This window comes from Anopheles gambiae, chromosome X (assembly GCF_943734735.2).
Source record: "Anopheles gambiae chromosome X, idAnoGambNW_F1_1, whole genome shotgun sequence".
NCBI classification, from domain to species: Eukaryota; Metazoa; Arthropoda; class Insecta; order Diptera; family Culicidae; genus Anopheles; species Anopheles gambiae.
Genome location: NC_064600.1, coordinates 18248503 through 18392681, shown reverse-complemented (window position 1 = coordinate 18392681; position 144179 = coordinate 18248503). Strand labels below are relative to the sequence as shown.

At 42.4% G+C, this 144179-nt stretch overlaps 1 protein-coding gene across 1 annotated transcript; it reads right to left on the bottom strand.

The window, feature by feature from the left end:
• Positions 1-60837: 60837 nt before the first annotated feature.
• Positions 60838-126076, bottom strand: LOC1270423 (pregnancy-specific beta-1-glycoprotein 11). Its single transcript, XM_309122.6, has 5 exons — positions 125096-126076; positions 74120-74273; positions 70738-71083; positions 69269-69575; positions 60838-62379 (listed from the first exon to the last, which is right to left on the bottom strand). Exons 1-5 carry the CDS (start codon positions 125175-125177, stop codon positions 62285-62287), a joined length of 984 nt encoding a protein of 327 aa, XP_309122.6. The 5' UTR covers positions 125178-126076; the 3' UTR covers positions 60838-62284.
• Between the last annotated feature and the right edge of the window lie 18103 nt (positions 126077-144179).

Genomic DNA, 144179 nt, shown 5'->3' with positions numbered 1-144179 from the left:
ACGATCGATGGGCAAAAATCTGGCAAACACTTTTCTAATAGCAAATATTCATTCGGTTCGTGCACTTGCCGTAAAATAGCGTAAATTAAAGTAAATTATCACTAAATATAGCTACCCTGATAGAAAAGGCGACGGCAGTCCATTTTGAAAAGCTATGCCTTTTTTCATTTACAAAAAAAATAACATAGATAAAGGTTCGATTTTCCATCCTACCCGTAATTATTCGCAAGGGGAAAGGGTTTTATTCGCACGCGTGTTTCATGATTATTACTATCGAAACAGATTGATATGCATTTTAATATATATATATCAAATTTTTTTCTCTCTCTCTCTCTCTCTCTATCTCTCTTTCTCTGCTTTGCACGTGTGGTTCGCGAGTTGAAGTTGCAGCTGTTTGTTTTAATGTTTACCATTCGCTGGCTACCTTCGATGTGGTTTGTGAATTTTTTTCGATGGATGCAAGAAGGAATAAAAAAAAATCATCTGCCTCCTCTCCTCTCATAACAATCAAACCGGGAACCCAACCATGAGAGAAGCTCACCAATAGCGTGCAAATTATGGATTAATCGCGTGGAAATCTGAACCGAGAGTCGACCGTGTCTGTCGGATGTGTTTGCCCTAGTGGAAAAGCGGAGCGTGTTCGTGCGTTTGTGTGTTTTCCATTTGTACTCACCTCACCGTGTGTGTCATTATGAGTCATTATTACCAGTTAAAATTCGAAACGAAGCGAAGAAAATGGCCACGAGAGATTAACGATGAGGTTAAAGTAAAATCAAGCGTATTAGCGATAAATAAAATCGGTCCTTCCGGTTGGTGTCCGGGGAAACCGATCTATAATTAAAATCCACAATGCAATTGACAATTCCACTTTTGTATGCATTTCCGGTTCGTATGTCGTTTAATAAAATGGATAACGCTTTAAGCTCACACGCAAGAAAGAAAAATAGAATAAAAATAAACCTAACGGCCAAAAAGCTTCAACTTACATTATATTTATGAATGTAAACTCGACAGAGGATTGGTACAGCGCAAAAAAAAAAAACACTTTGTAATCAATTTTAGTTGTGACGCGAAAGTTTTCCATCATTTTATTGCCAATCGATTGCGATGTGGCAAAGCTACAAAACAGTGACAGGAGCGAGCGAAAAAAAAAAAAAAAAGAAATGGGAAAATGTAACCACTCTGCTGAATCACCTACAGCTTACGCAGAGCTAGTGACAGTCACTCCCCGTTGCTGTTCACCTCCTCCCTCCCCTGATATCCGCTGTACTTTCGGCAATCCCATTTTGCCGTGAACAATCGCACGACAGCAATATTTTCGCTGCCGGTGCCGTGTTCGCGGTTTGCACTTTCTGCATCAATCCATCAGGTAAAGATTGCGCTAGATCCGCTCGGGTGTAGCGGGATCGAATTGCATGTTGCTGGTATTTTGTCATATTCGCGGCAATAGCTACTGGAACAGCACAGTGAAAAAACAACAACAAACCCACCCACAAAAAGTGTTACTGGCAGCGGCGGTTTTTACACTTATTAAAATTCTGGGGGAACCTCCTAACGGGAATAGGTGTAAGGGGGGTTCGGAATGACTATGGTTTGTCTCGGTTGAGGATTGTAGTGTTTGTTTGTGTTCGTATCATTCGTCGTTAAAATTAACAAATGAAATCAATGCGATCGCGATGCCAAATTCTAGCAATTTTTAACGACTCTGGTTAATTTTTAACGACTGTTAATTTTAAACTATTTCTTTCGCGATGCCAGCTAATGTATGTACATTTTCATGATCGTTGTATTAATAGCTGGCATTGCGAAAGAAATAGTTTAAAATTAACAGTCGTTAAAAATTAACCAGAGTCGTTAAAAATTGCTAGAATTTGGCATCGCGAACGCAGTGAGTTCATTTGTTAATTTTAACGACTGGTCCTATGCCGTCGTTAAACAAACGACTGTCAAGAGCGTATGCGATGCAAATTAACAGTCGTTTAATTATACTGCTCGATTTTTTCCCTGTGTTTGCCTATATGCGATATCGAGCAGTCGTTAACTGTTTTGACGATCGTTTATTTTAACAGGAATGAACAACTAATGAACTCAGTTAAACCAAAATGAACTTTTAACGACTGTTAAAAAGAGTTCATTTATTCGCGATGCCGGCTAATATATTCTTAGATTTTTAACATTTTCCTTAAGGTGTCTGTCTTTACCTACCTTCATCTATCAATTTTAAGCTGATAGAATGTATAATTAACTATATGCTACATTTTCCATCAATTTGTTGAGTTTGAAAATATATTTTTTTGGTTTTTTGTAAATGCTAAACCGTCTTGTTTCTACTCTTTCTAATGTAGCACGTTGTGAATAGATTGCTACTAAATGAATTTTTTTTAGACGCATAAAAATGATGATAGAGGCTGGGGGGAACTGGTTGCAAAAGTTTCGAGCAAGTGGATTGATTTTGTGCCACTCTCACCAGTCTTGGATGAACGAGAAGGAGAGCACGGTCACAGATTAGTGCGCAATATTGCTATAGAATGAGATAGCAATCCGAAAGGTAGGCAACCACCGTGACAGCGGTGATGATAACAGGGGAGAGAGCGCCCGGGATGTTTAATCCACATGGCGGATCAGTTTTTCCGCAAGGAGTTTGCCGGCTACTAGTGGAGTGGAGTGGAGCTGCAGACCACAAAACATGCTTATCCCTTCCTGTTCGACCGGCACGGGGAGATGATCGGAGAGTGGATGTAGCTGCTCTCACATAAAGTGTCGGTTGGATGTGCGAGTTTTTTTCAACGACAGGGATGTTGTAATATTGTTTTCAATGGGAACGGAATACATTTATGTTTAACAGTCTTGAAAGCATTACACCGTAGCTTTTCTTTGCTCGCTTAGCCTATTGTAGATGGGAAAATTTTAGTCCTAGCTTCTTCCGAGCAGTCTACCTTGCAATCTCGATGACAACATTTTTTCTTACATTGCTTTGTTCGGCGCTGGGTTGCGTTTCGGTGGGTTGAAAAGCAATTTTCGAACTCTCCTTTCACCCCCTCATGAAAGGCGCTGTTCGTAGCGAGCGGTACTATAACACCGGTTCCTATCCTCATATGTGCCATTTGTACCGGGTCTCAACTGGATCCTAAATCAACAACTATCAGGCCACTGTGAAAGAAGGGAAATAGCGCGCGCGCGCTCGTTCGCTTATATTTTATTTTCCCGCCTTGTCGATGAATTCTTTCTTTGCGTCTTCTTTTCATAGCGTGCCGACATCGAGTGTCCGGCCTTTTCTCGTTACAGTTGTAACTGCGCTTTTTCCAACCCGCATACCGGATGCTTCCAGCAATGACTTTGGGAGCGAAAGCAATCGGAGTTTTTTTTTGCGCTGTCTTGATGTGGTATCTCTTTTCCAGAGGGAGGGTAGGTTTCCTTTTTCGGGATTGTTTCGTTTTGTTTTCTGTCAAAATATATCACATATCCGGGAGACGCATTCGACTTGTGGGTCCCTTGGGCGGAAAGGGGATGTTGGATATTCATCTCCCTTCCCGCCCCTTTGCCGATCATTCCTTTATTTTCGATTGTGATTCGGTGTCGGTAGCGCTTAGGAAACAGAGGGTAGACGGAGTTTCAGTGTAAATAAATTTAAATAACATTTACCATTTCACTGGGAATGGGTTTGACATGCCGGAATGACGTTGGAATTCCGGGACGCACTTTTGCCATGGCAATGTTTGGCTGGAGTTTTTATTTTCCTTTTACCCATTTTGTACCCTTTCGGGCGGCTACATCTTCAGCGTTTTAATTCTTACTGGAAAAACTTATGAAACGTTCGTGAAGGTTTGATAGGTGCTCGTAAAAGGAAAAATTTCAAATTCTAGTGTTTGTCGTATCATAGACGGCTTGGCAGAATTTGTTCCATAGAGTTCCATAGAATGTCAGCTTTTGAAGGCTAGCTGATGACGGAGATGAAGATCTAGTGATGGTAGCAGGTACACGTGATTAAAAAATGTTAAGATCTTTACAAAACCAGCTTCTTGGAATAGCTTTACAGCTCTGGAGAAAAGTTGCTTTATATCCCAGACTATAAAAAAATAAAATAAAGAAATAAAGAAATAAGGTTTAATGTCTGCGTAAGCTATGCTTGATCAATTCAGCTACTCTAAAGAAACAGGCTCTCTAAAGATGCTATGCAGTAGAGCTCGTTTGGAAATTACACCAAGTTGTCAAGACTCCATTACCGGGATACTTCGATATTTTGGTTAATTGATCGGCACAATTGTTTCAAGGTTTCAGCGGGGAAGAGAAGAGGCCAAGCTACCAAAATAGTAGGTATTCGCACGTCTACATGCGCTGGGACGTTTACATCACCGTTATTACCACATCTCAACTGCCGTTTTAATACACGAAAGAGGCACACAGGGCTACGTCCCGTAGCAACGACGCTCCGGAAAAGTTCTTGCCAAACGGTTGCATCGCACAATGCAGGCCGAATGAGCGTAAGTCTTCGGAGTAGGAGATGTTTGAAAACGTTGTCTTGCCGCCCTCCAGGAGCTGGTGTGGCACATATTTCTTTGCGGTTTTCATACAGGGGAAGGGAAAGAAAACTCTTCCCAGGGGAAATTTGAAACTTTTCTCGCACACTCCCTTCTGCTCCGTGCGTGTTAGCTAGCAGCTCTACGGGTCGTGTAGGAATTTTCAGTTTCGATTCTCTCTCACACATTCTCACACATACACACCCACACCCACATATATATACAATGCTCAAAAGCTACTGCAACCATTAAGCTGTGCAACACGTACGGACGGCAAAACTGTTGTTTATGCTTTTCGCTTCGTGCTGCTGCAGCTCGTGCTCGGACGTTGCACGGGAAAGGTCATCCGTTGGATAAGTTGGAGCTCTCACTAAGGCCGCACAGCTTTCCCTCGGTGTGTGTGTCTCCTGGAAATCTCGCCAGAAGAGCAGTTGTAATTTACACTGAGCGACAGTTTATTTTCCCCATGTCCCAGCTTCCCTTTTCTTCTTCCAAAGGACATCCAATGGTGGCACGGTTCCAAGAACAAGTCAATCTTTGTATCCCTGCAAACTTTCTTTCACCATTTTTATCCCTGCCCGACCACCCCCCCCCCCCCCAATTCGCAAACAGGTTCTTCTTGGGCCACCGGTAGCACACTGATACATGCTCGGCGTGCAGAATGAATCTTTTCCAGCAACCGTCAGCGTCTTCCTGGACCAGTATGTCCTTCGCATGCCAGTTCCAGCCCATTCTTGGGGTATTACCATTAGTCGAGAACTCTGGGTAAACGCAAACGTGGAACGTGTAGCGAATGTCGAAGTTTTTGATTTTCGCTCGTTAACGACCAACACAACTGAGTGTGTTGTGTGTGTTGGTGCAGGTCGCTGATACAACACCTTTGTAGAGCAGGTTATTGGTATTTTTACCTGCTTGTACTGTGACGTAATACCTGGCCGGAAGGGACGGAAAGGATTTCGCGTCCTCGCGTGTGTGTACTGTGTGTGTCGTTTTCTTTCGGCTTTTTCGCTTTGTTTCTTGTGCACTGTGCGCATTGCGTTCGCCGTTGCTTGAGTATCATATTCTCAGCTGTTTCCCGCGCGTAAACGGTACGATAACGATGATCTGGGGTGTTAGTGAGGCGAAGTTACTTGTTCGCGTTACGGGTTTTGGGAGAAAAACTTTCGCCCCTGCGCTGATTTATGCAGCAGCGAAACACGGAACGTGCACAGAGAAACTTATTTAAATAGTATAATATTTGTCATCTGGTGGCGAACGCAAAACTTGGGGTTCGCTCCCAGCATGGAGTGGTAAGCATTTCAAGCAGAGCGTTATTTAAATATAATATTTTCCGGTTTCGGAAATGATCCGCAATAGGTTTAGAATTCTTGGAATTGGGTTGGCGAGGCACATTCTGTTTTCCTTATTTTTCCTGGTCGATGCAAAAGGGGTGGAAACGGAAAAAGCCTCCCTTCTTCCCAGCTGGAGCTCAAAACGATGTCGCATTTTGCGTGTCTGAACCATATCAACGACATTTGAATATTAAATTCCATCAACCAGTACGGAGCTAGAGCAGATGAGGATGGGGGAGTGGGTTCGTTGCCTTTTAGGTCTGTTTCAAACGATCTCCGAGGATGACGACGACGATGCCAGGTCATCCTTACAAGAGCCTAGCGAGGTTTGCCCTTTGATCGGTTTGGCCAGCTTGCCTTTGGACGTTCCAAGTTTACCCGAGGCCACTCTGACAGGCTTCTGACAGGGCACATATGTATACACACATTCTCCGGTAGCCTGCCGACGCCATCAACGACGGCGTTGAATTCCAGCATAGCTACAGGCAGGTGGTTCCAGGCAGCTCGTTTCCGAACCCATTACACAAAGGCATATAGAGAACCCGTCTGAGATGGCAAAAAGGCGCTCCGGCTGGGGACTGGACTCGTAGTGGCCATTGGCTGCACTTTCCGCTCCATGAATTGGTCCTTATTTGATATATATATATATATATGTGCGTGTGTGTGTGCGTATGACTTAACCAATGACGTGCAGAGTGCGTCTTTTGAAGTGTCGTCCGTTTGAAGTCGACCCAACCGTTTGACGGCAAAACGACACATTCCGTAGCAGGCCGCACTGGTGCCTTAGATGCACCGGCTGTGTGTGTGTACAACAGGTGGGTTCTGCCTGGCCTATGTGATCGTCGTTCGCATTGTGCACGTGTGTGTGTCAATGGCAGCAAGCTGGCCGCAGAGGCGAAGATTGACTGTTGGAATTCAAACGGAAGAAGCATAGCATAGGCTGTCATCTTTAACGTACCGAAAACGAAGAAGACATGATTGATTCTGAGAAGAAAGAAGTAATGAAAATAAACAAAACTTCTTTCAGACACACTTTTTACGTGTCTGAAACACCTCAAACCTGAATTACCCTTTGAATGTCAGACCATCCGTTGTCATAAAATCTTAACGGTGTTTTCCCTTACCCTTCCTAATTTTGGTTTTTGAGTTTTGATAGTGGTACCCAGGCCTTGAGCGACAACGGTTGTTGTGCCATAGAAGAAGAAGATCATTTGTGTATAATATCTAACAAACTTGTTGAACACGTGTGTTTAGATCAACCGAGACCCTCAAGAAACATTATACCTAATACAAACTCAGGCGTATTATATTTCTATTAAATCCTAGATAAATAGAAATCGTTGTTGAGGTTTTTGGGTCGCTTTTGTTTGATCGGATCAGTTTTGAACCGTTGCTTACTAAGTTAATAAGGTTCTCATGACAAAATAAAATAAATTAAACAAAATATTTTTGCATACTTTGGTTTGTATTTGCATAAAAATAATTTTTTTTGAAAATTTTTGATTTGTGAAAAATTAAGTTTTGATAATTATTCTTATAAAACTCTTAAAACCTTAAAAAAGAGATAAAAATATTATTTTTTAAATTGCAAAAAACAATTTCCGTAAAACCTTTCTAGAATATGATATTTATATTTTTGAACAATTTTTGAATGCGTTAATTAGCACAAGTTAGCGTTAGTTAGTCGAGCTGGTCTCGTGGTACAGTCGTCAACTCGTACGACTTAACAATATGGCCGCCATGGGTTCAAGCCCCCAATCGTGCCGCCATACGTAGGACTGACTATCCTGCTATGGGGGGATAACAATAAGTCACTGAAAGCCAAGTACACATGTGGTACAGGCAGGCCTTCATATGAAAAAAATATACGACTATGTTAAATAATATTCTGCACAACTCATACATTCACTGTTTTTATCTATCTCTTACGGATTTTCCGCAAATCGCGAAAAAAGACTTTCCATATTAAATAATTAAATAAATAATAATAATAATTATAATATAGTTGTGGTAGGCGTGCTGTATTGGAAAAGATTTGTAAACGCACTTTTTCACTGAAGTTGGGGAAGTCTGGCAGCGTTCTGAGAATCTTTTTTGAGCTTTTTTTTTCGTGTTTTATCATATTTATTCGATTTCAAATCTGAAATGCATTCGTTATCGTAGATGTGTGGAAGCAATTGACACAAAATGCATGTGGTTTTGGAACATATCGACAAAAATAATTTTTAAACAATCAATTAGTACTTGATGACTAAAAGAGCAATTTATGTAAGAAAAAAACTTTGAAAAATTAACAAAATCGTTCAACGAACAGGAATAAAAAATGCAAGCTCTAACACATTTGATGGCATTTTGTTTTGAGAAACTATCAGGTTGAATCTCTCAGAGATATTCAGATATTTCAAGTAAGACATTTGCACAAACACGTGCTACTTTACTACTTAACAGGATGTTACAAACGATTTGAAGATTTTCCTGTCTGATTCAAAAAGTATTTTAGCGCAGGGCTTCAAATGCCTTCTGATGAAATGTTACAAAAATTACTTCTTTCCTTTTTTGGTTTACTCTATATTTGATATTAATTGGTTTCTGAATTGAATATTGTTCTTTCTTTATTGTATCTACATACCTTGTTGGTATATGTTAAATGACTGGCATCATTGCAGATGACATCAAATTGTGAAGTTGTATCATTTGGGTATCGTTATTTTAAATACACAGTAGTTGCATTTTTCGGGATTTAATTTAGTTATTAGGTCATTGTATGTGCTATTCGAAGTCTAGTCAGAATCGCTTGCAGGTTGTTGTTGTTGTTGAATACATAAGATGTTACTGTATTTTTAACTGATCGCTTTTTTTTCTTTTTATTTACACCAATCGTTTTTGTCGGGCTTTAAAGATAGTATTCTCGACTCAATTTAAATATTTTTTTTTCTGAATTATTATTTTTATTACTTATTAATTTATGCCATTAATGTAAGTTCTTAGAATCGTTCAGTTCAACTACTCAAAAATACTCACGCTACTTAAGCTTGTATCATAATCTACACTGTTTCTTAAAGGGTTGTAAACGTCAGTCATTTGTGAAAGAGGACCATTCGATCCCAAATGTGTCGATCTTAACAGGCACCTTGTGTGTTACTCTTTTATAGAATGAGCGGGGCACCAATCCAGCCTGTGGTTTGCGAACCATTTGTGGTACATTGCGTTAACAGAAGTGGAAAATGAAATAATTGATTTTTTTTTAAATAGCTAAACTTATTACAATACATATCGTGCAAATTTATTTTTTCCACAATCAGGATTCAAGATCGAGATCAAGTTGCGTAGATCAGGCTGCGTGGTGGTACATAAGTCTTGGAAGCTTGTATAGTTCGGCATGTCCGCGTAGGACGTACACGAAATAGAACGAATAGAATAATGGAGCATTCGCTAATGTTAACATGTTAACAAAACATTAGAAGTACACCACGAGTTAAACTGGCACAAACAGGTTTGAAGTCTTTGGCAAATCAGAAGATAAAAAAAGTACATAAATCTTTAGGTCGTATGCATGCAATAGTTTATCTAAATCTGGGATTGAGTAAACAATGTCATTGATGAAGATAGTAGGCAACATATGACCAAGAGTGCTTCCTTGTGGTACCTCGGCAGCATTTGTATACGGAGCCGATAAAGTTGAGGAAATGTTCACAATGATGCGTCTGTCACATAAATAGCTGGAGAGCCAATCAACCAACGACCCATTGATTTCGTATTTTTTCAGCTTGGCAGTTGGGTAAAAAACTATGCTGGTAATTCGAGATTACATATTTGAATCGTTCCATAACAGTTCCTTACAAATTTTCTTTCAGCGCTCTTATTCATTGCGAATGACGATTTCCAGGCTAGGGGGAAGCTTTTCTGTCGCAGGGATTTGTGAAATAGTACAGTTAGAATTGGAATTTTAACTTCTTTGCATCGATTAAATATAGCGATAGGCATTGCATCAAACCCAGTCGCCTAACTAATATTCAGCTCGTTGATTCCAGATGAAATATCCGCGTCGCATAGAACAGGAACAAGACAACATCAGGCATTGATTCAAGCTCATGGTAATTTTGTACATATATGGATGAAAAATATTCAGCGAAAGTATGACTAATTTCATGGTTGCCAGGTCTACCGTTGAAAAACATTAATGAACGCAAGTTGTTACTATTGTGTTTGAGTTTAACAAAACTCTAATAACTCTTAGGATTTCTGTTAAAAGATTAGGAAACTTCTTGTCCAATTTGTTTGTGACTATCATTTGCTACCATATCTGCGTCTTCATTCCCTTTTATTCCACAGTGGCCTGGAACCCAGAAAAAAGTACTATTTGTTGCGACTGGAAGCTTTTCCAGGATACACTAGTGCTATCGGTAGAAATAATGTTAGGCTTGGTGGCAACAAGAAACTTCTGCTTCTTCTTTTGCTATAATCATGACAGGCGCTTCTGCTGATAAGATGCAAGTGTAGTCTTTTTCTGGTAAAGCCCATAGTTTATCGATATGATTCCTTATCTTGCTCATTTTTCCACTGGTATAGATGTGATAGTGATTTTAGCATCTACTTAAAGATATTGCTTGCTGTTGTCGGTCTAACATCTCTTTGGATTTTATTTTGCATTGATCAATCATCTCTAGGGCTATTTTGGTACCATGTTCTATCTCCATTTCGTGATTGTTTTGTAATTTTCGTTATCCGTTGTTGCGTCCATGTTCGCTCCATGAATGCTGTTTGGTTTTTTCTATGAACGCATCAGCTTATATTTATTTCTCCATCTGTTCGTGATGATGTGTGGAAGAAAGAATATGGCTGCTTTCGCGGAATAGTGATGGAAAAGGACTTATTACAACCGATAGTATTCCACAAAGAAGCATGGTAGAGAGGAGCTGTAGATTTATGATTCTACGACAGTACGATGTTTCCCATATCCTAATAATTTGAAAAGGCTCAATCGTTTATTAGTGATTTGCTTGGTGAGGACACAATGACCAAAAAAATGTAAATTTGATTCAAACACAATTCCTAAAATTGGATTTTTTATTTGGTATAATGGTTTTGTTGTATTTTATGAGAGTATAAAAATATGTAATATTTTACATTTTCCTTGTGATGTATCATTTTTTTTGTCACCTATTTAATCCGGACTGGATAGTTTTTCTACACTCAATTGCGTATTTCGACGTGACTACTAATGTGACATCATCAGGATGTAAGAATGTTTTTATAACTCTAGGAACATGTTGATATAGGGATTCCATACTCTTAAAAAAGCGTAGGTTATATTAGAACCTCCTGAGAAACTCCATTTTTAAGATATTTTTCAATTCGGAATTGTTGGAAAATGGCTGTGCTATAGACATTGACAGTTCATTCCGGGTTTATAAATGGGAACTAGCAGTAAAGAAAATGACAGTAGGTATCAGAATTAAGGTGACAGTTGTCACGAGGGAGAAACGTTTTGTACGCTCTACTGGCAGTAGTAAGGTAAGCGAGCAGCAGGTGATACCGTATTAAAGTTTTGTTACGGATTAGGGGATTCTGTGTACTGTTTGTTCGTGAAGGCTTGAATAAATTGAATAACAAACAAAAACTTTCGCCTTCGTTGTATCGCACAACTCAAATTGTGTCATCAGGATTTGTGATCCAATAAGAACATTCACCTTTTTTGTTCACTTGTATTTATTCGACGCGTAGGAAGCGGGGGAGGGAGATCAAACAATAATCATGATACATTTTCTCTCCATGTTGCATGTAAAGCTGTAGTTTGTTAAACATCACTGAATTATTTTCGTTTACTAACTTACTAACTTTTGCTATTATTTCATTATTAGTCTATGCATTTTCTATACATCATGAGAATGTCCAAGGGTTTATCAATTGTTAAGAAAATTTTGATGTCAGCTGACCGTTAAAACTCAGGGTTTTGTTGTTGTTGGAGGATCACCACGTTCTGTCGAATGCGATTTTTTATTAATTGTTATTGAAGCCGGTCTCGTAGTACAGTCGTCAACTCGTACAACTTAACAACATGCCCGTCATGGGTTCAATCCCCAAATAGACCGCGCCGCCATACGTAGGACTGACTATCCTGCTATGGGGGGGAATCAATTAGTCACTGAAAGCCAAAGCCCACAAGTGGGTACAGGCAGGCCTTGACCGACATCGGTTGTTGAGCCAAAGAAGAAGAAGAAGAAGTTATTGAAGGTACTTTTTCAAATCAAGCTAAATATGTTTTAATTCTTACTTACTTATTTACGATTAGATGCTCGGGACATGGAACTGCAAAACCCTCTCATCGGATGTGAAGACCCGAATTGCGTTCGATGAGGTCTGGGCCCGCGGTTTCGAAATAATAGCACTTCAGGAGGTATGCTGGAAAGGCGTGACGGTGCGCGGGCCCATCGTTCCAGAGCCGGCGACGAAACAACGGCTCCGGACCAACGGCTCCGCACTAACGGTTCAATAGAGACATCATTGTATGATAGCGTAATAAAAAAATGAATATATATTCTCGCACGTGTGGAAGCTAACACACGATATGATTGCAGTATTGACATACATGACGTTGTGTAGCATTCGTTAGTCTCGTCTTTCAATAATACTCAAACAATATTCAAAACTAATCGATGTTTTTTTGATAAATTCTTTTAAACATGACGTACTCCGCTATTTACGGATTTCCTCGATTGAAACTTAATTGAAAAAGTTCTTTTGGTCCTTTGTGTTAAAACCGGCTCCGGAGCCGGCGGAGCGGAGCCGGCTCCGGAGCCGTCGGAGCGGAACCGACTCCAGAGCCGTTGGTGTCTAGAGCCGGTCGGAGCCGGCTCCGAAATTGTCTAGCGCCGGTCGGAGCCGGCTCCGGCATCGGAACCGTTTTGCCCATCACTAGTAAGTTGAGCGTATGGCGCATAAAAAAGTGAGTTTGTTGAGTGAATGGCGCATTAAAAAGTGAGTTTGTTGAGTGTATGGCGCATAAAAAAGTAAGTTTGTTGAGTGAATGGCGCATAAAAAAGTGAGTTTGTTGAGTTTATGGCACATAAAAAGTGAGTTTGTTGAGTGAATGGCGCATAAAAAAGTGAGTTTGTTGAGTGAATGGCGCATAAAAAGTGAGTTTGTTGAGTGTATGGCGCATAAAAAAGTGAGTTTGTAGAGTGCATGGCGCATAAAAAAGTGAGTTTGTTGAGTGAACGGCGCATAAAAAAGTGAGTTTGTTGAGTGTATTGCGCATAAAAAAGTGAGTTTGTTGAGTGTATGGCGCATAAAAAAGTGAGTTTGTTGAGTGAATGGCGCATAAAAAAGTGAGTTTGTTGAGTGTATGGCGCCTAAAAAAGTGAGTTTGTTGAGTGAATGGCGCATAAAAAAGTGAGTTTGTTGAGTGAATGGCGCATAAAAAAGTGAGTTTGTTGAGTGAATGGCGCATAAAAAAGTGAGTTTGTTGAGGTAATGCCGCATAAAAAAGTGAGTTTGTTGAGTATATGGCGCCTAAAAACGTGAGTTTGTTGAGTGAATGGCGCATAAAAAAGTGAGTTTGTTGAGTGACTGGCGCATAAAAAAGTGAGTTTGTAGAGTGTATGGCGCATAAAAAGTGAGATTGTTGAGTGTATGGCGCATAAAAAAGTGAGTTTGTTGAGTGAATGGCGCATAAAAAAGTGAGTTTGTTGAGTGCATGGCGCATAAAAAAGTGAGTTTGTTGAGTGAATGCCGCATAAAAAAGTGAGTTTGTTGAGTGAACGGCGCATAAAAAAGTGAGTTTGTAGAGTGCATGGCGCATAAAAAAGTGAGTTTGTTGAGTGAATGGCGCATAAAAAAGTGAGTTTGTTGAGTGTATGGCGCCTAAAAAAGTGAGTTTGTTGAGTGAATGGCGCATAAAAAAGTGAGTTTGTTGAGTGTATGGCGAGTAAAGAAAAGTGAGTTTGTTGAGTGTATGGCGAGTAAAGAAAAGTGAGTTTGTTGAGTGAACGGCGCATAAAAAAGTGAGTTTGTAGAGTGCATGGCGCATAAAAAAGTGAGTTTGTTGAGTGAATGCCGCATAAAAAAGTGAGTTTGTTGAGTGAATGGCGCCTAAAAAAGTGAGTTTGTTGAGTGTATGGCGCATAAAAAAGTGAGTTTGTTGAGTGAATGGCGCATAAAAAAGTGAGTTTATTGAGTGAACGGCGCCTAAAAAAGTGAGTTTGTTGAGTGAATGGCGCATAAAAAAATGAGTTTGTTGAGTGAACGGCGCCTAAAAAAGTGAGTTTGTTGAGTGAATGGCGCATAAAAAAGTGAGTTTGTTGAGTGTATGGCGAGTAAAGAAAAGTGAGTTTGTTGAGTGTATGGCGAGTAAAGAAAAGTGAGTTTGTTGAGTGAATGGCGCATAAAAAAGTGAGTTTGTTGAGTGCATGGCGCATAAAAAAGTGAGTTTGTTGAGTGAATGGCGCATAAAAAAGTTAGTTTGTTGAGTGAATGCCGCATAAAAAAGTGAGTTTGTTGAGTGTATTGCGCATAAAAAAGTGAGTTTGTTGAGTGAACGGCGCATAAAAAAGTGAGTTTGTTGAGTGTATGGCGCATAAAAAAGTGAGTTTGTTGAGTGTATGGCGCATAAAAAAGTGAGTTTGTTGAGTGAATGGCGCATAAAAAAGTGAGTTTGTTGAGTGTATGGCGCATAAAAAAGTGAGTTTGTTGAGTGTATGGCGCATAAAAAAACGAGTTTGTTGAGTGCATGGCACATGAAAAGTGAGTTTGTTGAGTGTATGGCGCATAAAAAAGTGAGTTTGTTGAGTGAATGGCGCATAAAAAAGTGAGTTTGTTGAGTGAATGGCGCATAAAAAAGTGAGTTTGTTGAGTTTATGGCGTATAAAAAAGTGAGTTTGTTGAGTGTATGGCGCATAAAAAAGTGAGTTTGTTGAGTGCATGGCGCATAAAAAAGTGAGTTTGTTGAGTGAACGGCGCCTAAAAAAGTGAGTTTGTTGAGTGAACGGCGCATAAAAAAGTGAGTTTGTTGAGTGTATGGCGCATAAAAAAGTGAGTTTGTTGAGTGTATGGCGCATAAAAAAGTGAGTTTGTTGAGTGAATGGCGCATAAAAAAGTGAGTTTGTTGAGGTAATGCCGCATAAAAAAGTGAGTTTGTTGAGTGTATGGCGCCTAAAAACGTGAGTTTGTTGAGTGAATGGCGCATAAAAAAGTGAGTTTGTTGAGTGACTGGCGCAAAAAAAGTGAGTTTGTAGAGTGTATGGCGCATAAAAAGTGAGATTGTTGAGTGTATGGCGCATAAAAAAGTGAGTTTGTTGAGTGAATGGCGCATAAAAAAGTGAGTTTGTTGAGTGCATGGCGCATAAAAAAGTGAGTTTGTTGAGTGAATGCCGCATAAAAAAGTGAGTTTGTTGAGTGAACGGCGCATAAAAAAGTGAGTTTGTAGAGTGCATGGCGCATAAAAAAGTGAGTTTGTTGAGTGAATGGCGCATAAAAAAGTGAGTTTGTTGAGTGTATGGCGCCTAAAAAAGTGAGTTTGTTGAGTGAATGGCGCATAAAAAAGTGAGTTTGTTGAGTGTATGGCGAGTAAAGAAAAGTGAGTTTGTTGAGTGTATGGCGAGTAAAGAAAAGTGAGTTTGTTGAGTGTATGGCGAGTAAAGAAAAGTGAGTTTGTTGAGTGAATGGCGCATAAAAAAGTGAGTTTGTTGAGTGCATGGCGCATAAAAAAGTGAGTTTGTTGAGTGAATGGCGCATAAAAAAGTGAGTTTGTTGAGTGAATGCCGCATAAAAAAGTGAGTTTGTTGAGTGAATGGCGCATAAAAAAGTGAGTTTGTTGAGTGTATGGCGCATAAAAAAGTGAGTTTGTTGAGTGTATGGCGCATAAAAAAACGAGTTTGTTGAGTGCATGGCACATGAAAAGTGAGTTTGTTGAGTGAATGGCGCATAAAAAAGTGAGTTTGTTGAGTGAATGCCGCATAAAAAAGTGAGTTTGTTGAGTGTATTGCGCATAAAAAAGTGAGTTTGTTGAGTGTATGGCGCATAAAAAAGTGAGTTTGTTGAGTGAATGGCGCATAAAAAAGTGAGTTTGTTGAGTGAATGGCGCATAAAAAAGTGAGTTTGTTGAGTGTATGGCGAGTAAAGAAAAGTGAGTTTGTTGAGTGAATGGCGCATAAAAAAGTGAGTTTGTTGAGTGCATGGCGCATAAAAAAGTGAGTTTGTTGAGTGAATGGCGCATAAAAAAGTGAGTTTGTTGAGTGCATGGCGCATAAAAAAGTGAGTTTGTTGAGTGAATGCCGCATAAAAAAATGAGTTTGTTGAGTGTATGGCGCATAAAAAAGTGAGTTTGTTGAGTGTATGGCGTATAAAAAAGTGAGTTTGTTGAGTGAATGGCGCATAAAAAAGTGAGATTGTTGAGTGTATGGCGCATAAAAAAGTGAGATTGTTGAGTGAATGCCGCATAAAAAAGTGAGTTTGTTGAGTGTATGGCGCATAAAAAAGTGAGTTTGTAGAGTGAATGGCGCATAAAAAAGTGAGTTTGTTGAGTGTATGCCGCATAAAAAAGTGAGATTGTTGAGTGTATGGCGCATAAAAAAGTGAGTTTGTTGAGTGCATGGCGCATAAAAAAGTGAGTTTGTTGAGTGAACGGCGCATAAAAAAGTGAGTTTGTTGAGTGTATGGCGAGTAAAGAAAAGTGAGTTTGTTGAGTGTATGGCGAGTAAAGAAAAGTGAGTTTGTTGAGTGAATGGCGCATAAAAAAGTGAGTTTGTTGAGTGCATGGCGCATAAAAAAGTGAGTTTGTTGAGTGAATGGCGCATAAAAAAGTGAGTTTGTTGAGTGTATGGCGCCTAAAAAAGTGAGTTTGTTGAGTGAATGGCGCATAAAAAAGTGAGTTTGTTGAGTGAATGGCGCATAAAAAAGTGAGTTTGTTGAGTGTATTGCGCATAAAAAAGTGAGATTGTTGAGTGTATGGCTCATAAAAAAGTGAGTTTGTTGAGTGCATGGCGCATAAAAAAGTGAGTTTGTTGAGTGAATGGCGCATAAAAAAGTGAGTTTGTTGAGTGTATGGCGCATAAAAAGTGAGTTTATTGAGTGAATGGCGCATAAAAAAGTGAGTTTGTTGAGTGAGTGGCGCATAAAAAAGTGAGTTTGTTGAGTAAATGGCGCATAAAAAAGTGAGTTTGTTGAGTGAATGGCGCATAAAAAAGTGAGTGTCGCCCGGATTCGGAGTCGTCCGGAGTCGTTCGGAGTCGTCCGGAGTCGCGCGGACTCGTTAGGAGTCGTTCGGAGTCGTCGGAGTCGCTCGGAGTCGCCCGGAGTTGCCCGGAGTCGTCCGGAGTCACCTCGCGGATCTAGTGGTTCCATTTTGCCGGAGTCGGAATCGAACTAACAATAGTCGGAGTCGGATCGAAGTCGTTGGTGCGCTCCATACAGCACATCACTAGTGCAGAATTCACACCAGAAATGGACTTAGACAGTACCGACTGTAGGCTTGTTCAAACAATCCGGGTAAAGTGTAAAACGGGTTGTTGGCTGAACAAGTCTAGTTGAAACAAAATCGTATGAACTGGAGAACGAGGTTTGAATCCTTTCTGAACTTGCCGCATTCGCTAACGCTTGTCCTGTGCCATGTACCATGTGCGCCCATCAACTCCAGTCACGGCGAACGTTGGATCCGTGAACGTCCGTATTTTACGCTCTCGTGCAAAAATTGATTGAAACAACGCGGTACACTTATTCCGTGCAATAAGGAGTGTCCGAAACCGCTCACGGTCTCTCGCCCTTGCCAGTCCATTATCCTGGCCTTAATGGCTGAAGCCTCCAAGTCATCTGGCCACTTAAATTTAAACCCCCCTCCGCAATGGCGGATTAAACGGTACGCGGACTGAATGGCCGCGGGAGGCCCCGTGGGTATAAAGTCCAGTAAGTATGGTGTGTACAGTAGTCTCATCGCGGGCCTCCGTGAACGATAGAGGCTCGCGAACGATAGAGGCATAAGCGACCCCGAATTTTTGGGGACAGTCCAGAAGGTACAAGTAGGCACAACACCTTCGATAGCGGCAAGACAACGCAAACGATTCCGACCGGAACTCGCCGCTCCATCGGATATGAGTTGCTTATACTTTATTGTACCTAGTGATCCTATTGGTCTTCTCAATCTCGTTGCATTTACGTGTCGGAACCGATTCTAACATAAGGCCATAACATAAGGTTGGATAAAAGAGAAGGATTAGCAGAAAAGGATTTCTTTTGTTGATTTATTATTCCTTAGCTCGAACTATAAAAACTAAATAAAAACCTAAAAAAAAAATAAAACACAAAAAAAAAACTAAAAACCTGTTATAAACCTAAATTTATGTGTTTTGATTGTTTATAAAAAAAAAACAGGTAAATTTATATTTTATAAATAATCATATTTTAACTAAATTGAGTGATAAAACGTCTCAAATAACTCAAACAGCGATACAACATCTTTTTTTTTGCGAGCTGTTAAACATGGTTTTTAATATTATTTAGTTTTCCACTGTTATATCAACTGGGGTGGAGCAGTAGATATGGCTATCCGACTGAAATGGTTTTTTTATATGAAATTTTCAACTGCATATCCCACTGCTCGACTTTTTAACCACGTTGCTATGGCGGCAAACACCATTCCACTCCACTGCCTAACCGATCGGTTAGCGAAGATTCTGATTGAGAAAACGCAATTGGATGACATTGGAATTTTGCTAACCGATCGACTAAATTATCCACTCCGTTATCTACTTTCGTTCCCGATCAGGCCCATTGATTCGTCCGGTGGTCCTCTACGGACACAAATCCTGGACTATTCGAGCAGAGGATGCAAACACTCTGGGCGTGTTTGAGCGACGCATCCTCCGGACCATCTTTGGCGGTGTGTTCGAGCATGGAGCGTGGAGGAGAAGGATGAACCACTAGCTTGCTGAGCTGTACAGCGAACCGAGCATCCTGACGGTGGCGAAGGCTGGCAGGATACGATGGCTGGGGCGTGTCATGAGGATGCCGGACTCATGCCCCACAAAGAAGGTGTTCTACAGCGATACCCAGTTCGGCAAATGGCGCAGGGGAGCACAGCGAGCTCGATGGCTGGGCCAGGTGAAGCGAGACCTGACGGATATTGGGTGTCTGTATGGATGGGAGGCTGCAGCCTGTGACCGAGCATCCTGGAGAATTACTGTTGACCGGGCCATGTCACATTGACGTGCTCTATCTGGAGCAGGCATAGAGAATGCATAGAGCATCAATATGCATAGAGTTAAAAATATTTATTTTTTCTAATTCTTTCAAAAATCCTTTGTTAATCATCCGCTCAAATATTTTGCATGTACAATTTGTTAGAGATATTTGACGATAGCTGTATCCATGATGATGTGGTTCTTGAGGTTCGACAAGTTACAAAAATAGCTAATTTTCCATTATTTTTTTCAAGCTTTAAATGCCAAATTATGAGTTTTGTTTTGTAATGTTTCCTCCATCAATATGTCCTAGCCATTTAAAAACAAGAATAGTGTCTACAATGATAAGTGCAATAAAAAATCAACAATATATTGCGTTTAGGAAACTCCGATACCGATGTAATATACTAAATTGTAGTTAAGGAATAATGTACATCTAAGAAATAACTACAAATTAATGATTGAATGATCTAAAGCTTCAAATATTACTTTAAATTTACAAAAAAGTAATTTTTTCCTTGTTGAGGGATTTGTCGAAGTAAAAGAAAATGTTATTTCATCTAAGCCAGCTGAGTTTCTTTTTTTTCTAAGGCCCATCCTGGTTCATGTGAACAATACAATGTATTGTTGGTATTTTTTGACGAAGCTGAAAATTGAAAGTAAAATTGATCTTTCCTTAGTTCTTGACTTATGACCCAGATTGAACGCAATTGCCAAACATGCATGAAAAATAGCTGGTGTGTCAAAATCCTTCTCTATCCGTTTTGGTTCATGTAATGTGTCAAAATGTGTAGAATCTTTGCAATGTCTTTTGTGCCGTTGTGAGCCACATTGCTTCAGAAATAACTTTGTTTTTGCGTTACCTGTAGCTAATGCGTGAACGTTAAATCAAGTTGTTCTAAGAAAATACTAACTGCATGTTTATTTTTTTACAAATTTATGTTAAGCAACCTAAATTTTTGTTTTTAGACGGAAACACTTAAAATAACCATGCTTTTTTCTCCTTCAAATTATTTATTTTACCCTTTACAAAGCACTTGCTCTCGATAACAGGCTCTCGAAACCTGCATGCCTGCGGGTCGTAGTTTGGAGAACCCTGGTTTAGGTTCATTGGTTTATAAGTAAATGTATTTTTGACTTTATTTGTTGATGTTTGTTGATATGTGGTAAATATATATATACTTCTATAGCGGACATATTTGAAGCCATTTTAAGAGTTTTAAATACATATGATCATTATACATGGATATGATCATTTATTGTGGTTCCTTCGCTGTGGTGAGATAAGCACTCTTTTTTAAATGACCATTTATATGCTTCACCCCGGAATTGAGTAGGAGTAGTTTGATAGTTTGTTTAATTTGGTGGTTTGGTGGTTCGTTAATTATTAATTTGTCATCAAGGTTTTTACTCATGCTCATGCTAACAAGAATGCTGGTTTGTGGGAAATATAGGTGTATGCAATTAATTATGCTCTCTTAGTGTATTAAAAACACCTTCAAAACCCGCAACCCTGCAGATGTTTATCCAGCATAATTGTGGGGAATGCAAAAGACGGCAAAGCAGTGGGGCTGTGTTTCAACCATTCCGTTCCATGCGAACCTCAAAGGATACAAAGAGAAAGGATAAAGTGATGGAGAGATCAGTTGCTAATGAATAAGAAGAATAAGTTACGTGTTATTATGGTTTTCTGTTGTACGCAGTTCCTTTTTAATTTCATTTGGAACGTTACAATAAATATCTTCTTTTTTTTCCTGCAGTTATGCCATAGCGACGTTCTTCTAATTTTTTCCCTTCAATGTGTGTTCCAATGTGTATCTCGTGGCGACGCATATATGTGGTAATTAGAGCGATAAACAATGTGGGACTAAAAGTGACAACATTTGTGGAATTTAATTTATGGCGTAAAAAAAACATGTAAAACTAAGATAAGGCGAATGGTTTTTGCTCTTGAGGATGAAAAAAACCTCATTCAAACATTAGTCCAACAAACTGTGGAGGTTGTGGCAGAATGCGTTTGCTCTCAGCAGCAGCAGGTTGTTTTTCACGCCCTGTGCACGGTGCGCTACAGTTCGAGGGGGGAAATAGCGAAATGTCTCCCTCGACCGCACAGCTCAACGCTTGTGCGTCGAGGGGTTGGATGTTTACACCGACCGGAGTAAAAATCACATAGAAAAACGTTCCATAAAATAATGGACTACTGTAAAAAAAATCTAACGCATACTCAAACAAAGCAGAAAAGCAGCGCACTAAAACTGTATGCTAAACTGCGTTTGGGTGTTTATCAGGGAAGGGGCAGTGTGAGAAAAAAAAAAATTCATACTTCCCCTTCTGAACAGGATTAGTCGCTGGTGCGCCGCGTAAGCTCTTTGTTAAGTCATCGCAGTTGCCTGCGTTTTTATGGTACATGCTTGTTGTTGTTGTTGTGGGTTGGTTTTACTAGGCGTTTGCGTGATTCACCTCGGAACCCCGTAAACATGCAAACTGACTACGGGTGTGTGTTATTTAATAAAAGGCAACCATTTTGTCGTCGTAATTCATGGTTTCGGTTTTGGTCGTGGGATCGCAAAGCGGTACCAAGCCGGTACCTGGCTGCAGTGATTTTACACCGTTGCTGTTAGTGCCTTTTTCTTGCTAGTTTTCCACCACAGGGCGTTGGGAAATAAATACATAAACTTAGCTGGATTGGAAGCGACTTGGAGGAAAGCTGGGAGGTGTAATGGGTCATAATTTGAGCTTTCCTGTAAACTATATTGGTTTGGACCGGTGTCTGCCAGCAGCGGTGTCCGTGGTGTTGGGATAAGCACTTGGACGCTGTGCACAGAGAGTTGTGTGTTCGAGGCTGCTGTAGGATGTGTGATGTTTTAATGCAGGCTGCTATACCTACAGTCAATGTGTGAGCCTTTTTCATCATAACATCCAACATATTCAAGGAGGCAAGATAATAAAAAAAGAAAAAATCATATGTGTTGTATGTCATTTGTATACTGCTTAGTTTTGGTGAAATATAAATATGTAATGGCTCTACACAAAAAATCTATTCTGTACCGTTATTGCTAATATTTGTGCTTAAACAGCTGGTAATGGATTGCGTTTCGATGTTTATTATTTCCCCACATTCCTTTAGCTTCCGTAATACCTTGAATGCCAGATCATTTTTGTTTATGTTTCGCGGGGTGCCAAGCACTGTTTGTTTACATTTTGTATGGCTATCATGTATAATAGCCATTATTATTATCTCTATCTTCTCTCTTCACATATAAATATCGTGTCATGGTGTTTGTTGGCAGCAACGTCCGAAATGGCTGTATCATTTTCAACGAAACTTTGCACACAACTTAAGGTGGCATAAGAAAAGGTATTAAGATTTACAAAATTTTCAGATGTTACACTTAACTTTATTTAATTGCAATTTTCTAACTCTCATACAAAGAGCAAGATTGTTGTTGTTATAGTTGTATAAAGCATTGACATTCGGTGTAAAGTGTCTAGCGGCTTACATTCGATGGTGCGTTGCTATGGGGATACGGCACCATACTAATATCCCAAGTAACAAATTAAAAATGGTATATTTTATTTAGCTAAACTGATATTGATACTAAAGTGGAGTTCTAATGAAGTGTTAACATCTTAAAATACTATAAATGGGAAAATCAGGTAAGGACACATGGAAATTACAGTGAAAAAAGAGAAGGAAACAGGGAAAGGGAAGAAAAAAATAGGAACAAAAGGAAGGTCTTCGGAGGACGAGCACAGACGAGACGGAAGGTAGACAGAGACAAGTGGAAGTCACAATGATCAGCCGAACAGATAAAATTACGTATACCAGAGAGGATCGCTTGAATCATATCACGTGCGGCAGCTAGGGAATGTAAAAGGGTAGGTGGGAGAGAAGCAAAGGCGTCTCCATTACACCGAGGAGTACACTGCCAACAAAAGCTGCTCGAACCTGCGACCGCCGTGCTTCCAAGGTGGCGAGTCCCAGAAGCTGGAACCGAATTGGGTAGGGTGGTAAATTTTCAATATTTTGAGAGGAACAGTCGTCTTAACGCGATATGCTTAAACAGTTTTTGTACCCACTCAATGCGTGCTGTAAAATTGGCTCCTGCGGGAGACCAAACCACACAAGCATACTCTAAAATCGGGCACACAAGGCCACTAACCAAATCAAGTGTTCTATAGGTCGAGTCGACCATGTCCAGAATGTCATCATGGAAACACATCTTGTTGTTAACAGACACGCCAAGATCACGAGATAATGAGAAACGATTTAAAGGACAACTATCGATACAGGGTTTATCAAGTCACTTTGCGATGTGAGCTGGACAGTTCATCCCACTTGAGACATTTTTCTATTCTGTCTTGCTATTTCATTTAATTTTCATTCAATTTCATCCATTATCCATCGTATTCCAACATCCATTCATCCATCTTTGGGACATTCATTTAGTTATTAGGAGGTTTTACAGAGCAGAACTGCTCATAACTTATTAAATAATCCATGTTTCGGCTCAAATGCTAAAGAGGAACAAAGATATACTTTTATTCTTTTTTATTCAACATAATTATTTCACAAATCAGCACTTCAAGCCCTTAAATCATATTTTGAAAAAAAAAATGTAACCATCGCGGAGGGCTCTAGGTAAGTTCCCCTGTGAAAGGACTGCATATAATGAATGAAAATGAGTGCGCCGGGATAGAAAATAATGTCGGGTCAAATGAAGTAGCAAGTCAGAATAGAAAACGTCTCAAGTGGGATGAACTGTGCAGCTCACATCGCAAAGTGACTAGGTAAACCCTGTAATGTAATCACCGGTTCAAGGTAGCGATGAGCAGCATTTTGGGATACGGAGGAAAATAAAGTTGGAAGAACACCACAATGACAAGAAGTTACACCGCTGGACATAAAAATAAGAAAAAAACATTGTGTGTGTTTTTTGTTTTTGGCTCAATGCATGCGCTAGATATGTCATCGGCAAGAGTGCGAGGCATATTGTTGCTGTTTGAATAGTTTATAGAGGCTTTGGCTCCAACGGAGTTCTTTTGCCTCTTAATGTGAGAGGCGTATATTTGTTTGAATAGTTTATAGAGGCTTTGGCTCCAACGGAGTTCTTTCGAATAAATGTGAGAGGCGTACTGAAGTTGCAATCGCAGTTTTTTTGGCCTTATATACTCCCATTTTTGGTACGCTGCTAACCTGAGTTACGAGTGCCGATGACGTGTCGCGGCAGTATTAAAGGAGAGCCAAATCGTTTTGCACTTCATTTTTCAGTCAGTGGTCAAGGTGTAACGTTGCTGTTAAAAAAATTCCACAAAATCATCATGGGTCGCGGTAAGCACTGCACACCAGAGGAGTGGAAACACATTCAGGGGCTGTTTCGTGAGAAAATTCCAATAAAGACAATCTGCAAGGCGTTCGGCCGTTAGCGGACGTTTGTGGACAACGCCATTCGTAGTGAGGCTACGGGTAAGTCGACCGGTCGTCCGCAAAAAACTACGGCTGACGTTGACGCGCAGATTGTTGAAAAGGTCAGTGCGGACCCTTTCACAACTTGCACTCGCATCAAGCAGGAGCTTGGATTGCAAGTTTCGTCGAAGACGGTGTCTCGCCGTTTACGCAAGGCTGGGTTCTGTGCCCGGAGACCACGGAAGGTTCGGAAGCTGCAGCCGCACCACGTAGAAGCGCGCATTCGGTTTGCCGAAGAACATCTAACTGCATCCATCACTTGGTGGATGAAAATATTGTTTTCGGATGAGTCCAGAATCAATCTGGATGGTTCGGACGGCATAAAATACGTCTGGCGCCTTCCCAATCAGGCGTATCATCCGAAAAACACGATAAAAACCCTTAGTCACGGAGGCGGCCACGTAATGGTGTGGAGTTGCTTCTCCTGGCACGGCCCGGGTCCTTTGGTCCGTATCATCGGGACACTGAACTCGGAAGGGTACAGAAAAATACTTAGTCGTTAGATGTTTCCATATGCTCGAAAAAAAATCGGCGATGAAGAGCATTACATCTTTCAGCATGATAACGACTCAAAGCACACATCACGAACAGTTAGATGTTATTTGGCAAGCCAGGATGTGCAAGTTCTACCGTGGCCTGCGTTGAGTCCTGACCTCAATCTGATTGAAAATCTGTGGTCAATTCTTAAGGACAAGCTCAAGAACCAGCATGCATCCTCAGCCGATGAGCTATGGAAACGCTGCGAGGAATTGTGGAAACGCATACCTCCAGAAACCTGCCAGAAGCTCATACGCGATATGGCGCTGCCAGGCAGTGAAAGACAATAATGGTCAACACATTGACTATTAGAATGTGTTTTCGCTCTGTGTAACACCGCAACACCACCTCCAAACCACCACTTAATCAGCTCTTTTCAGGGCTACCAAAAAATTCTGAAAAGAACTATGTCTTTCGGTCCGAAAAAAAGTTCCTATTTTTATGTCCACAGGTGTACGAACAAATTGTAAGGAAAGGCAATCGGAATCACAGCGGATAGGAAGAAAGATTTTGAGGTCATCCGCAAAGAGCAGACTATCAGGGGGCAGGATAGAGCAGACATCGATCACAAACCGAAGGAATACCAGCGGACTCAACACCTTGCGGAACGCCTGAGATGCAGCTGAAACTTTCTGGCGTGATATCATCGATCTTCACTCTAGAAGAACGCCGGAATAGATAGGAGGAGAGTCAGCCAGTCGACAGAACTTGATGTAAACCCTAATTTTGAGAGCTTGGCTAATAGCAGATCGGCAAATCCCGATTAAAAACCGCCTTAAAATCTACATAGATCGCATCGACCTGAATTCCGGAGTCCAGATCGCATCGACCTGAATTGATTACAAACGCGGTGAATATAAGAAGATTGATTACAGTCGATCTGCCATGCATAATGCCATAATGAACATCCATGATTTGCACTGGAACAAGATAGACGGAAAAAATCACGGACAAGTTAGTGCTAGCGCACAGCAAAGATTGGAAATATAACAGTATTATGTTGTATATTGTAATTATTTCAATACAGGGTTGCCACGATTTATTGGTTGGTTCGCATCAATTTTTTGTAGGTTCCCATATTTTTTTGTTGCGTTCCCACGATTTTTTGGCCGTTTCCCAGAATTTTTTGGTCCAATTGTATTGATATCCAATCGGAAAATACCAAAAAAATATGGGAACCAATCAAAAATCTATGGGATACGATCGAAAAATCGTGGGAACGTACCAAAAAATCATGGGAACTGACCAATAAATCGTGGGAAACCCTGTAAGATAAAACTGAAATACCATTCATCTAAACAAAGCAGGTTGACATTAACTGGATGTTTTGAGTAATATTTGCTATCCATTAGATGGTTTCAAAATTCACAATACACATAGAATATATGTAGCTATAATAAATTTAGATAAAAAAAGAAAAGAAAAGATATTTTTTCAATTTATTGTTTTGATTTTTGACCATTTATGAGTATCATTAAATTATTCAATAAAAAGGTAAAAATATTTATTTGCGAAAACTTTGTATATATATAATATTATAACTATGTAAATAGTGATTTGTCCGAGTGCGACTCGGGCTGTACTTTTGTTCTCCGTTTCGATTCAAATGTCGCGTGGGGGAGGGGGAGGGAGATAAAACAACGATAATGACACATTTTACACATCAGCTTTTGTGTAAAGAAGTGTAAAATTTAATTTAACATTTAAGAAATGTAAATGTAGAATGGGCCAAAATTATTATTTTTTATTAACTTTTTGCCATTACTTAATTACTGGTTTGTGTATTTTCGAAAAACCGTGGGACTGTGAACGAGTTGCATGATTTAATGATAATACGCCTTATCTGTTAGTAGATATTAAGATTTAAAGTCAGTAATTCCTGACTATCATATATGACATCTATTGAGTTTGGTCCCAAAAGGCTAGCACTAAAGGAAACTGAAAATGTGAGACAACGCGTATTAAACTCCCTTGTTTCTCTTCCTTTCCCCTTACTCGTTTCCTCCACTCACTATTGAACAAGCTTTAATATGAATTAAAGTGCACTGATATAGAGTGAACACACATGTGTGCATGTGCTAATTTTTGAGATGGTCGTTGTTTGATTTTTTACATAAATTTTCCCTTTAATTCATTTTCCCTTTCCTCCGAATACTAAATCAACTTGCCAGGAGCCAGAGCAAACAAAGAGGGTATAAATACATACAAAAAAAAAAAAAACAAACAAACATAAAATGGCTCAAACGCATCACGCAGCGCTAAGGTTTAAAAAAACAGACATCACAAAAATATCACATGAAGTACACACGAAAATGCACCTGGCGTCGAGCAGCGGGAGGAAGCCAGGGAATTTGAAATGGTTGAATTGGTGATATACACGAGCTTAATGAAATTTTCCCATGGGAGGTGCACACTGTTTGTTTGCGATCTTTGATTTATTTAATTTGCTTGTTTTGATTGCTACTGATTCGAACTGTGAGCAAAATATCTCATAGGGGTACGGGTGCCCACACGAGTTGCGACAGCGTTAAAACGATTATAACGAATGTCAAAGTTAACACAACAACTACAATTGAGGAGCGTGGCATGAAAAAAGGAGAGAAAAAACCAAACATACTCACATAGAACGCAAAAAAAAACAAAAGCAAAGCAAGAAATGTATGCGCCGTACAAAAATAAATAAATAATATAAAAACCAAACAGCCGGACAGCAGACCGGCTCATTCGCATCGTTTTGTAAATGTGCTAACGCGAAACGCAAATATGCTCTGTGTACGGTGTACGGAAAGGATTAAAATGGCATCACCGGTCGGGCGGGTTGAGCTTGTCTCTTTTTCATGAACGTACTTATCTATGTGCGTGAGTGTGTCGTTGTAAACCAGCTTGCATGTGTTTTTGATGTGTGCACCTGGTGGTTTGACTGGGTTGTATTAAATTCATCCGAAATTTATAGTTTTATAATCGTGCCACAGCAGGATTAAGCAATGTTTGCAAATGTTGTCATAAATTGTTTTTCATTAAGCTCGATTATGTCGGAAATTGGTGCATGGTTTCATTTGATCAAGTAAATGCCAGTATACAAGAATGCCCAGAACTCATGAAGTAAAAACTTTGCGGAAGAAACAAAGACAATAAAATAAACGCACTGTCACTAAAAGAAAAAAAACCAGGAACATACTCAAAACATGTTTTCCAAAATAACCAGGACAGGGAATCATGGCCGAGTGGATGAAACATTTCCTTTGCAATCTGGGATGTTTTGTAGCTCTATCAAACTGTCTCAAAATGATTTTGTATGGATGTGTGAGCAATTCTTTGGTCACCAAACGGCAAACTAGTATCCATCGTCCATCAAGCACTCTAATGTTTCGTCAATCTCAGAGTAATTTTCTCGTACTCCTTAGATCACCGTAAATCGGGTACGCTTTTGATGGATCGAGTGTCTACCAGTAGCCGTCAATCGATAGTGACGAAGAAGAAAAGGAAGGAAAAAGCAAGACAACATTCACCTTACCTCCTCCTACCCCAGATATCCGCTTGCCCACCCCGCAAACAGCCACCCAACTGAGACGTTCGACGAGATACGGCTTGCACGTCACGTTCGCGCAAGGGCGGAACACACTCCAGTGAGGTGACAGAAGATCAGAAAGCCATCATTAAACCCCGGCACACAGCACAGTGAACAGCTCGATTCCGACGTGCTGCCTCCGCTTAATGGGATCCATCCCTGCCCTTGCCGTACGGCGAGTAATTCTACCCCTTCCCGTGCGAGGTAACTGAAATGTGAAGCACCGCACGTGATTACAATACAATACATTCGATTAAATAATCATTTCATCTGTTTCTGTGCGGATTGAAACGGGTCCAAGAGGCTACGACACGTATGACATGTTGGTCGAGGTGATTTTTTTTGCCATTGTTTTGCTTGAAGAAGGCGTTCTTGTGTGCTACGTAGGGATTTGCTTCGATTTCGTGAGAGCACGCTACAGTCTTGATGAGGGCTCGGAGGGAATGTCTTTGCGTTTCCACGCGAGCTCTGCACGATTTCGAAGAGGGTTTTTGGGAAACTGGTGATGATGGTGGTTATTGAATATTTCGCATTTACTTAATTTGTAAAACAGTTTCCATAATTCTGTTAAAGGGAGGTATCTATCATTGCTGCACACTACACGCGTACGGCTTGTTGTGTGTTTGCGGTAGAGCGACAGCAACTCACTTCTAAGGTTCCAGGTTCGAAATATACTCTCGACACACGTAAGCGCCAAAGCACTCGACATGAATTTTAATTTATTGCTTCTACTCTCCCTCGTCCCAAGGACCAGTTCACGATCCAACTCTCCAAGGAGTGGGATTATCTGTAGGCTTACATTTTTACTTCGATTGCTGTGCGCCGCCCTTCAAGCCACCGCTGCACGGATTGCACGGACCAAAGCGCCATCGTAAACGCCACAGTCGTAAAGTACAGTCGCTCGCAAACCGTGGGTTCCTTTCCGGCGGGCGACATATCAAAATAGGTAATGGGGAAGATGTGCTTTCCACACCCTCCTCTCTCCTTCTCTCGTCTCTTTCTCTCTCTCTCTTTGTCTCTCTCTCTCTCTCTATCTCTCTCCCGCTATGAAAACGCGCTCAGTTTCCCAGCGGTGGTGGCGTGTAATTGTTTTTAATCAGCATATGAACCATTTCACCGTCGAAACATTGGATCGTTAAAGTGGATTGCATGTGGCAATTGCGAAACAGCGGGATGGGAGACGGTAGACGGCAGCGTGTCATAAAGTCCGTAAACCTCACGGTTGCTGTCCTTCGCCCAGCTCGAGCGCAACAGAACCATCATCGTTAACTCCCGCGCGCCCGTTATCATCAATCGATCCGTGCCGCCGCAACGAAAGCGTACAATCAAACAGGCTTCCGTCCACGGGGCGTGCGGCCATATTGCCTGTAAAGATGGCTCAGATTTGAATGTGCGCTCGCTAGGCGTGCGTTGGGTACGCGCGAAACGTGCGTCATTTTGTGAAAAGACCTGCTTTTCACCCCAGGCCGGTGCCTGGTGCTAGTAAAAGATGACTTGTGTTGCCCGCGAGCGATACACTCTTGTTTTGCCTTCGACGAGGATTGGTGTATTGGGAGCGAAAAGGAAATCTGTGAGATGGTTGGCAATGGAAAGACACGGGTTTGGTAAAGCTACAGTGGAAGCATGCGTTTATATAATAGGCTCATTAGGAAATTGGTGCTTGTTTTAACTCTCAACTCTACATGATTAACCCGTCTTAGTGTTTCCCCGGATGCTGCCTGGGAGAGTTTTATGTCTTGATTTATCGTGGCTTTCGTCGTAGCCATCAATAAGCTCTGCTCGCGTGAAGCAGAGTGTGGAAGGTTTAACTAGGCCAACGTGGGTGGGATGGGCTACTCCATCCATCCGTACATACAGCAGCTGGCTGGCCAGTGCAATTAATCATGGATCGAGCTTGTCAAATCAATTTGTCAAATTTATACCCGTCGATGCGGCGTGCAGAAGATAGCTGGTAGATGCGTAGTCCTATTAACCTTTTTGAAAGTCAGCAAAATCGTTCGCTAAACAATATGTGACATGAGAGAAAATCAAAACAGGCATAAAGATTTAAAGAGGGCATATCTATGTGGCGAGAGAGAAAGTGAAAGAGAGGGAGAGAGAAAGTTAAGCGTTGTCAGGAAAGTGTGAACAAATCGAATCAACCGATCGGGCATGGCGGGTTTAATTTGCTCAATCAATCAAAGAAAATTGATTGAACAAATATGGTGCGAAAATGGTGCCGGTTCGAAGGACCAAACCGTACACGTGCTTCTTCTCGGAGCGTCCTGAACGTTGTGTATAAGGTTCGACAGACGGTCGAGTCATAAGGATCATTCTCGCACGCAACTTCCCAACAGTAGAAAAAACAAACAATAAAAAAGAAAAAATTGGAAAACGTTTTCGCCTTGATACGGATTTTTCGCCGATTCAGAAAGCGCGTGCGGAACCACCTTGAGCGCAACCGTTTAACGCAAAACGCCTGTACACACTAGCGCTCCTTGTTGAAGTCGATCGAGGGACAGGTTCAATCAAATATTTATTAAAATGTGTGAGTGTGTGTGTGTCTGTAAGTGGAAACAGGAAGAGGCTAAATTGGCCCCGCGATGCGAGATAAATGAGAGCCTTCGTGCACGCTGCACTGCGTTGGCCAGAGTGTGAATAATAAAAGGAATGGGAAAAGACGAGTGCTTCAAAGCTACCACAAAGTACATTGCGCGTTTTCGTGTGTGTTGATGGTTCGATCCGGTATGTCCCGGTGCTGCTGCTTCTGCTGCTGCACCCATGGAACGATTTCCAGCTGCTTTTGGATCTTTTGGTGCTGTGAACCGGGATAACGCCCCACACCCTGTGTAAGGGTGCCGCTTGGGGGAAGGTATGCTCTGTTGCCACTTGAGCCATGCATCATGGCAGCAGCTGTACGTATTGGGTGCACCAGTGCGGCGAGCAACGGGCGGGTGCATCTTGACAATGGTCTTCTTCGCCGTTCGCAATCGCGCTGGGGTGGAGATCCCGTGGTGCGCGATTTGTCCTCGGTTGGGTGTTTTATTTTCAACCGTCATTCCGCCGTTCTAACCCCACCGATTTCCCTGCGTTTTTTCCGTGTACGCTGAAGCGGAAGCAGCTTGGACTCACGGACACACAGAGACACAATGGTGGTGCTGGCAGTGTAGGAAGCACGCCCCGGTGCAGTATTTATGCGCGGCTTCTTTGGCAAATTTGATATAAATATTCATGATCGGAAACCCCGTGACATCGTGTACATTATCGTTCGAGCAGCGAGTATAGCGGACGATGCAGTGACCTCAGGGATGGGGCTCGTGCTGGATGCGGAAGTCTGCTAGCGCTGGCCAGAAGCGTGGACAGACGAACGACGCGGTCGGTATGTTCGCAGGTTCGCCACTTACACTCTGCGGGTTCGTTTCGCGCCACTGTGAAGGAATGTGAAAAGGAAAGAAAAACAACCAAGCTCACTGAATGGCAAAACATAAAGGTGGTAAAATACACACACATACACACACACACTAAGGAAATAAAAATGGCGCCCTGAAGCATGGTAGCAGCACCAGGAAAAAAAAAAACTAGCACTTGGGAAACATCGTAGTGTGTCAACGGTGGAATCGCAAAACCATGTTACCTGATTGCACCCATGTGTCCGTTTTCAACCAACTTCTACTCCACAGCTTCCCTCCATTTTCTTCTTACTTCCTTCCCAACTCCCCCAACCCGACACTCTTTGTGTGACGCGGTGTGTATTTGGTTCCTTTCAGCGAACGAAGGCAACCGTCCTCAAGCCTGACGTGGGTTGGAGTTTGCTCAAACCTTGCTGATGACCATAACTTCCCACCTTCTTCCCGCACCTCAAAACCTAAGATGTTTCACAGAGACCCCCTTGCAGGGTCGCCCAGACATCGATGCTATGCTGGTGCAAAAGGCTAGTCTCTCCGGTTGCAAATTAATGTCAAATGAAGGTTGAAGCTGTGCTCCGTCCGATTTCGAGTGCACGCCCCATCCGCTGTGGCAAAAAGAATGTTCAACGATGATTCCAACACGGAAACATCAGCAGAGTAGTGCAAACGGGTGGTGTTGCATCGTGTATACGGGACAATTGCAACACCGGTCGTTACAATGGCCAACACAGCTGTGTGCTGTGCGACCAACAGGGGCTGGACTCTTTCTCTCTCTCTATCTATGCGCTGCGCTCGAGCTTTTGTATTGATTTGTATTTATTTTCGTCTATTTTTTGTTGTTGCTGCGGTCGTTGTTTTATCGCTCTGAAACCCACCTGCACGACTTTGCAGGTAGTGGCCAGGGAGTATGGCTTTATAGTGCGCTTTAGGTGTAAAATTTAAAGCAATTCAGCATTTGGTATGGGCCATTCGAGAATTTTCTTCTGTAACACATTACGGAAGGACCTCGTTTAACCACTTTAATGTTTAAAAACTGGTACAGAGGGTTCAGGTTGAAGTATTGCTTGTGATTTTTTCAATTGCATTTTTAATAGCTTTTACTTTCTTGCACTAACCTTCGCCCATTTGTTACACCATTGCTCATTTACTTGTTTATGTAAAATTGCTTTCAAAAATATAAATGATAGTTGATTCGTACATAACGAGCTCGATCTGGTACCACGTTTCAATTGTTTGACCTCGCGAAACTCGTGAAACATAGAGATTTTATTTATTTTCAATTTCAAAACATGGAAATAACTTATTTAATATTTGTATTAGTGGTGTTAAAACGGGTCTTTTTGAAGATCAGCTCAGTTCCGGTTCATTCACAAAGGTGATCCGGATAATTTGATCGGATCAAGCATTTAATCGTTCTCAGCTAAACCTGTCAGTTAATGCCAAATCTGCAGTCAAAGAGAAATGAGAACATATCAGGACTATACCAAGGTTTATTGGTTGTTTCCCAAATTTTGTTGGATGGTTCCCATAATTTTTTATCTCGTTCCCACAATTTATTGTGCGCTACTCATTTTTTAAAAATCGGATTGTATTGATGTCCAATAGGACGATACCAAAATCATGAGGAAATTATACAACAATATATGGGAAACGGTGAATAAATCGTGAAAGGGACCCATAACATTACAGGAATCACGAGGCGAAGAGATGCAGTTCGTGTCCACGAGCGAACGAGATAGTCAGTTATATTTTCATCGTCATTGTCGAGTGAACAATACGCTAAACATATCGTTAGCTGCATCTTCACGATTAGCGCAAAAGAGTGAATGAGTCAAACTTTATATGGAATTGACACCTCTCACGCGGATTTCTCCATGCGATTGCATTGTGTGAACAAATATGCTATTCGTCTATGAACGGCTTAAAAGACATGGGCGGTCGAATTTAAAGCCGGTCGGAGCGAGTCGGATCGGAGCGGTGTGACCAGGCTTTCTCGTTTTGGTATAAAGAATCACATACGTGTAAGATATGGCTGATCTGCTATCTGAAGAGAGAAGAATGGTGATAAGAAAATGATACTGGCTCACTAGCTTATTTGGCGCATTCGAGCAATCGCCTTTGTTTTAGTGTTGGGTTTCATGAATCTTTCATTGAGATTCATTCATATGAATCTTCAGTGATGAATGATTCAAATCTCGAATCGACTCTTCAAAGATCCATGAATCTTCAAAGTTTCATGAATCTCCAATTTCTTTACAGGTTCATAAATTCATTAAAATCCTAACAACAGGGCCTGTCGTGGGCCTCCCAATAGCAAAACAAACTAACCAGCAGCGTGGTACTTGCCTAGAAGTCTCGAAAGCCTGTATAGGCTGGCATGATCACGTTGGTTGTTACTCCAAGAATAATGAAAAGTTCATGCTCTATGAATCCATGGAGATTGATGAATCCGTTGAAATTCATGAATCCGTAAAGAATCGTGAATCTTTAGAGATATATTCATCTTTCGATATCCTTGAGTCTTTCGAGATTCATGAATCTTTGGAGATCTTTGTGTTTGATTATTCTTTATGGCTGTCCCGTGGTACAGTCGTCAACTCGAACGACTCAAAAACATGCCCGTCATGGGTTCAAGCATATAATGGACCGTCCCCCCGTAGCAAGGATTGACTATCCGGCTGCGTGGTAATGAATAAAGTCTCGAAAGCCTGTATGGGCTGGCATGTCCGCGTAGGACGTTTAGCCAAATAGGTTTCGGTAACTTTTTGTACGAGAACGTAAAAAGGGACGTTAGTGGATCCAACATTCGCGATGGTTGGAGTAGATGGGCGCAAATGGTATTCTAGGATCAAGGGTCTGCGTTCGGTTTAGAAAGGATTTAAACCTCATCCGCTAGTTCACACGGCTTTTTTAAATCTATACCTGCTCACGTAACCACACGAATACCCGTTTTCGACTTCACCCGGATTGTTTGAATTGGCCTACTGTTCAGTATTGTCGAAGGCCACTTCTTGTGTTGATTCTTTGCTTTAGTGTCTTTAAATAAGCAAAATTTACTATTTTAATCATAATTAAAAAAAAACATCCTCACAGATGAACAACATGTGTGATTAACAGATGGGAAAAACACTGGCTACTCGAATCGGAAAAGGTTTTCCACCGGTGGATTCGAGCATATTATGCGATCCGTTATCGACTTTTGTTCGCGATCAGGCCTCGTCACTCTCATCGGTTACTGTGTAGTTACCCATTTTTTTCGCACGAAGCGTACTGTGCAGAATCATTAAGGTGAACGAAGCGATCGTGGTAGCTCTTTCGCTCACTATACAAAACAAGTTAAAGAAGCTAGGGCCATCGTCATTATGGCATAAAGCCTTATAACACAAACTTGTGCAATATACGTCCCCTAGGTCATACTGTCGATTGGTCCAAACTGAGTTTTACTGATGACTGTAATTGGTCTCACCCCGAACACGAGAGCACGATCTTTTTAGATTCAAAATTTCCACGATCTTTTTAGTGTGTGTGTGTGTGTGTGTGTGTGTGTGTGTGTGTGTGTGTGTGAGTGTGTGTGTGTGAGTGTGCACGGTTGCCAATGCGGTGCAATCTCGGTGCTATCTACACGAATGCTTCCATTGCGTCATGCCTTTTTGCTGCCTTTTTTATCGGTACCTTGTTTACTTGCATTTTAGTGTTTACTATTTGCCCTTCTACGCATCCGCTCCATTCCGGTTCTATCCCCTTTCTTATTCATATCGAAGCATGACGGGTGCTTTGGATTTGGTGTTTAGTTTTTTGCTGTGCTGCTAAACGAGTGTCAGTGCTGGGCTGGTTGGGGTGGATGCAAAACCAACACTGCAAACACGGTATAGAGTGAGAGTAAAAAACAGCTCGAAAAAAACAACCTCGGGACAAGAAGCTCGAGTAAATACGCTGTCGGGGATAATAAAATGTGGAAAAATTTTCATTAAAACTCACATCGACGCCCGGGCTTTCGGCAAGCGGCGCGACCGCAAAACACAGTGTGCGCTCGTTCGCTGGCTGGTATGCTGCCGGTTTTGGTTTTCAGACCCTCGCATTTAATGTAGGTGTGTGTAAGAAAGGGGCTTATGTCTGATTTTTTGTTTTCGTTATTGTGTTGCTGCCCAAGCATTCGTTTACGTTGCATACGGTGTGTCCTCTATACATTTAGCTCGCATGTTTTTTTTACGGTTTCCTTTGGCAGCCAGTCGTCCGCCGTATTGTTGTGGTTTGTGAACTCTGTGTGTATGTGTTGGTATCAGGGTTCCGTCCTTCGGGGCAGGATAATGGGTGGGCGAGATGTTTTGCTACCGATCCTAAAATGTGTCTAGTGTCATCGGGTAATTCACACGGCGCACGTGGCGAAACGAGTTCGGAATGAAAATAGTCCCTCTGGTTGGTGTTAACGGGGGTCTAACAAAACAAAAAATCGAATTATACACACATACACAACATAACCTAGAGAAAAAAGCGGGTCTCGTTATATTCTTCCTCGCTCACACGTTCGCCTTCATCTACGGGTGGCAAAACAAATGCGCCCTGCTCCGGTGATGTGGTGAAGTTTATTTGGCCCAAGTACCCCTTTGCCGGCTCACGAAGCGCGTTTCTTGTTTTCTGATGCTCTTTGGCCAACCCCGAAATGGACTAAAATGGATAATGGGAGCATCAGTGTAGTGGTGTGGCCTGTGAACACACGATTCGACAGAGCATAAGCACAAACAGAGCCCATTTCAACATGAAATGGTCCTAGCCCGCTTAGCCCCATTTAGCCCATTTCCACCGCGGTGGCGCGTGCTGGGTGACAATTTGAAAACTGCTGTTTATCCCTCCAAGTACAAGCCTCCTCTTTTGGCATGGATTTTTGTTTTTATTTTGGTTTTCAACTGATTCTTTGCTATCATATTACGATTTTCACTCCGTTTATGGGGGTTGAGGTTGATGGTTGATGGGAAAAAGCCACAAAAAACCCCGAAGTGATGCGGGTTCGATTTTTTACACAAACTACCAGTTGTGATGAGGAGACATACAAGGAGGTTGAGTTGTATTTTGTAACACCACGCACTTGCCACTTGCAAACAGCAATTTTCTTTTTTAAATATTTAAAAATTGTGAAAAATGTAAAAATTGACATTTTTCGCGTGGACAATGTTTTACGACCAACCCCTAACACCAGTCTGCGGATACTTTCATGCGCATTTTCGCTGAGAAGGAGCTAAAAAGCCTGCGACCCCTTGGAATATTTGTTGTCCATTCCTAACTGTTTTTAGGGAGGGAAAAAACGCAAGACACATTTGTTTGGACTCGTCTGCGCCATTTTGAAAAGCGTTGATAAAAAACCTGTGTTTAAATTGAATTAAAAAAAATATCACAACAAAACAAAAAAATGAAAACAAGGTAAAAATTTGAAATTTTCACAAACATTATTGAGTCATCGGCCGTATTTTCAACAAAAAAAGATGTAAGCATATGATAAACTTTATTTTATATTTTAAGTAATATGATATGATGAACACATCACAAAAAAATCCATCATATGCATATTTCTATATGGACAGTCTTTTTTCACGAGTTGTGAGAAATCTGTAAGGGATGCATAAAAACAATGTTTGTTTAAACATTATTTCACAACTTATTATGAAAAAAACAGATTTAGGGTCGTACCTTAACTATAAAGACACTTCGAAAAACAGGTTTTTTGGGCTAACTACCGCATTTTACAATCGTGCAAAAATATAAGTAACGTATTCTAGAAATACGTTACGTTGTCCAGAAATAATTTTTTAACGATTTTTTTAAAGTATTTTATAAGTGTAAGAATAATTATAACAATGTAATTTTTATATACCAAAAACCAAAAAGACATACGCTACAAAAATTACAAAATACGCTTACACAAATCATAATATGATTTTTTTAATATTAAAAATAGCCATGACAACCATATCATTTTAGTGAATAACGGCTAAAAATTAATTTGATAAAAAAAAAACGACTCGAAAAAATTTTTTAGCAGAATCTAAATGTATGCTACTGTTTATTACATATTTAAGGAATGTAATCCTAAGAGGTAAATGAGCTACACCTCAAAGTCTCTACAAAAAAAAAAAAACAAACAAACAAATGTAATCCTAACCTTATTTGTTTCCTCCCACCACTCACTTCACCTTCAATATTCTATTAGATGGTTATAGTTATGGTACGACCCTACATTTGTTTTGTCATAATAAATCGTGTTATTATGTTGAAACAACTTTGAAGAAAACAAATACAAAGATGTTTGCACAACTGGTATCTATCTCATGCGGATTTTCCGCAAATTACGAAAAACGACTGTCCATATAGTTATGGTGGACGCTGTATATTTTTACTGCAAGAAGTAAAATGTATAGCAAATGCGCTCGTACCCGTCGAAAATTACTCACCTGAGTACTCTTTGAATGCTTAAACCAAATACCGAGATCAATCCTCTAAACGAGTCTCTTTTTGGGGGAGGACGAGGAGAAACAACATTCTTGACACCTTCGCCCCACTTTCACTTGGTACGAGTGAGAGCAGAAGAAACGAGTTGGGATAAGAGGTAGAAGGGCAGTACGCGTCATTTGCCTGCCTGGATAAAGCTGACGATGACTGGCTGCCCTGTGAGTGTGCGAAAAATCCTGCCCTAATCCTGTTTCACACCCGGAGACAATACCGACCGAAACAAATTTAGGAAGGGGAAGAGGGAAGGGGGGCTGCAAACCACGGGCGCTGACGAGTAAAAGTACTCGAGATTTTGTCGAAGGCACTGAACTCTTTCCAAACTCTTCATTACACTCGCTCGAGCGACGGGGGCGGTTTGTTAACTTTAATGCAAGACTGTGCGAGCAACTGGCCAAGAGTTTTTAAGCGTCTTTTGCCCGGTCCGCTGAACCGGGTCTATCCGTGAAAAATGAGCTCTGCCACGCTTGCCACCATGTTTCTGCTGAGCTCCAAAAAAAGATACTTGTCGAGGCACAAACATTGGAAGGGGAAGAGATAAAATAAGGTTAGCACGGGCTCCCGCGTGCCGTGCCTGCCGTAAAGCGCCCTCTAGATAGTTACGTGCTTTTTTAAAAGGTTGTTGTTGTCGTTACGTTAGGTTTCCACTGGTTCCTCTTTTCATACCGACGCGTTTACAATGATCACGAAGTGTCCTCTCAACACCCCGTGTTCTTTTCTCACAGCCCTCCTCCTCCTACTTTCTTTCTTTTTCCTCTGTATCGAAAATCTCACGTTTTCCCGTCGGTGGCTTCCGTGGCGTTCTTCGGCGGGTTCGCCTAAACTTTTTCGCTTTTCTTCCTCGTGCACCGTCTCCTCGTCGGTTTGAAACACACCTTTGGTGTGAGGGCTACTGTACGGTTCGAGCGCACTGGATGATGCCGGGTTTCGATGCCGATCCGGGTGGTTCGCGCGAATAAATTTAAATTTATGTTTGTAAATTACATTATGAATGTTGCATTAAAGCTTCGGTGGAGGTGGCCCTGCCTTTTCGGGATTCGGGCGGGGTCTAGGGATTTTGTACTCTGAATGAGGGGGGATGGTGGCAAGCCCCCAAGCTTCGTGAGAGTTTCTCCGAGCCGACAGGCTCCAGCCAGCCCGTTCCACGGTGCGCGTGCCTGTCGGGCTCTATTTATCACGTACACGTGCACAACCAACCCTCGCCACATACCAATTTTTGAAGCCATTTTCCCACCACCCTTTTGAAGCTATTCTTTTTCCTTTTGTGAGTGTGCAAGTGGATGTTTAGTATTTTAAAATGCCAGTCCTTTCTTCTGTGTAAGACAAAAAACACCTTTATCAACCACCGAGGAAAGGGTGTGACAGTTTTTTTATCTTGTTTGTTAGCTATGGGTTTTGTTTGCTAGCCATAGTAAAAAAACAGAGATTTGTCGTCGTCGTTGGCATCGTTGATGAGCTCATGTTACTGAATACATGTATGTCCAGGTGTGTATGTGTATTGTAACAGCCTGAAAAAAGAGCACGTTCACTTACAGGTAGTCGCTTAGTAGTATTGAGCCCCTTTTTGGTTGTTTAGGATAAAAAGCTGCACAAAAAATTTGTTCGTAACACTGCGCACGTTCAATAAAAAAAATCGTCAAAACCTTTAACGTTTTGCTGAAAATGATAATTACAACAACAACAACAAAAAACAACATCACAGTTCATCGAAGCTTTAAGATACTTCTTTTTTCTCAAATTATTCCTTTTTTTAATATCAATTTTGTGGTGGAAACTAGGCTTGGGCAATTCGGTTCATTTCCATGAACGTGAACGTACTAGTTCCTTCATTCAGATGAATTGAACATGAATCGCGAATCATTCGTTCATTTCAGTTGAAGAAAATATGGTAAATTGTTTTATTTTGCAAGAAGAACACAATTAGTGTATTGCATTTTGAAAATTACTAGGCAGACCAGGAAGATCCTTATTACGATTGGTAGGACGATCTTTTCGTGAACGTCCTGGTATTACGGTTCACGTTCATATTTGTGTGACGGGAATGAACGACCTAGCGTACTAGGACATTCTTTATTTCGACGGATAGGTCGTTCTTTTCGGGAATTTCCTGGTCATACGATTCACGTTCATATTTGTATGGGAAAAATGAACAACCTGGCGTACTAGGACGTTCTTTATTTCGAAGAGTAGGACGTTCACATGAATTACATGAACGTCCTGGTATTACGGTTCACGTTAATATTTGTATGGGGAGAATGAACGACCTAGCGTAGTAGGACGTTCTTTATTTCGACTGATAGGATAGGTCGTTGTTTTCTTGGTCATACGGTTCATGTTCATATTTGTGTGGGGAAAATGAACGACCTGGCATACTATAACGATCGTTATTACGACGGGTAGGACGTTATTTTTATGACCAACTCAGTACATTATGATTTATAAAGAATCGATGAACATTGATTAGATGAACGTAGGTCGTTCGTTCTTTAGGATGAATTGAATGAATCGTACAGTTCTGGTACTTGAGGCACAACTCTAGTGGAAACCCATCGTTTGCGGAACATAATCAATGCTTTCAATAAATTAATTTCTATGATGTTGATTCTCGCTAAGCAACATGCATGAAATGGATCGTTTTCCATTTTTCATTGCAAAATTGTTAGAATTTTTCTGTGGTTTGTGGTGTAAAACATCTAACAGTATGAATAGGGCAAAAATAGCTGCAGATGGACTTAATTAAATTCAGTTTTTTTTATTTCTCTCTAAGGGACCTTTTCATTACGAAAACAATACATAGATACCGATTTGATACGAAATCCCTGAAACAATTGGTGTATCGTTTAATAAAGTCAATAATGATCTAAAAAACTTTGATTTCTAGTATTGCCATACCTGATAATTGGATTTGAATTAAATTTGGTATCAAATATCAGTCACCCTGAGCGACTGATGTTTTCTTAGTAATGAAAAATTGAATTTACTTTGCTAAAGATTATGTTATTACATTCATTACCCCATTCTTCATGCAGTGGTAAAGACATCAAGGGGTTTGGAAATAGTTATGGAATTATGGAATAGTTTAATCGCTTAGGGGAAAATTTCAAATCGAGAGGAAGATATTGCAAGCATACTGTGGAAATTTGCAATCACTTCATCGTGTGCCAATACTGCCAATGAGTAGGTGCAAGGACTATGTAGGAACGTGGTCAAATATTAGACAAAATCGGATTAGTCATCTTGGATGCCATTTGACAGCAGAAAGCCCTGGAAAACTTATCAAACCCTAAAACCATTATTATTAAAAGAGGCATCAATACATTAGGCGAAACATTCAATAACCAATTTACAATTTTTTTGTGATCACCAGACCGATTTATTATTTTTATCACAATTAAAATTTGAATCAAAAAGGGCTCGGAGATGTCAAACTGCCTTTAACGAACTTTTGGCTACCTGTCAAGTCGTTCTACAATACGGAACCTCGTTCCTACACAGTCCTTGAGCATCCTTGGCATGGGAAACAAACCCCTTTCTACGGTCATAAACCGTTGCTGCACAAGGCTCGCTTTACAGCCCAGCTATGATTGATCCCTTACCATCTGAATCACCACAGCAACGTAGAGCAAGAAACTCTGTCTAGACACAGTTTACGGTACATAATTCAGACGGATACTATAAACTCGTCCTCTTTAACGCGCGCGCGTACCCGAGCGAACAAGATCGAGAGTCGGCAGAAGGTTAATTTCATATGCGTAGTTATCCTTTTCCTCACTCACTATGGTCCTGCGTGTCTTCGGCGACGGGATGATGGAAATAAGAAAAAGAAAAGCGAGTTGAACATCCACGAACAAGCCGATACAAAAACACACAGCCCAACGAGGAATGAAGGAATGAAGTTGGTCCTCATGCTTGGCGAAAACATCGAAGCGAAGGAATAAGGAAAATAATTCACATGGAAAACGGTTTCATCTGCAAGCGCTTGTGCCCGATGAAGACGACCGCAGCATGCCCAAGCGTGTGCGCGGGACTTTTATTTATTTTAAGTAGTTTATGTTGCACTCTCTCGTCCTTCCTCTTAACCCTTGAAACCCTTTTTCTCTTAGATGTTGCTTCAAAAATAATAATCGATGCCAATTTCCTGATGTATGCTATCACTTACAGTTGCAACTAGTTTTGCCACACTTGATGTTTTCTTCTCTCATTCATGTTTTCTCTTTCTATCTTCTAAAAAAAAGGATATCAGAAAGTGTACTCGGCAACAAACCGTCCTGGGTCGGAACCCCGGCAGCGAAGCAGTGAAAATCTGAACAAGCGATCGTAATCCGATGGCGTGCGCGGAAGTTTTGTGCAAATCGATATGTCATGAAAAGTCGATTAAAGGCAGCAATTTGGCTGCCGAATTTTCCGCCACAAACCTTTTGCGCACATTCAGAAGAACACAAATAGAAGCGTGCAGTGGACGCGGGCTGTAGTGTACGGGAGGAAAAGTTTTGCATGTGCCGTCAAGCCATGCAATCGATGGACTGGCAGGAAAAACGTAAATCGAATGGAGAGGATGAACATGAAACAAGTGAAAGAAATAAAACGAAAACTCTATTTCAGTGGGGTTTCACTTTCACCGAGTGTGACAGAAAGAAATGGAAAGGCGGACTGAGAGGGAGTAAAGAAACACTCACTGTATACCAGCAAGTATACGACAAGGCCAGGGTTGTATGAGATGAAAATCCTACTGTCGCATGGTTCGCCGTCCACTACGCCACCAAACCGGGGAAGAGTAATTCGAATGTAAATGGCAGAAAGCCGCTGCTACAACTTAAAGCGTTGAGCTTTCCGCTGGTAAGTGGGTGGTCGCAAAAATGCGTATTTCACTCATTCCATTATCTGCTTCCACTTCCTCTTCCTCTCTCTCTATCTCTCTCTCTTTCTTTCTTTCTCACTCAGATACTGTTTCTTATATCGGGTCGAACAAATGATGGGACCGGAAGAAAAAGGAAATAGAATCAGCGAAACAAAGCAGTACGAAGGAATGAGGCACTTTAGCCTGTGCGAAAGACTGTGAAATCGTGCCACAGGGAGGTGTATGGCGGTGCCGCATAAAGCTCATCTTCATTCCACCTCACTGTGGCGTGCACGCGTCTAGTGAAAGCGAATGAAAAACGAAGGAAAAAGACAAAAATCTTCCCCCATCACAATTTCACCGACGAGCGGCGAAAAGATTAGCGAAAGAATATGTAAATTTATGTTGTTCGGTTGTTTGTTTTCAGTGTATGTGTGTTTGTAAGCGGGGGGGGGGGGGGGGGAGGGGGGGGTGTATGTGAGTACACGAGGAGTAACCCTTGCTAAACTCTCGTGCTTCGGTGGTGTGGATGGCGAACGATTTGATTTCCTTCCCGATTCAAGGAGTTCCGGATCTACGAATGGAAAAAAAACAGGATTGTGCAAAAGCCAGTAAAAAGAAACAATGAAACGATCCCAGACAGCGAAGCGTGTTTTTTCTTCCTCTCGGAATACACCATTTCCGGCATCATTTCCTGACTTGTATGTTTGTGTGTTTCGAGTTTTGAAGAAAATAAAAATATGAAAAAGGAATGGGCAAAGCCAGAGGGTCGCTAGTTTTCTTATACACAATCTGCTCTTGGTATCGAGCATATTTTTTCCCGAAACGAGGGTCCCACAGGTAACTGCTCGGTGTTGGCCCTTGCGCCTCTGGTGAGTAGATGGGAAGGGTCTGTTTGTTGTTTGGTTACATTACAAGGGTGTATAGAAGCTCGCTTCAAAATGAAATTGTCAAAAAATGCTTCACAACTCGTTTGCGTTGAGTTTGAGGGTGGATTTTTGTTGTTGTTGAATCCTCTTACCCTTTGTGCAGGAGGTGCTGTGAGACAATAAAAAAGGACTGCAAAAATACATTGACGACAGTTGGAACTAAGTAGATGTTATAGTGAGAAGTTGATGCTTTTTTTATTATTTCCGCCTTCAAACAGCTAACTGTGCAGAGAAGCAGAAATGCTTCATTTCCCTATTCATAACCAACGCCAACCTAAAGGGTCATATCACTCTTCATGTGTGGGTGTGTGTATGTATGTGTTGGCAGGTATAAAATGTTCTGCACACATGTGTGTCCGGAAGCATGCTGCTCGCTTGCCGAGCGCGATAACGGATCACGGACAGGAAAAAGTGGAATGAAAAAAGACAGCGAAAAAAAACACACACACACACACACACACACATACAAACTGGCACACAGAGTGGAGCACACTTTTCGCACCGGTAATGGCGAACGAATGAGGTGCCTTTTATGCCGCGAGCATGAAGTTGATCATTTCATGTCCGTACTACATGAGCGAGTGTGTGTGGTGCCGCGTAAAAGAACAGAAAGGGTTCTGTTTAAGCTTTTTTTGTGTGTGTGTTGACTGCTTTTATTTTCTAGCCTCTGAAGTTGCTCTGAGGGGGATAGCACGCACACCTGGCACGTGGAGTGAGGTTTTCCAGGAAATGACACTTTGATGAGGTGAGGGAAAAAAGATTGCTGCTGGAGCAAGCATGAAGAGCATGGGAGCTTTGTTTTGGGAGCGGAGCAGTGTGACGTGATTCTGCTTTTGAAATAGTTTTGGGAATGTAAGTTGATGACTTTATTTTGTGATTTTTACATCCTTTTTTACAACAGCTGCGCAGCAAACTGTGAAATAGAGCTTAACAACCCTTTACAGAACACACACAACATCATGTTCCGTTGAAATGATTGTTTGGTTCCTCTCACTTTTGTACTTGCTTGCTAGAAATAATTTATTTGCTTTATCCTCATTGCCACAGGTGACCGATCTAGCACTGTCGCTGGATTAAATAACACGAATACAGTTCAGCGTAAAGTTCAGCGTTAGAAGTCCACACGCTGGCCGGTGATTAGCTATAAATTGTGCACACTAAGCTTCATTAATTATCAAACCATCAAAGCATGCTTTCAGTCACACCGAGCCACCGCACTCGATGCCTCGGTGCACATCTGTTGAAGCTGTAGCGCAAACATTACGCGTCTCTTCATCGCAGGAAATGAGCGGCAAAAGAGAAAGAGGGGTAGAAAGTTTGTAAGAGAAGCAAAGAGTCAGAGAGACGGACAGAGATAGAGAGAAGAGATAGAGAGAAGAGAGAGAGAGAGAGAGAGAGAGAGAAATAGAGCAAAAGAGAGTGAGAAGGAGAGGGTTGGGCGGTGATGTTCATCAAATGAAATGAATATTAAATAAATGCAGAGAGCATTACATGGTGTAGGATCCTCGTCAGCCGGTCTGACCGGCGGTTGCAGCGTTCATTAGCATAGGGAACAATTATGTTGTTCCCTTCTTTCCCACCAACACTTGCTATCTTGCCATTTGACCAGGGAGAGTGAATTTCTACATTAAATGCGAAATAGCACGAAGCGAAATAGCACGAACAAAAAGAACGAAAAGAAGAAAGCAGTTAGAATAATCGAGGATTTTAAGCTCAATCAGTTGTTTTTTCTTCTATTTTTACTTACAAAATATTACGTTTCCGCTCAAAACTACGTTCATAAAGTTATCTAAACCTACCAGTTTTAGTAGTGTTATTTCATTCTTGCGTATTAACTCTAAATGCTTAACAATTTTTTTAAAGTTTGTGATTTCTGTAATTTGTCTGTGATTTTTATTTTAATTTTGGGCAAAAAGAACTTTTTAATTTTAAGACTCGCGTGCAACCTGGGTTATACGTTTTATTTACCAATTTTTTTTACACTGATATCTCGAATTCTTCAAAATTAATTTACGTTAAATGTGATTCGAATGCTATGCTCTTTAAATTATTCCATCGTTCTATAACTACATACAGTGAATTTGTGTTTCATAGTTTTACTTTTACCGCAAGTGACGTATTTGTTGTTTTCTTCAATCCTAAGTCTTTTAATTTTGTATTTATTTTTTTTCATTAACTAACAAATAGTATGTGCTTTTTTCAATCCAATTCAAATGGCTGCAATTTATGTTGCTCCAAACAGTTTTGACATTCCATTTTCGTGTATTTTTGAACAATGTGTAAAATATGCAAATTGTTTAAGATATTTTTGTGATTTTTTTGCTGTGAAGGTTTATACTGAGCTGGGTAGATATGCAGATTATTTAACTATCTAGCTAACTAGCCATACTATACATACTAACTAGCCATACTATACATTGATAGCGCCGTAGCAAAGTTTGTAAATGAATTTAGAATTTATTATATAAGTTAGTGTCCCAGCAAATCTATGCAAGATACTAAATGACAAATAAACAATAAACCATAAACATCGATAGCTCGCCGCAACATGCAATTCGGCCCGCGAAAGGATTCGACTGATTTTGAAAGAGGGGAATAATCGATTCCTATACAAATTACTGTAGATCTTTTAGAATGAAACTTCTACAACGGTGTAAGGGTATTTGAAAACAAAAACTAAAAATTGCAGTGTCGGATAGCGTCAATGAATTATTTTGTTTCTACAATTTTATAATGTAATAATTTAAGCGAAAATATTGAAACAATATCTTATTTTTGGCCCACGGTTCTCGATCATTTAGTAATTTTTGCCCATTACCTAAAAAGTATGCCGACCGCTGGTCTAGAGTTTATAGATGCAAGGTGGATTTTCAAGATTATTCAGGATTCTATTTTGTGAATGGCAAATCTATTGCTATTAAAAGCCTGTTTACGAGATGGAATTTTAACTTTTGTTCAGGAGTTAGGGTAAACGTATCTATAGTGGTGGCAGTATCAATAATAGTGGTATTGCACTAAAATGTACCATACGACAATTTAAAGGAATTAAGTTATTTATGTTAGTGTGAAATGTTATCTGGTCTTTCACCAAGGGTTTGAATGTCAAATGAGGCCATTCCGTTACCTAATGTCCGAATATTCCATTATTTTGTGTGAGGTATCAACATTTTTCCAAAACCCATAAGGATTTCATAACGAAACTTATATTTTTGTTAACGTTCTAAATGACCACATAACAACACAGTTATTAGTTCTTTAACTTAACTGTTATGAAATGTTACTGTTTGACTAAAATGTATTGCCTTTTGATCATATTTATGCATTTTTAATTAATTTTTTTTATCATAATGCCATTATAGTTACACAAAACAGGCATGTTCCTATAGTGGTGATAGATATAAAATCAATAAAAATGGGTCATTTTAGATTTTGTTTGAGGATATTTTTGACATTTCGTACTGTTTTCACTAAAACATGCAACATAAACGAGTTTTCTGTAAGTAATTTACCAAACAAAGGCCAATTCGCATATCTAGTTGACTGAAAAATCTAATTCGAATCAAGCATATTCTTTTCGGCGTTGGTAGAATACGGTCGTTGTGCAATACTTTAGTCAAAATTTTCGTAACTCAAATTAAAACATCATAACAAAAAATTTATGTAAGAAATTAATAATATGGTAGTAATCCTTACCTATTAACACGAAAAAAGCTTCAAACTGAGTTCCATTGATAGTATACACAGTTTTTGAGGTATCTTTGTTTACCTTCAATATAGGAACACAATACGACGCCTATAGGTACCATACCACCATTATAGGTACAACGAAGCAGTCACAAAAATATGTAATATGCATGTATTTTTTCATAAATTTGGTGTGTTTCATAGTTAAAATGGTTGTGATTGCGTAGATAAAAACACTTTCCAATTGTTACATGTTACAATATTCATTAATTTACCTTCCTGGAATTTTAAATTCATTAAAACACATCTGTACTACAAATTGCAACACTATTGGTACTTGTACCTTAATAAGCTTAAAACAGTTTTCGCTTTTGATAAGGCTAGTTGTTGCATGCTAATTTTGAAACTACCTTTGTATTGTACTAAAGTTGAGGTCATTTTGGCAATATGGTAATTGTTTCATGTGATTATTGATCCCAAGTATCACAGCTCGGATGTTAGGAATGTATTAGGTAGAATATTACGTTGTTGTAAATTAATATTTCTCGTTTTATAGTGCCAAGCTAATTGAGCAAATGTTGTGGTAGTGACATCCCTATTGAATTTAATTGTTAATTTTAGTAAATTAGTGAACCATGTTAAAATAAACAAAAAAATCAATGTGCCTTATATTTTATTTGGAAATATGTGGTAATCCAGGGATAATTATATATTTGTAAATCATTCTTTTAACCTATACCTTTACCCTTTGTATTGTCTGCGTTAAGTTTGGAACCAGATGCTACGAAAAATGTATAAAACGTTTGTTTGATTGCTTCTGTTGTTTCTCTTTTTGCAGTAATTATGGAAATAAAAAGTGAGTAACGCAATCAATAAAATGAATTCAAACAACTCATCTATCACATTTTTGCTTAAAAAAAGTTCTAATACAACTCTGTTTTTACACTTTCAACCGCTGGAACATGAAAATGTTCATTTCCTTTGGCAATTGTGAAAACTTTTGGGGCTCTGTTGCAGGGCGAGTGTAACCGAGAGCCAGAGTGCAATCGGATCCGACCGCCCCATTTCCTGCATCAGCATGATCAGCTTCTTTTGTCCGTAACCTGGTACCGCAGATCGAACTTCACCGTTGCCAGCGCACGGTAATGGCGAGGTAAAGCCCGAATGTAAAGCCCTGGAATAGCGGCAGGACGATTACACACCGCCGATCGGCAAGATTATGTTGCAGTACACTTTTTCGTCTGCTCGCCTCCTAATCATGTGCGGCCAGCTTGTTTCTTGGCGGCAGCGGCAGACAAGGAACTTATGTGTTTTTTTTTTTACTGTGGACAAAATGGAACAATAACCAGATTTGGAAGGGGGAAACGATGTTTAATTAATTTTGTGCCACACTTTGGATGTAGGGAGGGAAATCTCTTCCCTTTCTCTCCGTTCCAGATTGTCATAATTATAGCGAAAAGTTAATCTGGTTGCTTCGGTGGGATTACAGGACGGACGGTCGGCCCCTTAGCCATTGCAACCGTAAGGTGTGAACGTGTACGTGAGCGGCTGTACTTGCGGTACGGCTGGAACTATGCACAGCCACAAAATCGAGTAAGTTTGGTGGCTGGATCGGAGGGTGCTTTGTTTTACTCATTAATGATGATGCCGTGACCAATATGCCTCAGGAGGAAGTTTAAAAGAGGTTTAATTTTGCAGTTTTGAGAATGGAGCTACATAACTGGAAATAACTGAATAAAAAAATATAGGAGGGTTAAAAAAAACAACATATTTTTGCGGGAAATAGAGGAAGCAAGAAATTATGATAGGATTAAACAAAAGCGAAAATTGTAAAAAAGGAATAATAAATGTAAAATATAAATACCGTGAATCCGTACCGCTTGTGAGTGAGTGGAAGTTCGAGTCTTTCAGCCATCCGAATGCAGAACCAATAAAAATGCACCGAAAACTGCAATAAAAGCAAGCAAAGAAATGCTACAGCCCATTGCTTTCACCTGCAAAGGAAATTAAGGATCAATCATTCCTGTCCTCTGCTTTGCGGTGTGCTGCGGTTTGAAGCGGTTCCGGCGCGTGCACAAATTGCTTGCCACCATTATTATCGGTTCGGGCGTCAAACATCATGAATATTAATTCCTCACTGCAGGCGCAAAACAATGGCACACACAACTGCTGTTCGCACCCGCACGAGCTTCCGGTGTGGGTAGTCAGTTTTGGCAGCACTGGCTCGGGAAGTTGGCCCGAGCGAGGTTTTAAGAACGCGGGAAGAAACAAGTGAACAAAAGAGAACAAGACCCATAAACGAAGGGAGGATAGGTAGGAGTGGGAGGGGAGGCCTCGTGTCTAGTGTTTTTGCGTAAAGTGACCCTGCTGCAGTGACACCACCCCGGAAGCTCGAACAACAGCGATGCAGCGGAAGCGCAACACACTCTCCCTCGATTGAAGAAACATGGGAATGCATTTGAGCGGTGGAGGAGAAAGCAGAATAAAAAGTACTCCCTTTTCGTACCCTCGTAGCACACATACACATCCACACGATCCTCTTGCGAGTGCATTGCTCAACCTCTCTGATCCTCGGTTCACGGGGAGAGGAGGTGGTGGGCGTGGGGGTGTTGCTCTGATTTGGGGACGCGACAAAAGTTTTCCGGCTCGATGCGGAACTTGCTAGGTGGCGCATACAAAGCAGCGGGTTCGCCGTCTGCCCACGTCCAGGCGTCGAGTGTATGCAGTGACTGACCTTCAGCTCCTCGTAGCCCGCCTCCCTTCGCCACCTGCCCACGGGATCTTTGTTCGATGCGACGCCAAAAGGGCGAAGCTCGCAATAATAATGAGCAGAAATTATTCATCGCCATAAATAATTCCACCGCGCGCCACGTCCAAGCGCGAGCGAGATGCACATGAACCCCTCCCCCGGAACGGGCGACGGCGGTGGTGTGTTTTGCGGTACCCGCAGATAATCCACACCACCCACCTCCTCTGCCTGGTTCCTTCCTTTTCGCATATTATTTAACACACATACTCTCTCTCTCTCTCTCTCTCTCTCTCTCTCTCTCTCTCTCTCTCTCTCTCTCTCTCTCTCTCTCTCTCTCTCTCTCTCTCTCTCTCTCTCTCTCTCTCTGAATGTCTCCGCTTTACTGGTGGAGGGCAAAATGGAGGCGCCTGGTGGCTATCCGGCACGCATCACTGGTTGTGTGTATCAACGATTTTATGGCGAGTGAGTGTTAGGTTTGCTAGCGGGTGTGTGTGCAACTTCCTTCCACGATCAGCTGCGGGTAGAGCTGTGGCTGGTGGGAAACGGTAATCAATTCGTGGCCGATTGCGAGTCAATGATTGGTAAACAATTGGTGGACGTTTGTCAGCCGTTTGTGGCAAGTTATGTTAATGGGATTTTATTGGGCGAGGAGGGAGTGTGCGGAAGCTAGGGGTGATGTTCAGTGCGTGGAAGTGCGGTGGAAAGAGGTGCGCTCCGGTGGAGGGCTAGTTTTTGAGTCATTTGTGGCAGAAAAGTTTTGACGGGGCGAGCGATGGAACAAAGGCGTGGAAAAATTGTGCGACGAGATATGAGGCAGAAGGCATGGGACAGCAAGGGTGCCGGGGGGGGGGGGGGGGGGGGATTTGTGACCGAGTCGTCGTTGGGTCGTCGTACTTTGTTTGTGGCTGTTTGGCCGTCATCGGCCGAAGTGAGCCGTGGCGCGATTTCGAATGAAAAGACCTAATTGAGGAGCAAGCGAAGGCAGAGGAATGGGGCGAGAGACTGTTTTAAGCTCTGTTGCTGCAAAGCTGCATCCCTGTACGTATCGATGACACATTGGGCACAAAAGAAAGGGTTAAACATTTGTGCCTGAAGGGTCAAGGCAATCGCACATGTTAAGGGTTAGCAGATAAATGTAACGAGCGTTACGTCGCTGAACTTTCTAATCAGCTGCAGCAGCTGTTTGCCTGTTGTGCGTTTATTTATTGTACCTGTCCCCATTAAGACTCATTGTTTTTTTTGTGTTTTGCTTTCCTGCCGGTCACCCATCACAGTTCTCGTCACTCGTCGGTATCGGCGGCCATGGTATGGCAGGTTTTGGCAAGCTGTTAAAATTAATCAGTATTTAAGAAACTAATTACCCTAATCAATACAAGCGGTAGCCACCCACTCCAAGCATTTACTGAGCGGGACGAAGGGATGGGGAGGGGGGAGAAAGTCGGGAAAGTTTGTTTTCATCAGCCCGACACCGATCCACGCCCGAAGGAGCGCTTTGCCGTCGCGAGCAGCTGGTTCACGTTCACGCCGGCTGTCAATCTCCGCACGGGCACGGTAGACGAGCAGGGCAGTGATGCAAGCAGGCAAAGCGGAGGGAGGCAGGCAGGTTAGCAGCAACTGCTCGCTCGCTCGGTACGCCGCATTGCCCGCGCGCAAAAGTCGCAGTGCCGGCGGGACGTGCCGTGCGCGCGGTCGCCGAATCAATTCGTCTCCGACGAGTTTATTTACATAATAATGAGTGTCGCTGTGGAAGTTGTATAAACATTGCCCGGCAGTCATTTTTCCTGCCGAAGCCGAGGTTTCCGTTCGAGGCTACCGTTTGGGTGGGGTGTGAGCAAGGTACACAAACACGCACATAAATCGTCTCCTACTCCCGTCCCCGAGAAGCCTCTTATCGAGGCGGGATGGCGAGACAGGGCGTCCGTGTAGGAAGCTTCCCTCGGTGTTGAGTGGCGGGTGAAAGGGCGGGAGGGGTCGCGAACGTCAAGGTGCAAAAGGCGGAAATGATTTAAAGTCCACAGGGCGAAGACGAAGACAAACCGAGAACATGGGAACCAGGCAAGCCAGTGGGACAGTTTTTAGCACCCGTGCCCCCTTGCCGGTTCAGGTTCTGCCAGCTTTCACGCGACTAATTGACTACCGGCAATCGGCGGGCGACTCGTAGGACCTGCGAAAACATGCGCTGACACACACAAATCTACACACACACATTGATTTCTCGTCCAGTACGGTGGCACCTCGCTGTAGGTTGATTAATTATCGCGAACGCGAAGCCGTGGCCGAGGCGTTGTTCGCACCCCGAGAATCTTACGAATCGATGAAGCGTGCAATACGCTGTGCTGCCGTGCCCCGAAGTGATCGTAAATAATTAGCGTCCAGCCGGCCGGCCTGTTCGCGGCCAACCACTGTTCGCACTGTTCGGCCGTATCAATTGGTGGTGATGGGCACCCTTAATTGGATCCCCGGCACGGATTGGTGTGTGTGTGTGTGTGTGTGTGTGTGTGTGTGTGTGTGTGTGTGTGTGTGTGTGTGTGTGTGTGTGTGTGTGTGTGTGTGTGTGTGTGTGTGTGTGTGTGTGTGTGTGTGTGTGTGTGTGTGTGTGTGTGTGTGTGTGTGTGTGTGTGTGTGTGTGTGTGTGTGTGTGTGTGTGTGTGTGTTTAGGTGCTGATTTTCCAACGTCTTTGCTTCGGCCGTCCATTATTTGGGCTGAGGACACGGGCATGGTGCGAATGGTGTGTTTCTTTATGATTAATATTGGTGGTTGCTACAATGGTTGCTTCAAAATCTGTATGCCGCAAAGATTCTGTAGCGTACAATCAATATTGTGTGTTTAGGATTTATCTTTCCCGAAACAGTTTGAAACAGTTTCATGCATTCGACTCTAAAAGCAGAGGATAAAAGGTCAAAGCAATCTTGCACAGACAACGAACCCCTCTCCCCCCCCCCCCCCCCAATGGACAAATTCACAAAGTTACACACTTGGGTTGACCGATACAGCTCGAGCCATGCGACGAAGGTAATGCAGCCCCCGGTCACGTAAAGCTGAACACTTCTGGACTTTCGTGGTCTGGGGCCGGGACCATGTACGAGTCGAAAAAAGGGGTTTGTCGCCAGCGAGGAACAGGGGTCGAGGGGGATCCGCCTCAGCTCACCACAGCGGTTAATCGGTTCAGTTCAATATAACACTCACCTCTCCCGCATCCGTTGCCCTTGCTTTCATCTTGTAAACCACTTCCAGAGCTGGTGGTTTTTGGGAAACTCTGGTGGCTAGGAAACTTTCGTTCCGGTTGAGCTTCCGAGCGCTGCGTCTCGTTCATTCGCCCATCGCCCGTTACTGTAAAGCGTGTGTGCGAGTGGTGTGTCGCTTGACACTTCGCCCCCTCCCATGTACAATTCGTGTAGGCACTGCACACCTGCATTTCTCGTTCTCCTCCTCTTAGCTCTTACGAGGGGGGGATTTGACGATGCGGTAAATCGGTGGTAAAGGTTATGTTTTGCGGTATGTCCAATTGTGCGTCGTACCATGCCCGGACCGTTTGACCGATCGAACACAAACACGTGCCCACCGGAAACAAAGCATCGGACAAGTCTGGTAGAGTGTTTTTTTTTATGGCTGGTCAGGGGAAAGGTTTAGGGCTGCTCAGTAGGTTGGCTTTTTGGTGCACGAGCAAGACAAATCGACAAATCGATTCCGCTAAACCCCTCGGGTTTTTGTAGGTTGGTTTTTGGTGCTGTTGTCGTTAGCAGTGCATGTGCAGAAAGAAAGAGAGTGCAGCACACCGAGCAATGACGTTGGAAAATTGCTTTCATCTTCGGTATTATGCGTTAGGTGCAGTACGCCTATAATGGAGAGTGCAATGGAGAAATGAAGCGATACGATCATTTACTTCTAGATTAAAGGAAGAAAGAGAGAGAGAGAGAGAGTGTGAGAGGAGAGAGAAGAGAGAGCGAGTGAAAGAGATAGAGCGAAAGAGAAATGCTTGGTTTGCTTATTTGTCCATCACAGTCTAATAAAAGTAATGGTTCATTTGTTCAGTAATAGTCCCTTTGATGGTTTATGTTGAAAAGCTGAGAGATGGTTTATGATCTTTCTGGCTGTGAGTGCAAATATATTCATCACTTGGGTAATATTTTTCATATCCAATTGACAGCTGTGTTATTTTAGTAGATATTGAATATAGTCTACTTTGAACAAACAATTTTGCCTCAATAAATCGTCTTGTGTGACATGATATGTCATCAGTTTAAATGCATTTTTAATGGATGTTAAGGGTCACGGGGCTCCTGGCGACCGCCACGAAACAAATAGTAATTTTTGTATCTTTTCAAAAGGTTCAAATTATCGTGATCAGACATGTCAAACATACGACCCGCGGACCACACATAGAACACACAAGGGCTTTCAATGCGGTCCGCGTTTTTTAATGAGAGCGAAAGAGATTGTACATTAATATTTTGTCTTAGTAGTTTAACTAACGAAGAGTGGAGTGATAGGAACTTCTTTGGTTAAGTATCCATAAATATGACATGTAGCATGTGTTTTCGTAGTTTATTAGAGACGGCACCCTCAAATCGAACTCCTCGTTTCGAACCAGGTTACCTAGTACAGGCTGTAAAACAAACAATTAGAAAAATGTTCAACATAGAAAAATGATTTTGGAATCAAACCTACGGTTCATTGCCATCTTATTGAAAGATATAAAAAGCAATAAAGTTCTTTCGTGCCTCTCATTAGATTCCCCACAACAGATATGTCGTCTAATCTAGATATTTTCTCCAGTTGTATGAAAGTTGTAAAGGCCTTATAGCAGTTTTCTCGGTTGTTTTTCAATATTTTTGAATTATTGCTTAATATTTTACTTGAGCTTTAAGGACATTTATAATGCTTTACATAACCTTTACCATTTTAACACTTCCCGACTGAGATAGCAGTTGGTCAGTTCTTTACTGAGCCATTGACCCTTGATAGTAGGCAAAATTCATTTACCAAGGCGTATATTTTTTTAAAAATATCGTTTTAGAGAACATTCCGGTATATAATTATTTCTATTTTTACAAGCACTATACTATAGAAATGATTGAGTTTATTGTTCTATTGGTTATGAAAACCTTTACCTGCCAATGGTTTGTCATTTCTTCAATGTGCCGGCAAATTTCTCAGCAAAATAGTATTAGCAGCAAATTTATATTTGTTGCAGACATTGGATCTTGCTTTAACCCTTAACAGTCCCTCAAAAAATTGTTGCCAGATTGCATAGTGTGTTCCAATATCTTCAAATAACTATAAAAATATAATCCATATAGCACCACAGGTGACCCTGTCAAAAATCAAACTATATGACCGAATTCTATCTGAACAGGCTATTAGCATGTTAATATTGACGGGTGTAGTGCTTTAACACTCTGGGCGCTGTGTGGCTCGCTTTGGAATTACAGCTTTGTTCACGCTCCTTCTCTGTGATTGGTCTGTCAGCAACTCTCAGCAGAACGTATTGCAGCGGGAAGAAAGAGAGAGCGCATATTGCAGAAGCGGCATCGTACGTGAGGATCGGAAAGAGAGTGAACGATCGTAAGCCAAAGAAACGCTCTCATCGCTCTCTTATCTTGTACTGTTTTCTCCGCAGAAAGCTAATGCAAAACGCCAGCGCCCAGAGTGTTAATTATGAGCCTATTGTTTTTAGTCTGTGACTTTTTGTGTTTTTAGGTACTGGTCTGATTTTTGCATTCGCATATCCGAAGAGTATCCTCAATTAAGCACATATACAAGGGTTACAAGGAGTAAAGAACTGTCCAGGAAGTCTAAAAGTTTACACATACAGGGTGTTCGAGATAAATTTGACAGTTTCTGAGGGAATAGGAAAGGAATTTTTATCAAATTTATGTTAAATATAAAAAAAATGTCTACAAAGTTTAGCTTACCATGTTTGCCGCATTTTTTATTCGTAGTACTCCTCCTCCGCGTCGATGGCCGCCTGTACCCGCTTCCGGAACTGCGCGCAAGCCCGGACAACCATGTCTCTGGGGATGGCCGCAAACACGGCCTTTATTCTGGCCACCGCTTTGGTATTGCAGGACGCCCTGTTGGTGTCCTGCTCAACTGTGCCCCACACAAAGCAATCCACAGGATTAAGGTCAGGGGAGCTGAGTGGCCAAACGTCGGTGCTGGTGTATCGGTCGAAATTGGCAGTGAGCCATTGGCGTGTTTTTACGGCCGTATGGCATGGTGCAGAATCCTGCTGCCAAACGTACGGCCGCCCATTGGCCACCGTATTGTTTTTACGGTGTTCAGCGAACACATCGCCGCCTTCCGAATTTCGGCATTCGTATGGCCGGCACGAACCATCATAACACACGTTACGCGCTTGTACAATTCGGACGGGTTCCACATATTTACGGAGCTAGACATTTTTTACACTTGTTCGCACAACTTTTAGCAATCGAATGACATATCAATCATTTCGATACGTCAACTCAACCCTGAGATTTAAACCCAAAGGCCAGGTGTCAAATTTAGCCCGCACACCCTGTATGAGGAGTAATGCATAAGAACTATCAAGCATCCGGGTGACCGCCATTGAAGGTTTGAGTAAATATCATTATCTGCTTTGCGTAGTATAATTTTATTATCATGTTTTATTATTTCTACAAAATCAACTATTGATGATGAAGAATTTGACGTTAATAGATTTTTTAGATACTACAAAAAAGTGGAGTTGATTCTAGGTCTAAAGATAAGTCTTTAATGATTTTCGTCTATCAAAAGCACCATGTGGTGTAGTGGGTAAAGGAATGCAACAATTAACGAAAACCTAAAAAAATATTTATGTTTGTATAGAACAAAATGGTAGAAGAAACCCGCATATGCCCTTCAATAGCGAATACATTAGAATACTACAACACAATTTAAAGATTTGTTTACTTTAAACCAGCCGGTGATCCAAAACAAGTTGGACATCAGTAATATAAGTTGAAAGCCTGAGGCCAATGACTCATGAGTTTCTATGGAGTGTGGATATAATTTCACCTAGAAATTGTCTTATTACATTTAAAACAACTGGGTAATATTTTAAAATTCTCAACATCATACTTATCTGTTTTTACTAATTAAAGCTTAGCTGAAAAAAGTATAGTAAGTAAAATACCACCGTACTCATAGAAGATAAATTTCGATTTTTTTTTGCAGCCAATGAACAACGCACACAAATCTTTTTTTCATACATTTTAGACGTAAAAAACGCGTTGGAATGTTAAGCAGCTAAAAGTCCTGTGTGTTCCTGCCCATACAAGCATGTGCCTCGCGCAATGGTTGGTAACCTCGGTCTCGGTGCGGTAACGAAACGTAGGAGTAGTTTATTATTTATTGGTGTAGCGATTGGAGTATAAGCTTCAAACCGTGGCGCAACCGTTTCCTCGGAGTCTGTGGAACAGACGAAACACCCTTTATTCGATACCGCTGAACCAATTTTAAGGACGACGGGCAAACAGAGTTGGTAGAGAAGTGATCGTTGAAAATAACATTTCATGCCGTACTGGATTGTTTATGACACGCATACACTCAAACAAGTGAGTAGTATTTGTTCGACCAAAATGTGAACATCATTCGTCTTTCCCCTTTAACAGCAGCTGTTTTTTTTTTCGACCAAAAAGAAACACCGACAAAGGTGGGTCTTAAAAAATGGGCTTGAAAAATCAATTTGGCACAACCCCGTTTTGCATGAGCACATCCCCGAGATGAAGCCGGGCAACTGTTTGCGTTCGATGTCTATCGATCATCGGTGCAGCAGGGATTCAACTGCATTTACACACATGGTGGGAGCTAATTTTTTTCCAACAAAACGAAACAAAACCAGCCTTGAGAGATTCAGTAAATCAAGTACGAAAGGGATTTCATAACAAACGCCTGCGTTGGGTGAGTTATTGGCGTACCGGGTTCGTGTGTTTAGGGCTTTCTTGTAGACTCCGTATGATGGAGAGCTTGATGTATTCAGTTGATTGGCAGGAGGAAAATGGAAAACAGGAAAGTAAACGATTCTTGTTAGTGGTCGGTGTGGTTAGGGCAACGGCACTATACGAGTTCTTCCGGGGCGCAAGTATGATCAGGAACAAACAAAATTGACAAATTGCTGTTGGATATCGCAAATGATCGTCAATGAAGAATGAAAAAAAAAAAAAAATGGATGAAATCTGAATAAGAAATGTGAATCGATCTTGCTACATGATGATCTACAACTCAATGCCTTACCTATTGATCCATCACGTGCCTCACGTCTAACCCGTTTAATTTGTCCTCTAGTTTTTCTCCTAGCCCCACAATATGAATCCAGTTAGAATACAACCACCGTACGTGCATACTGTTCCTTCATGCGAGGAGATTTAAAAATATTATTCTCTATAACGGATTGAATCGGTGGTAAAAAAATAAAAAAATAAAAAAATAAAAACGACATGACAAATATGTGCAATTTGATATCGCTCCATAAATTCCGATCGTATGCCTTCACATGCTTCACGCCCATTTGCGCCGAAGTGAGCGATTGGCGGTGTTGCTGGTTGTAGATCTCATCATTAGATGTATGGCCACGTAAGGCGTACAAATGCTTACAATTTGGTCTATTCTTGCAAAATAGCTTATCAACTTAGAAATAAAAAGGGCTAGCAATAGGAATATTTTTGATGACCATGATATAACTTTTTTCTTTCTAATATGTCTAAATCATAAAGCGAAAAATGTACAACACTATAAAGTACCTAGGAATTTTACATTTAATTCAATCAAAAACAGTTTTATAGATCCAAACAGTGACAAAATGTTGTCCCACGGTAATTTAACAGCAAACAAAAGCTCCCAATTCGACAAGCAATGACAGCATTTGGTTCTGTGCCGTGGCCGCTCGTACGAATTCTCTCGCTCTACGCGTTAGAAACTGGGTGGCGTTGGGCACAACACCAAATATTTGCCGTGAGCGTTGCAATTTTGACGAATACAACACGAACCAGCTCGAAATGGCACCGGGCCGCAGTTTTTCGGAAAGTGGAGGGCATTGGAAGTGATCCCACAGGATACATTGCATACACTGATACACCTCCGATTCCACGCAGTGGGACCCTTCTCGCGCAGGGTAAAATAAATAAATATACAGCTCAAATCACAATCCGGACAGGCCAAATTGGCAACAATGATAAATAAAGATAGTGAAATAAACAAACAATATGTTGTACGCTGTTTTCATAAATGTAGGTACACACCCAAACACGTGAACAGAAAAAGTGAGCAAATCCGTCGAAAAACATTCGATAGGTTGGGTTATTTTTTTCCAAAAAAAGGCTGTTTGTGTTATATTTTGCTTTTGCTGCGTGCTCGTCCAGATGTTCTTTTAACGCCGATTGCGTGCAATCTGTGCCGTGCTTTGCATTAAATGTTTGCTAATGATTTTGTTGTCGTTTATTAATTGTTAGTTTGGCAAGGAATAAAACAAAACTTTGACGAACAAATCAACTCCCATAAAGCTACGGATTCTTGATGATGACAACGTCAGCAAACCCGTCGGCACCAACGCGTTTCAGCAACTACCAGCACGTTCGCACAGTAAACAGCAAAACTCTCCAGAACTGCCGTAAAAAATCGCCTGCCTTTGTGTGAATGGGTGTGTGTGTGTGCGTGTGTTAATGTATTAATAAAATGTATACTGTGACAGTGTCGGTCACAGCGCAATCAAAGCAGCAACTTTAGTGTGAATTTATCAGCAGTAAACGCGCGCCGCGGGTGAACGACAAATAAAATGCAGTAAAACAGTTGTCAACTCTTCGGGCAGGGAGAAACTTTGCGTTCAAGAACGGATCGGCACCAGCAGAGGAGTCATAGAGCAAATAGAAGCATTAGTATACGTTTTGGATCGAGAGAAACCTCTTAATACTATCTGGATTTATGGAAGCTGAACAGATTTTTTGTTGTTGTGAAACACGATAAACGGAGATGTGAAAAATTATCATCCCGAACAATCTAGTACGGCTTGCAGGCGTCTGCTCATTAGCTCCAGTCCAACTGAAATGTGTGTCATCGTGGCCAAACTAAAAGCATTTGCAAGCAACAACAAGCACTCAAAAAAAAAAAAATGTAACATAAAAGAAACACACTCACACAAAACACCAAATCAAACACAAAGAGTAAGATTTCGGGTTTCCTTTCATGTTTCAGGTTGTTTATTTTATTCACTTCGCGCTTTTCCATACCCTTGGCGGGGAGCAGTGCTTTCGGCGTTTTTCTTTTTTCCCCCGTTCCCGCAGCGTTGAAGGGTGTGCGTTTTTTCTTCTTTAAACACGCAAATACGTGTGAGTTTTAATGTCGGTGTGTGTGTGTGTGTTTGTTTGTGCATGCGATTCGTCATGTGCATACGAAAACGTGTTTGGCTTTATCCATTCCCCTCAACTCCCTTCTCTCTCTCTCTCTCTCTCTCTCTCTCTCTCTCTCTCTCTCTTTCTCTCTCTCTCTCTCTTTCTCTCTTTCTCTTTCTTTCTTTGTTTCTGCTTATGCAACATAGAAAAAGTTTGATGTTCCTCTGTTTTACTTTAGGGATACGAATATGTTTCCCTTCTTTTCTTTTTTTTTGTCCATATTACTCCATCAAGTTTTCTAGTTCCCTCTTTTCCTTAGGGTTAGCAGCTTCTCCACAGCATCCGTCTTAAGAGTATGTTTGTGTGAGTTTCTTTAATGGGAATAAGTGTGTTTTGTGTGGGTGTATATGTGTGTGTTTGGTAGCGTTATTTATTATTTTCTCCCCCGTCACTCAACGCTAATATTTACAAATCCATATTCTATTCTAAGATGCCTTTAGTTTTACTGCCATGTTGTCTCATTTTTTTCTCACTCTCTTCGCGTAACGGCTCTCAGTCTAGCGCAAAGACTTTCCCAACATTTATCTCATGTTTCTCTCTGTTCCTTCCTATTTTGCAAAGTTTTGGAACGTATCGTATCGTGTTTACTTGCTGGTTCTGCTCAAACTTTACCCAGCAGCTGTTTACATTGATCGATGGGGCCCCTTTTGCCTGTTCGTATAGGACTAAGCTTTGCTTCTCATCTTTGGGTCTAGTGAATGGAGTTTTCTTTTCTTGTTTTTTTTTTTTTACATTGTATATGTTGGTGGAACGTGCTGCTGGATGTATTGTTTTTTGCCTTCTTGTTTCTTTTTTCTTTTCTTGTATGCAGCGATAAGTATCTCATCAATGTAAATTTTTTCCAACGTGTTTTCGCTTACCGTAGCGGAGATTGTATTATTCCTAACCATGATATCCAGATGCACCAGTAAAAGAGCAAGGTTTACATTCAAGCGTCAAGGGGAGCGGCAGGGGAGGTTTTCTTTTTCATCATGCTGAACAATTAAGGGACAGTGTGGTAGCTTGCCCGTTTATAAAACGCTTCAAGTTTGAGCAGCAGACAGTACTTTGTGCACCTGATCTGCTCATTGATGTAACGATGTTTTTTTCGTTTGCCTCTTTCGAAACCAAGGACGTACTTTTTTTTAGTGAAGAACAGTGGTTAGAGAGTGTTAAGAGAGTGTTTCAATCCGTCGTTTTTAATTGATGCTGCTGGTTGCTGCACGAGCTGCCCGCTCGCCTTAGGGTCGGTTGTCCAGCAGGAGCCGCAGGTCGTGCCCACTGTACCATCGCAGGCTGGCGATCGCGATGGAGGCAAGCAGTAGCAGTGATTGGGCTGCAATGGAGAAAGTTGGCAGAAATGTTGAGAGAAAAACAGTGAGAAAACTGTGGAAAGCAAATTTCGTGTCATGTAGTTTGAGTAATATGAGGTAATTTTAATTTTCAGGTTTTAGCATAGTGCGTAGAATGCTTCAATAGCAACGTTTTACAACAACTTTCTGCCACCAAGCTGAAGCCACTAAATTACACATTCCCGTTTTGCAAAGGAAAAGCGACATGAAAGTCAGCTCGTGGTAAGCTCATTTCACACCTACTTGACGCATGTGCTGTATGATCTTGAAATTTAATTATAATGCCACCTTCACGCTCGTGCAATAAAATCTACCCTGCTCTCTCCTCCCACCATCTGCACTGTACCTAACTACCCTCTCCCTTCCTAACCACCACATCCCACAAAATCCCTTCCCACCGCAAATGCTTCCGTCCGGGGGCGGGTGTGCTGCAGTCGGCCAGGTTTGGGGAAGCAGCGGTGACATAAATAACAAGCAGGCGGGAGCGCATAAATTCATTCGAAAGCGTTCTGAGTGACGACTGAAAGTAACCGAAGCATAAATAAGATCGCCATAATAATCCCCTCTTACCCAGGCAGGCAGGCAGTGCCCTGTGTGACGGTGTGTATGTATGTATGTGTGTGTGTGTGTGTGTGTGTGTGTGTGTGTGTGTGTGTGTGTGTGTGTGTGTGTGTGTGTGTGTGTGTGTGTGTGTGTGTGTGTGTGTGTGTGTGTGTGTGTGTGTGTGTGTGTGTGTGTGTGTGTGTGTGTGTGTGTGTGTGTGTGTGTGTGTGTGTGTGTGTGTGTGTGTGTGTGTGTGTGTGTGTGTGTGTGTGTGTGTGTGTGTGTGTGTGTGTGTGTGTGTGTGTGTGTGTGTGTGTGTGTGTGTGTGTGTGTGTGTGTGTGTGTGTGTGTGTGTGTGTGTGTGCCGCGAATAGCACGACGGTTTCGAACCGAACAATTCGTCAAAAAGCGTACACACGTGGAAATAATCCAATTTCAATTTATGTACCCAGCCTCCACCGCTCCCTTCCTTCCCTTCGTTTTGTTTGTTTTTTGATGCTAAGAGAGAACGGTTGCAGTACGCTACGGTAGCGCAGGTGCACCCGCGCCAGTCCTTGCAATGATGTGATTCATAATTCAGTGTGAATTTTATTTCCCTGCTCACTTTCATCTCCGTTCCATTCGGGGGAGGTTTCGTAGAGTAAGTGATGCTTTCGCTCCCTCCCAAGCTCTGCTGCCCACCACCTTTCGCGTGGCGTACTGCCCTAGCAATTTCCCAAGAACTGTTCCGCGTCAAATGGTCCTCTGCCTCGTACGTACAGATGCAGCAAGATAACGAAAAGGGAGCGTACGCTGGTACAGTTATTTTTATTTCACGTTCAATTTTGCCAATGTTTGACTGTGAAACCATACCCCTACCCTCCTCCTCTTCCTTGAGACACATACACACACATGGAACGACGGTTCAATTCGTTGCTCGTTCTCGAAAGCAGGCGTGCTCTTCACACAGATCGAAGAACGGAAATCTTTAACTCGATGGACGATCGTATAAATCCCTTTTTCACTTTCGCCTTGCGCGCCGAGCGTGTGTGTGTAGTCCGCCGACATATTGAGTAATGCTGTTTGTTTGTGTGTGCAATGGATCACCTTGGTACAGCACAACTTTACCCTAATCCTTCCCGGTCGCTTTAGGCAATGCGATTCCCGGTCTCGTTATCCCCGGTTTTACGCAGGATTGTGTGCGTGTTTTACTGGCTCTTAACGTGTATGCGTTTTTCTTCTTCAGAGTAATGTTCTTACCTTGCTCTAATCTTCTTTTCGTTTTTTTTCTTCTTCTGATTACCACAAGTGTCCATTTTTACATGACAAAGTCGGCTGTACCATGGTACTGGAACCAGCAAACGGTGGTGCAGGCAGAACGAACGTTCAGCACGAAACACTGGCACGGACCGTTCTGTTCAAGGTAAGGGGCTATAAAGTGGATCCGAAATGAGTGACTGATAATTTCTACACTGATTGGCTGCAAAATAATGCGCCGAAACATCGTAGGCTCATCGAAAAGTCAAACAAAATAGGAAACATTTTTCTCTTTCTTGTCTCTCGTTGAACGAATTCGCCTTAAGAGGGTTAAATAATTTCCGATCCCTCCCATGGGGTGGGTCTCGTATCTCGATTCGAAGCATATTTATGAGATGGTGGGATGGGGTTAAACGATGGCATAATAAAAATAACGGCCCTATGGTTTCATCATTTCAGCCAGCGCTTTCTCCACTGCATCCAACAAACAAATACCAGGGTTTTTTCTTTCTCCTTTCTCGGACGGTCACTCTGCAGGTCAGTGTGAGGGGTTGATGGTTTTTTGTTGTCTTATTCCTTTTTCTTTCGCTTTGTGCCTTTTACTTTTGATTATGAACCACCAGCTCCCCATAAAACCCTTATTGTCTTGTAGTGAGCGGACCAAACACGCTCGTATCAAGATTTGTTTTCATTTCGTGGGCTAGATCAGCATGCGAAAACATGTGTAGCAAAAATGAGGCAGAAACGAAAATGAAGAACATATACACAAAAAAACACACACACACAGCGTTTGCTCGGACACGGGGTTTTTGGTTGAAAATCGGCATCTGCAAGCATATAACGAAGCTGCCCGGTACCTTCGCACCCTTTTGGTATCGTGTTTGGTCCTGGGTTCGCTCGACATCCGCATCAATATTATAAATTTTAAATAAGCTCCAATGAGTGTTTCTTCTGCTGCCACTGGCACCGCCGGCTGTGTCTGGTAATAATTCATCCCTCTCGCCCAAGGCGCACACCCTCTCTCTGTCGTGCTCTCTCTTTCGCTCTCTCTCTCTCTCTCTCTCTCTCTCTCTCTCTCTCTCTCCATCTCTCTCCTCTCTCTCTCTCTCTCTCTCTCTCTCATTTTCTCCAATATCACATGGGTTGAGCTTTATAGTTCTGCAGTACTTGGCCTATTTCCTCTTTTTAGGTCCGTTTTCTTCGGAAGCTCCTGCCTTAGCCAAATGGTTCTGATGATCTTTCTCTCTCTCTCGTTCTCTCTCTCTCTATCTCTCTTTTTCGTGCGCTACGGTGCCCTTTACCACCGACGGAAGGGTTTTACCCTTGCCCGGGGCTTGCATTTGTATCTCTCAAATTTTCATGGTGTCATAACCTTTGGCCGTTTGCCCGAAAAAACCTGAGAACTTATAGGGATCCATTTGTTTGCATGTGCGTATGTGCGCTCGTGTGTGTGTGTGTGTGTTTGTATGTATCTTCTGTTCATTGAAGATTTTATTTGTGTATTTGTGTACTCTTTTTGTTGGTAAGATTAAGGAGAAAGGAACGTTTCCATCCATCTTCAATTTCTTACACAGAAACATCCAACAAACCCTTCGTTCGAAAGCAGTTTTTGTTTTCTCCTCTGGCCGGCTAGAATGCAAACATCGGGATGCGGATTTATGGTAATGTTAATGTCCATGTGTGGTATGGTAATGTCTCATGATGCTTTAAATTGGACAGCAGGCGGCAGGAGGTGCCCACAACTTTCTTTCGCAACAAAATTTATGTCACTCGGTTTCGTAAGGATCAATCATGCTGGCCGAGATGAAAGGGAGCAATGCGTTGCAAAGCGTACGATGTTGCACCCGAGCAGAGGCAGTCAGTGGATGTGTCACGAGGGCGGAAAAGGGATCAGAAAGATCAAAAGTTGCTCTCGACACTCGATCGAACCGGTTGGCGGAGCAGAGACTTGACTTTATTACTTACTAATAAAATACACCGAGCGGTGGGGTTTATTACTTCCTCCGTTTCCTTCAATGCGGCGTTCAGCGGGAGAAGAACAGAATAAAACGTCTCAAGAATATCGCCTTGCAGGATATGAAATCGGTCGATTCTTTCTCGCAACAATGGTTTCGTTTGGTGTGTTTTATGTGACCTTGCCTTGGATTGATTATTGTGCGCTTTGATTAATGCTTTCAGGCTTAAACTTATTTAATGGCTGCGTGCGCTCCCTATACCGGCGGAATAAATAAAGCCCCTTAAAGGAGACGCGGACAGAAACTTTGGAAGCAGTGTGATGTTTTCGGAGTCGCTGACTTTGGAAAACTGTGACATATAAACAATAGCACTTTTATCCCTTGTATGCATGTGCGTTGAGAGGTCTTGCGTGGATGTGATTACATTAAGGTCGTGCTGTTTATTTCGGTTTTATTTAAAGGAATTTTATTTTTGTGACTCGCTCTATCGTTTTGTTTACGACCACGCCGATTGAGCCGTGATTTTAGCTGCACAAACTGTTGTTTGAAAGATGGAACGGCTGACGTTTGAACGTCCGACGAGAGAGTCGTTAATATCAGGGATAAAAGATTCAAATATCTCGTTTGTTATGATCACTAAGTAGCAAGGGGTCGAATGCGTTTGACTGTTCCTCGCCTTAGCGTTCCCAGAGAATGGACGCTCTGATAACAATTCAATTGCTCCGAACATCAAACACCAATCATTATGTAGCGAACACGAGCTGTTCAATCAGATGCCACAAAATTTTGCCTCGCAATTCGATAGCCCAACACTCTTGAACTCTGAACATTTCATTTTCCAAACGCAACATCCTACTACGTCCACATCCAAAGCACACCGGACGGAGATGCAGATTGGTAGCTGTGTGTGTGTGTGTGTGTGTTATTGTTGCAGAGTTGTAAATTTTAATATAAAAGTTAACACATGATTGATCACCTGCAATCTGCGCCAGATTCATTCCACACTGCCAACTCCTGTCAATGTGATGTGTGGTGTGTGTGCGTGCTCGGTTCTGTAAGATAAATATGTACCGTGTGCGGTGAAGGGAGTTTGAAGCACGACGTATTATGCAAGAATGGAAGCAGAATCGTTGAACGCCTCAGTTTCTTCTGCTGGAATTTAGCTCCGTTCGGCACTGTTTTGGTTTGTGCCGAACGTACCGCATTTTAGGGCGAAGCTTTGGTGCGCTAAAAGTTGCCATAACGAGCGAACTAATGTCAGGCTCGGTATCTTCTTACAGGCCAAAATAGCGGCCTCTGTATAGCCTGCTTTATCGGTTAAAGTGAAAAGAGAAATATGATAGTTTGATTGGAGTTGGATCGAATGCCAGCTGGCAATATAAATTTGTGCACAAGCAGGCTGAGCAGGCTGAAAAAAAAACTAATCTCAGAAATCGAAACCAGTTCGAGCTCGAAATGCCGTATCTTCCGTACCAACCGAATACCGGATTGTGCTTTCAGCTCTTACTAACGGGAAAAAAGATGGAAACTGCCAACGTTAGCCGTGCTCGAGGAATGCATCGGTGGCCATTGTTTTCAGCAGCACTGTGCGGCTGTTGTTGACTTGTCTGTGTTCCATTTCACCCCGACAAGCTGCTCGGTAAAGTCCTGACTCACCCTACTTAGACGAACCGATTGCTACCGATGAGCTGCGAATGAGCGTCGGCCCATTGTTTCCTTCTGTGCCCCGGGAAAGACCACAAATGAAGCTGCCGGGACCTGAGCACCGTTTGGTAATCCGGAGGGCAGCAGTAGTACCGGAAAGGTAGACTGGAAGCGAATAAAAATAATCAAACCCATCCACAGCGGGCCCCGACTGCGCTTCGAGTCGCCTAAACCCGAACCCGGCTGAGATTTGGTTGTTGTTATACCGTCTGGGCCAAAGTTAATCTATAGATTCAGGTCATTCTTATACCTCATGCCGCACAATTCTCTCCATTGGTATGGCACTTGACTTTGCCCGCATAAACACGAGACACTACCTATCCACTCTCTACGCTGCATCAAGCATCACACATAAACACTCGGTGTTCGTCTTGGCCATAGCTCGAAACAATTACGCAACGAGACTCTGAAGGTGGCTCTGACAAGAGCGGAAGGAAACACAAGAAGCAGGGAGAAACACATTGAAAACATTCGCTCGATTGGTGCTGTGCCGAAATTCGAGCGCTTTTTGGTTTCGATTCCTCGCAACAGAGAGGGTGCTGATGCGGTGGGTAAGTAATTCTAAAGACTTCCCAGAGAACAAAACAAGAGCTCTGTGGTGTGTATGTGTGTGTATGGAGGAGAGAGTGTGGCAGAACCAGAATCAGAGTGTGGAAGAAAGAACCCACTCAATGCATGGTCGCTCCCGGAAAATTCGTCGTCCAGTGTCGGTCCGAGCATAACCGAGCAGTTCAGTGGCTGAGGATCGTCGTGCATCCTGAAATGCACGATGTACGATGTAATGCTGCAACCCTTGTTATGGAGCGTTATGCGTGTATAAAGTGAAAGAAATGGTTGGTCGAGTCACAAAAATAGAAACACACCTTCCCAACTCCCCTTTTTCACATGCTGCCGCTCGTCAACACGCTTTTGTTTGGTGCTGCTATCTTTGCCCCACTGTTCGTGGGTTATTGTTGTGCAGCTAAATAATGCCTTTCGGAGGTTTTGGTTTTGCTGGTACCTTTTGTTGCACCGATTTGGTTGATACAACTTGCCAATGCAGGTAAAAGCTTTGCATCTAATTGCATCTGCAGGTTCGGAATGTATTCTTTGGCTCAAGTGCGATTGTTCGGCGGGTGTTTGGAAAAGTGGTCACTTTTTGGAGCTTGAAAAGATGGTGGGGAAAGTGGGGAGAAATACATGAGGCTCCAGATTGCAGTTTTGTTCTGAACCTGTCCAACAATTTTCATAGCCGCTGCAATTTATTCAATTAATTGTTTCATCAAGCTTTTCACGTTTTCAGCAAACGAAGGCTCGTTATCTACTCTCTAACGTGGCGTAAAATGCCTCTTTCTTTAGTTTTAAGAGCACATTCCAACAATGGATAGCGTCCATCTTACAAGCTTTGCTTGCAAGTATGAACAATGGGTTGCTTTTGGGGAGCGGTAAAACTTACCACTATTTAGATCGGAGTTGAGGGTGAGCGCTGGAACGAGGCTTGTCCGGCTGGCCGCCCGGCTATTGCCGCCGAACCCAAACAGAGAGGATCGGTGGCTGCGCAGTGCCACGACCGTTTTCGTCTCTCGGCCAACGGACGGTACGGCGTCGACCGTGGCCACGCACTTGATATGGATCACGTTGTCCAGCTCGCGCTGCACCAGCCGGTCGACTGGCACCCGCATTTCCAGCATCCGGTAGCGGATGACGAACCCGTCGCTTTCGAGCGATGTCTCCTGCAGCTGTTGCAGGTACTCCATCGGAACCTGAAAAAAAACAAGCAAACAAAAAAGATATCGAGAAATGGAAAGAAAGAGAGCGAGAGAGAGACATAAAGAAATAAAAGGAGAAAGAGATATAGAGATATATACATAAGGCAAATTGAACAAGAGCGACAACAAATACACACAGAGTAAAATACTCAAGAAGTCAAGAAGGTACTAATTATGCTGCCACTGCACTGCCACTGCGGTGACTGATGGTTCGTTGTGGTTGCAGGGTCAGCGTCGGGATTTGAAGTCAATGCCTCCACCGGTGACCTCGCCTGTCAACCGCAATGTGTACCGGGCCGGGCGTTGTGGTTTCTGCGGGTTTGTAGGGCCCATGTATGGTGGCTGACAGGCAGACAACGTCACCGATGCAAGCATTGCCAGTTATACAATAGATCGGAAACAGAACGGAACGCACCGATTCCATCCGGATTGTGTAATGAGCATTGTTCTCTACCGACGTTTGGAGCTTTCTGCGTTTTTTAAAAAAGAGATCCTAGCACAACTCGAACCTGCGGCAAGCTACTCAGAGGAAGTTTGAGATTTACGGTTCTACTAATCGACGATGAAGCAATCTTTGTAAAACAGATTGTGTGAATGGTTCAATAACATGTTATATTTTCTTCTTCTATTTGACGTAAACGTCCTACGTGAACATGCCCGCCTATACAGGCTTTCGAAACTTTATTATTACCCTGCTACTGGATAGTCAGTCCTTTCTGTAAATTCTATCAATGTATCCTATTTTTTTACTAGTCTATCCCGTTATCGTGATGGCAAACTTTACTAACGGTGGCTTGGCTCGGAATAATCCCGCATTTTTATCGCATCATTGTACACCGTTTATCATGGCTATAATTCTTGGAAATAAAGTGATACTTCAAAATCTGTTGCAAGTGTGTAAAGCTGTTTCTGCACAGCTCGAATAAAGCAGGCTTTACGAATACTCTCTTTTTTTGTGTAGCTGCTGCGGGAAAAGCGAAATCCATCTTTAATGGACCACGAAGATAATCGGGTGCAACTTTCTGACATTTTATCTCCCTCCTCTGGATCTCTAGCAGTGTGACGTATGCAGTTGCAACAATTCGTAGCACAGATTCGTTCCATTCACTCTACACACGACTTTGCTTGAGGGAATGAGGCTCTGCCCAAAACTTACCGTACGACCGTTGATGAACCACAGCAGCCTGGTGACAAGGCTGGACCTGTCGGACGTGCAGTTGGCGGCGATGTGCTCGTTTGGTAGGTAGCTCGCGCTCAACCCACTAATAGTGGGGTCGTCCTGCGGCAGCACCTCAACCGTCATGTTGCGCGTACTGTTCGCGAGCTTGAACTCGGGCGCGTCGCCGGATATTTCGCACCGATACTCGCCACTCGTGCGCCGCTGGAGTTCGGTCAGCCGGATCGAGCAGAGGTACTGATTACAGATGGTGGGTCGATCGGTCGCGATCACGATTCCATCTACCGGGTAGGTTGTCACCTTTGGAAACAGCATTGGTGCATACCTGTAACAGAAGAGTAGAGAACGAAAGGTGAATCAGTGTAGTAGTTATTAGATTGGATATTAGTCAAACCAGAGAGTTTGTGGTAATGACGTGTAAGTTGCGCTGCCTGTCTTAAACTTGATATTTCGTTTTTGAGTGAGTGAAGAAGCGTGTTGTGAGGTCGCTCATTTATGGCGATTGTATTTTTATTTAGGAGGAACGGTCCAAAAAGATCGTGTTGCATTTGAAGTAAAAACTAATTGAATACAAAGTGTATCATTTTTGAGAGCTGTTTATTGCCATTATTGATAGTCATTTGTATATATTTCAAAATTAATGTATCAAAAATTATTGAAGTAATTGGTATGTAGCAATTAAGCAGTCTGTTTGCCGACGATGCAAAATTTTCGCGCCTATACATAACACAGGATTGTATATTCCTGCAAGACTGCATCGAAATCTTCTGTTCGTGGTGCGCTTGAATGGACTGACTATCTGCATCGAGAAATGCTTCTGTGTGTCTTTTAGTCGATGCAGGAGCCCAGTAACTGATACCTACTTGATGGACGACACTGCAGTTAATCGACAAAATCATGCCAAAGACCTGGGCGTTCTGCTTGATTCAAGTTTGAACTTTAAACATCATATCGTTGACGTTGTAGCCAGAGGAAATCAATTACTTGGCGTGGTTATCCGGACAACTAATGAGTTCCGCAACCCCATGTTCATCAAAGCTGTCTACAACTGTATCGTTCGTTCGGTTCTGGAATATTCGTGCGTAGTCTGGAGCCCAACTACCGCTTCTTCAATTGCTCGACTTGAGGCGATTCAACGAAAGCTCACGCGATATGCCCGACGCTTACTTCCCTGGCAAGATCGCAATAATCTTCCTCCGTATGCTGCGCGTTGCCGTCTTCTAGGCCTTGAACCTCTTTCGGTTAGAAGACGCAATGCACAGTGTTCTTTCATCGCTGGATTGCTAAATGGCTCTATCGACTCATCGCCTTTGTTGCATCGAGTCGATATCTATGCACCATCCTGAACACTTAGGTCTAGAGAGACTCTACGGCTCGCTCAACCCCGTTCCAGCGCTGGTCGGTCTGACCCTATGTTCCACATGTCGGCTGTTTTCAACACTGTTTCGGATTGCTTAGACTTCGACATCTCAACTCAGTGCTTCAAGGAACGTCTCCGGCTTCTGCCATGGCCGTAGTGAATTGCGATACAAATCTTGTTTTTGTTATGTATTTTTTTAAATGAACTGTTACCTATTAATTAGGCCATACGGCCCGTTGAAGATCAAACAATTAAAAATAATAATAATAATAATCATAATAATAATAATAATAATAATAATAATAATAATAATAATAATAATAATAATAATAATAATAATAATAATAATAATACTAATAATAATAATACAATTTATTTGAACAGTGCTTAGCTGGCCGTAATGCGTAAAAGTGCATACCGCCTAACCCTTTAAAGTTAAATAGAAAAAGTGAGATCAAAACCCACCGGCTTTGTTCCACGTATCCCTGAGCGTGTGACGCGAACGTGGACAGAGAAACAATTAATTGTCGTTTTCATACCACCTCGCCACTCTGCCACGGCACTAATTAAGTGAACTTCGGCTCACCCGGAATGCCAACAGCCCATGGCCAAACGGCAACGAAAGTACGGTGCTCGCGTACACGGGGCCACATTGTGATGATGATTCAATCAGATCGGCAGCCCTGAGCCACACCGTTCATTATCGTTTTCGCTGCCCGCTGGTACGCTAGCCAGCTGGCCGTGTTGGTCGTGGCAATAAATGTAACATATACCGACGGCAGCATTTTGAGATGGTGGCCCACCGAAAATCGCCGGTCTCGGACTTTCGGACCTACTTGCAACAAAAATAAACATATGAAGGTGACCACTTCCCCGTTCCAAAATCCCTGGGTGCAATCTGACACGCTTCGTTGAACGAACTCATTATCGAAGAGCCACAAACAGCATCCAGGGTAGTTGTCGTCGACGATCGTGCACAGTGTATCGTAGTGTTGGGAAATACGAATCCTACGAGGAATTCGATTTGGAAAAAACCCCAATGCATCTTAGAACTCGAATCTCCCAATCCCAAACCAAATTTTACTTTGGATTGAAGTTGCCGGAGGAAGACGGAATTTGGGAACTGATTCGCTGTTTCCATAAATGCATGCAAAACTCTTTGTAGAAAAATGGCTTCTGTTTGAGTTTAATTTTACATTAATGATTGAGTTTATTCGATTGCTCATTACCAAAATTGCTTTAACTTTATCGTAAAGCTCCAGTTTTTCAATTATTAACTACAACAAAATGTTATCAAACATATTTGTGTTTATTGGAACAATTAGCACGATTATTGGTTCTGATTGGGATTTTCCGAACAATTCACAATGAAACCTATTGGGATCCATTTGCTAATCTAAATGGATCACAATTGGCTCGCAATTGATTTCCAATCTCAAACGAATTGCAATCAAATTCTAATCGAGTGCTAATCTCAATTACAATCCCAATTCCAATCAAATCTCAAACGAATCCCAATCCCAATTGCAATCGAATCTTCACAAGGGATGCGATTCGATTCAAATTCTTCAAAAGGGATTCGATCCGATCGAATCTTCCTAGGGATTGAATCATCGAATCTTCCGAATCAAGAATCTGCCAACACTAGTGTATCGACGTTGGTGTTACGTTTTCGGGACAAAAACTCCAACCTGCATCCAGTGGGGTTGCATCAGAGTGCAGCTGCCACAAATTGAACCGAACGTCACACCGCTGTGTATATCACGCGGGTTCGTCCTGTACGCTATCCTACCCGCGTGTGTGGGTCCTTGCAATGATATTTGATTATCCCTCGCCTCAACTTCAACCTATCGCACACCCTACTGCCCTATTTGACCATTCACAAGCCAAACCTGGTTACAATGTAATAGATGGATCAGTAAAAAAAAACTTAAAAAGCTTTTGTTTGCAGGGATACGTGGAGGTTAAAAGAACCGTGTATGAGATATCACGATTACGTACCTGTAAAACTCCTTATTGCCCTTGTACCATTTGACTGAGTTTAATTGGTGAGCGCCCAGATCGTAGCTGCAGGACAGCGTTACCGTATCACGATAGTCGACCACCTCCGGGACGTTCATGTTTGTCAATCGCAACGCCAGCGTCCGGTGCCATTCTGTAAAGTAAAGGGGGCGATATAGCAGAGATGGTCAGTCATGTAGTTAAAACGAAAGAGCAAGAGAGAAACAGAGCTATTTAAAGAGATAGAAAGGGGCAGAGATTGTGCGAGCAAACGGCATTTCCTGCGCCGCAGCGTTTGGCCCAATGGTCATACAAATGAAAGTCAAACATTTGAACACGATGAATCAAAATCGTCTGTTCTGTGAAATCAACATAGCAAACAGTGCTGAAGTGGATGGCACGCCCGAATGGAATAATCACTGCAAATTTGGAACATCAGGACATTGTTTCGGAAATCAATCGACGAGGAAATAAAACAGAAGCAGAAAACAGTTTTGCAACAATCATTCGAAAAACAAAGCACTCACACAAAAAAAGCACACCCACCAACACACACACACATACTACACTCCCAAAATGGCTCCGCAACAACATGAGTGCATTAGCAAATGATAGCTAGTTTGTTTTGCATTGCATTTCATTTGCTTGTGCAAATAGTTTGCTTTTACGCACCGAAAGGTAATAAAAAAGGGAAATGGTATGGTCGTAGTGATGAGGTTTTCTTTTTCATCTGTATTCTCTATGTGCACATCATGGTGGCACTAGTAGTCAAGGGTTCGTCCTATAAACAAGCCCATCATGTGTTCCGATGAACTATGAATCGGCTTAGAAGCGCTTCCCGCACATCACCTGCAGCAGGTTTTCAATACATTGTACAATTCGAATACTCAATGATTTCAAGGAGCTCTATGAACGTCGGTGATCCCGTGGTACAGTCGTCAGCTCGCACTATTCTATAACTTTCCCGTCGTGGGTTCAAGCCTGATATTGTCGTGGGCTTAAACCTTACCATTCCCTCCTGTCATGGGTCAGTGAGTGTAAGGTTTCACTTTTTTTTTTGAAAGATTTGAACTAAGACGGCTTTGGAAATCTTGTGTCATCGAAAAATTCCAAGTCATTGGAAGTTAAGTCTAAAGTTAAATTAAGTCTAATAAATCAATACGAATCAAACAACCGAATGAAATACTCAAATACGAATACGAATCAATAAAGCAACCGATGCACTACATATGTTTGTGATGTGGGTTTGCTTCGCAGTGTTTTTTCCAGTACCGCAATCGGTGACACTTAAGCCGATAATGCTAATAATCGATAAAGGATCGATTTTCAAAAGTTTTTCGTTTTTGATTATCTATCTGCCCAGTGTATGATATTTCATAAGTCATCTAAAGATACTAATAAAAAATGTGTCCCGGCTCCCGTCCTTTCGATCAAGTTTGTGTACACCGGTGCAGTCATAGTTTAAGAATCGTACATGCACCGTTTAAAAAACTCGATTTTTTCCACTTCGATTTTCACAGCGAGATCAAGTGATACAATCATTTCCAATATTTAAAAAAGCTAATCAAAACCCGTCATTGGGGCAATTTACGATTATAATCAACTTGTTTACATGGAGTATGAGTTTGGTGTCTGAAATCATATCAACGCTCCACTGAAAACGACTTGCCTAATAAGACGCAGATTTTCAGAAGCAAAAATATTTGGTCAAGAAAGGTTAAACATTACTTGAGACGCAATTTTAAAATTTATCAAAAGTACTATGACTATTTCGAAATAGAAAAGTACACAGTTCGAAAAGTAAACAACACGAATTTAAAATGTTTCTTTTTTGTACAAAAATAGTACAGAAATAGCGTTGGGTCAAGAAGCCTTTTGAATGACCAGGGCGATTTAATACAACTTAGGTATCTTTCTGATTTTTCAACGGATTGTCTCGTTTGGCACTACAAATTAATTATTGTCTCTTTCTTCCGTGCACTGTTATAAATGTTAAGAAAATGATGATGAAAATGATGTAAATGATCAAATGTTTGGCCGTTCCTAATATTTCTTACAGTTACCATTATTAGGTATCAAAATGAACTTTAATTAATTTCAAAAAAGAGAACATTTCTTTCCAATGAAGTTCCAAACGAGATAATCAAATCAAAACGATCACTATGGAGCTACCAAATTTTTAGCATAGAGTGTATTTTGAGGGCATATTAAGGAGAGCGGATCTCGGTAGTTATTTAGCGCAATAAATAACACTTACATCATACTACAAGTAGTAGAAAAATGTGAAACTAGTGCCAGAACTATAATTTCCTATAATGTTGAGGGCAATGATTGAGAGCCCTATCACCGAACTATGTTTGGAAGTATTAAGTATTTTTGTAATTAAAAAATAACATGTTGCTTTCGCTCTACTTTTCCCTCTCAGCACTCGACTTATATTGTCAGACACAAGCTGGATTGCCGTTAAAGCACAAACCATAAATGCGCATTTAATGAGTTATGTAAGGGAAAGGAACAGTTCGCATTTTCCATCGGTTCGGTTTCAATAACATCCCGCTATGGTTGCTTGGTTTCCTGCACTCTGTTGCTGTGTTTTCATCTCTCCCATCTGAAATTACCGAACCTGCAGATAACGGATTGAAATATATATACTGCCGATAGCGACCTGTGTACATTTTCCATGTAGTTTTTTGTGCTCTCTCCATTTTCTATTTCGTTGCAACTGATTTTTGTGTGCATGGTCCTCTATGTCAATTCTTTAGTGCTCTTCGTTTCAGTGATGGTTTCGAAAAAAAAGCAGTGCACTGACGTGCGTTACCATTTCACCTTTTCGTTGTTACGCTCTTCTCGCTGCTGCGCTTTTCAAGGGATGTTTTCACTCGGATTGACTTTTGATACGCTCCACCGTGTGCTGACGGTTGATCGCATTCAGGGTGCAATCAATATTAGAACCCGTATAGACTCCCTTCCCTATTTTCGAGCCCGTTTTTTGTATGAGCGAAATTAGAAGTGAAGCAAAGGCTCGACAAAACGGCCTCTTTACGGGGGTAGGTGAAAAGTGCATTTCTATTGATGCCAGCATCAAAGGATTTCAGAGATAGCGAGAGATAGTAAGAGAGAGAGAGAGAGAGAGAGAGAGAGAGAGAGAGAGAGAGAGAGAGAGAGAGAGCGAAAACAGGATGAAAAGTGTCCCGTCGAGCCATTTCAAAGCTAGAGGAGCGCTAGGGGAAAGAGAATGATAGGGACTTGTAATAGTGACAAGTGCAAAACAGACATGGAAACAAGGATATTATAACGGAGAATGATGTCATCTACCGGCAAATGACGGTGGAAAATGGATGGATGGAAATCGGTGCAAATCGAAAATTGAAAAGCACAGACATAACGGGGATGTTTCCCCTTTTCACATATCACTTTAATGCGTTTGGTGCTGTCCAATGTTGCTGATTTGCTCCCGGTTTCACTTCCTGGTTCGTTGCCTTTGCGCTCAGCCCCTTTTGCCTGGTTCTTATCGCAAGCCGGTTTTGATGGTACGCAGCATACACACAAAAAAGCACACCTACCAAGCAAGGTTGAACACTGTCATGGTGCGGAACCAGCGTGCACCTATACATGCTGCGGTAGAAAAATAACAAAAGCCAGGCGAGCCGCTCCCTTTTGCAGACGGTCAAATGATTGTTCTCGGGGCAGCCAGGCGGAGAAAAGGGAAAGGGAGAGCGATTGTAGTAATAAAAAGCTATGAATGTGAATTTTCATGTTCATAATCCTTTAATTCACAGTGGTGGGTGGGTGGATATGAAGCTTTCATTCACTGTTTATTCCCATTCCCTATCCTTCCCCTTCTTTTATGACGGTAGCAGCACGGCATGCGTCTGGTGGAGCTGCCAAATCGGTATCAAAAGCCTAGCGCACGGACACAGGTTCACGTTTTAATGATTAAGGGCGACAGGTCCGCTTTCATCAAGCATGGTTGGGTAGGTGGTTTTGTTTGTTCTGGCTTCCCCCTACAGTAGGTTGCTTTTATTATGCTTTGTATTGCCGTTTAATGCTTGATTTGGAGTGAGAGGTTATTTTATGCATTTGTTTTAATAGAAAAATCAAATGGAACGACCGCGTTTTGTTAAGGTTAATCAATGTAATGAGATATTCCAAAACAGTTCATACACTCAGTACATGGCAGTGTGTAAGCTAAATTATACATAATTAGGTACAGTAGATCGTCGATTATCCGGGTAGCTCGGGACCGGACGGTTGCCGGTTAATCGATTTGCACGGGTAATAGTCGAAGAAATGTCAAATTCATATAAAAATTATAAAATTCACTAGTTTTATGATTAATTTACTTTTAATCAATCGATTAATTGTTAGTAGAATTTTATTTTAATCAATAACTATAGGTTTGACAACTGTTGATGAACAAAAATGAATTTCGAAAACACCACTAGACACTACTGAGCTGTACAAAAAACTGGTTGCCTACTTGGCTATTGTTGCAAATATTCGCTGTACGCTTGAACAGCTGTCACATTTATGCGCACGATTAAACCGCCCGCCGGTTAGTCCGCCCCGGATAATCGACGTTCTACTGTCTAGGATTTTTAATGATTGGTACTTCACCACATCTTTTATATTTAAAATCAACCATTGTCGTTTATTGTTTACTAGCTGATATACCCGGTTTCACATGGGTTAGCATAAGTGTCTCGTTTTAATAAAAAAAATAGAAGAATATGCAATCTCAGGAGCACAAACACTATTCCAATGATTTTATCCTTCGTTTCTTCTTATCTGGCGTAATAACCGTAAGTAGTTAAAACTGCCATAACAATCATTCTTTTGGAAACCAGTGAGTTGATTGGTTTACCCATATACCAGGATAAACTGCCTTTAGTACCAGGGACTCGATCTATGCAAGAGTTGAGCACATGACAGACATTCTTTTGATAACATTTTTCAAGGAATTATGAATTACATCAATTCAGGAATGTTCTGTTTTAATGTATGTACGCCGAAGGCAAAATATGAATTATAGCCTACTTGTTTTTTAGGCTTTCGTCTTTGTTTGTTCATGTGACAGTAAAACGTGCAGAAGTTATTGTTTACATACGATTTCCACAGTAAGCGATTCCGTCTTATTCTTCTTTAGCACTTTTTCTATTTTGCGTAACGTCCTACGCGGACATGCCGGCCTATACAGGCTTTCTAGACTTTATTCATTACCACGCAGCCGGATAGTCAATCCTTACTATGGGGGGACGGTCCATTCTAGGCTTGAACCCATGACGGGCATGTTATTAAGTCGTTCGAGTTGACGACTGCACCACAGGACCGCTTCTGATTGAATACACAGGATAATAATCCAGTACGGACATGCAGTTAAGTCTTGGTTGTTGACGACATTACCACGGGTCCGGCTATTCCTTGCGACTCCTAGGCGATTCCTGTGTGTACAAACATTTTTAGTACGACAGTACTTTTAATTTGACAGCCCCTGTCCTGTGTATCTTATTGCGATAAAAATGTTCGATACAACATGGTACTCGGATATTTTTACACTTTGGATTTTTGGATATGAATTCGTTATACGCGAAAGTTTGATAATTTCTAGTACGGTACGCTCCATATAAAACGGCAGATTGATGCCACAAGACAAAGCGATCATTTTGGGAATCTCCATGTGACATCCTGTTCAGCGAACCAGTCCAACATCCCCCAGCAACGTTGTATCGAAAATTGCTGAACCAACATGAGGTGAAACATTTACTCCAGCAATTTAATCGAGAAAACTGGAAGAAGGATGAGGATGAATTGATAAAAATAGAGCTTAAAAAGCATGCCTACACGCCTGCCTTTGTCCACCATGGTGAAATTTAAGGATAGTTGACGGAAGGAAGCTTGCAAGGTTGTAGATTTATTTTCGCAAGTAAGTTTAAATTATTACCTTTCAAGGGATGTTTATGTAAATCAATTATCTCTCACAGTTTATTTTCTAGAGCCATCCGGAAAAAGTCATTTTTTAATGCAAACATTAATAAGGTGTGTGTGTGTGTGTGTGTGTGTGTGTGTGTGTGTGTGTGTGTGTGTGTGTGTGTGTGTGTGTGTGTGTGTGTGTGTGTGTGTGTGTGTGTGTGTGTGTGTGTGTGTGTGTGTGTGTGTGTGTGTGTGTGTGTGTGTGTGTGTGTGTGTGTGTGTGTGTGTGTGTGTGTGTGTGTGTGTGTGTGTGTGTGTGTGTGTGTGTGTGTGTGTGTGTGTGTGTGTGTGTGTGTGTGTGTGTGTGTGTGTGTGTGTGTGTGTGTGTGTGTGTGTGTGTGTGTGTGTGTGTGTGTGTGTGTGTGTGTGTGTGTGTGTGTGTGTGTGTGTGTGTGTGTGTGTGTGTGTGTGTGTGTGTGTGTGTGTGTGTGTGTGTGTGTGTGTGTGTGTGTGTGTGTGTGTGTGTGTGTGTGTGTGTGTGTGTGTGTGTGTGTGTGTGTGTGTGTGTGTGTGTGTGTGTGTGTGTGTGTGTGTGTGTGTGTGTGTGTGTGTGTGTGTGTGTGTGTGTGTGTGTGTGTGTGTGTGTGTGTGTGTGTGTGTGTGTGTGTGTGTGTGTGTGTGTGTGTGTGTGTGTGTGTGTGTGTGTGTGTGTGTGTGTGTGTGTGTGTGTGTGTGTGTGTGTGTGTGTGTGTGTGTGTGTGTGTGTGTGTGTGTGTGTGTGTCTGAAACCAGCAAGCTGTGAAAGTTCGCTTGGGCGAGCAGAAACAACCATAACCTCCATAACATTATCTAAGGGTGGGTAAGAGCGATATGATGAAAAGCAGATGGCAAAGGGGCACTGCCAGCCAAAAAAGTACTCCCTCGATGGCCATTGAGGCGACATTTTATGGGCAAGAGATTGGCATCAAGATCGGGACAAACGCATACCAGCAGCAGCAGTGCAACGCTGCACAATCATTTCCGCTCGTTTTTTCTCGCCCTTTCCTCCATCCTTGCTCTGTTCAAGCGCTATAGCTGCGAGTTAAGCTGCCGATTGTTTTGCCAAGAGGAAAACTGTGGAATGGAGAGAAAGCGAGAGGCAGAAAGGGCAAAATTGTTGCAGCCATGTTCGAGCTTCCAATGTTCATGCCCTACTACCGCATCACTGCGTGCTGCTGCTGTGTATGTGTGTGTGTGTGTGTGTGTGTGTGTGTGTGTGTGTGTGTGTGTGTGTGTGTGTGTGTGTATGTGTGTACGCAAGGGGCATTCAGTTTTGTGGGCCCGAAATTATCATGCATTGTTCGGTGCCGCCAAACACCCATTCTTTGGTATGCCTCTCTCGTACCCCCAGCCACAACGTAGAATAATAGACAGTCACGTTGAGAGATGAGGGTATGTGTGAGAGATGAGGGTAGTGGATCAGTCGGATCGGTTCCATTAGGGCAGAGGGCTCGAACGGTCCATACCCCCTTGCCTTTCCCCCTTGCTTTATATATATTTATATATATATATAGATATATATATATATATATATATATATATATATATATATATATATATATATATATATATATATATATACATATATATAAATCTCTCCCTCTCTCTCTCTCTCTCTCTCAATCCATCGAGCTCTCATTGGAAAACAGGGTGCAGGCTGCAAAAACATAACCTCCCATCGTGCTGTTTTGTTCCGAAGCGCGCCAGTGCGATCGAAAATGGAACCCGTGTGAAGTCGGAAGAGTGGGCCATAGGCGGAAGGGCATTATTTTTGCTCACTAGTAAAATTCTCCACCCCGTCCTTCTACTTCCCATTCCACAGCGGCTCCACTCGCCACTTCCATCACGCCTGCACGTCACAGGACCCGACTGTGACAGTTCTGTTAGTCTATAAATAAATTTTCACCCCGTGTGGCCCATGTGCTGAATGGGACACGCGTCGTTTCGTTATGCCGAGAAGGGAACAACGGGGCATAAAAGGTAGGGACCCGGTGCAGTGTACAAATATGGGGAGGATTTTGGAAAACCGCGCGCCCTAACCGGTGCCATTTTGCGACTTCCTTTCATTTGCCTCGTCGCATTTGCTTCCAACCAACGGTTGGGGCGTTTTTGATGGCGATAAGATTCGGTGGCGCATCGCTTTTATGATATGTATTTTTTGTTAATTTCAAGTCTTGCTTATCTTTCACTCAACCACCCCTCCCCCTCCCCTACTCCAGCCTGTTAACGATTGCTTTCATGCTGCACCACAATGTCTGCGTGGCCCATTGTCTTCGATGCTCGGCGCGCACATGGCGCTCTGGAAACCTCTCAATGGAGATGAAACCTACAGTGAGAGTATGTATGTGTATGTATGATAGAGAGAAAGAATAGTTGATTGGTTGGCGTACAGGAGGAAAAGAAACAGGGGTGAAGTAAAATTAAAACAGAACAATGCTTCAACCTGTATGCCGCGTGGTATTTATTTAAGGGAACAGCAGCAGACACCAATCCTGTTTTATTGCTAACCACTGAGTATGTATATCGCTTTCTCTCGTTACGCACGTCGAGCAAGGGGCTTGATCTTTGCGTTTCGCAGCGGCCGAGGAAAGCAGTGGAGCAGGCTGGGAACCGAAACACAAATATCAGCACACAGCCAGGTACGACGGCAGCAGCACAACTCGCGCGTCGCGCTGAATTCGCCAGGCACCATTGTTTCGCAGGCAAATGCTTATGCACGCTTTCCTGTGCCGATCTTCGCCGCGGCGGTAGCCTTCCGCAAAACATGTATGAAGACATCATGATCCACCATTTGTCAGCGGGGGCAGCCGGCAATCGGCGCCAGCCCGGTCAAACATCGTGAAGCATTCGGAAGGCTTGGAAAAGCTCGGTTTTTGGTGAAGTTTTATTTGGAGTTTAATTTTATTACGCCCTGCCTCCTGCCGCTCGACACCTAGATAAGGTAAACGAGGATATAACATAGTCCCATTTATAATAAAAAAGGGTCGGGAAATAAATACATGCAGTACCGCGTGTAGCGCGCTTCGCGCTTTCGCCACTTGGTTTGGCAGGCGACAAAACGAGGCAGAAACGGCGGGCGAAACAAAACGAAGAGATCGGAGGAACACATTCTCCCCCCTTTCCCTTCACATGATCCCGACGTTTGCCAAACGTCGAACCTAATTATTATCTGTTTTCCTTCCATTTCGTGCCGACCACGCTCGGGGAGTTGTGCCTCCGGGTTCGGGTGTTTCCGCCACCGCCTTGTCTTGCATTCCTCCAAACCATCTCCCAAGCGGGCAGATACTCGCAAATTGAGGTTATGCGGAAGAAGGGGCGGGTGCTTCTTTTCAGTTGTATGTGTGTGTTTTGCGTTTTCTTTTTCCTCCGCGGTTCTTCCGGCCGTGCTTACTGGAGCACGATCCACCCAACGGGAAGCGATACTGTATGGTAGAGCCGTTTTCCCTCGTTTTTCACGTTGTTTTTTAACATATCTTTGGAAAACGTGCTACTAAACGGGTGCAAATTCGTTAACACACTGCACTTCTTTCATCGGTCGTTCGTTTCAGTGTTCAGCGTTCGTTTGTGAGAATATGGGGACAGGCGGGATGATGTTTGCAAGCTTGTCATGAGAACAATCCGTGAATCCGCCCGCGTACTCGCTTAAATAAATGGGAACCAGTGACGGGGTGGGGTCATTAGGCGTTGCCCATTTCTCTTTCTTCGGCATATACACCCTTTCTATTTTCACAGCACGCGAACAGGGACTCTCTCTCTCTCTCTCTCTCTCTCTCTCTTTCTATTTCATTGTGATCATTTTTTGTTCTTCGGGGTGTTATCGCCCCACTGACGAGAAGAATAAAACCAGAAACATCAACGGTGATGCTTCCGATTTGCACTTCACACGCTTCTACCTTCCTATCGGTTTTACTTTAGTGATATGCTGTATGGAGCGCACCCACGACTCCAATCAGACTCCGACTATTGTTAGTTCGATTCCGACTCCGGCAAAATGGAACCACTAGATCCGCCCGGAGTCGGAGTCGTTCGGAGTCGTCCGGAGTCGACCGGAGTCGTCCGGAGTCACCGACTCCGAACGACTCCGACGACTCCGAACGACTCCGAACGACTCCGAACGACTCCGGATGACTCCGACTCTGGGCGACTCCGGGCGACTCCGGGTGACTCCGTACGGCTGCGGACGATTCCGAACGACTCCGGATATTGCAGCGCGGACCTACCTTCCGGAGTCGATTCCGAATTTATCGGAGTCGGATCGGAGTCGACTCCGGATTTTTGCCAACTTTACCCATCACTATTTTACATACTTGCAAGCGCCTTCACTTCCAACCACCCCACCCCGTTTACCAACTGTAGGAATACTGAGTGGCAACGATATTAAGAATAATTGCTCCCGTAATAGCCCTTAACTGTTTTTTGTTTTTGTTGTTGAGTCATGCTTTTATTTTACCTTAACCATGCCCCGGATTTCGTTTTTTGTTTGTTTTTTGTTTAGTTTATTGCATTTTTTTATTTTATTATGCTGTTTTTTCATCAAGCAGGCTTCCCCGGCTAAACGATCAAACTTTTCGCGTCACATCAGCATACTGCCGGCAACCATTCATTTCAACTGAGGAAACCATTACCATTCGCTTTTCTCTCCCTATCAGACGCGTCGGCAAGTTGGCAAGTTTTGCAAATTGGTGCGAAAAAGGCTCTTGTTGTTGTTGTTGTTGCAGAATAAAATGAGAGTAAAGGGACACACAAAAACCACTGCACTGGAGATCCGAAGAAACTAGCCTTCCACACCCAAACAGAAGCGATGAGCCACAAAATGTTGTTGGAATGGTGGGAAGGGGGTGGGGGGGGGGTTGGGAAAAATTGTCTACCGCAAACTTGACGAGTCGTCACCATTATTGTAATTTGTTCCGGGGAAGAGCGCTTGTAGAAGTGGCGATGCTTGGACGATGGTTTGTCCAAAGTTACGTTTCGGTCGACGAGATTGCGGCATTTTTGAAGAGTAGTTGTGGGAAAACTTTCCCCGTTTTGCCGAGGATATAGGGCGGTGGAAGTATTTATTTACACCCCTGGAAGAGCTGGAACGTTGGAAGATATATTTTATGGTACAAATGGTAGTAGATTCTTCCGGCTGGACATTGGACTTTTGAGGTGTGATTTTAGGTGGTTATTGCTTCGGCTTACTTTGACGAGTTTGTAACCGTTTTGTCGTTAATATTGCCAGTGAAGGCTTTTCATTATTTGGCTGTCTTGCTAAATATCTGGGATAAGGAATTCGTAGAAGTATGAAAAAGAGACAGTATTGGAGCTGCTAATAGGACTTCTAAACGAAATCTACTGGAAGTAGAACCAATTATGGAGGCGTCAGAGGCATACATATTGATAGCAAGATGAGCATATTATATATTTTGAATATTAACATTTTCACAACTAATAACACGGAATAGCTGAATTTCCGCGGTAAAAACATTTATTTGGATACAGACACAACCATGAACCTTTAGCCGCAAGATTAAATTGTTGCCTATTCATGGAAACATGTCAAGACACTGAAATACTATTAAGAATGGATAGCAATGATTCGGAGAGCTACAAACAATATTTCAGATACTCGAAAATAGATATGACTTGGAACAGCCCTGAGATCAGGTGTCTTATAACTACTGGTACAGATCAGAATAAAAATCAAAGCACTAACGAGGACATAGGTCCATAATTCTGATATGAATGAACATCATATGAACATCAGATGGCAAAATTGGAGAGTATATTCCTGAAATGTCGATTTTATGGCACTACAGCTGTGCGACATCAGCTATTTATGAGCCAGCATATATTCTTTTAACAGAATAACCCACCTAAACTGTTCCCAAGTATGATTTCTGATACCCCCAAAACGAAGTCATTGAAAAAGAGTCATTAAAAATCCTTCTAACCGTGCGAATTAGAGTGAGGTGCACCATTATGCTACCGCACCGTTACGGGATGATAGCTCAGGTCCTTTACGCCGGACCGGTCGTCATGAAAAAGATTGCTGCCAACACTACTGCATGTCATTTTATATTGTTGAAAACTTTTCAACGACTCTCTAGAAACCACGAGCCTCTAGCCTAAAGTGAGGTGATGCTATCATGTATCATACACGCGCTAACTCGCTGCTGTAAACGGTATAGCGGAGTGCATTCTGCTCGAATGCTCGGTGATAACTACTAACGGCAATATTTCATCCAACCCGTGTCACTTGGCGGTACGACGTAACCTGTTCTGCCTAAAACTTCTCGACGAGGAAGATGACGATGCTGCTGCTGACGTGGGCAAGAAATGCGCAACGTTCCTGCCGCTGAAGAGCACTACAGTTATGCTTCTTTTAAACTTCGGAGACCGAGAGACAGGAGGGAGAGCACGAATCGCACCAAAATAGTGTGTTGCGTCACACTTGCAGCCAGTTGCGTTAACAAGCAAAATGCGGAAGAAACCATTTAATTGGATATGAGAAGGTATGGGGAAACAGTGGCTCTCTTCGCGACTAGAGCCTGGATGGTGGCAAATTGGCTCTCTTTTAGGGTGCAATGAGTAGCGCTCTACATTCCGGTTGCAAATAGTTTGTGCACATATAGTGTATACATATATGTGTGTGTGTGTGTGTGTGTGGTAGTATAGTAGCTGCAATGGCGGAACAGCAACAGCAGAGTCTTCCAGTTCCAGTCATCTACCCTTAATTTAGCAGAAGATTAGTAGCGCCCGTCCGCACAACCGCCCCGAAGAAACCGGGCTCGTGGCAGAGTGTCATACTAAACTGACAAACACTTTTAGAGAGTTAGCTTGTTCTAGCTTGGGTTGCCATTAATTGGCCCCCGTCACGTGAGGTTGATCTGGAATGCGGCTCGTGTGGTCGGGTATCGGGCACCGCCGACGCTGAGTTAGGAGACTCAGTCCCTATCAATCAGTTCCTGTAATTAGGGCACAAAAGGTGGAAAATATGTGGTGTTGGAGGGACAGTGGAGAGGCGTTTGATTGAAGAACGAGTTGTACGATGACATGAGTGGCTAATCATCCAAGCGACTCTCTAGAGAAACAAGAGAAGGAGTTAAAAAAAAAAAAACATTTCAGTTACATCCCTCTTGTCCATCTATCTCGCAGAAGTAACACTTCTGGTCTAAAAATGAATCTTAAATCTCAATACCTCAACTTCCAAATCTCATGCAAGTGTGACAGCGTGAGAAGATCGACATTCTGGCAACGGTCCAAAACTCGCCAACCATAGACGCTTTACGCTTGCCGCGCTAGAGGAATTGTTTTAGCGATAAATATCAATCAAAATCCTGTGCAGTCGCGTGGATGGGGTACGCCTTGTCCCGAGCCCATTATCTTGACAATCCTAATAGCCTCTACTCCTGGTCCGCTCTCCTTTCCTGGCAGAAGGTGTTTGCGGTCGAAAGCACTCACATTTCTCACTGTCTCGGCAGACCGGCAAACATCACTGGGATGCCTTTCGCAGGACCGAGATGCCTAACTGAGAGAACCGGGAGAAGGGAGAGGATAAGCGCCTGGTTTACAGCACGTGTTTTCCCTATTGAGCTTATCGCTCAACCGCTACCACCTCAGTTCTCAGGACTCACGGTACCAAAAGGAGCCGTGAGATAAATTGCCCAAATATTTCTGGATTAGGCATTAATTAGTTTTCACAGCCTGCCGACATGGCAAGTATTTCGAGTGTGTCTTGCCGAGACGAATCTGATAGCTGGAAGTTTTCAATTTCCGTTTGACAGAGTTTCCCTTCCACCACACACCCCGGGGCTTTTGACCAATGTGCTTGTTTCTAAGTAATGTGCCGCACAAAGTGATAGAACAAAACCACGGACAGTGGCGTATTTCATGAGCAAATGGGCACCAGTTTCCATAGAAAATGACACTGTGGTGCCGTGACCAGGATAGCAAAATTTCTTTTAGCCTCGCAATCACTCGCAAAAAGTGTCACAATATAAGCATATGCTTTTTGCTGCCACCGGAAGCAACAAGCGGACATAATTTTTTCAGCATTTTTTTCTCTCGTGTATCCCTAAGCCCCTCGCCCCATCGCCACTGACAAAACGAGATCCAAGAACGAGGCAGTTGGTGGTGGGGGGGGGGGGGGGGCAGATTATTGAATCGTCCCTTCCCCCTGTGGATATGCTTTTGCTTTGCGGTGTCGGAAGTAACAGGGAGCGTAAAACTCGTAAACAATTTAGCGGGAAAACCGTTTGGCCACAATAAAACAGAAGCAATAAAAGTAAACGTTATCCGATGATCCGATCCGAAGCCATCCGCGAACTCGAAGAAGGTGAGTCGGTCCGTCCAAAAACGGTACGGTATACCTTTTATGTCTATCCGTGTGTATGTGTGTGTTCCTCCAATTTTGCATTGGGAAACATGCTTCACGGTTGTGTTCTGTGAGTATGTATACACAAACACATAGCGAGAAAAAAATGGATTCATGAAAAATAGAGCGGTGAGTTTAGGAACCACTTGGAGAAGAAGAAAAGAAAAACAAGGAAGCCACGCTACAGCCTACCTGTTTGCAAGCAAAGCAGCCATTTCGCTTGCCGTACGGTATCCAAATGTAACGATAGCGCAGCCCACTGATTGCTGACATTGGGGCCGGGCGGGTCAGATCTGGCCTTTGCAGCCATGGGAAAAAAAGGGGAAATCTTCAAGCCGCAACGTGTTGCTACGAACGTTGGTACGAATCCATCAATCACCAGGTGAAACTCTCACATAGCACAACCGAGGATAACATGTAGAGGAGGGGGCTAGTGAGGGGGAGAGGTGCGTTTGTGATTTATAAAAATCCATTTCCGTCTGCCGGGTTGGTAACTTCGCATAAGCAAACGATTGATTGAGTCAAGTGAAGCGATAGCGCAATATTTTTTACTTATAATTTTTGTGGCACACCAGCGTGCGTGTATGTGAAGTAGCGCAATAAAAAAAAAAAACAAACAAATTCTGGTTGCCTATTTGGACGATGAGGTAAAACTGGGATGCGTTTTGAAATATTGGAAGTTTTAGAGACATTGCAATATGGGCAAGATTGTAACATGGCCCAAGGGAAATAGGAATTGTATTTTGCTTGAAAGAACCATGCTTGAAAGAAAGAACCGCTGCGATTCAATGAGTCACGAGCAAAACTTCATTTTAAAATAAATTGTTCAACAGTTCTGTTGGCACGATATAGACCACATGCGTTCTAGACAGAAGTAATGTTTGTAAACATCGATCTGTCAACAGCAGATCGACCTAACTCCCACTTTACCCGTCAGATGGCGTACTAAATACATAGAAAGGGACGACAGGGTTAGCTTGTGCGACAACTAGTTCTCCCAGAATAGGACCAATCAGGAAGCGGTTCAACTAGGGTCAAGTTCGCACAGCTGATCGAGAACAGGGCGCCATCGCTAAACGCAAAATTAGTTGCAAATTAGATCACGGAAAGAAAGCACCAATTTTAAAACTGCTTGAAATTTGCTTGAAATCTGCGTGAATAAACAACAGTTTGTAAAATTATCTTTACCGTTTGCGACTCACTTAATCGAGTGCTACACACGTAGCAACAAGTTCATATACCCCGTTGATCTCCCACTCATCTGGCTATTTCCAATTCTCAAAGAAAAAGGAATGGTTCGATAAAGAGTGCAGACGAGCACTATCCGAGAAGAATGCAGCGCGAGCCCGCATGCTACGGCATGAAACCCGTCGGAACGTGGAGATCTACAGACGACTGACGAAACAGCAAACCCTGCTCTTCCAGACCAAGCATCGCTGTTTTGAGAATCAGATGAACAGCTGCTGGAGCAGCTTTCTCAGTTGGAGGACACCCGCTTGTTCTACAGGAGATTGAAGGAAGCACGGAGCGGGTTTGCTCCTAAAACCGGAATGTGCCGCAATGTGGAAGGAAATCTCCTTTCGAGCGGGAGGTGATTGAAAGGTGGAAGTGTTACTTAAATGGAGCAGAGGCAGGAGAGGCTGACACAAGTGGCAGAACAAGGCAACTACCACAGCAGCTACACAGCAGTAACAACAGCGACAGCATCGGCGCAGACGACGAGGTGCCCCCGCCATTTCTGGATGAGATTGCCGGCGCCATCAAGCTGCTTAAGAGCAATAAGTCTGTTGGCAGCGATGGACTGGCGGCCGAGCTCTTCTAGATAGGGCCGGAGAGGCTTACCGTCGAAATGCAACAGCTGATCGTGAAAGTCTGGGAGCAGGAGGAACTACCGGAGGAATGGAAGCTGGGTGTCATCCATCCAGTCTACAAAAAGGGCGACAGACTGGACTGTTCGAACTATCGAGCCATCACAGTCCTTAATTCCGCCTACAAGATCCTGTCTCCTGTTCGGCAGACTTGCGCCCCTTGCTACAAATTTCGTAGGCAGCTACCAAGCTAGGTTTATTGGAGGCAAATCCACCACTGACCAAATGTTCACTCCACGGCAGATCCTCCAGAAGTGCCGAGAGCACCAGATCCCTACGCACCACCTGTTAATCGACTTCAAGGCGGCATACGACACCATAGACCGGAAGGAGCTATGGAGCATCATGTAGCGGTACCACTTCCGGAAGTTGATCCGACTGTTAGAGGCCACCACGAACGGGGTGCAGTGCAAGGTGAGACTATCGAACTTAACGTCGTAATTGTTCGAATCTCACAGGGGTCTGAGGCAAGGTGACGGACTCTCCTGTCTGCTCTTCAACATCGCCCTTGAAGGTGTCATTCGACAAGAATTGGATTGAGAATCAATGCGACGAAGTCGTAGTACCTGCTTGCCGGAGGCTCTGTGCGTGATTGGGCACAATTGGAAGGCAGTGTATTAGTTAAGGGCAACAATCTCGAGATAGTCGAAGCGTTCTGCTATCTTGGGACGGTTGTTACTTCGGACAACGACATCAGCAGCGAAATCCCGAGACGCATTATGCAGGGGAATCGTGCTAACTAAGGGTTTAACCGATTGCAGAGATCCAGAAGACGGCAAGCCCGCACGAAATGTCAGATATATCGCACATTGATTCGTCCGGTGGTCCTCTACGGACACGAATCATAGACTATCCGAGCGGAGGATGCAAACACTCTGGGCGTGTTTGAGCGACGCATCCTCCGAACCATCTTTGGCGGTGTGTTCGAGCATGAAGCGTGGAGGAGAAGGATGAACCACGAGCTTGCTAAGCTGTACGGCTCTCGATGGCTGGATTAGGTGATGCGAAACCTGTCCATGGTCGGGTGTCTACATGGATGGGAGGTTATAGCCAAGGACAAAGCATCCTAGAGAATGATTGCTGACCGGGCCATGTCACATCGACGTACTCTATCGTGAGCAGGCCAACAAGAGAGGAGAGAAAGATAGAGATCCTGAAAAATGCAGCTACTGCGGAAATCAAATAACAATGAGTAACAAATAACAGAATGCACAGGATACGATAAAGTAATGGCAGTATTCAATTTAGGAATCAGTTTATTTGAAGAATTAGCTAACAAATAAGAAAAGAAAACTCGTGTGCTTAGTTTTTTTTTAAAGTGGTTCATATTTATACCAAAATGTTATGGAAGTTTGTTTATAGTTAATGGAAACTGTTGTAAGGTTTCAACGAATGTCAGATGAGGCGATGTTTTTGTTGGGAAAAACACAATACAAGGGCAAATGAAGCGGGAATAGCCCTTCTTTTGGGATGATTACACTCGCGAGAAACAGCTGTAGAATCCGTTAAAATAAAAACACTATATTTGTGGCTTACGCTTATTTGCCTAAAAATTTGGTTCAGTTACTTTTTCTTGTTAATTTATCACAATAGTCGTTAGTCATAATTAGTACACAAAAATCAAACGCCAGGAGCTAACGTTAGCCCAAAGGCCCAAAGCATCATAAAACAATTTAAAAAAATACACATCGTCAGCAAAAAAATGTATTAGAAACACAAACGATATTACTCGTCACGTCGGCCTTTATGCATTAACAGAGGTATTTGTTGAGCATTTGAATTTGCTCGTTATGCAAAAACTCTTTATAAGGGGTACTGGTTACGAGGGGATTTAATTTTATATATTTTTTTTATTTTGCGAATTGTTCATTGCGAATCACAAGTGGTCTGGAGACCACAGATAAGAGACAACAGATTTAGATTATTTCAGTGCGTCTTATACATGTGCAAAAAAGTCAAATACATAGACCACACCAGAGTTATACATAATCCAGATTGATAATGGACATGGTGACTTGTTTTGATTCCTGCGATTTACATTCATCCATTACATTCCATACTCGCAACATTTGCTGATATCCGATGATGTGGTTGGGCTATGGGAAAGGCTAAATAACCCATATTCTGTGATGAAAACACTAGCAGAATCTTTCCCTTTTCTTGGATTGTTTTAAACGACTGTACAGAAGAACTGTGCTGAAATGACACATCCCTTATTGCAGCTTTATGCAAGGTTACAGATACTGCTTGAGCGCCTGGGAGTAACACGGTAACAAACGAGGTGGCGACTCATGAGATGATGCTGCCGTAAACCCACTATTGCCCCTTAACCCAACGCTGTCAACCTACTGCCAACATAAAGAGCCTTGCGCTACAAATACACACGTTTAGGATAAATATTTTCCCTTATTTTCTCAATTTTCCAAACAAAACAAAAGGACACCATACGCGTGTATGCGTGTGTGTGTGTGTGTGAGTGGGAGGGGGGGGGGGGGGGGTTGAGACATGCAATGAAACCACATACCGCCCATTGTGCAGGCAAGTTTGGTCACGGTTGTGTGCGAGAAGCCCGACTGGAAAATGGGTAAAAATAAAACCCTACCCCTACACACACACACATAAACACGTACACCAAAACCGAAGAAAGGGAAAGAGACAAACGGGAAAGTTTTCGTTCGCCCCTTGCCTATTTGCTGCTCACTTCCTTGCCCACCTATCGGGATCGAAGGTACCGGATGTGCCGAAGCATCCTTAAGCCATTCCGGGCCGGGAAATTGGGGGTTTGCAAGGCGCCGTTTCGGGATAGGAGCACCGCGACGGGAGCTTTGTTGATGTACCGAAGTGTAGAGGTTATTTTAAGGAGGAGTGTGGGGGGCGATGGGAATTTCGCTCGTCAGCCTCTCTTCCAGCGAAGCTCCCAAGTTTGCCGCAACACACGACCGTTGCTCGTGTCAAGAGATTGAGGGGCGCTTTGGCTTAAGTTTGCCTTCTTGCTTCCAGCTAGACCAGCATGTGTACGTGTGCGTGTATGGTGGTAGGCACGCGTATGTGTGAAGAGTTGATTCCGGTTTCCGGTTGCAAAAGTGAACGGGGACGTGAGTGGTTCCCGTGTAAAGTGTCAAATTGTTGACTTAGCTAAGGACCTGGCCCGTTTTTCTTTCCCCCAACTTCGGTGGGGATGGCGGTAGGCCGTGAGGGAATCAGTGGTGGTGGCAAGACTGGAGCAAGATCTCAAAATAAGCTGAATTGTTACCACTACCCTTAGGATCCCTGCCGCTTCTGGACATCCCAACAGGACAAAGCTAGTAAAGATGTTTGTTTATCTCATAGAAAACAAGCTTTGAAACAAGTGATAACACGAATGTGTGTGAAGGAGTGAGCAGTTGGCAAAACCTGATGGCCGATGAACTATCGGAGTGTTGACTTTCAGCTCCTGAAGCTTTTTTTGTTTATGTCAAGTGTTCACTCTTACACGTAGCGATTAAAGTGCCCAATTTACGTGTCTGAGGGTGATGGCTAGTTTGTCGCGAAAGTCGCCAAAGTTGGTGCAACCGGGGCCAATTTAACACATCGAGTGACTCGTGCAAATTCCCGACGGAGGTCAAACAATTGTATTTGCGAAGAAAAACAAAAACTCTTAACGGCAAAAGAATAGAACAATTTGGGCGAGGAAGAGCAGCGGAAATAAGAGCATAAAAAATGGAGCTTCGGTAAGCAAAACGGCCACCGTGCAGCTGTGTGTTGTATGTGCGCGGCCCAGCTGGTGATAAAATTTTTGCAATTTAAATTAATCTATATCAGAAAGGCAAATTTAGGAGTGCACAGCGGTTTGGGTGAGAGAGGGGTGGCCAGTCGGCTACAAAATCCTTTCGGCAAACCTGCGGGGAGGAAAAACTAAACATACCCATCGGCTAGCCGTAGAACGACGCCTCTGAGCAGGGAAAAACTGCAACTAGCACTCGGACACAGCTGCAGTGTGAAGTTTTGAGCTCCTGCCTGCTGGAAGTTTTGTGTATTTTCTTCTTGCGTGTGTTTTTTTGTTCCGTTGCGTTTCTTTGGTACACGGTGCAGTAGCAACGAACGCTTTTATTTATCTTTGTGCCCTTTTCTGTCGCTTGTTTTTTGTTGCGGGGTGGCGGTAGCATTTAATTTTGGAGACACCAGGCAGCAAAGAAAGAAAAACGCTACTGACGAGGTTGGATCGTGGGAGGGTTTTTGGAGGTTTGGTGAAAAGAAAAGAAAAACAGAAGACCCTAGTAGAAGTTGCTCTTTTTGTGTACTTTCTCCATTTCTGGGATGGTACTTCGGTTTTTAGTTGACCACCTGCCACCAAGCGTCAGGATCGATCCGGTCGCTAAGAGGGTGATTGGGACCTGCAACAACAATCGATTCATTTAAGTGAGTGAGAAAGAGAGAGCAAAAGAGAGAGAGAGAGAGTGAGAAAGAGAAAGATAGAGAGATGCCGCAGACAGTGCTCACTCGTGAACGTTTACCCTGACAAGAGCCACTTGGCCATCGCAGGTTCGGAGGCACTTCAGTTCGAGATGCTGCTCGCCCGGGAGTTTGGTTTGGCCAATCGGTAAGTGCTGTATAAAGTGTTTAAAAGCATTATTGGATCCACCGCTAGCAAGAGGGACGGAAGAAGGTGAAAGTCAAAAGTTTCAATCTATTTTAATTTGCTGCTTCTTAAGCAACCGTACTCGCGTGCGAGCGAGCAACGAATGTGCGGTTGCGAATATTGAACGGCAAAGCCACTCCAGTAATCGCACTCGTATCTATCGGGCCGTTGGGTGCGATAGACAAGTATGGGCATCTCATCGGAGGACACTTTGCCCAGCACCTTCCAATATACTCTTCGCGGCGTTTGCTCCCGCCATGGTCGTCTTGGCCGATAGTGCTAACAGAGCGGGGAAGGTTTCCTTCTTCGCGGAGACCCGTCGAACCGTAAAGTCCATTCTTGGTGTTTGGAGGAGCTTTTAGGATTCGCTTTTGGCTATCATTGGTATCAGGTAAAGTGTATGTTTGTGTGTTTGTTTGTGTTCGTGTGTGTTAGAAATGGAACAGCTGAGAACACTCCGGAGTTAAAGCTAGAAGATGCACAGAGTGGGATGGAAGAAAAAAAGTTTTAAACAGAATAACCTAAACACAACAACAACAAAATACCCAACAATTGTTATAGGAAGATTTTGTGTTTTTTGTGTGTCGTTTTTGCCTATGCTGCTCGTTTTGCACCACCAGTCTACACGCGAGTCGAAAATAGCACCCGCTTGTGCTTACAGCAGACAATGTGTAGGTGGGCAGCTCCGCTATAAAATAATGAAAAAAGGAAAAAAAAAAACGCCTGGATATATTGTGGCTGTTCGAGGGATTTAATTTCAACATTCTTTGGATCGGCAAAATATCTTCGGAATGGCAGAATTCTTTGGATTTCATTTCAACTGGATCCATCGTGGGTAGTACAGTCTTGATTGTGTGTGGGTTTTCCTTTTTTTCTGGTAGCCAACAATGAGGTGGATGGGTAGGTAACAGACACAATTGGAGCTTCCTACAATGAAGTACGAGCACTTGCGATTGAGAGCCTGAGACATACACATAAAAGGCTATTTTGGGAACTGCTGTGTACCGACCGTTTCGAAATGACTGCCATTGTTCCTGACTACATACATGCAGGGTGAACTTGCGAAGGGAAGTAGCGAAACAACTCAACACACATAAACCTACCTCCGCCCTCCAAGGATTTCTTGTTTCTTTCCGCTCCAAAAACCCCTTTGCGATAAATGACACAAACCCCATTCGTAGAACATAATATCTATAATGTGAAACACCCACCCACCGGGTCGGAGGTTCATCGGCACCAGACCGGAACCGGTTTTTAACATACGCCCGAACAAGACCGACTTAATCGACCGTGACCGAAGACAAACACACACACGCGTACGTAGAACATTTCTCCTGGCCTCAAAACCTGCGTTCCCCCGTTCTATGGTCTGGAATTGATTTCAATCAATCCATGCGCTTGGTGGCCGTCTTTCGGGAAATCCCACTTCAAATTCATCGCTTCGGAAAGCAGCGCTGCGCAGTCCTTCGCTGCGATCAACAATCAATCATAACTCCAACAAGTCGTCTCCCTCGACCTGCAGTCTCCCTCGGGTTATACGACTTTCGCATCATTAATTCGGCTGCTGGACGTACAGCAAAAGGGTACGCAATAAATAGCACGCTCCTTTGCCCCTTGCGCGACTTCTGGGCGAGTTCTGGGAGCGGGAGCGACCCGCAAGGGTGAAATGAGTTAGAAAATTGGATGACGGACAGGGTAAGGGCGAAGAACTCGATAAAATCGATGAAGCGACAAACTTGGGCGTGACACATGTTTGTGACCTCGTTCCGGGGACGATGTAACGACTGTGGCGTAATCGGTTAGTTTTTTTTTGTGTATGTCGCATGGTTTCCCAGCCCAAGACATCAAGAAGTTATAACGGGCGGAAAGCGAACTGGATGGGATAAGCGCACCAGGGAGTTTGAGAATGTCTCGGCAGTCCCGCTTGGCCGCGCATTTTTGGCTAGTTAGTGCAAACAGTTAGAAAGGGAGAAAGAGATCAAAAGAGTACTAGAAGGGGGGGAGAGCGAGATAGATATATTGATATATAGATAGATAGAAGGATAGAGAGAGTGTGTGTGAGAGAAAGAAAAAGAGAAAGAGAGAGAGAGAGAGAGAGAGAGAGAGAGAGAGAGAGAGCGAGAGAGAAACTCACATCGACATTCCAGATGCATCATAAGAAAACCACTGATCAGTCGTCGAACGGTGCTCGTTTCGCTTTTTTGTTCTTCTAAGGACCCTGTTAGGTTCGTCGTCTGTTTGCCTGTTACGCCTTGCAAAAGGGTGAGAATGAGGCACCCGATGAGCTAACTTAATTTGAACTTTTTGCATGCCAGACATGCTAAAATTCGAACTCCTCACTACAAGCGGAACACACACACACGCAGAAAGAGAGGCACAGAGAGGAAGCGTAAGATTGTTTGGAATTTTCCTGGAGAATTTTGCCGCTTTCGGTTGGAAGACTGGTTTGTGGAAGTGCGGGCAAAAATGAGGGTAAAAGTGTTGCTCACTTCATGAAATTTAGCATGTAGGGAATTTTGCAAGGAGGTGAAAACACACACACACACACATACACACACACACACACATACATAAGAAAAAGAGGGAAAAAAGAAGGGAAGCATTGCAAGATAAGTAGCGAACCTGAGCAAAAGCCAGCCAGTGTCTGACGGCCGTGACGGAGGATGCGAGACAATGCACTACTGAAAGCTGAGAAGTTTCTGTCCGGGAAAGGTGACCACTGCTTTCGGTTTTGCGTTGGCCGTGGTCGATGGTGTGTGTCTGTTTAGTAGAAGGGAGGAAGATGGCGTAGAATCTCAAATAACATAGCAAAAAAACTCCGGAAAGCACGAGCATGTTTCTCGTTGAACATGCTGGCCATGCTAACCGTCCCGGTGTCCACGAGCACAAGGACGTCACTCGGTCGAGCAGAGAGTGTTGGATGTTGAGAGAGATAGAGAGGGGGGGGGGGGGAGGGCTTTCTTTTCTACAGGTTTTGTTTATATAGCTAGAAACATAGCGTGCAGCAGGTGGCTGGGAAGGTGGGAAAGGTGCGAAAAGTAAGCAACATAAATTCCATATCTGAAACTTTTCCCATATTTTGCTCGTGGGTCGTGGCTTTATGCGTTGATCGTGGGAAATAGAAGGTGGTGATTGGGAAGGAGAAGGAGGAGGAGGAAAGGGGGGAGGAGGAGGAAAAGGTATGATTTTGTTCGGCTTTTTTGCTGTTTCTGTTGCAGCTCCCAGTTTTCTGGACAGGTCATTTCTCGCCGGCATTTTGGATGGGTTTAGAATTCCGTTGGGCACCTACCAAAGTGTGTGTTTGTGTGTAGGTGTCCTGGGATGCCAACGATGTGTACGACAGCACCAGGTAGACCGACTCCAAAACATGGCACACATACGCATACACACAATCACTGTGTCTGGCGGTCGACCTAGCACGCAACATAAACAACAACAAAAACGAAGAGTATCACAACTTGCCCGGGCTCGTGCCGGGCGTCGCGAGGAATTCTGGTCGACGTGAGAGGTCACAATTTCACACGCAAAAATAGGCGCCCCCGACCGTTGTCCTAAAAAAAAAAAAAAAGAAAGAACACCAGGGCGACCCAAGCGATAACGAGCCAGGTGTGTGCCAGCGAACCGCGCATAACTGGCGCGTCCAGTGAGCTCTTTAAATACTTAATCGAAGCACTCGTAGATTATGTCGAAGCATAGCTGGCTTGACTTGCTTCAAACTAGCGCTTGTAACCAATCGAAACCAATCCCACTCCTTGGAAGCAGTTTTCGATGAAGCTTATTGCTTTTGCAGACTTGGTTCAAGTGTGTGCTTTCTCAAGAGTGCCCGAGAGTGCACGGAGACTCAGTGATGGCTGTACTGGATTGCTCTTGACTGTGTGTCTGTGTGTGAGTGTGTGCTCTTACCTTGGTCGCAAGCAATCTCCACAGGAAGTGTCGTCCGGGCAAACACAGCGCGACCATGCTGCCAGCAAAACGCGTCAAGAGTCGTTAAATGGTGCAGCGGTGCAGCGGGTAAAAACTTGTGCTGGACAGGTTGTGCACAAGACACACGAACACACACACACACACACACACACACACACACACACACACACACACACACACTGCTCAAACAATGCACATGATGCACGCTTCGGTCGGGCTCCGATTGTTATCGCAATCCGTTCCCGGACCGCACAGCCGAACCGACACGATAAAGTTTCGCCCCGTAACCGATCCCGGCGAAAGCGCCGGAACCAAACCGGCCCGAGATTGAAGCTCGTGGTGTGGTCGTTGACGAAGGGGAAGGGAGGTTAGAGGATGAACTTGGGGAGCGGAAAAAGTTGACCATTACTTCAGGTCCGTGTACGTGAACGGTTGACTTTGTACTCAGCTGGAACGGGAAGGGCGGGGATGTGTTTGTAAAAGAGAAATGGGAAGCTAAACCATTCCCATCATCAATCAGGAAGCGAGCTGGGAGCAGCAAATAATTTAAATAATGATAAAAGTTTCGCAAACTCGGTGAAGGTGATAACTACAAATGAGCTGGTTGGTTAGTTAGCTCAACTATGTGTGTGTGTGTGTGTGTGTGTATGTGTGTGTGTGTGTGTGTGTGTGTGTGTGTGTGTGTGTGTGTGTGTGTGTGTGTGTGTGTGTGTGTGTGTGTGTGTGTGTGTGTGTGTGTGTGTGTGTGTGTGTGTGTGTGTGTGTTTGTATGTGTGTATGTGCAGAATGTTTTAGGAAAATTGCTTATGGAATCGTGTTTGCATAGGTGATGTTTGCTGCTCAATAACGATCAATTTATGGGCGAAAGTTTAAAAAAAAACGAATGCAAGCAAATTGCATGTTATAATTTTTACATCAAATTGACTGCAATGATGAAACAATTTTGAAAAGAATAGTTTTTTTCAAATAATTCAAAAAATAAACCACTCTTCCATATAAACAATAGTTAAGCGAAAGGCAAATGAAAAGGTGTCGCGGTTGTGGAAAATAATCAAATAGTTATTAAATTTAGTTAAAAAACGTGTTGAAATGTCAAATGATGACTTGAATTAGTGGTGTTAAAAACGGGTCTTTTTAAAGATCCGCTCAATTCCTGTTCATTCATGAAACTGATCCGGATCATTTGATCGGATCAATCATTCAATCGCTCGTTCTCTGCTAAACCTGTCTGTTAATGCCAAACCTGCAGTCAAAGAGAAATGAGAACATTTCAGGACTCTACCAAAGTTTTTTGATAGTTTTGGATGTTTTTTTATGGTTCTCATAGTTTTTTTAGCTCGTTCCCAGGATTTATTGAGTGTTACCCATAGGACCCAATAGGACGATCCCAAAATTATGAGGAAACTATACAAACATATATGAGAAACGGTGAATAAATCGTGAAAGGGACCCAAAACGTTACAGGAATCACGAGGCGAAGAGATGCAGCTCGTGTCCACGAGCGAACGAGTTAGTCAGTTATATTTTCATCGTCATTGTCGAGTGAACAATACGCTAAACATATCGCTAGCTGCATCTACACGATTAGCGCAAAAGAGTGAATGAGTCAAACTTTATATGGAATTGACTCCTCGCACGCAGATTTCTCCGTGCGATTGCATATTGTGAACAAATATGCTTTTCATGTATACACGCCTCAATAGACATGGCTGGTCGAATTCAAAGCACGAGTCGGATCGGAACGGTGTCAACAAGCTTTCTCGTTTTGGTATAAAGTATCACATACGTGTAAGATATGGCTGATCTGCTATCTGAAGAGAGAAGAATGGTGATAAGAAAATGATACTGGCTCACTAGCTTATTTGGCGCATTCGAGCAATCGCCTTTGTTTTAGTGTTGGGTTTCATGAATCTTTCATTGAGATTCATTCATATGAATCTTCAGTGATGAATGATTCAAATCTCGAATCGATTCTTCAAAGATCTATGAATCTTCAAAGTTTCATGAATCTCCAATTTCTTTACAGGTTCATAAATTCATAAAAATCCTAACAACAGGGCCTGTCGTGGGCCTCCCAATAGCAAAACAAACTAACCGGCAGCGTGATACTTGCCTAGAAGTCTCGAAAGCCTGTATAGGCTGGCATGATCACGTTGGTTGCTACTCCAAGAATAATGAAAAGTTCATGCTCTATGAATCCATGGAGATTGATGAATCCGTTGAAATTCATGAATCCGTAAAGAATCGTGAATCTTTAGAGATATATTCATCTTTCGATATCCTTGAGTCTTTCGAGATTCATGAATCTTTGGAGATCTTTGTGTTTGATTATTCTTTATGGCAGTCCCGTGGTACAGTCGTCAACTCGAACGACTCAATAACATGCTCGTCATGGGTTCAAGCCTAGAATGGACCGTGCCCCCGTAGCAAGGATTGGCTAGCCGGCTGCGTGGTAATGAATAAAGTCTCGAATGCCTGTATAGGCCATGCCGGCCGAGTCGGATGTTACGCCAAATAGAATAAGATTGTTTATGATTCATGAATCTTTGATATTCATGAATCTTGGAAATAGAGATTCAGAATCGTTGAACCATTTCAAAGATTCATTCAGATTCATGAACCTGAATCAGTATTAACCCAACACTACTTTGTTTCTCTCAGGGAAGCGTTAATCCGGATCTTTAAACAACTGATGCATGTTTCACTCGCTCAAATTACTGATCCGGATCATCTTACATCACTAACTTGAATAGGTTTTAATGACAGTACCCAGTTAACTAAGAAAGGTAAGAGTAACTTTGCTAAAAAGTAAACTTTATTTGGCAATTTTTAACAATGGTGATTCAATCTAAATCAACACGTTTAAAAAAATCCGTTCTCTATCGTGTTCACTTTTTAACTAAATGCCCAAATTTGCACCAAACTCGAACTATTATGACCCATCGGTAGGGTTCACGACCCTTGCGTTCACATCGCTAGTTTTCTAAGCTCTTTCTCACTCCTGCATCTTATTATTCTTTATCCATTCTCTAGCTCTGTCCTGTGCTTGGTGGTGAAATCATCCCGGTTAATCCGCCAGCGTTTCATCGTTATGACAGCTGTTTGTTTATCAACACTGCATTAAACCACATGTGAAAACGTATCAACAGTAAGTCTAGAACAAAGTACGTCGGAAGATGAGCTGCATCCAAAATGTTCACTACTTTTTTTCTAATGGTTCGTCTTTTTTGAGGAGCAAATACAATAAACGCAATTAAGACACTTGCTTAAGAAACTGTTGGAATAGCGACCAGTCCTCAAGGGAAAAAGATCGGAGCACTGATACAATTTATATAATCCAACTGTAGTTTCTATCCTGGAAGCTTTAAAACAGTTCTGATAACACATTGCAAATATTCTTATATTGAGAATATCTTTTATCTTTATCACGCATTAATTTATCACGCATTCAATTAAAACCAAATTTTATCTTTCACTAGCAAAGATCTTCTCTTTAAGACAAGGAACCAGGCTGTGTACTGATTTTTGCATTCTGGTATGCAACGTCACTAAATAAACACGCAAAAAAAAACAAACAATTCCAAAAACAGGTCGATTTGTCATCTTGCTAGCCCGCAGCACACTGTGTTTGGGACCGAACCATCTGATTGACGGCGTTAGGGATGACCCCGTCAGCTGCTACTTTCCGTTCTGCATTGCATTTTATATGCATTTCTTTATACCCCAGATCGGGTGGTAACGGCACGAACGGATAAGCAAACATCCGGTGGGAAAAACGCTTATCCGCCGCATCTGCGTACCGACGCGATGGCTGCTAGGGGGTTTGGAATGAGTTTGGCCGAAGGTGGTTTTCCTTATCCTTTCAACAATGACAACCTTCAATTTTCACCTTTTGTTTACTTCGTCCCTTCCTGTGTGCTTGTCTACAGCTTATCATCGTGTCACTCGCTCTATGATGCAGTGTATGGATGGTCCTGAGAGCGGTGAATCGTTTTGCATTATGTGTGTGGATTTTTTGTATTAATCCTTTACGTGTTTTTTGTTCTAGGAATCAACTAAAAACCCTCCTACACAATTCTTCTTCCTTACCGTTTCATTATAATCATAAAAGAAAGAAAGATAGATAGATAGAGAGAGAGAGAGATAGAAAGAGAAAGAGAAAGGCGTACAGAATGGAGGCATTATTCACGCCGCAGAACATTGTTTATGTTTCGCATTATTGTTTGCCTTCGTACTGCTGACTCATATGCACACACATATACACCCACATATACACTCACCCACACACTCACACTAGTACTGAGTGCATTCGAAAGACAGAGGCAAAACGACAAACACCACATAGCCGCACAATAAGAGAGTCTCGCAGGCAGGCCAACCAAGCAAGCAAATAGGAAAATGAGCCGAGGAAAAGGAGATTTTGAAATAAGTTTTGCTGCAGAGATTTTACGCTCAATTTAGAAAATAAATGATTTTTCTCACCCATTCCCCCATGCCTCTCTCCGCAGCTTCTAGTTGTCTTCCGCACCTTGCCAAAACCTTCCATCCCCACTCCATTTGCTTCCCCCCATATCCCTGGGTAATCTGGTACCCTTTTGGCAAAGTAAGAGCCAGGAGTGTACGTCGATGAAGAAATGTCGCAGCCTGGAGGAATTCGAAAGCTGCTTCTTGGGGCCATAATTCTCCCATTTCCTTCCCACTTTGCTTGTGTTTGGCTCATCCCTCTTGCGCATGGAGCACGGCCGGGACGGTACATACATAGCAGGGCTCTATATTCCGGCACACCCTGGTACGGGAATGCTCCCTTCAATGACCGCAGCGTACCTACGGAGATGCTAGCAACACCGGTGAACAAAAAAAATCTCCACGAAAGCCACCACCTAATCCTCTCGTTTTGCCAATAGCAGCACTTTTCTTCTGCCACACTTGAACCGATCGGAGAGGGGAGTAAGGGAATGAGGGGGAGGCGGCAGAGGGTCAGTTCCTCTTACCCGTGCGATTGCTTTTATTTTCGTCGTGATTTTTCTGTTTTCGCCCAACAGCCAACACGCCGGGAGAGTTCGAATGGGGGGGAGAGACAAAAAAACAACAGCAGAAAACCCGGGGAAAAGATCAAGCAAACACACAAAAATCCATCGGGTTCAGGATGCTTTTGTGAGTGTGTCTGTGTGAGTGTATGTGTGTGGCACTACTTGTTTCAACATGTTCCAACACAGTCCGTAGAATTCTGCTGCCTGAATCGCGGCACTGACAGCCAGCAGACACGCCAGTGGAAATTAAAGCGACGGCCGGAGCATACGGTGCGCCGGGCAAATGGCCTCCCGCTTTCCGTATTTTTTTTGTGAACACCATATTCTTTGTGTGTGTGTGTGTGTGTGTTTGCAGTCGGCAGGTCAGGGGCAGAGAGGTTTATAAGAAGAGAAAATGTCTCATAAAAGTGGCTTGCTGGAAAATACTCGAGCTTAGGATGGTGTGCCCTTTTGCCTTCTTTGGACGCGGTGCTGCAGCTTAAGGGATCGAGCCGGCTTGATCTTCGTCGAAACGGTTGCATTGCCATACACACCCAAAGGGTCCTGAGACTGGCTGAATAGATGTGTGTGTGTGTGTGTGTGTATGTGTGTGTGTGTGTGTGTGTGATTTGGCTGCACCAATTTTGCTACGGTTTTTATTTCCAGTCTTATTCGTGCACAAGAAGATCTCGCGGCTAAACGTAAGCGAGTTTTGAAGCAGTTTCTTGTGAACTGGAAGACAGGTATAAATCTCTCTCTCTCTCTCTCTCTCTCTCGCTCTCTCTCTCTTTCTCTCTGTTGCTTTCTTTTCCTTGCAGCCGGCGAAAGGGCACGCACACGGTAGAGTAGGCGATTTTTTGGGACATTTGATCGTTAGTCATAAATCTCCGACGCAAATCTCGGCCTCGGAACGCGCCACTGCCAAGAGGTAAACACTAACGTGATTGCTGTGAAAGAGAAATAGAGCACTGAAGACTACAAAGCAGCAAGAAATAAATAAAAAAAAACCAAACGCACACACAGGAAAACAAAATGCAGACCGAAGCTGGCACAAAACCCCCTTCCAAAAGGGGACCAAAAGACTACCGGTACCAAACAGTGGCCGGCGTTTTACTTTTGCCCCGCAAATAATGTTATTGTATCCGGAAGGAGATTAGACAGAATTAGGTTGGGCTTCCAGCCCTTTTTTTGCCCTGGATGACGGTTCACTGGGCATTAGTTGCGACCGTTCACGGCGTTCGCCCCATTCGTCGATGGCTCTCTCTCTCTCTCTCTCTCTCTCTCTCTCTCTCTTTCTTTCTTTCTTTTGGAGGACGGTTGTAGTGGGGAATTATGGTCCAAAACTGTCATCATGGTTAGGCGAAATGAAAGCAAAGGCCAAATGACGATTATGTGATGCCGCGAAGGGACCATTGTGAGGTCGGTTGGGTTTATTCAACGTGAAAGTAAAACACTTAAGATGGCAGCTAGCATCAATTACGCGGTCCTGTTTTGGTTTGACAGCTCCGTTTCCAATCAATCACGCCTGGTAGGTGGGCAATGTGCATTACAGAACAATCAAAAAGTGCTAACATCGCATACCTTTGGCATATTTGACAGAATGTTATACTTAATATGTTCTTTACAGTCTTCGAGCCGGTCTCGTAGTACAGTCGTCAACTCGTACGACTTAACAACATGCCCGTCATGGGTTCAATCCCCAAAAAGACCGCGCCGCCATACGTAGGACTGACTATCCTGCTATGGGGGGGAATCAATTAATCACTGAAAGCCAAGCCCACAAGTGGGTACAGGCAGGCCCTGACCGACATCGGTTGTTGAGCCAAAGAAGAAGAAGAAGATGTTCTTTACAGTAGACGTGTTTCACTTTAACATCATAAAGCACTAATAATTTTTTATTGCATTCGTTAATCACCTCAGAAGGCGGTTTGCAGTGGCATTTAGAAAAAAAAATGGATGCATACCTTTAGGCGTAAAATAAATTCCACTTTTCGCCTCTCTCATCTGATTGAAAATACAGACTCTGTTATTTCCGTCCCTCAGCAATGAGCATTCACCACAGTCACCCAATTTATTTCAATACCGTTTTCAAATCTGTGTTTGCCATTGTGTATGTGTGCATACGTTCCATGTCAAATGGGATCAATTATTGACCCGCTCCACCACCTTCTCTGCAACAGTAACCATATTGGAGATGTAATTTTACATACTCATACTCACATATACATACTCACATATATTTATATATGTATGCTGAAAACCGCTCCTCGTTTGCTTCAAAAGGGGGATTTTAGGTCGAAACAGCCTCACCATACCTTTCGGGACCCTTATTGGTAGTGGATGATGATGAGGATCGTGGTAAAATAAAATTAAATGCATCTCTTCATCGCATTGCACCGTTCGGGTCGGCGAGGCGCTCGTTGTTTTGAACGAGCATAAATTAGCCCCGCGCGTCCTCGCTGGCACAAACGCTTAAGATAAATGTGAGCCATCCCAGGTTTTAAAGTGATTTTCGAATCGTCACGCGGTGTGATGCGATTTTAAGCCGGTGCGATTATTACGCTATTAAAACGCTCATTCGCCTTACTTCCATAGTTGTTTCAAGTCTGCACTGAAGCACTCTATTGGGCGCGGGAATGAGAGAATGCTTTTCACCACATTTGCTGATGCAGGCGGTGCGCGCTTTGGAATAAAATAATTTTTAAATTGTGCATCGGTAGCGCTATTGCTCACTTCGCGTTGCGCGACCTTCATGTCCACGGCAGGTCATTCTGGGCGCTGTCAATTCGTTCAGTGTGTAAACACGGGTAAAGGGCTCGTTCCGTACCCATGCCGAATAGATTTGCGGTTTTACGCATCGGTTCGACCGATGTGTGCGAGATTTTTGTTTTACATTTATTCTGAACTTTGTCCGAAGGATGGCTCACGGTGGGTCGTCAGCACTGTCACGAAAAATTAAAATCGATTAAAATCGAAAAACCAACTTTATCGAAGGTTAACACCATAAGCATTTTCTTAAAAAAGATATTTTAACTAAGTTAAGACCAACATATTTCAAGTTTTCATGTTAAACTAACTGAGATATAAGCCATCAAAGTACAAACTTTGTGTTTTTTGTTCCAAATTTAGGCTATTTTTCGACCGAACATAAACCATCATATTTTAGTAAATGATGGTTAGATTTTGAAAATCAGTGTGTCGTTGGACAAGTTTTTGTCATTTTTTGTCTTGAGTCGTATATCATAGGAAAGATCATCATTTGTTCTAGCTTTTGTCTTTTAACTCCGCGAGCCCAAAAATTATTAATTTTTTATTGAAAATAGCGCTAGCGATTTTGACATGTGTTGTTGTAGGAGCCATACCACTATCCAACTACTTGCCATAAAGGGGGTTTGAACAAGCATAGATATCAAAGCTGAATACAGGAAAAACAGTTTAAAAAATGTCGTTAGATAGGAATCAGCTCAATTCAAAACCAACATTAAAAACTCGGTTTTTAGCACGTTGTTTTTAGTAAGCAACTTACAGGGTTTACCTAGCCAATCGGGCGTCGTCAAAACGTTATCGGTCGCCGTAAATACTTTTTCGAGCGACGTAAACCCTCAATTGGGCACTGTCATTTCTATTCGGGCCTTGTGAAGTATGAATCGGGCAAGGTACAGAATGAATTGGGCCTACTTTATATTTTGTTGCTTTCTAGCAACTACTCAAAACTCAAAATTCACTATTTTGAAGTTTGAAGTTACATAAAAAATTATTTAAATACCTTTTTTTTAATTTTTAATTCAACCCCGTACAATGCAATTTGGTTTTATATATTTTTTAATACAATATGTTTGGTGATTTCCCAAATAGCCAGAATTGCTTAAGCAGCTCATTTTGGCACGCTAAAGATCGCTGCTCTAATTCACCTTTTGCAGTAGATAAACAACATCAAAGTTATATGTGGGTCTTTCAAACAGCGCCTAAGTTGCTTCCTTATGCCACGATGCCAGGGATTATTTTTCTTTGTGTTTTATTTTAAAGCAAGCGTCATCGATGAAATAAACAACAAGATTTGTTTCGTTTAAACACATCCCAAGGAACATTTTAAATCTTATCATAGTTTTAACGATGTTGCTACGGAAATTTCATTAAGCCTTCTTTTTTCATTTAAAAGTCGTGTATGACCTCATAAGACTAAAATAAAACTAACTTAAGACTCAAAGGGCCCATCTACAGAACTCTGTTAAGACTACTAGTTAAAACCATTTCTAGACCTTTAAAACGTGAGGCGCAAATAAACTATCAAAATAACAACATTTTGATATGGATATGTTCTTGAGATGGCAATGAAGCATTGAATATGAAGTCATAATAATGGTTGAGAGATATTTCAGCATTATTATGTTGTCTTGATATTTTTTCTGATGAATTTGCTCGCGTATAAGCAGAAATCCATGCAAAGAAAATTTCACTGTTGAAATACATTATAATAATTTGAAAAATATCAAAGCGCTTTAATAATATGAATGTATTTTTAGTTAAAAATACATTAATTTAAAAATAAAAGTTTGTTTATAACACCCACAATTTACACCAAAAACTTTGTCAAAATAAACATGACGTGAAAAGCATTTCAAAAATTGCCATTTTTCTATTTGTCATGTAAACTATGAATTTGTTTATCAAAATATCAACATGGCTGACACATATTGCACACACAAATGAACAATCATATTAATAAACATGGATTCCATTAGCTTAAGATCAGAAGGTCTTTCCTGATCACAAGTTCAGTTGATTTGTAGTGCAATATGTGTGGCTAAGATGTTTTTAAACAGCACATAGCTATAGGAACCGCTTGTGCAGACTAATAAGTTTTAAGAATCTCCTCGTACAGGCGGTGTCAGAGATACGCGGAATCTGGTATTCGCATATTTACATAATCGTGATTTTCTCAGTTTTATCCATTTTTATTTATTATTAAAATTAGAAATACATCGAATAGTCTTTGCAGGGGATATAACCACCCACTACAAGTAAAACGAAAATAAAATTAAATATTGTTTAGCTGAAAATCCCAGAATACAATTTACGAAGAAGTTAGAAATACTCGGCTTATCAACATTTTTCGTTAATAGCGTATTTCAAGTACAACCTGTATAGCCTGTTGCAAGTTCCTTTCGTCCAAGACTTAATAGGCATTTAATAAGATCAATTGATATTGATGCCTTAGTCTTAAATAACAAGTTTTGAAACGTGCTTAAGAATACATTTACAGGTTGATTAAAGCCAGCCATCAAAACTCCAATTTTAGTTTGAACAGACAGTCTTATAAGCGTCATAGTCTCAACTAACAAGTCTTTAAACGTGCTTAAGCATGCCGTTACAGGTTGATTAAAGCCAGCCATCAAAACTCCAATTTTAGTTTACACAGACAGTCTTACAAGCGACTTCAGAACGTTTTAAAGGTTTTACAACTTTAAAGACTGTTAAGCATCTTCAAAAGACATGTTAAAACTATGTAGCTCAGTATACTCATAGTAAAGAATGCTTTAAGACATGTTTAAGTGTAAAAGGTATGGGAAATGTTTCTTGGGATATGTATATTTTAAAAACTTTTGTATTGATGAATTACACAAAATTTTACACAATATACTGATAATTCACAATCACTTCACTCAATATTCATTCTTCAATTAACGAATCTAACTTGTGCAGCAGCAATGAGATTATTGCCGGCGTCCGTCTTTGACACTTTGACAAGAGCCACCTTGTACCGATGTCATGCATTAAAAAGCCATAAAGTTCCACGAAGTTCAGTACCCTTTCTTAACAAGCCTTCAAGTTCCATCATGAACCCTACACATAGTGCTAATCAGCCGCTAAGTTACAAAGAGTACCATGTGCCTGTTAAAAAGCTTCATAGTTCCGCAAAGTACTGTCTATCTCTTAATCAGCCACAAAGTACGACATCGGAACGATTTTTCGTTAAACAGCCCCAAATCAGCTATAAAGTACGAGCTGGCTATTTGGGTTAATTAGGTAAACATTTTAAAATAACACATAATAAATTAAACAACATGCAAAATACGTATTTTTAAACTGCTTCATGGATCAAACACACCGGAGCGACCGATTTGACTCCTTCAAGAGTAGGACGCTTTCATTCTGTACTTTGCCTGATTCATACTTCACAAGGCTCGAATAAAAATGACAGTGCCCAATTGAGGGTTTACGTCGCCCGAAAAAGTATTTACGGCGACCGATAACGCTTTGACGATGCCGGATTGGCTAGGTAAACCCTGTATTCCTCCTTACTGCGCAACAATGCAATGTTGTGAGAAATAATTATTAATTGTTATTTGCTTGCCTAGCGACGACTTTAGCATAGGACCGCTCTTAATAGTAAAAGAAATGGCATGGAATGAATAAAAACTGCAATAACATAAGGAATTGATTTTCATCCCGGCGTTTGTATGGCCGTTGCCCACTGTGCAGTGAGATCGTTGATGGATACTCAAAGACCCCCCCCCCCCCCCCTGAACCATCGTAGTTTCATTGCTAAAAGTTACTATGATCATGACCAATAAAGAGACAAAAAAGGAAATCCAAAACTCTATTTTATTAAAAATATAAGTGCGTCCGTGGCGTAGCTCACCTTTACCGTGATGTGGAACATATCACTACCCTTAACAATATATCCATCGCTGTACAGCAGGCGGTATTGCGCTTTGTACCCATCAACGCCCCCTCTACACACACACACGCACAGCATCGTTTCAGCACGATAATGAGAAAGTAAAATTCATGCCATGTTTTCCCAAGCCATTCCACTCGTTCCCCGCTCCCCGCTTCTGTGTGCGTGTGGCTCGTCGATGGTTTTGGACGATGCTCGCGTTCTTTGTAACTCCTTCACGCGCCCTCGATATCGGTTACCGGCGATGGGAAAGCAGGAGGAAGCAGGGCCGAGGGAGGGAGTTTAAAACCCAGAGAGCACTCCAAATGATGCACCAATTTCCACAAAAGCATTCGTCGGAATGGGGAAGGGGCAGGGGGGGGGGGGTCGACAAATCGCTAAGCACCGAATGGCACCACGAACCGAAAAACGGGCACACGAGAAATTAATCATTCCCAGCGAAACCATTACGGAAGGGTGTGCGAAGGGCTGTGAAGGGGGTACTAATGTTGGTGGTCGGTCGGTCGGTTGGTTGGTTTCGGTCCAACAATCCCCTGCCCCTGCCTTCCAATCGTCCAACCGCTATCCCCCCCCCCCCACACGTTGCGTGCGCAATGAGCTGCTGGCGCGCCGCAGATTCACGGCAGCACGGAATGCACTCTTCAGCACATCTTCATTTCGATCGATGACATGTTTAATGGTGTGGTGGTTACCTTTTTCGAGGAGCAACCACGATTGGGGTTTATTGAGGGAAAGGAAGGTAGGGGAGGGGGTTAGAGAATCAAAAAGAGTGGTGCGGAATTTGGACGTAAAGCGCTATTGTTAGTGCTAGATTGAATTGGTAAGATGGTTTACTACTGGATCGAATTATTCGTTGCGATTGGGCCGGGGAGGTTCTAATTATGTCTGTTGAAATTGTGTGCAGTTTGTGCCAAAAGCATTCAGTAGATAGCAAAACACTGTGCATATAGTTGTGATGTTAATCTGATGATTTGCTTTTCCTGTGGGACAAATGCCTACAGGTTATGGGAAATTCCAAACAGAATCTGCAGCACAATTGTACTAAAAAAAGAAATCGAAAGCAATGATTCTTTTTTTAAACACAAAAACACACATCTTAAAACGGACAAAAAAAGGTAACACATTCATTTTTTTAAATTTTAATAGCAACTAGTTCCGGGTTAATTATAACATTCACTTAAACCTACTTAATCATTTTAACCTATCTGTAACATCCGCAACATTCATTGTATTCTTGCCTGCGGGAGAATTTTACATTTCATTGTGCCTATCACGTAATTGCTGAATAATTTTACCAATATCCCTCCTTCATCATAATTCATTCTCTGTTCTAGTTTCATAAGTGTTTTTATTGGCAGTACTTAAATTTTTAGTTCTTCCGCTTTTGCACAGAAAAAAAAAATCCCAATTTCTCTTTCTTTCATTACATTCTTTTAACATGTGTTGAATGTCTTCTTCGGCATTTATCACAATTAGAACAATTGGCTATTTTGTACTGGAGTTTTAGTTGTTGTGTGCATATATTTTCATTTACTAACAAATATACATTCACTCAAACGTTCATTTTGTTCATATTCCTATCATTTGACAAGTTGATTTTCGACAGCTTAAGCTGTTGGAAACACACAAATTTAACAAAAAAAAACTGCAACGCATGGAGCTGTGGAAATTTTCGAATATCAGATTAATTCCATAAATCAAGGTTAATGTTTTTGAAAAAAGTTTTGTAAATGCAGGTTAGTAATTGTTTTGTTTTTTTTTTTCAATGTTTTGGGTGATAAAAATCAATTCTTAATTATTTAAAAAAATGGTTTGCCTACACTAAATACTGAACTCGATGAGAATCGACTTCATGCAGGGGTATGAAAGAAACAGTTATACTGTCAGTTTAACATGAGCGCCTATCGATTTTTTTCGATCGAAAAATTGTGCTGAGGCCGTACATTTGTAATTATATTCAACACACGTCTAGTAACACTATTATCACTCACATTGAATCCATTTGTTACCAAAAAAAAATGGAAATTATTGTTTTAAAAGAAGTGCTCAATCAGTTTGTTTACACTGACTCCTTTCACCGGTTGCTTCGACCAACTGTCAAGCAAGCTGGACCAAGAACAAAAAAGTCGACGAAACCTTCATCGATTCGAACGGGGAATATGATACCAAATTTTCTCCCGTTCGATTTTGGTGCTTTTGACGGATTCAAAAGCCGTTCGACGTATATGATAGGCCTGATATAGTATTTTTACGTTTACGTTGCGCCATACATTATTCCAATTGATGCTATTGTATTTTTTGAATGATTTGTGGACTGCTATAAGAACTAACTATTGCTTTGAAAATTGAGCTTGCTGTTGGTTTTTGGATTATTGGTGTTGATAGATAAGCCATTTATAATCTTTTTGTGTTTAAGCATGGATAGAATGATGGAATAATTGCTATATTTGGTGGATTGTAAATGACTCATGCAGTTTTGAGTGCATTGAATGTAATCTAATTCTTTTATGTGCCTATTGATAAGTAATGATTTAAGCTTAGCTTCTGGTATAAGCAGGTTGAGACCTTTTTTTGAGATTGAGACCATAGGCATGGCTATTTGGTGAATCGATATCCTAGGACCTTCTTTTGACCAAATAAATGTGCCTAGCTTGTACGTAATGTGCGTTAAGTATGTTTTTGCTTATCAATAGAACTGAATCAACATACCATAATTTGGATAATAAATTTGTGTTAGCTACAATGACTTTTTGATAAATATTTAGATCTCTTTCCATGCAACTAAAAATTATCTGCACAGTTTTATTTAAAATGAATTCGAAAGCAATGGTTCTTTTATTGAACACAAAAACTCACATCTTGAAATGGACCAAAAAAAGGTAAAACATTCAATTATCATGCTCTCGACAGCTGATCCAAACGACTTATTCCTTTTTCAATTCAAAAAGAAAACGAAGCAAAATCAAGCAACAAAACACAAAAAAGTTCCTCCGATCTTTTACCGAGTGTATGAGTGTATGTATGTTTGTTTGTTTGTAGCCGCGTGTTGGGTTTAATCCGCTTTACAAACCAAGGCGCTCGGCAGCTCGACACCCACCGTTAGCAACGGCAGTAAACGAGCGAGCTTCAAATCCAGCAGAAGCACCACGGCAAAACGGGACAAACAAAAACCAAACACAAACGCCAGCGACGAATCGAATTACGTGCGAACACGGGGCCCACTAACTCGCGTGAAAATGCAACCGGTCCCGGCTGGGAGTGGTGGTGGCGAATGTGCAAAACAGTGCCAAAAGCTTTGCCGTAATTAAAATAGCGCACACGGGGCGCGCGCGGCAGCCGTCAAAGCGAACGCAAGCGAAAAGGGAACTCGTCTCGTCGGGCGGCAGGCAAGCGCTTTGACGCCAGGAGAGACGCGGGAAAAGAAAAGATTGGAGGAGAAAATGTTGGAATTTTGTCTTTGAATTGCTGCAAAGAGGGTTTGGGCAGGGTCGGTGGCCCGCCCGTGGGTGCAATGCAGTTAATTATAATTGAGAAAATATGATGTGATATTGTTGTAAAATGTTTTCACCGAGGGGCGCGCGTTCCGAGCGGAATGGGACAAACGGGGAGAAAAACACAAAAAAATTCAACTCGCGCACACTTTCGAATGTGAAATGTGAGACCGTTGCAGCAGCAGGCGGACCGGGGCGAGGGCATTGTTTTCCACGTTGCTCCTTTTCCGCCGTCACCGCTCGCATACAGAAGGTTTGAATTGTTTCCGCTTCACCCACCAGCAGCAGCCTACTCCAGGGCAAAGCAATTCCACCCGTGCAACCGGGGCGGCAGATGACAAGTACGCGCTCATCCACCCATTCCGCCCGCCTGCTGCCGAATGTCTCTGGAACGGATCGGTCTGTCTGCCCTTCGAACATTGCTGGCAGAAGGAGCGAGAGTCGTAGCACTAAACTCCATTGGCTCCGAGTGCTCTGGCAGGGCATAATTACGTTACGCGAGTTTTGTGCGGCGGGAAAGCTCCCGGAAAGGGGAGATTAACTGATGAAGTTTTCAGTTTCATGAACTCCAATTTCAAGGCCTACTGTTCCGTCTTGGAGCGCGCAGCAAGTGTTTGGATCCCGGCGGAAGAAAGAGGGGAAAAAATGAACGGCATGGAAAACACGAAAACTGTTTCCTGCGCTCGATTCCTTAAGCGACAGCGTCTTTATTTTATTGTCCGCGTGGCATGCCAAACGACGGTGGATGCTGCTTGGAGCTTCAGGCAGACAATGTAAAAGGCTCCCAAACGGGGAAATCTTTAGAGAGGCCCAACTGGCAGCAGCAACCTTCTAATTGTGCAACAATTATCGCTTCCCGGTTTGTTAGCCACTCCTCCCACATGGGGGAAGGTAACGTTTACTTCGTGCTTGTTAGGTTTTATTACCATCCACGGCAATACACTTTACGCAGCCTGAGCACAGGTTCGCTGAAAAATCTGCATCCTCACCGAGCAGCAGACAAATCTCCGCTCCGCTCCAGCGGCGTAAATCCACCGTATCATGCAACGTATTTCATCTTTTAATTAACATTTAAATGAATTCATGCACGCTTGGCAGGCACGGCTCGTATGCCTACCCGTCTACCCAGCGCGAAGAAAGCGAAGCCACCTTGCAAACCGATGGCGCTGTTGCCGTGTAAGAAGGCCGCTGACGTCGGATTGCCGCACAGAAAACACAGCACAGCCCAAAAATGAAACCCAAAACAAAACGATCGGACACGAGGCGGAGGGGTGATGGAGACGAGCAGGAGGGAACACGTCGTGGCATTCCGAGTGGGATTTGTTTTCCCTACGTGAGACGCATTCAGAGCGGTTGCGAGCAGTTGATTCCGCACAACCCAAACTCCCTTCCCTTCCCTCCCCCAGCTCGCCCACAATTCGCCGTCGCTTTCTTCGCGCGTTCCGGGATATTTTGGTCGTGTGCAATCGCTTCGCCTACTTGATGTTTATTTATTTTACTACAGCAGTTAATCTTTTGCCACACTCACGCACTCACACACGCACACAATGGCACTCATCCACGACGGGAAGAGCGTGCGGTGCAAAAGAAAACATTCAAATTAACTTCCACCGACTGTACGTGTCCGGGCTAATCAGCAGGTGAATGAAAAAGCGGATACAACAGTCCTGATCAGGTGCTAATTGATTCGCTTCGCGCCGCAGTGTGCGTTTTTACACATTTGGCGGAACATAAACTTGTTTTAAAGGGATGCTTTAGGGGTTTTTTTTCCTTTCCGGTCGCCTATTTTCCACATTCAGTGCGTTGGGTGAGGTTAAGGATCATTGGATAGGGGATGGATTGGGGAGAGTAGAAATATAAATTCTTCGCTATAACGGTAGGCTCATGCTTCAAGGCTCTATGATGGTGTGAAACAATTTAAATTTCTTTTTTATTTACATGAAAATGCTCCTGATCTCCACATCGTTTTCATGAACCAACCAATTTGCAATCCTTTCTTTAACTTTTAATTCTGTCAAACCTTTAAACCAATGCGTACCAAACATTGTTTTCTGGAAAAAGAGAAAAAAAATCACAAAAGAAGCATTATGTTAGCCCTTGCTATGCATAATCCTATGTGACCTTAAAGGATTTTACTGAAACAAATGGTAAGACGTTTAACAGTAGCTATAGATTAACAAGTTAATTTGAATCTATTTTCGTTGGGAGCCGCTCCTAACTAAATGTACTTATCCTCGGTTTGTGCTGCAAGATATGCTATCTGTTTATTTTCTCTTATTTTTATGCTAAAGATAAATATTTACATATTTAAATATTTGATCTTAGTTGAGTTTAAATCATTATCCCTTGTATTTGACACATAACTTCGTTCAAGTCTTATAGGTTGGAGCTGAACCCTGTTGGAAGTTAAATCCGCCTTTTCTCAATAGTATTACAGCGTAAGGTTTTAAATGGCTTTTGATAATGAAAAATAATGATAATTTCCCGTTTGTCGATGTAGCTCCACAAATCAACTCAGATGATGAATTTTGATATTATTTTACTTCTTTTATACAATGAAGCCATTAAATGCTGGTATATCAAGACATGCTGCATAAGTATGATAAGTTTGCCTACTCAAAGTTTTTTTTTTTATTCAGGAGGAAAATTATGCAATGTTACCTCATTCAATTTTTCATGCAAATATTAATCTTCCAGGAGCACCCGAGATCTAACTAGTCTAATACTATTACAATCAAGTGTCATAATAGACATTATGAATATTTTAACTTGTTTGAAATTGCATGATATTATTACAGAAAAAGAACAATTTCATAAACTGTATTGCTTGATGTCATGAAGAAATTATTTTGTTTGCAAATTTTAATATTTTAACATTTTAGGTGCAAAATTAACTGGCCCGTGGCTTTTGATCATTTACTTAAGTTGGCCCTTTACCTCAAAAGTTTGCCGACCGCTGCTCTTTTGGTAACTTTGAACTGACAAAATGATCGTACTTATCGAGCATGTTTTCGTGATATACCATCCGTTAAAGAGCAGTTGAATGATATCAAAATGCATCGCCTGAGTTGGTTTGAAGAGCTATATTGAAAAACGGAGAAATTACCATAGTTATTCATTGACAAAGGCATGATACTAAGCAAGTAGTATTTTTGGCAGCACTTTGTCAAAAACCCTGTGAATTCCTTCTATTAAAATTATTTCTGAAAAAAAAATTAAAAAATATTTCTTTCTACAGGATACAGCACCAGCTCATAAAATTTCAATCGATCAGAAAAGGAATAGGAATAATTTTCCTTATTTTATCACCTCATCTGAATTGGCATCCGCTTCTTCAAATAGGAAGCTATTTCACTTCCGTATTTGGGGATATTAATGTTAGGAAAGTTTGACGACATTACGCATTTTAGTTATGAGGACTTCAAGTACAGTTTGGTAAAGATTTAGGACGATGTGCCGTACAAAGTTTTGCGTGCGTCTTGCAATTACTTTCAAAAGCGTTTACGGGCCGTTTTAAAATACAAGGGAGAAAGATGTGAACATTAACAGAAAGAATGACATAACCAAAGTGCATACCCTTTAACGATGCCATCATTTAAATAAGGTTACATGTTTTACAATCTGTATTTTAAATATATACATCAATATATATCATAATGTTTCAAAACAAAAGCTACAAAGCAAAGAAGTGTATCCACATTACACTTTTTTCGGGTTTGTACCCAATATTAATAGCATTGTTCCAAGCTGGCAAGTTGTTTTTCAGCAGCTGTCATACATTTTTGATAACCATGCTTTTGAAAAACACCTCTGAAGCATTGCACGATGCAGTTATCATTGGAAACTGTCCTGGAAAACAGTGTATCCTACCTGCTCAGCCCCTGAAGATATGCGAATCAATTTCGTTTGCACATAACGTATGTTACCATGTATAATGACCCCTCGTGTATACACACTTTTTTTTACCACTGTTCAGTAATTTTTTACTGATTTTTTTCAGCTTATAGTTCAGTAATCATTTCAGTTCAAGTATTTTTACTGAACGATTTAGTAATTTAAAATGCTGACCCAAGTGACATTTCGTTTACTTAAATCACAGTAAAGCCATTTTGATTTTACTTATTGTTCAATAATCGATAGCGATTTAAAAGTGTCGAAAAAAAATTCAAATTAAGGTTTTTATTGATGTGCAGGGTGGCAGTCCGGTCAGCTAATGTTTATTCATGTTTCATAGAGTTTGAAACAGGTTTACACTGTATTTTGTCGACCCAAGTTTGATGCTGCGGTACGCACTCACGGTCACCACGAAATTTTAGTAAGTGTAGCTCAATGGTGTGAAGATTATACACACCAATACGGCTGCAAATTCTTTTACATTGATCCCGCAAGCCGAAATTGCACCTGAAATTTTATCGCAGTGTCTTTAAGTTCCTACCAAATCATCTTTTGCGTCATGACGACCAAGTGGGCATCGCATAATTTTGTTTTGAGGCGTTTTTAGTAATTTGTTATACTGGCATCCAGTGAAATGACAAATTTGACACTTATTTATCTGATTTTCAATAAAATTTGCATTTCTGAAATGCATTCAGTAAATTGTTTGACTGTAAATCTGTTAAAACATGACATTGATGCTGAAATTCAGCAAAACTGAATAGCTTTCAGTAAAAAATATTACTGAAACAAACTTAGAAAACTTGCTGTGCAAAGACCCCTTTGATGCGCTTTTAAATATTTCTGACAATAATAGTTTTATTAAATTAATTTATCAATTTGTTTTATTCAAGAACATTCAAACAGCGTTGTACATGTTACCAATTTGATTCGAACCAAATTTGTCTGTTTTTTTGTTTTGTGTGTTTTAGTACAAGCAAATGGAAAGCAATAGACCTATTAGTTGCATTGACAATCTACTAGCATTCTTATTAATTTGTTGTGTTTTGAGTTTAAGTTCTTGACCACATGCTTAAGTTGTTCTTGTTTGTTAATATGGATAAGAATATTAATATGAATTTAAAGAACAAGAGCAGCGTTCGGAAAACTTTTAAGGCAAAGGGCAAAATTTTGTAAATGATTTTAAGCCACGGGCCAGGAGAATGCGGTTTTTCTATTATTGTGCTTTAATTATTACATTATAAAATTTTTGAAACAAAATAATTGGTATTATTGTTGTTTTCCTATAATTGTTTCATCCAAGCATGGTTAAAAATTGATAATACCTACTTAAAAACTAATTGTATTCTTCAATCATTTGAGGATCGCTAAAAGAAGGGCAATAGTGTGATAATTCAAAACATAACAAAGCAAGAGCAATATCGCTTATTGATGACCCCATTCTCCCACGCCGCAAAAAATATTAAGGCTATTCTGAGGATGATACAAAAAAGTTATTGGCTGAAAAATTATCGAGGCAAATGTGCATTTAGTATTTATAAAAATGTTTTATGGACAAGTAATTCCTTGTCGGATAAATTGTTAATGATTCCTTATGAAAAACTTTAGCACGTTGACAATCGTTGTACTCGTAAACAGGAACAGCGTGAAATTGGCGTTCTCGTTCAAACAACAGAGTTTTTTTCAATGTTCTTATTTGTTTTCAAATTCGATGCAAAATACCACTAAAGCACATAAAAAAGAAAACAACTGATTTGTGTGAAATTAAGAAGAACGAATAGCAGGACAAATATTATCGCGTGAAAAATGTATGCTATTTCACTACATCTAAAACTTTGTTTTCCATGTGTTAGGTTGGTGACAGTCGCATGCAAAACTTTAAATAAATTCATTGCAACCAGACTTAAGTGTATCTTATTCTTATAAAATTTTGTATGCGACCTCCATTTTGATAGTCTTATTGTGGTGTTAAAATAATGTTAATATTACATAATGGTTTCATTAAAAAAATGGAGAACAATTGTCGATTTTTCATGGGTTTTTCTTAACCCGCTGTTGGCACGATATCGACTTCGTGCGACATCTGTCAGGCGATTTTTGACAAATATCGAGCTATCTTGATAATAGCTCGAATAAGTCACAATAAACCCCTCAGATGGCACTATAACATACAGACAAGGACGAAAATACGAGACAGCTAGATCTGGAATAGCACTTTGAGTAGTAGTATCCCATTAGTTAGCAGACTAAATTTGACACCTCTATCAGTCGAACTCTAACCATGATGATCAAAAAAGTGAATCAAAAGCGTGCGCGATCAAAGAATGGCATCCCGTAGCGTCCAAAATGGACTCCGTGCGGAAGTTTGTGAACGTCGTATATACCCGTTTCGGCATTTTGGTCGCCAACTTCTTGGCACTATTAGGCAACAATCAAAGCATCGAAAGAAAGCCCAGGTTCATTTTTGAGGTTCCAAAAGAAGTTGAAATGAAGACAGAGGGACAAGTGGCTCAATTACTGCGTTAGCTGGATCGGGAGATCGATGCAACCCAACAAACAGTAAAATAATACCTGGACAACATGAATAAACAGATCAGGAATTAGAAATCGCATCCACTGGCTTCACAGTGGCAAACAATTACGCGAATACTCAATTCAATCATTTCAGGTGAATTTCAACAAAATTTCGATGTGACTCCAGTTCGCGCCAAACATCCGTCATCTGTGTCCCATCGATTTTTTCTGCACCAACGTGATGCAAAATCCTTACTCTTACAATTTTGTAGCGAAAACTTAGAAGGAGTTGATAAAAATCGAAGGTAGAACTTAAATCAAATACAAAAGGTAATTCGCAAAGTCTTGAACTTATTTGTGCAAGTAAGCTTAAATAATTACATTCAACTACTCTTTTTTCTGCAGCCAGCCGAAAATGGCATGTTTTTTTCATGCAAATGTTACGGGGATATTGACCTCGAGTTCGAGCATACTGAACGGTCCATCATTCCATAGTACTTTAATTAAAGTTGAAAATGTACGATGGTATGATATGGCTTACTAAAAGATCTTCAGTAATTTTTGTACGAATCGTTTCTTCCCATCTTTCAAAATCAGTCAAATTCTTTTCGCGGGCCGGATTGAATGTTGCGGCGGGCCGTATTTGGCCCGCGGGCCGGACTTTGCCGACCGCTGAACTAGAAAGATCAATGATATCCTCAGTATCCAACCCTCTTTCTCTTTTCCTTGTCTAGGGTGGATTTAGGATTTAGTGGGGCTCCATGTAGGTGTTGACTGTAGTTGGTGGGCTTGAGGAGACGGTTATTTTATTGTATAGTAATAAAGCCTTGTAAATAGCAAGTTTCTAGTCCTAATTCAGCCAACAGCTAACGAGAGTAGCTGTTGTCTGCTGAATGCTAACTAATTGAAATAGCACGCAAGCCACCTAATGATTTGCTTACCTTCAGGCCTTTGAGAAGTACGATGACGAAACCCCTCATTTTTGTATTTTTGCCGTTGGTTGCATTATAGCATTATAGAAAGAAAAGAAACATCGTATCTGTGTCTCAATGCCAGTCAAACAGACTCTTGAACCACAGCGACCCTTGCACACAGTGACCGTGTGCCCTGATGGTCGTTACTCCCTACACGCGCCACCGACTTAATATCGTTACGCTTTATACGTAACGGGTGAAGATGCACTACCGGTTCGGTCGGGCTAACGAATGGCGTGTCCCTGTCTGACTCCATTACAATGTGCCGTTGTGGATACATTCCAATCCCAAACGCATTCAGCCATCATTATCTGTCATCGTGCGAGACAGTCACACGGGTTGCCGTGGGATACGCCAGCTTAATGGTACGGCTCGCCGGAAATCCGATTGCGATCGCGCGCCCACCGAGATATACGAGCCAACGAGTGGGACGTGATTTCGTCTCCGGCTTGCAATGCGGCTCCCCACGGCGCAAACGGCAATCAAAGGTACCGGATGTACGCCTTCACCTGTTGGTGCGGTGAAGGCACCAAGACGAACAGTCGTCAATCGACTATCGACTATCGTTGCTATTGTGAGTGCATGTGTGTCTATGTGAGCCACCGGCAAAGCCGATTTGGCAGCCGACATGGCGCTGGCAGGGAATAGTTTTTGGCACAAATGGCGCGCGTTCACGGCCACTGTTGCACACGTTGAGCCGTCCGTCCGGTGCAGCAACAGCTTCTTTATTGCATTGCTTCGAGGTGCTTCGGTTCGGTCGTTCGTCTTCCTGCTGGCATACCCATACTGCCGGCACCGGATTAGAATGCTGCCGTTCGGAAACCTGCTCTAATGAATGCTTGCAATCTCTTTGTCTCTCTCTCTCTCTCTCTCTCTCTCTCTCTCTCTCGCGCGCGCGCTGTTTTTTTCCCGCTACCCTTCCCAGGACGAACTTTGCATATCGTTTTCAACCATTACTCAATGCATTACCTCTCTCCAAAGAAGGGATAGGGGTTTGTGAGGAAGTGGAGCAGAAAGAGAGCAGCCGTGGATGATCGAATACAGGTACAGGTGAAGTCGTTAGACCTAGCGCAGCATCGAATCGAGAAAGGGACGAAAGACAACAACAAAAAACCTAACGCAATGGCTTAGACCAGACCTTGGTGGCCTACGAACGTGATGAGCGCTAGTGCTTCCCCCTACCACCTCTTTTTGTGCACCATTTGGTGGTGTTGGCGTGTGCCTTGGCACTTCGTTGCTACTGTCGGTGTGTCTTTGGCGTTTTGGTACCCCATTCCGGCACGTCACGTTTCACGCGCGCAGACCAGCGTTTAGAGAAGTTCCAGTCGTGCGAATATTTTCCCCGAGTCCCCGAGTCAAATTCCGAGCATGCTTGGAAAAGGCCGCACGGGAGAGGTTGCTGATTCTGAAGGCGAGAGCATGAAGGAAAGGGAGGGTGGTGGGGGAGGAGATTGAGTCGTTTCATATTTCATGATTATTGTGTCATCGCCGGTACGCATTTCCCAAATTCGAACGTTCTCTTAGCCGAGGGTTTTTTGTTTGCTGTTCCTGTACCTACTTCTGCTATCGTTAGCTGGACGGACACACACACACACACACCCACATACACATGTGACAGAATTCACCATTTGCATAACCGTAGACAGGCAGAATGGGGGAAAAAAGTGAAGGGACAGTGAATCGTGTCAGGCTGTCGACACATTCGGGGCCATTGGAGCGATTCGTTTTGAATGTTTTTTTTCTCCTTCTGTTGCTCCGTCGATGTCTTGCGGTTGACACCATGTGTAACATATCCGTATCAATTTTCTCACGTTTTCACGTGTGTGAGGCAGTGGGTGGGCGGCTGTTGTCACATTTCGGCCGGGCGAGAAGTGCGAATTATTCAATTTGATGTATTGAATAAAATATTGAGCCGGAATTGAGCCACAGCGGACGTGTCAAACGAAGAGGGCCAAACCGACATCCCGGTGCACAGCGGTAACCCAAAAGCTCTAACATGAGGTGTTTTTTTTTCGGCATTACTAGCAAGGCTGAGCAAATGAAATGAAAACAAACACCGCGTCGCTAGATTCAATGCATTCAATTACCCCGAATAAAATAATGTTTTCCATAAATCGTAATAGATAAGTGAAACATGAAAATCTCAGTTAAGTATCCTCATATCATTCTCTCGATGGTGAATCGTTTAGTTGGTTGATGTTGACTAATGGTCCGTTTAATGAACTAAAGAAAGAAAATGTGATTTTAATATTTATTTATTATACGCTGTTAAGTATAATAACGGATTGACAGACAAAGGCGTGAGACCATTAGTGGTTTCGTACACTCGTGTAGCAGGCCAAGACTATAAAGCGGGTGTAGCACCGGATAAGTAAGTAAGTAAGTAAGTAAGTAAGTGTTGTACTATAGGGAATAGCTGCTGTTTCGTGAATAAAACAATTAAACTAAAAAAGGTATAGAAATTATGTATACCAATAAATGAAAATGATGTTTGTAATCTGTTTAAACTATTCTCGGCTAAATACTAGATACTACTCAATACTCAATAAAATTGAAGTTTAAAAGTCAGTATAAAAAATTTAAGAGTCAAATATCATCTGGTTGCGTTATCTTTGATTTTCTTTTTTCATTGAATGTTTTTTGAAACAATATGAGGAACGTTATTTCGCATTCTGTATGACCCAATCCTCCTGTACCTCAGCTACATTTTTTTTCTAGCATGCTGCAAACTTTATTTATTTTTTAATTATATTATTGGACATTGAAAATCATATGTTTTTTTTAAGTCATGGGTTCAAGCCCCAAATAGACCATTCTACACGTTCTAAACCTAGTTCTACACGTGAAAAATTCCCCTCAAGTGGGGAAGTTATACTGGTGATTGGGATTAAGGAGGATTAAGGGCGAATCTCCTCTCAAAACTTCTCAAAATGCAATTGGACATAACTAAATTAATCCAATTAAAAAAATATTCGGAAAACGATTTTTCATACAATAATCAACTGAAGCTGAACACTGTACAAGGCTAATGAAACATAAAATTGCAGTACAAAACCTATCTATTGAATCCATAGTAAGCTTGTTAAGCTGGAAAATTAGCAAATCTAAATAGCGATAGAACACGTTTTCGCCGAATCTTCAACTTATAACTGGGTTGGATATTGGACATACGTAAATAAGCAATCAATTTGTTTATATGAAATTTTAAAGAGTTGCTAAGTGGCTTTTAGATTGGTAGCAACAGAAAATCATATAGTACTCATTTTGTAACGATTTTTCTGAGCCCCCTCTACAGACGAGTTTGACAGTTAGAGGGTGAAGTTGAAAGGCCGTGATAAACGCAGACTAAAAAGGCTTAAAAACGGATTAAAAACGGATTCCCAGTAGGAGTTCGCGAATTTCTTAGTTGATCAATATGTGCTCAAATAAAGCATTTCATGTTACCTTCACTTTCATGTTACGGCTTATCACTGATTAAAGCGCTAAATTATAACTAAGAGTAATTGTGTTATTAAATTCAAAACAAAGTGTAGTAACTCTTCTGCAAGCGCCACTTGGTAGATACTTTTATGCAAACTTTGCAGACATGCTTCGACAATTGTCTATGCCCGATTATAACTACGGAACGCGTCCGCCAACTCTGGCTTTGCTTCAATCAAAGTTCGCTGTATCCGTTTTGCCCTGTCGTGTTACCTACCTTGTATCACCACGAGCACGGTACAGATGGGAATCCAGCGCAGGGCCCGCAGCAGGATCACCATGTTAGGGCGCGTCATCATTTCCCCACTAGTGGCAGCACTTTGCGTCAGCCTTCAACTGTGGGCTGCACCAGTGCACATCGTCGGTGCCATTTACGGGTTTTTGATTGTTGTTGAATTTGAGTGCCGCAAAGACGGTGTTACCGCTTACACTATGTACCACGCACCACACGATGCCACTTTTCTAGGACTTGCACTACCGTGTACTAAGCTGACGGAATTTGCGTTACCACCACTGTCCACACTTTATGCCTCGTTCGATCACTAGAGCGCAACGAAATTCAAACAACCTATCCGATGCTTACAGCGAACATGGAGTCGTCCGAATATTTCCAAATTTTTCACACTTTCTAACTACTTTTGCTTTTGCTGTTTATTCCGGTTTTATTGTAGGGCGGTAATCGATCCTTCAGCGTGCTAAATCCACTGCGCATCTAAATTGGTTTCTTTCGCCTGCTCCTCGAACAGTTCGTCCACTATTGCCTTTAGGGCGTGGTAGCGTGGTGAGATCGAAATAGGTTTTTTGTTTTGTGCTGTTTGTTTAAAGTGCACCCAACGTCTCGTAAAGTACACGTCCACAGATCCACTAACGGAGCAGAGGCTCTAGTGCCCCACCCGGTTCTTTATTTTCCCGTGTTTTCCTAGGGCAAACTAGGCGCTAAGAAAGGTACCGGTAGGTAACGGAGCACACAAACGCGCGTATCTTTTTTTCTGTTACCTTCCCTGCGTACATAATATTACGCGTACTCGAACCTCTGGGCAAGATGTGCACGGTTCGTTGGATTACGCGTCCAGCTTGGTTCTCGTACGCGACTGTATATGTGTGTAGTTTTTCGCGTTCTATTTGCTCCGCGCTTTAGATTGCGTTAGCTGTGACATACGCAAGGATACGGCCACTACTGAGCAGGTGTGCCGCTAAAGCAGCGCGGAACGGCCACAAACGCGCGCCGAAGATACGGACCCGAACGCGGGAAGCACCCGAGAGCAGATGCGGCTCGGTACAGCATCCCGAATACTCGACCAGCCGAAGCACGAGAGAGAAAAGGCACAGCGAAAGCGATAGAACCGCGATGGAGCCTGTATGCACGCTATGCTTGCCGACGGAACTGGCCTCGTTAAAGGCTGGGTTGATGATTTCAATGATGATTGCTCAATGATCGGTACCCATCGCCCGAGAGATAGAGAGAGCGAAACCGTAGCGTATATGTGTGTGCCCCCGCGAGTTTATGTGTGTGTGTTGGGCTATCGAAGGCGAGGGCAAAATACAATCTGCTGCGTTCCCATATTTTCCTCTCGGCTTCAATTTTCAACCACCCATGGGTTTGTAATGATCCTTCTTACGCGCGCGCTCGTCATTGCAGGCGGACGCTTACATTCATAAAAAAGCCATCCCTTTATCACACTAGCGCAAAGCAGAGGAGCACAACGTTACAGGCTCCAAGGTACATCTTGCGCGGTCTATTATCGGTGCCGCTTTTTGTTGTGAACGGGACAAGTGGCGAAGGATATTGATATAGTTTCAGCGCTTCCTCGTCTGGTGGGAGAAAGATTTTCCAGCTAATAATGCCACCATCCCCCACAGCTGTGATGTCCGTTGTTATTGTAGGTAACAAATTAACAAACTTGTTTGGCTTGGACCCGTGCGGAGCTGGCCGGCCGTGATCGATCGGGAACTCGCGTAACGGTTGAAAATTGATTTATCTAACAACTGGAATGTATTTTACTACATTCAGTCCAGCGCATTGGGATGAGAATAGTTTTGCTTTCGTTAGTAAGGGTGGCCAACCTCTTAAGTAGTGCCAGCCACTCTTGAAACCAACTCAACGGAAGGTCACAAGCAGGAAGACCTCCATGGAAAGCAGCTACAATAGTAGTAGCAGCAACAGCAGCAAAAAAAGAAGAAGTTATTTTAGATGTCGACTGCCCAATTTTTCGTCGTCTTATTCTTTTGCTTTCTTCTTCCGTCTCATTAAAAGGGAAAAGGGAAGCCTATTGGGAGTGAATGGGTTTTGCTAAAAAAAAGGCTCAATGTGCCCGCGCTTGCCGGAAGTTTGCTAGCAAACTGGGAGAGTTTTAGGTCAATGCCGCGAAACGTTGTAGAATCCTTTCAGTCCAACCTTCCCCCTTGGCGAGGCGAGCTCAAGGCTCGCGGGCGGGCAGCCGCGCGCACTTCTTCATTACGCCGACGGGAACGATCGGCGTTCTTTTCGCCTGCCCGGTCGGGCCCTCACTGGTCTGCCGGCGGGAGGCATACGTCAGGGAAACACTTTCACTTGTTTCTCCCAATTCGCGCTCTGCTGTGGCGCGCTGTGCAAGTCTTATCTTTGCTTGGTCTTGTTTTTTTTCTTCTGTTCCCATTTATCACATTTATTTTGCAACTTAGTTTCGGGCCGCCAAGTTGGTTATGATTATTATGTGCGTTTTTTTGTCCTTTTCCTTGGGTGCTAGCTATTTCATCTTCGTCCCACGCGGACGAGTATTTCGGAGGACTTAAGACGCGGTGCGCAAAAACGCGCGCTTTCGCTCTGCCCTTGGACATACTTTGCGTTTTCGGTGTAATTTTGCGACCAACGGTTTTAATATTTGTTCTTGTTTTCTTTTTTTCTTTGGCACGAAGGAGGGAAGGGGGAATGTGGGGAGAGACAACTGTATTATACGCAAACGAAATGTCAGATTTTTTTTTTTTTGGTGAAGGCTTCGCGCCGAAAATTTTGAGTGATTGTGGGTAAAATATTGAAATTTCCAGGAAATCGATAAGCGCATTAAAAGCGTTGCCTAGCCCTTAATTTTCATCGCGCGCACGGTTCGCTTGGGTTAAATTTCTGGTCTTTTTTCCAACCTGCGGTCTCCGCCCAAGTAAGCGCACCGCCCCGCCCATGCACCGTTTCGTTGAGCACTCTAGCGCTATCTTTAAAGCCCCTCAATAAGACTGTACAGCGCGCTCATCTTTCGGCGCTCAAATTGGTCGGCTGTCTAGTTTCAAGAGCGACTGCTTTCATTCTGTCCTGGGTCTCGACGCCCGTACCGGTTGGTTTCAAATTTGCTAGACTCAATTTACGCCATCACGTCCACTTTCCGCTTGCACATTTCGTTGCCTTTATTCAGCCAAACCCTCAGCCGTGAGAAAAAAAAAGCCGAAAACGCAATCCAACGTTCGGAATTGTTCCAACTACTCCTAACACACACATATACACACCCATACGCACATATGTGCCTTTATGCCGGCACGAGCGCATAGTTTTTGAACAGGCGAATCCCAGGCCAAAATCCGCGCCTCTCGCAGCTGGTGAAGAAAGCTGGAACGCGCGCCTCCAGCGGCACACGCCGACGGAGGCAATAAAATTAAAGTCTTGTGACGAGACGAGCATTCCCGAATTTCGCGAAGCGCCTTCTGTGTGTCGCGCGTCGATTGACAAAATTGTAAATGCTTGCCCTCCTGGGTGGCGCAAGGGAAGGATGCATGGGGCCGGGATCCGTTTCGGATAGATTTGTGGAAATTCAGGCTAATTTAGTCAGTCAGACATGAGCCGCTGCCAGAATGCATAATGCGAGAACCAGGTCCTTTTGCACTCGGCAGTCCCCGATGTTTTTGGCGGGAAAAGAGGGGTGGTGTCGCGAATGCTTGAATCGGATCGGTTTACTGATTATATTTATTGCCCTGTGCTATTCTGTTATCCCGCACTGTCTCTCTCTCTCTCTCTCTCTCTCTCTTTTTGTCTCTCTCTCTCTCTCTCATGCTCTATTGCTGTCTCATTGTACTATTGACTTATTTATGCTTACTTATAGCGAGATTGTTGTCGGAGAAGACCATTGTAAGAAAATATAAAATCTCACAACGAGGTAAACTAGTGGATGATTGTGGCAATTGAGAACTGCGGACCAAATTAAAACAGTTGCAACATAACGTTTCTCTCGCAGACCTCCCGAATTGAAGATGTTTGGTAAGCAAATGATGGGATAATAATGTAATTCTAATGTAATAAAATATGCATACAATCCTCACATTACTTGCAATTCGTTTGCCATTTTGCATATCTAAAAATAGATCAAAAGCATCCTTTTTTTTCTGTCGCTGTATGGAAAAGCTACACGCCATTCTCTGGCTGCATACAAATTGTGAGTCCAGCAGCATTTGACCAGCGAGCGAAATCATTTCTTTTCTTTACGCTTTCCGCTTGCACTCTTCGGCTGTCGCTGCATGGAAATGCCTCGCCAGTACGTGTAAGGGATGTGTTTATTGTGCCACTGAGGGAGCCAGCTGGTTAAAATGCTGTCCGGACCGGTCAAATGGAACGATTTTGATGCAATCGTTTAATCCGGGCCAATCCTGTATGTGTGTTCCACCACTGCGGCAGCTTCCGATCCCCTTTTTGACCCGGTGCTACGAAACTCTGTCACATACTTTCCCTACCCACACACATGCTCTCTATCTCTCTCACACACATACTACACAACGCATGGTACGCTCACAGTGGCAGCGGAAGCGACTTTGGCACCATATCGTTTTGTTGTAATCGGATTTAATCCTCTCGAGCATCGAGGAATGCCCAATGCCCAATTGGCCCGATGGTGGAAAAACAAACTAACCTCTGCCCCCGCCACTATCCCTTCTGCGCTCCACCATTTCTACAAATAGTTTTGTGTGTATGATTCCCCTTCTGTACGATGCTTGCAGGGGACAATCAGCAACTAGCGGCAGCGGCCATCCCTCCGTGTGTGTGTGTGTGTGTGTTCCTTGCGCTCATATAAACGCTTTGCGAACGGATTTATTTCATCACGGCTTTGGCTACACTGTCCCGCAAACCTCCCAGCTTATCCCTCTCGCTCTAGCTCTCTCTCTCTCTTTCTCTCTCTCTCTCTCTCTCTTTCTCTCTCTATCTCTGTTTATCCCCCTCTCACAGTGTGTCTGTTTCTTTCCCCACTTCCAGCCCTTTTCGTCCATTTCAGCCCCCTTTTCGCTGCAAAATATCTAAGGGGTGGCCTCTTCCAACCTTCCCTGACGCACACGCGAAAAACTCCAACATTGCCTGCCCCTTACCTCCCTACCCCTACATGGATGTGTGTGTGTGTCAGTGTGTGAGTTTATGGAATGTATTTTTCCGCCAACCCATTAACTTCGATGCCCTCGAACGAAGCGAAACTTCTAACCGGCCCCGGGGAAAGGGCTGCGGTCCTCAAACCGGCGGGCGCGGCGAGCGCGGAGACCATAAAACCATATTAAACAGCGTAAAGTTAGCGTACGCGTGCAAAATTTACAACACCCAGGGCACCAGACCACCGCCACGTATGGATGCTGTGGCGCTCTGCTGTGAGAGTTGTGGCTGTGGGGCAGCGACGACGACGACGACGACAGCGGCCAGCGTGGTTTGCGTTCCACGAAGGAAGTCGCCCGATGCGTCCGGCGCGCAAAAATGCGATCTTCATGTACATATTACAGATAAGACAATAATGAAGGAAAATGGATTGCAATAAAAATCCGTTCCACGCTCGCGTGTGTGTAGCGACAGAAAGGGGTTTCGTCGTTGAGCAAGGAGCTGTGAGGAGGGGTGGGAGAGTGGTGCGAGGGGTAAAGAAATGACATTTTCCACCATATTTTCCCAAAGGAAATCGGTATGTGTGTTTTAGCAAGAACAGAAAAAGGACACGTTTCGCTGCGCTGGAAAGGCGATACCGGCCATTGGCCATTCTTTATGTTTCTCCTCCGCTCCGGCACCGACCGGTTGCAGTAAAAAAAAACAAACCGAAATTCAGCCCTCAACTGGACAGAGGAATTTAAATGCCATGTGCCAAAGTGAAACCGCGCGCGAGCTGCCGCACATTCACACGTCGCCCGGTACGCACGGCGATAATTTCAACCAAGTCACGTCGCGAACGAATCAACGAAGAAACAACAAACTTTGAACAAAATGGCCCCCTCCCGGGGGGGGGGGGGGGAAGGGAGGCGGGAGCGTAGATGTGCTGAAATTTGTAACAAATTTTAAATAGAATCAGCAGCAGTAGCAGCAGCACAACTATTTGTGCTGAACGTTTCCGGTGGTGCAGATGGAGAGAAAGATGGGAAACTTTTTTTTTTGTTAGCATTGCTTCGTATTTTGTGTTTCTTTCCTCTTTCTGACACTTTTTGGAACTAATCGCTTACTCCTGGGGATCGATTGTAAAGCGATTGATTATCCGCTGCTGGGAAACGTGTACATTAGAAAGAATAGCAGATTTTTCAATTAAATGCGGCTGACTGTACAGTTAGAACGTTTTATTGCCTTAAGCTATCAATTTTGTTTTGTATCGTAACAAGAGCGCTTAGTGCTATGCAAAATTTGAGAGTGTTTATTTTTTAACGCGAACAACCAACTCTCTCTTACGGTGTATGCAGATATGCAATATGATATATTTGTTTAATTTGCTGCACAAAAGAAAACAAGGATATTCCAGAACAACGCAAAGTTGCTGGGAAATGTTCACGTGAGCTCAATATTTTGCTTGTAGTTTTTTTTCACATCAATGATTTGTCATGTACTCGATAAAGATATACCTGAGCTTTAGTGTTTTGAAATAAGAGATTATTATTCTTTTGAAGGATATATTTTGCTATATAGTATACATGTATCATTTCACATGGCATGAGATTATCTTATGCCTTGTCCCATATTTTATTACTTACTTGCTCTTCCAAGCGCAATGCAGTTTTGGTTTTTCGAAACCGCTCACGGACTTTGTCTCCAGTTCCTTCTGTCCCGGTCTTAAATGTGGACGTCTCCACGACATCCTACCATTTCAACTTGGACCTACCAAACCTTCTGACCTTGCGGATGGACATAAAAAATCACTGTGTCAGTAGGTTCACAGCGTACGACCTCCGAATATCCCACCGGAACCGGACGAGCTTGATATGCGGCACAACTGTCGGCACACCAATACAGGGTTTTCGAGGATTATATAGATTGTGTCGATAAATGCAGCGCAATTACATTCAGCAGGAAACGAAACCCTTCAAACATTTGTTACTCATTACACAGTTACAAGATGTCTCGCGTTTCATCAGTCAGGGATCTTGGTGTGATCCTTGATTCATCACTATCCTTTCGCGAGCATTACTACTATATAATTACTAAGGCCAATGTTCATGTTAGGATTTGTAATCAGGCAAACTTTTGAGATAAAATATCCAACATGTCTGAAAACATTATATTCCGCATAAGTACGATCCAGCCTAGAGTCTAATTCAGTTCTTTGCTTCCCATATTGTCATGTGTGGACGGCTAGGATAGAAAGCATACAAAAAAAATTCTCCAAAATAGCAATATACCGATTACAATGGGCATCACCACAACAATTAGATTACCTATCACGGTGCATGCTTCTTGGTCTGCAAACCTTAGAACATAGACGTCAGGCATTGCAGGCTACTTTTGTCGCGAAGTTAATCAGCAGTGACATAGACTCTCCCTACCTGCTACAAAAGCTGAATCTTTATGCTCCTGAACGACCTCTCAGGACACGTGAGCTGTTAAGATCTATGTTTTCAAGATCTGTACATTCCTACAATGCGCCTATTAATCAAATGATACAAAGTTTCAACAAGTACCAAAGATTATTTTACTTCAATATTGTTATAAATCAGTCTAAAGCCAACTGTTTCTCGTTTCCTCATTGATAGCCCTGTAGCTAAGTTTGTAGATGAATTAAGGATTTGTTATATAAGTAAGTGTCCTAGCAAGTCTATGCAAGACACTAAATGACAAATAAACAAATGTTTAGCGAGTTGTAGTTTTGTTCAGGCATATAACAGACTCTTCAGCGAGATATAGTATGGTTCGGAAGTAGGCGTTGACATGTTCGGCGATTCTGTAGTGATAATGTAGTGTTACTTTCGTACCCCTTGGACTGCAACTTGGATCATTCTCATCATTAGGTAAACAAACGGTTTTCGAAAAAATATGCTGGTTTCAACTAATTTATGTACTTAACAGCTTGGGAAATGATTATTTGACGGGCTCATAGATTCACGCATTTAGGCGCTTATAAAACATCGACAAGCAAATTTGTTCCACAAAGTTGTTTCTATGCTATTCCAGAGGTTAGTAAGCGATAAACACATTCGTCTGAATATCTACTATCCACCGTATTGATAGCTGTACAATTACGCCAAAAAGCAGACATGTGCAGCAAACTACTAGGAAACGTTTTCGGTCGTGTCCAGACCAGAGTTTTTGAGGAGAAAAAATGTGTTAGTCACCTAGTAAATAAAATGACACCACAAAAATAGTAAATAAATCCACGCGCACGCAGTTATCAAAACACAGGCGGCCAGCCTGACATTTGACTTCGGCTTTCAATCCATCCTGCTGTTCGTGTTGTTGCTGGTCAAGCGTATCGGGCAGCATTTCGGGAGTTCGTTTACGGTCGAGTGTGAATGTGATTCTGGGTAAGCCGCTTCCAAGCTGTCGTTGTTGTTCCGGAATGGCAGCGGCCATTGAAACAGGCTCGCTTGCTTTTTATTTCAACCTTCGCGTGCACGTGTGTTAAAAACAAGCGAATGCAAGCAATGCGGCTTGTGGAGAGAAATGGTGGTAGTAGTCGGTTAAGGAGAGTAGGGAAAGTAGCCAGAGCAAGTACATCACGTCCAATGATTAATGTTTCTCAATAAAGCCCCTCTGGAACGTCCGGAATCATTCTGCGCTTTCGAAGGGGAAAAAGTGTGCGAGGGAGGTGAGGAACCGAACGTTTCAGGTTCTTTTTTTATCTTTGCCTTTTCATATTTCTCTCTTTAATGTTTTTCTACTATTTCACTATTTTTCTCTTTCTCTCTTAGTCTCTTACTCTTTCTTTCGTCTCCTTGATGATCTTGTTTATTTTTTCACTTTTGACGCTGTAATGCAGAGAGAAAGAGAGAGAGAGAGAGAGAGAGAGAGAGAGAGAGAGAGAGAGAGAGGGAGACAGAGAAAAGGGAGAAGACCACTGGGAGCTCGAGGTGACTTCATTGTGCGCCATTTTACCGTGCCGCACGCTGCACTGTTATTAAACCGAAAACCGAGCCCGAGTTCGCTGTCTGCATTCCGCCCGCAAAGCAAGCCCAGACAGCAGCAGAAGAGCAGGGCAGAACAAAAAAAAACAGGCAACCCACAGTAAAATGTCGGTTGAGTGAAAATAGTTGCTGGCACCCAACGTTCACCTCACTGTAATGCATGGATGCGGCTGCCTGTGTGTGTATATTTGTGTGTGTGAGTATTAAGTACGTGCACATTCCATCGTGAAATGGTTTCTTCTCCCTTTCCGCCACTCTGTCGCTCATCGTTTCTCGCCGACCTACACCGACACACATATTTGTCGGTACGCGGTTTTGGTTAGTGTGCGCCTTGCATTGATGTTCCCGTTTGATTTTCCATTTTTTTTGCCTTCACCCGTTGTGAAACTAACATTCGGGTGGGCAAATTTTTGTCAAATGTTTGTTTGACTGCCGATGCCCGTGCCCGAAGCACAGGTAAAAGGGTAAAAAGGGCAAAAAAACACAAAACCACTTTTTGCAGTTTGTAGCTTCAGAAAAATGTATTCTGCCTCCGGTATGAAGTGTAAGCGGTGCAGGATGCAATGGGCACGCTACTAGTTTTGATTTTTTTTTCGGACGCCATCAGTGAAAGTGTGAGAAAAAATTGGAGATAAACACTCGAAGGATTCGGTTGAGAGCCATGTGGAGGAATACACGTATGGCAAGTAATCGGTCCCCGAAAACCGAATACGGTCAACAAGGTGAAAAGGGCTTTTCTATACCGTTTGTTTAACAGGATGGACATATAGAGAAAGAGTTAAAGATAGAGAGAGAGAGAAAGAGAAAGAGAGAGAGACAGACAGACAGAGAGAAAGTAATACATTGTTTGTTCTTTCAATCTTTTTAGTTAAATTCAGAAAAAAAACCCAAAAGTTGGCTCAGCCTAAAAAAAATCCCAAAATGATAAAAAATGTATAAAATTTGCTCCAAATCGTTATTGCTCCAATTGAATCTACGCCTAGCTAACTTACTCACCGACTTTCTGGGAGTACTTGATCTAATATGCCACCAAATTCATCGTACTGTTCGCATGGATTTGATGGCGTGGATTAAGAAGTTCTTATAGCCCGTCGGAAAGTAAAACTTGTGACGCTGTCGACAACCGTCACTCTCTCGCACGGTCATCGGGATTGAAGCTGTGAGCAGCAGCACAAGAATACACATCCCGTGCAACTGCTGTGCAAGTGCTGACTCGCAACATATTTTTGACAAGTGCTTTTTCACCGCTCCTACCGTCACTGCGAAAAATGTTGGGTCCATGTTCTTGTTTCTTTCGGGAACGCCATTAGAGAAATGCTCCTTTTTCTGGAGGTTAAGACTGGATGAGCTGATGCAGCAGCAGCGGGAATAGGAGCTGGAGAAAATAATACCAATGCACCACACAAGAGCGTGCAAGGTAAATACAAATAGGGGAAGATAAGTGAAGACGAACACGTAACGGAAAATGTTAAAAATCTAGGTATATATAAATACAATTATCATTTAAATGTACATGCATTATTAAATATCGTGTTTTACCAGAAAATGTGTTCAAACGTGTTGAAGAAAATGCAGTTTTGAAATGTTGGGGTAGTATGAACACCTTCAATGGGAAATTTTTATGAAGCGTGAACTAATCGTTCAGTAGCAAACGAATGGATGCTTTTTAACCGGTGTTACTTTTTTCGCTCGTTTCTATGTTTTCTCTATTTGCTGCATGGTTTATATCTTCGGAATACTCTTATTTAAGATATTTATATAAGAAATATATATAATATATTTATCTATATATCTTTCCCGCTTTGCTGTCTGGAGGCTTAAAACTCTTGTAAACAGATTTTTTTTAATGCTGTTCTTCTCGTTCTTACGCCGTTTTCTATTATTCGTCACGATAACTCATGTAATAAAACTCATAAAAATATAAATAATGCAAGTTACACAGATTCAGATTCGCAGTAGTCAAATTAGATCTAGAAGGGTGCACACGATTGATTTTGTTTGTTGTTGTTTGTGAATTTTACCATTTTTGCATGTATTAATTCAAAAATGTTCTCAAATGTGTTGTTTTACTTCCATTTTAATGCTGAATTGTTGAATTATTTGATAATTTCTTGTATGTATTTATGAGAAATGCCCATCTTACCCGCAGTGTTCATCTTTAGCTACCTTCCCCAACATATACAGGGCTTCTAGTAAGCCCGCAGTTCTGCAAAAGAAATCGTATTAGTTTTTTTCCACAACAGCAAGATATGTAAAATTGTTTTTCAAACTGCACGAACGAACATAACTAGTGACGAAAAGTGAAATAAAAGATGGAAAAACCAACCCGTCAACACACATAAACATACATACATACACATATACAGTTGCATTGGAAGGAAGCGTATCAAACTGGAGAGAGCTAGTGTCTCGCAGTCGCATTGGACCGCTCAGTGAATTCCGGCCCATACGCGAACAAATTCTTAAACTGAAAGCGATGCGGACCAAAGGCCCTTTTCCCAAGCCAATATTGGCAAAACATTACACTTTTGCCAAGACAACATTACACTCTAGGTTCAGAGTACTAGGTTGTGAGTAAAAGGCACCAGAAGTTTATTTATCTTTGGCCACTGCGTAAAACGGGGGTTTTTGGTGGAACGACTTGGAATGCAGCGGGTGCTGTACGGCAACTGTGTACAAGCGTGTACGATCGGTTGATGGTAAGCGCCTACACATATGCAATGCTTAGGTTTGTATTGCGAGCTCAAACATTATGAAAAATAATTGGTACAAGTTAGCGTTTGCTCTATAAAAGTGAGTGTAATATACAAATGGGGGCTTATCCCGAATGAGTTAACATCATCTTTGAAGATTTAAAAAAAATGTGTTGCCACTTGGGTTGCATCTTGTTGCGCTGCGTGCCTCTGTTTTGATATGTATACACACAAACTGTCAAATATTATTTTTTTTTAAAACGGTCCAGAAGAAATTTTGATACTAAGAGAAGGTAAAATATTGATTTCAATATCTGCTCGCTAATGATGTGTTGTTGTTTTAGTGAAAAGATAAGGTTTGTGTACCAATAGTAGTGCAATTTGTACTGACATGGCTGGGTTATGATAATTTTTTACAGTTAAAAATTCAATCCAATTCTAAATCCCATGAAGGTAAAATAAATCCGAGCCTGATTCAAAGGTTGGAGCATGTAGCGAAACATATTTCCTCTTTCTTGCCCAAAACTCCATCCTTTATGGTCATCAACGGAGAACTACGAAGGGGTAGTATCTGCGACTATCCAGCATGCTTCGCTTTTGCAGCCTTTGAATATGCCGTACTCTGCAGTAAATATCCACCATATCTTTACATAAAGCAATTGGAATACGCTACATCTTCCCAAACACAACCATTCATTCCATTAATATCAACAATTAGACTAAAATAAATAAATTATTTTATGACTGCTCCTTTGTACCCATGATGGTGCTTTGGTTAATTGGAATAGAATTGAGTTTCAAAGCATGTGCAATGTAGTCATGCCCAAGTCATGACGGTACATTATATTCTGAGCAAGCCAACAAGCAGAAGGGTAATATGTTCGAACGCGCGCAGATGCTCATCCTTTGAACACTGGTATGAAAGCTTATCGTTTTTCCGACATTGAGTTAACTGAAAACAAACTCAATGCGGACTGTGCGGTAACTATTAACTCTTAACTCCTTTGTTTTTAACGAAATGCTATAAGTGCATCGCGGAACGTACCTACAGCTTAAAAAGACATAAATAGCTTTTATAAGGTTTGCATGCAAATTCAATTATTATTTCGCAAAATAAAACCCAATTCATCATATGAGTTATATTGTATATATTTAGGAAAAGTTAATGAGGCCAAACTGATTGGCCTCATTATTTGGATTCTATTTAAAAAAAAAAAAAACACTCTTTTTTAATTGCAGATACCACTTCGTGATATGATAAATTGTTTGATTTCTTTTACTAAAGGTGCGTTTTCTATACAGTGTATAATCGTACATCAATCAGTCAAAATTGTTTATCAATATGGCATGGCGAGCAATGTATAGCTACAGCCACTTTGGGTTTTTACGAGGTTTCTAAAAGGGAAACTAACATGTTAACCAAAAAGGCCGGCTAAAGCATATTCGATATACCTTTATACACCTCAAACACAAGACGCAAATATTGTCGAGATTGTATTGTAATTGATTTTATGTTTTTGATTTAGTAGTACAGCAAGCCATAATACAGCACTAATTGAGTTCCCTTCAGCGAACTTTCCTCATTTAAAATAAACTTTAACGCTTTGAACACTCCAGCTCTTGCCTGAAAAACTACTCCAAACTAGTTCATTATCACGTTGAGGAAAATGTTTCATCTACTTCATCGCAGCCCGGTTAAATACAAAAAAAAATCCGCACGGCATCTCGAGCTTCCAAGGCCCAAAGTCAAGTGTCAGCTAATGGGCACGTTATCGCATCCATTTTCAGCAAACAAGAAGATAAAGATGTATCTCAACCATTGCCCTGCCCGTTCCACAATGTGTGTGTGTGTGTGTGTGTGTGTGTGTGTGTGTGTGTGTGTGTGTGTGTGTGTATGTGAGAGAGAGAGAGAGTGTATGTGTGAGTATGTGTCTGAGCGACCGCAAACTCCGTGCTAGAGCGAATCCTTTTCCTCGCTGCCCTTTCCTTCATGCTACTGCTTCAAAAATAACAGAGCCCTTGAGTGGTTGTGCGTCTGCTCTACGCCCCAACTAATCATTCACGTTTCAGTCATTAATCTTCACCCCCAGAAAAGTGAAGTGGCAAGGCCAACCCCTTAAAAGAGACACTTGAAGGACCAAAACCAGCTCATCACCGAGGAAGGAAGGCGAGCTTAAAATTGACGCAACTAGAAGCACAGCGAGGGGGAGAAAAATCCCTACAAAAATAACGAAAGATAGAGAGAGAGAGAGGTAAAGAGGAAGAGTTAGAGAGAGAGAGAGAGAGAGAGAGAGAGGCAGAAGGATAGAGAATGAGAGTAAGGGATTTAGATGGAAGAATGTAAGCAAGAGAGGGGAAAGGTTTATCAAATCGAAACTAGACAAACGGTTCACGAAGAGCTAGTCAAGAGAAGCTTGGCAGAGAGGGAGAAAGGAACAGAAGTGCTTTAAAAGAGCCCGGTTCCAACCAAAACTGACAGTTCATCACTTGTCATCGTCTATAAATATATTAAAACTCATCAAACATGATTGAAACGCCATCAGTCACCTCTCGATCACCATTTTATTGCCGCTATGTTATAGCTTTTTTTTTTCGTTCTCTTTGTCCACTCTGTTGTTGGTTGTTGTTGTCGCCCCGGATAAGGCAAGAAAAAGGGCATGGGAGTAGAGCTAGCAGGAAGCAAGCAAGCTCACTTCCTTAAGCGGCGATTGGCGATGACTGGACTGTAGTGTGGAGAGCTAATAGAGTTGCTGCAGAGTTTGTTTGCAAAACCCGAGCACCAGAATGTCGCCGTCACTGATGCTCAATCGTGCGTTTTGTGACCAGTACTTGGGTGTGCGGCGCTTTGTTCTTTATCTATGAGTGAGAGGGAAAGCAAACACAGCATCAGACAGACCCACTGCCCACTGGCGAGGTAGTGCCGAAAGCTACCAGGCGTCTCCATCTGTAGCCACTTTGATTCCGGTAGGCCGGCATATCGGCCGGCTCAACTCGTTCACCTCACGCTGTTTATGACAAATGCCATCCACCACTTTTGTCACTCGTTGTATAGGTTCATTTGAAATCGGAGGATAAAATCTCAACATCATAGAAGATGGAAGAAGAAATCGGTTTTTTGTTTGTTTGGGGGTAAACAATTGCAGACCTAAACAGGGGGGGGGGGGATGGGTTTTTTTTCCTAACGAACAAAAAGAACGTACGAGAGGAGCAGGAAGGTAAGCATGTTGACAGAAGTCGTTGAGGGGTGGGTGAGTGTTGAAAACAGTAGCCCTTCCCACCGGTTCCGGTACTCCAGCGAAACCGAACAAGACCGTAGCGTGGATTAAAATGGTCGCTGCGCGAGATTCTCGACACGATTTGACCTGCTACATCCTACCATTCTGCCGTTCCCTCTTTCCCTTTCATTTCTTGGAACGGTGGAAAACGGTGAGGAAGGATATCTGCCACAGCCCGTTCCCCAGTTTGGTTCGTTTTGCACCAGTTCTAGCTTTGCTCCTATTTTTTTACAGAAGGAGTGGGTGCCCATTTTTCTTCACACGAGATTCGAAGATTGTGAACCCTTACGATTGGACCGTGATCGTGACAAACCATCATACACACTAACACAAACACACACATGCTGTTCAAAGCATCATTCTTGAAGCGAAACGTGGGCAACCAGCGGCAAGGAGAGTCGATGATGAAGTGACACTGGCTCACACGGTTCGTTTGTTCGCTCACGTCAGCCGTTAAGCGTTCGCCAGCGCCCGGAACACCCGGAAAACTATATTTGGGGGTTTTCCTCTTATTCGTTTTATTTGTTTACTTTTTTTTGTTTTCCTTCTTTGGGTCATCATCGTTTTCGTCGTCGTTGTCGTCGTCGTCGTCGTCCGGAATTCAACTCTCAAGATGCTACTAGCTTTATTCCTTGTGTGTGTGTGTGTGTGCCCGTGTCAACGCCCCAGTGTGAGTTTGAAGGTATGTTGTATGCCTTTGTGAATGGCGCCGGGAGGAACATTTTTGCTATCCTGTGTTCGCTCGTCTCCAACTTGCTTGCGGGGCTTTATTTACAGGAACGGGCCACCAGTTTCTTTCTTTGTTTTTGCCTCCAGCTCCAAAGCGCTCGGACCGAGAGGGAGCAGCAAAAGATTCGGCACCGAATTGATAAGATAATTTATATTGGAAAAGTTGTGCATTGTTCGATTTTTCGGCTGGGGTTTTTCGGTTTTTCGGATCCCTTCCTCCACCCGGAGAGTGTTTCAAAGCCCGGTGCTTGTATATTGTGTGATGCGATAGGCTCAAATTGACCATGAATGAGATCACGAGCTTAAGAGCTCGAACAAAGAATGCGCCCATTTTTGGGCAATGTATCATTACTGTTGAATTACAATTAAACTGTATCGGAAAGTGTAGAGCTTGCACCGATTTGCAATGGTCGCATAGGTACAAAACGGTTGCCGAAAAATCATAAAACAGTTAAATCGGACAAGGTAGTAAGCCTTGTACGTTGAGTCACGGTAGGGATTACTCAACATGCACCCACAAAGCAGCCCACAACTTCATCCAAGACACTGTTAAGTGTTGACTGTGGTACTACCATTGAAACCACTGTGCAAAGAAACTGAACGATGGAACCCGATACGCTTACACCAAAAATCGAAAGAAGGGGGCTCGATTCGTCATACATTATTTATAAAAGCATCATATTGCGAACTCCGAACAGCGAGTGTTGAATTTTTAGGTAAAATCTGTCCTCTTTTTCTTTTTCTGGCAACTTGTTTTTTTCATGCGAGTTAATGAATGGAAACAGCTTTGCTGCAACGGTGGGACCTGGCGGACGAACTGAGCACGTGTCAAATACTCTGACAAGAATTCAATCGGAGGTCGCTGAGATAGAAGATGAGAGAGTATAGAAAGTAGAGAAAGAGCAGAGAGAGAGGCAGAGATAAAGGGATAAAAGCTGCGTCTCGCCTTAAATATTTACCGCAAGGTTTTGGTGCCCCAGGGCAGTGCTGGAAGAAGAGGAAGAAACAAAATTTTCTCGTTCTCTTGTATATCTGTTGCCTGCAAACTACAAACAGTGAGGAAATGCAGAACAACAATAGGAAATCACTGCAACGAATTCTCGTACTAATTTCTACATAAGGCCATGAATTTAATCCTTTTCATTGGATATTCACTTATGTCCAGCCGCAAAGTTCTCTTGCATATCATGTACAATTTTAAACAATGTTATTTAATTACTGGTTTAGTGCCAATAAATTTCGTATTTTATTTCTAATGTCTCCTAAAATTTGCATCCTTTTAAACGATAAAATGAGTTTTTTTTTGTCATTCCTGTAATAATGGTAGCTTACCGATTAGTATGCATAACGACGGCTCAAAAAGACCATATCCTAGGTTTTCTGTCCATTAAAGCTTGGTTTTGGCTTTGATTTGTCATCGAAAATCGTAAAACCTACACACACAAACTCCCAGGGCAACCTTGAGATCGCGTGTTGTGGCTTTAAAAAAGTTGCTGGTGTCTTTGGCAAACTCCGCAGGACCAAACAGGAAAACCCTATTGGCCCCGATGTTTCCGATATCCTTAAACCGAGCAGTCGAAAGATCAAAGAACATCCGTAAGAAGAAGCAATTGAAATGGGAAATGGAGGGGTGGAATTGGAAAGAAACGCCATATGCCTTACGACAAATACAAAGGTGTATCGCTGTTAAAATCAAACGAGAAAAAAGCTCGGAAAGGAAAACAACAAAACGAATGACAAAACAAAAGCAAACGCAAAAGAATTTTCCATTGCCAGTAAAAAAAAAAAGAAAGCGAAACCGGAAAGGAAAAGAACCCAATCCGAAAGCAAATGAGAAACCTCGCTCCCTTCCTCAACTTCCTCCTGCGCAGGGAGATTAAAGCCTCTTTTTTTCATAGGAAGCGTAAGCAAGGGGAATGAGTGGATGCCACCCGCTTATTGCAAATCGAGATTTAGGCGTATACGTGTGTGTGCTGGCGTTTCGATTTTTTTTTTTTGCTTCTGTAAAATAATTCACCTCCTCCCTCAGTGTGTAAGATTTATTTTGATTTCGTTTTCACTACAACGACCGTTAGCGTTTGCGGCTGGCCCTGTATCGCTAATATGTTTCCACATACGTCCTTCCCTCCTACGTCTTCGACAGCTTTCCAGACGACCCATGTGAGCCCGATTACAACAAAACACCAAAAATTAGAAAGAAACGCCTTTCTATCTCGCCGATCTCGAGTGTGTTTGTGCGAACAAGCACAGACAAATCAATGCCCCTGCATTTGGATGACACACGCAAGTTCGATTCTTTCTCTCTCTCACACGCACATATTTCTTGGTGCGTTTCTTTGCCTTTAAAGAGGTGCCTTCAACAGAACAATCGCGCGGCCTGAGCTATTGCATCCTCTTGCGGTTTCAGCTTTGCGGAGGCAAAAGTGAAGCGCTGTATGTCGTCCCGGGTATCGGTTTCCCGTTTTTCATGCTCCCTCGCAACGCCTCCTTCACAGTGAAGGAGTGCTCGCTATCTTCACGCAGTAAAATTGGCAAATCGTTACCCCGCGTTTGTGCGTTTGTGGCGGCGGCAAGTGAGCGAGGAAGGAAAGTGAAGCTTTGTCAGTTCAACGCTCATCCGGAAAGTAGGGGCAAGTGGAAAGCATGGTGCAGGATACACAAACACCAACAAAAAGTGGGTGTTGGACGCGGCATAAGCTCGCCGGAGAAAACGATTGGAATCGGATCTTTTTTTGCTATCACCATACGGAAGGAAATTGGCGAGCGATGCGACCAAAAGGGGGTTTGGGGAAGCGTTACCCGGGGAAAAAAAACAGATCACAGAAACGAAACACGCGTAAGCGTCCTTTCTGTCTCATTCCTTCCATGGCTCACACTCTCCTCTTGGACTGGGGTGTTTACTGAGCCCCGTGTGTGTGTGTGTGCAGTGTGCTCTTCATAGATGTGTCCACAAGCGCGCGCGAGCGATGTATCGATACGTGAGTTGATGTGGGATAAAGTTTGCTTTCTTTCCACCTCGCTCCTCATCCCCCATCTCCCTCTCTATCTTTGCTTCCCTCTCGCTATCTCTCTCTAGCTCTCGATTATATTCTCCACCATTCTGCCACCCTTATAATACACACGGCTTATAAACGTGAAGATACAAAGCAATCTGCTCCATCTTTCCTTCAGCACGATTGCCTTTGCACAGTGATGTGGACGTGCGTTTTCCTTCGCAGGAGGCGATCTTGCTGCTGTTGTTGTTGCTTTACACACAAAAAGAGAACAAGAGAGAAAGAGAGAGATGGATAGACCGGGTTATCTG

Coding starts and splice junctions, on each gene's coding strand:
- LOC1270423 (XM_309122.6), bottom strand. CDS start 125,177: ATGATGACGCGCCCTAACATGGTGATCCTGCTGCGGGCCCTGCGCTGG. Junction 69,576..70,737: donor GGTTCATCAACGGTCGTACG/GTAAGTTTTGGG, acceptor GTTTTTTTTCAG/GTTCCGATGGAGTACCTGCA. Junction 62,380..69,268: donor CAACTCCGATCTAAATAGTG/GTAAGTTTTACC, acceptor TCTCCATTGCAG/CCCAATCACTGCTACTGCTT.